Genomic DNA, 123,288 nt, shown 5'->3' on the forward strand with positions numbered 1-123,288 from the left:
GTAATAAGGCCAATTGACCTTATGGCCGTTGACCTTATGTCACCACACCATCACATTAATGCATTGTCATCGAGCCCTGATACGCGTGTAAAGTTTCAATCAAACTTATGGCCATTCAAAGTGGTAATAGGGCCAATTGACCTTATGGCCGTTGACCTTATGTCACCACACCATCACGTTAATGCATTGTCATCAAGCGTTGATACGTGTGCAAAGTTTCAATCAAACTTATGACCATTCAAAGTGGTACTAAGGCCAATTGACCTTATGGCCGTTGACCTTATGTCACCACACCATCACATTAATGCATTGTCATCGGTTGTTGTTGTTGTTGTTTTAGCAGTGCTTCGCTTCACCTAACAGCCGCGACCGATCACAAATTGTCATCAATATCTTCTAACGGGAGTCCAAGGAAACTTGCTGTTTCAACAGGGGTGGACCATAATGAAAGGTTGTTAGAGGCGTTGGTTCCACATTACAATTAAAGAGGTGGTTGGTGTCGTGTGGGGAGACATTGCAAGCGGGGCATACATTTTGTATGTCGGGGTTGATTCTGGATAGGTAAGAGTTTAACCTGTTACAGTATCCAGAACGAAGTTGAGCAAGAGTGACACGCGTTTTCCTGGGGAGTATGCGTTCCTCTTCCACAAGTTTTGGGTACTTTTCTTTGAGTACTGGATTCACCGGGCAATTTCTGACATCAAGGTCCGACGCCTGTTTGTGGAGTTCACCAAGGACCTGCTTGTGTTTCTTTGCTTCATACGGCTGGGTTCTCAGGTGCCGTATTTCCTCAAAATGCTTACGGAGGTGACTCCTTAAGCCCCTAGGCGGTGTTGGCTCTTCAATCAGATGTCTGTTTGGATGCCCAGGTTTCTGGGTATTCAACAGGAACTGTTTTGTTGTCAATTCAATTTAATAACCGCGAGCAACAAACAAACCTATCTTCCATTCTCTGGCCATTCGCGACAGCCGTTCTCCCTGTCAGCTATTATTTGACAGGTAGGTATGGCAATGGAGGAATAGAAACATTTTTCACTTGTATGAATTCACAATGAATAATACATGAAACGACTAATATATGCATATCAAAAAATTTGGCAGTTTCGAATCGAATTTTTGATAAAAAGTGCATTGATAGATTTTGAGATTTGATACCTTTGACCAATAGTAGTACGCAGTGTATTTTTAATGCCATTATTAAATCTTTGAAAGACCATTCAATACCACTTGAAAAAATTATTGGTTTCACTGCCGACAGTTCCTCGGTTATGATGGGAGCAAACAGCGGAGTGCAAGCAAGTTGTTCCAAATCTGCATGTTAATGGATGTGTTTGCCACATTTTAAATTTAGCTTCAATGGCCGCTTGTAATGTATTTCCCAACAAATTTGATAAATTTTTAAAAGACTTAAACTATCATTTTTGTAACAGCCCCCTTAGGAGGGCAGACTTTCAGAGTTTTCAAGAGCATTTCGGTACAGAAATGCATGTTATACTAAAGTACGCTCCCACAAGGTGGCTTTCTAGACAAGCAGTCATGGATAGAATTCTTGAGCAATGGTATGCCCTCACGTATTATTTTAATCTCTACATATTTGAAAATAAAAGCAGTAATCAAAATATTAATCATATATCTGAAAATTTTCAAAGTCCTATTTATAAAGTATATTTTACATTTCTTTCTTATATTTTAAATGAAATAAATAATGTGAATATAAAAATGCAGTCTGAAGATATTCGCATACATTTACTTATTGCCAAATTAAAAATTTTATAAACAAATTTTATTTAGACTCCAGTCCTATTTGGATGTTAAATATTGATTCAGACGAAAATCCCTTAACGCCAGATGAAGTTTACTGCGATGTTAATGTGGATATTATTCTATCAAACAACCTTTTCGAAAAAGATGACGTACACATATTTAAGAGCTGTGCTAAACGATTTTATATACAATTTTGTAGTACTTTATTAAAGAAAGTAAATTTGAATGATAGAACGTTGTTGTGGGCTGCAAAGCTTTCACCAGAAAATATTTTAAACGGTGAAACAAATAGTATTGTGCCTTTAGTTATGAACTTGTTTCCGAAGTCTGCATTTGATAAAATAGTGAAAATTAATTCTGAATTTAGAGCTTTAGCAGAGCATAAGAGCCTTAAAAATTGAAGAAGAACTGTTAATGTAGTGATTGTAACATGAGTTATTAGTATAGATTTAGGCGACAATTTGTCAACTTTTTTACCTGAATCTAAATCTTTTGTACCTAAAATGTTTTTATGAAATGTTTTTGCATTGAATACAGCTGTTATTTTTTTTTTAAATATTATTATTTTTTCCTTACTGGTACTCAATAAAGAAATGTTTTTATATATGTACATTAAGCTGGGTTGATTTATTAACGTATATCGCGCCATCGATTTTTCGATAGGTTTTGGGCTCAGGAAAAAAAGTTCCACTAAGCATACCCAAAAAAATAATTTTCGAGCCTGCAAAATTTGAGTTGTTTGACTTTTTTTCTTTGATTTTTAAGGTTTTTTTCATGACCTATTTAAAAAATTTTCATTTGATTTTAAAATTGTCATGTATACCCTGTCCGACTCATAATTGTCCGCTAAAAACTTTGGCGATAACAGTTTTTTGAAAAAAAAAATATTTTTTGGGTTTTGAGGAGTGTTTTGGTGAAAAAATTTATTTTTTGCCATTTTTTTAAGTGTTGCCGATGAAAACGAATTTGTCTCATAGTTCCTATCCCACTTAAAATTATGCGATAAAAACGTTGGCATTAACAGTTTTAAAAAAATTTATTTTTTCACCAAAACACTACTCAAAACCCAAAAAATATTTTTTTAGCGGACAATTTTGAGTCGGATAGGGTATATATGAAAACTTTAAAATCAAATGAAAATTTGTTAAGTAGGTCATGAAAAAAACCTTATAAATTAAAGGAAAAAAGGCAAAAAACTCAAATTTTGCAAGATCGAAAATTATTTTTTGGATATGCTTAGTGGAACTTTTTTTCCTGAACCCAAAACCTATCGAAAAATCGATGGCGCGATATGGGTTAATTTTCGTCCATGCAAATCAACCCAGCTTAATGTACATAATTGTACGCCTCAATCGATAAACTTCTTTTATTATTTTTACTGGAAAAGTATTTCTTCATAACTCATATTTCCCTGTTATACTGCATTTAATTTGTGTTAGAAAGTTTCCTGACTAAAAACGGTTTTTGGATAAAGAAGCAGAATATAGCTCTAGTTTGGTTCAAATTCGCATCCGAAGACTTTTGGTACATTTTTGGATGATTTGGTACATTTTTTTCCCCGTTTAGTACAAAATAAAAAAATCCATTTATCATCCCTGATTCAAACATGCCTTCATATTTACATATTTTACCAAAGCAATGAATATTCGTTCTTATTCAGGACATGTTGAATGGCATTTTGAGTTTGATTATAAATAGTATTACTAGCGAATAACGAGTGAGTATTTGCTACTTTTAACCAGTTTTTCGAAAATTATATGCCTCGTATGCAGCAACACTCCACCACGAAACGAATAGGTGGAAACACGATTATAGTAAAGGTTCACTGCTGCCTGAGAGGGTCTGTTTGTCTGTGTTTGTCCTAAAAAGAAATTAGAAAATTTATTGAGCACATAATAAGTTACTTGAAAATTAAGCAACAAAAAGTAATAAAAAAATCAACTTTGTTCATTTTAAAAAAGTTATATATTGAAAGTTAAGAAAACGCCAATTGGCCTGGAAAATCATACATACATGCATACATGCAAATGTATGTTTACATGTTGTGCAAAAATAGATGTGCTCACCATAAATCGGTTAATGGAAAAAATACATATAAATGTGCATAAGTAAAAAGTGCGTGTACGAGTTTGAAAAAGCATCTATTTAAATATAAAATATACTGAAATGTGTTAATTATTAAAAATTAAAATAAAAAAGAAAATGCTTACGCAAATGCAAAAAATTTATTAAATCAAAAATAATTCATAAAAAATGTAGTGATGAAATTTTTTTTTTCATTTTCATGGCGAAGTACGCCTGGTGCTTTGGCCATGGTTCGTGAATGAGCGAACGCAAGTACGACATAAACGACACACATACATAGTTGTACTCATATATATATACGTATATATGTATGAATATACATTAGACTGTGTCGATTTATTAACCGATATCGCGTCATCGATTTTTCGATAGGATTTGGGCTCAGGACAAAAAAGTTCCTCCATGCAGAAAAATAATTTTCGAGCCGGCGAAATTAAATTTTTTTGACTTTTTTCAACTTTGGTTTTTAAGGTTTTTTCATGACCTACTAAAAAAATTTCATATGTATACTCTGTCCGACCCAAAAATGTCCGCTAAAAACGTTGGCGATACCAGTTTTGTGAAAAAAAAATAAAATATGTATTAAAAAATATGAAAAAAACCTTAAAAATCAAAGCCGAAAAAAAGTAAAAAAAATGAAATTTCTCAGGCTCGAAAATTATTTTTTTCGGTATGCGTAGTGGAACTGTTTTTTCCTGAGCCCAAATCCAATCGAAAAATCGATATATTGCAATATATGTGTGTACACTCGGGTGTGCCAAAAAATTACGATATTTATTTTCGCTCTTATCTGAAAATATCACAGAACATGTCCAAACAAAAATTGTATCAGAGACGGAGCTTTTAATTTAAATTTTAAGTGGTCGTCCACCGAGCTTGAATTTATGCCAAATAATTTTTTTTGCTATGCAGCACTAAATTCCGAACAATTAAATTTATCGACACAGTTCTACATACAAGAGCGAAAATTAACAAAAATGGTTCTCTCTGAGCCTGTAACATTGTTGTTTATTATGATACTAAAAATTTGTATATGACTTTTGTGTCAGCATATAATGTCGGTTTGACCGCCAACGCGGCGAAGACGGATATGGTATTGTTTACTAAGACGTAAAAGAACCAAACTGCACCAGGCCTTATCAATCAGGGGTGACTCTGCAGTAGCAAGCGTGCACAAAATATCTAGGAATAATTCTAGACAGTAAGTTGTCGTGGAAGCTCAACATGAAGGAGAGTGTTAAGAAGGCCTCGACGGCTATTTATGCGTGTAAAAGAATACTGGTGTGTACGTGGGCTATATCGCCCTCTCTCTCTCTCATTGGGTATTCACAGCGATTGTAAAGCCTATTATACACTATGAAGCCTTTATTTCGTGGACAGCTGCACAAAACCGAACCTACTTCAAAAAATTGGAGGGGGTATGCAGGCTACCAATACATGGGATTAAGAAAGCTTTGAAAACAGCCCCAAGGCGGCACTGTATGCCATTCTGCACATTTCTGTTAGCAAAGAACAACTGCAACAAGGCTCAGTGCCTGGGGCAGCTTGCGGGCAGACCATATGACCATAGTAGTACAGCGTAATCAATTACAGGACGAACAGATTACTTGATTCCGTATCTGCGCTTCTAGGGGACTCTAAGAGTCAAAATAGAGGAGAATGATTGGCGCAAAGGTGCCCGAAGGGTGGACGAGCTAATACACGTGTACACCGATGGTGCTAAATTAATAGAAGGAGGGTGTACGGTATATGCGGTATATGGAAATAAACATATTCTACAAACTAACAGATCACCGTAGTGTTTTTCAGGCGGAAGTCGTAGAGTCGTAAGGCCATAGGAAATGCGGGTCGGAAAAGGAAATGAAATTTAGGCTGGATCCATTTTTTATTCAGAATTTAGTGGTGAATATGAACCATGTATGTTTTTCATCAAACAAAAAAAAAATTCTTCATATAAAGCCCCTAGTTTCCTTGTTATATAAATGGGTAAATTCAAGTTCCTTGGAGGACGTCTTAAAATTAAAATGAAGAGTTCCTCAGGCGACATTTTTGTTTGTATTCTGTGATATTTTCGAGTAAGAGCTAAAAAAATATCGTAATTTTTTGGCACATCCTAATGTTCACATACACCAACGTATTACAAAAATATATCCATACGAGGTGGAGAAAGGGCAGCGCGACACGTTAACGTACCGTAACAGCGTTTCTTTAAACCGTTATTAGACAACGTTCTCGTTTAGTATTTGTAGTAGCATACTTTTAGGCAATATAACGTGTTGTGTGTGTGGCAGAGTGTGAGTGCAATTGTAGAAGCGTACACGGCGACGAACAGGCGTGTTTGCATGCCGATGTGTGCATGCATTCACAAGCAGAAAAGTGTTAAGTGTAAAGTGTAGCACAGAACAAGAAGAAGAACATATTGAAGTGTAACTGCGGTGATATGGGTACGCTGCAGTTGGGGATATTATGGCAAGGAAATCAAGGCAAGAGTAGGGCGTCAGCACCGCTTGAGTTAAAGTAGTGCTAAAGCACAGAGTCACAAGAGCTCACACAAAAAGGAAATAAAGAAAGCCACTAAAACGTGATACAATTCATGTACAGGTGGAAGAGAAGGAAATATACATATGTGCATATGTATGCTCAGTACATATCCAATTACTTATATTAGGGTGATTCGAACAGTGTTATGTTTGTATTATTTTGTGACCTTAACACCAAATATATTTTTTAACTAGCTATTGCCCGCGATCGTATGCAGATGAACTACATACATACATATTTTCATTTTGGTTTTTGCAGAGAAAGTATAAAATAAGTAACCACTGACGTAAAACAGCTGGAAATGAGCTGTCTATAAATATTTATTTTTAAAAATTTAAACAAATTTATTTTCAATATGAACAATAATATTTGGCAATCTCCCCATATTACAAATTAAACTGTGGAACAGTTTGATGGTAATTGTATGGAAGTGGAATAATTGCAACTTTAGATGACATAACTTCATATACAATTGTGGATCCCAAACCGGTTTTGCATTCTTTGGTCAAAAAGTCATTATAAATTTGCAATATCCTTCCCAAGTTGATTTTAGCATAAGTGAAAGAGATCTAAAATATATTGTGTGCTGAAATTCGTTGCTATGGTTCATATAGTTAAACTTCACGAGGAATATTGGTGTGGCCCATTTTAGTTCGTTAGCTCTCTCGTTGAAGGGTCTTTTTGGTCCTTCCATTCAAAAGCTGAATATAATTTTTTTTTTTTTTACTTTTGTAAAGTTATCGCTTTCAAGAAATATGGCTTAACAGCATAATAGTCCTGGAATTCTTTGAAATCATGATCTGTGTGAGAAAAACTTAAATATGGACGTGCCGAACGACAACTAGCACTTTAAATTTTCACATAAGGGTAATTTCTCTCAAAATGTTAAGCATTGTAAACGTAGATAATATTCCACTTCTCTGCACCAAATATCCAATACTCAGAGACGGCACCACTTACACATGTAATATCCATTCGATAAGATCCTGCACTAAGTGCCAAATGCATTGTGGATAAGTACAAGTGTGTTGACTTCTTTCTGACAGGCACTCGCTTAATTTAGCATAACGGGAAAATCTGGGTTGCCATTGTTGTTTCGGTTGAAAACGGTCAATTAGGATTCTGTGCAGGTACCTAAAAGATTGAAACAAGGTTTATGTAGTCACAAAATTGTTGCTCCTGTTCCACAGCATTTTAGTTGTATATCATAATGAAAATTGTTCAGTTCAGAGTTATTGATTTTCATTAAAAATTTAATTTATTACATGAGGTTAAAAAAAAAAATAAATGTAAGGCGCGATAACCTCCGAAGAGATCTAAGGCCGAGCTTCTCTTCCAATTTGCGTCGTGCTCCTCTTTTGATTTTTCCCTACAAATTGGCCGGACGGGACCTACATGTTTTATGCCGACTCCGAACGGCATCTGCAAGGCAGATGAGTTTTCACTGAGAGCTTTTCATGGCAGAAATACAATCGGAGCGCTTGCCAGATACTGCCGAGGGGCGACCCCGCTTAGAAAAATTTTCTTCTAATTGAAAAATCTTATTTCTAAAATTTTGATGTTGCTTTGCCCGGGAGTTGAACCCAGGGCATACGGTGTGATAGGCGGAGCACGTTACCATCACACCACGGAGGCCATGAGGTTACTTCTCAAATTATTGTGAAAAACTTTTTAAACTCAACAACAAAGTATATCGGTAAAATAGTTTCTAGGAATTCTGAATTTATGTATCCAAGTTCATTATATTTCGATCTGGCGTTTTGGCAGGCCCATAATATAAAAATGAGACTAGTTGCCATTTTCTTCGCTTTGAAGCGATGAAATAATTGTAAATCCTACTTTGAGAATTTCTTAATTTTTTGAGCCCATTAACATTCAGCAAACTTTGCTTAGCAAGGTATAGGAGCTACCATAAATTTAACTCATCTGTCGGGCGAAGCATCGAAAGATTTACATAAACGCTTTAGTAGCGTGCCTACGCTTTAGCAACGCCATACGAAAAACAATGAAACGCCTTGCGTTATCTTTGCTTTGAAGCGACCAAAGCGTTTATATAATTTTGCACTTATAGCTTCAACACATAAGCAGTTTTTCATATAGATGAGTTTAACATAAGCTTATGCATTATGAGTAGTTTGCACGTATTTTTATGGAGAACGGTGGAATTAACGACACTGGCGCCATCTGATATTTAAAAGTAGCCATCTCCCAAATTTTGTTCCAAAAAAATCATAACAAGAAAAATTTAACATTTGCTTTTAGCTCGGCGGTCATCGTAATGACCTAATGAGTGTCAAATTTCTAAGAGGCACACGTGCATTTTAAACAAATTTTTTGAGCTCTTCTAGTCACAAAAATCTAACTTGAAATTTGTTTGATAACGTATAGAAGTATCTATTCACCAAATAAAAATTCTTCCTGAGAAGTCCGTTGTTTCATCAACAATTGAAAATTTGTTTACCGTAGGATCCAACACTTTTCATTTTAATACCTCGCCCAGCTTATCTCCTACACCGAAAGAAATGAAGTTTGTTGTTCTTAAATTAGCAGACATTCAGTAGAATTGATCGCATTCTGGTTAATTGTTTAGTTATTTCAACAGAAGAAAAACTGTTGGTCTCTAGTTAAAGCGAATTCAGTTCCAGCTGTTGTTATCCCAATAGCTGATTACCTCTTCTTGATTATTTTCCATACAACGCCTTGGTACAAAACGATGTCAGTTAATCGAAATCAATACAAATTTTCCTTTGACTAAACATTCCTCTGCACGGCGAATTGGGTTCGATTCGTTTTGCAACCACCTGCTATAGATTCGCCTTGGTCTCTAGTTTACAATGGAACGATTTTCCGCCATTCCTTGTCAAATTTACTTTGGAAACAAAGCGGTTTCGGCATTGCGCCATTATCAGTGTCGTTTTTCGTGCTGAATGTACATATTATTTTAACAGTTTTCATTGGTATTCTTAGGCTGACATTAATTATTGTTAGCTAACAGAGCCGTATGTGATGACAGCGTGCTACGCCTACCAGACCAAAAATCATAGGTTCAAGGCCTGAAAAAAATATCAATTATTAGAAAAGGATAATAAATTACTGTTTTTACTTTTTTTTTACAGAGTTGTAGCTTTTATTTGATTAACTTTTCTTTGTTAATTAAACTGTTGAAACACTTGATTCAGAATCAACTATTTGTGCGAGGTGCAAGAGCTACTTACGATGGATAAACATGTACAGAACCATCTGTTGAATTGTGGTAGAATTCTATTGAAGTGAAATGAAAATTACATGTGCAGTGTAGTGACAAAGAAAAAAGTACAAAAGTCGTGGCAGTAACAAAATTAAAAGGAAAAGAGACCAGCGGATCAAATGTGATTGGAAGGGACCATTTTTGGTTAAAATGGGCCAAAGTGGCAACCGTGAAACCAACATAACAGCACGTTCTTTGTACAAAGATTATCTCTGAGAGCACCCCTAGTGGAATTTTGCGACAAAAAATTTTCTAGAACATTTTAAAATTCCAATTACCTCTAAAATGCTTTTTTATGCAGAAACGGGTTAACATGTTCTACAAAATTATTCCTTTTAAAATTTTACTACACACAAAGAAAAGTTGGTGTCGAAACTGCACTCTTTGGTGTTGTTCTAAATAAAAATCAAAATAGTTTGAATTTCATTCCTAAGAAGTGCCGAAAACCCCTATTGTAAAAATAGAATTTAAAATATAATAATAAAACAAAGAATAGAATGAGACTTCGACCAGGATTTGAACCCAGGTTGTTCGATGTGAAAAGCGGATCACGTTATCACCACACCACAACGGGTTGCTGTTCACATCTGCCATTACTTAAAGGTCCAATTAATGGTGACTTATGACCATAAAACCATAACCAGATAAAAGAGCTGATCGAACCTACCTTATGGAAATCAATGTAATCGATTAATGGTGCCATACCATAACGGTAACGCCATAACCATATTATAGCCAACCAATTGGTTATTGGTTTCTCGCCATATCCATAACCTAAAAATATTTTAGCTGGTGAATTTAATAACTTTTTGTGGATTTTATTCATTGTTTTGGATACGTTATGAATAAGAGACCTTTTTCGTGGAATATGTTTGTATTTTTTTGCGTTTTCTTAATTTTTATGAAATTTTCACGATTTTTAGGTTAAGGCACCATTAATTGATCAAATTGGAGATGGTTATGGATATGGGTATGGTTACGACTACGGCGTTAGGGTTAAGAAAGTTTAATTGTCCCTTAATACAACGAGCAACAGCGGTGGCACCAAAATTAGTTTCCGAAAAGTATAATACTGTACAATTACACAAAAATGTTCACATTGCAATATTTTGGTGCTAAATTTCGACGCGTCATACGAATACTAGCGATTTCAATTTTTTTTTTTTTTTACAATGAATTCTTTTGTTAAAAAGTTTTAAAGTGCTAGTTTTCGTATGGCACGTCGATTTCAAAGTACAGTTCTGAAATTACTCCGAAAAGTGTTAACACTGTACTTCATTTCTTATGTGTATATACATATGTATTTAACTAAAGCAAAATATTAAAAAATCAAAATGATCAAAGCATATATATAATACAAACGAATATGATTTCGAAGTTTTTGTATATCTTTCATTCGCTCCCAAAATTGCTGATGCACAGTGTATGATTTTATACTCAATAAAATTGTTTGTGCCTGTTTTAAAATGAGTGAAGAAAATGTAAACTAGTAAAAAAATCTGGCACAAAAAGGTTTAGCGTGTAACAAAAACAACTAGAACAACAAATATATTTCAAACGTTTATAGTAAGTTGTAATTTTTTTTGAAAACCATTGTAATCGGTTTATAGCTAGAGTGAATAAAATTTTTTTATATGTGAATTTGATACTGCCTCGCCTCGCGCACTTACATATATGTATGTATATACATATGTTTATTAGACTGGGTCGATTTATTAACCGATATCGCGCCATCGATTTTTCGATAGGATTTGGGCTCAGGAAAAAAAGTTCCACTACGCATACCCAATAAAAAAAATTTTCGAGCCTGCGAAATTTCATTTTTTTGACTTTTTTTCGACTTTGATTTTTAAGGTTTTTTCATGACCTACTAAAAAAATTTTCATTTGATTGTAAAATTTTCATGTATACCCTGTCCGACCCAAAAATGTCCGCTAAAAACATTGTCGATAACAGTTTTTTGAAAAAAAAAAACGTCATCGCCAACGGTTTTAGCCGACGTTTTTGGGTCGGACAGGGTATACATATGAACATTTTTTAGTAGGTCATGAAAAAAAACGTTAAAAATCAAAGTCGAAAAAAGTCCAAAAAAATTAAATTTTGCACGCTCGAAAATTATTTTTTTGGTTATGGGTAGTGGAACTTTTTTTCTCCTGAGCCCAAATCCTATCGAAATATCGATGGCGTGATATCGGTTAACTTTCGTCCATACAAATCGACCCACCCTAATGTATATGTTTGTATCACATATATGCATAAATATAAAAAATAGGATACTGTATGGGAAAATAAACAAATAACTAATAAATAGCAGTTAAACAAAAATCAGTCAACCAAAGAGGCACGAGAATCATATTCACTTTTAAAATTTCTCGCCGCACAAACGTCGTACCAGTCGTGCTTCAAATATCGCGTTTCGAGATTCGTTCTGTTTGTCGTGTAATAAAAGCGCGTATGTACGAAAATAGTAGACAAGTATGTTGAAATATTTAAATGAAGTATGCCACAAAATGCAGGCAATCAATTCAACAAAACAACAGTCAATACGGCAGTCCTTTGACACAACGACCATCACCCACTCGTCGTCGTTTTCGTCCTCGTCCTTGTCATCATCGCTCACACCCATTTTCACACTGTCGGCGAATTCAGGCAAATTGTGATCAAAAAGGCCGCTGTTTGAGAAAATGAGGAAAAAGTAAGTATTGAAATTCATATTGTGCATTACAGAAAAAAATAAAATAAAATAACAACCAAAACAAATTATTGAATTCATGTCAAATTATATGCTTATACATGCATACATACATATGTTCACCTATAAACTATATTGACATACGAGTATTCACACAAATACAACATATATACATACTATACATATGCAATCCTAAGACAATGAGGAATCAATAAAAATAAATGTAAGGCGCGAAAATATCCGAAGAGATTTTAGGCCGACTTTTCTCTTCCAATTTGCGTCGTGCTCCTTTTAGTTTTTGCTACACATTGGCGGAACGGAACCTACTTGTTTAATGCCGACTTCGAACGGCATCTGCATGGCAGATGAGGTTCCACTGAAAAGCTTTTCATGGCAGAATCTGCATATAGTAATCTGTAAAACTTTTGACAGGTGCATTTGTTGTTGCATTGCGTATGGTATGCAATGAAAATTTGCTTTAGTTGAAATTTATTCAACTTGTCCCATCCGTCTCAAGCTAAAACGAGGTTCTAATTTTCTTTGATATTTGGCGGTGAAGTTATCCACTTACATAGGCGAGTGGTTTCGTTAAGCTGGAGACATTGGTGCTTTATCGGTAACCGTATCGGTAACCTTTTAACAGCTGATTCGACCAACCTTATGAGAATCAATGCAATCGATTATTGGTGCCGCTAAGGTCGTAACCGTATCGTAGCCAACCAATTGGGTTTTGGTTTACCGTCGTAACGATAAACAGCTGATTACGTTAGGGATACGACTACAGCGATACGACAAACGGCACCAATGACTCCAGCTTTAGTCACACCAACGCCAGTTTTTTTTAGAGGACGATGCCAATGCCAATTGATCGGCTAAAACGTGGGAGTTGGCCGAAGTCGATGCCTATGCAGATTAATCGGCACATAACCGGTTACAACAGAAAATTATAAAAAAGTTTCCAAAAAATTTTGTAGTGCGTGAATTTTTTATATCTATCCAGGAAAATTTTTCACATATTTGCTTTTTTGCTATTTCGTTTCAAAAGTTAAGAGATTTTAATTTTTTTGCAAGTTCTAGAAAAATATTGAAATTAAGACCGAAAAAATATTTCTTCCTTCGTTTGGCCATGTTACAGATTTGAAAGGGCTTAAGGTTCCATGTGAGCATGTGTAAGGGAAGTTATAAAAAAATTCAATACAGTTATTTTTTTGTTCAACTAACCAACGAAAAAGCATGAGTTTTGAAAAATCAGGGACGGAAAATAATATTTTTTTCAGAGTCAAAAAATTGTCCTAGGTGAAAATTTTTGAGTTCCCAGGTATCCCTATAGCAATATCATGTCGAATCATGCATCCTTTTTATTTTTCGAACTTTTTCCATAAAAGTCCACATATAAAAGTAAAATCTGTATTTTTTTTTTTTAGTCCGATAGAACTAGTTAAACTCGAACTTTTAATAATAAAAGTCGAGAAATAAAAATTAAATCCGGACTTTTATTTTTTAAGGCCAAAATAAAAGTCCCTTTTGATAACTAAGAAACGGCATGTTCGAATTAAAAAAAATTGTTTCTTTCGGATAAGCCGTTTCTTTGTTATCAAGCGGGACTTTTGTTTTGGCCTTAAAAAATAAAAGTCCGGATTTAACTTTTATTTTCGGACTTTTATTTTTAAGAGTCCGAGTTTAACTAGTTCTATCGGACTCAAAAAAAAAAAATCCGAAAATAATTTTCATCTTGATCCAAATATATTAAAAGTCGAAAATTAATAGTTTTGCAAAGGATTATATTATAAAAGGAATAACAGTTTCGGCCCCTGTGAAAAATACCACTTTTAGTTCAGTAAGCCTGCGGAATCTCTTTTACTCTTTGAGCAGATTTCTCACAAAAGGTAGAAAATTCCTCGATTTGGCATTAATGTATATACATACATTACATTTGTAAACTAAACAAGTCAGGAAGGCTAAGTTCGGGTGAAAGCTTTGGAGACAAAATAAGGAAAAATCACCATGTAGGAAAATGAACCTTTTTTTTTTTTTTTTTTTTTGCGGGGAGGCTGAAAAATGCCTAATGCACCATAATTGCTGCCATCGCAGCAACCGTGTGTCCGTAGACTAAAAAACAGCCCCGTTCTGGAACCGTCGCCCACCCCGGCACCACTTTCGCATTACTTCAGGGTGGCGTTCCATATTTCTCATTTTTTAAGAGCCTACTGTTGTCCCTGCGTCCAGGTTCCCGCTATTTGCTCTGAGTGTCCATTTAATCGCCACTGTTTCGCATGCGCAATTCTCTGCGCTCCCTCTCAGCATCCATCAGGCGTGTCATTACTATAAATGCCATTTTGCTCACTGCAGTCCAGCATTCTTTCCTGCTGCACATATGTGAAACTAAATTTCTCGTGGTAGGTTCCTCCCCAAAGACTCCATGCAAGGTGAGTCTTTCTTCGTGGAAACGGGGGCAGTAGAACATGACGTGTTCTGCGTTTTCTAAATCTGTGGTACACATTGGGCAATGAGGATCTTCCTCTATCCTACGCTTCCATAAATACTCTTTGAAACCGCCATGTCCACTCATTATCTGCGTGAGATGGTAGTTCAGTTCGCCGTGCTTCCGCTCATTCCATTGAGCTACGTTCCAAACTAGTGTGAAAGTCCAACGCCCTTTACTCGAGGCCTCCCACCGTTCTTGCCACTTACCTATTGTTTGTGTCCTTGCTCTTTTCTTGTCTTCTTCAGATGGTCGCTCGATATTAGTGTTATACAGATCGGCCATTTCGCTTGCCAGTAAGTCCACTGGGATTTTCCGGGTTAGAACTAGGATCGCGTCGTCGGACACCGTCCGATAAGCACTTGCTATTCTTAAAGAAGCAAGTCGGTACGCTGCTAATATATATTTTTGATGGGTCTGTTTAGATCCATACCACACTGGTGAAATGAGGAAAATGAACCTAGGGTAACCCTGGAATCTGTTTATATGACGTGGGTATCAAATGGAATGTATTAAAAAGTATTTTAAAAGGGAGTGGGCCATAGTTCTATAGGTGGACGCCATTTCGGGATATCGCAATAAAGGTGGACTCTAGAACAGCGACGGACAAAACGGCTCGTATGAGCCTACTAATGCTACTAATAAAATACTTTTTTAAATACTTTTATGTATAAATTGCAAAATGAATCGGCTTGCATATAATTAAATGTATGTGGAGACGAAATGAATGTCAATAATGCGCTGCTTAACATAAAGTCGACTTCAGTCTATGGATATTCCGTTTTTCGTATTTCTTGCCAAAAAATGTATGTTTTTGTTTTCGTATTATTGCAACACAGTTTGGGAATTGGTTTTCGAGGTTGAGAGAGAATATTTTCATTTCAGTTTTTTAGTGTTTCCGCAACCTTCTTGCCATAGATTAGCTTCTTGCGATGAATATCGTTTGAGGCGAAGCGTAGGATATTTCCAATATATTTTTTTACTCCCGTAATACCTCAAAACACATAAACGTCTCACCTAGCACTCGCTGGCACTTAAACTGATTTAGGAGCCTGAAATAGGCTCATACCTGCTCTAGAATGTGTTTGTGTGTTTGTACGATATGGGTATCAAATTAAAGGTATTCATGAGGGGTTTAAAAGGGAGTGGCTCTTAGTTATATATGTATGTGAAGGCGTTTTCGAGATATCGACCAAAATGTGGACCAGGGTGACCCCGAACAGCATCTGTCGGGTACCGCTAATTTGTTTATATATGTAATACCACAAACAGTATTCCTGCCATGATTCCAAGGGCTTTTGATTTCGCCCTGCTGAACTTTTTCATTTTCTCCTACTTAATATGGTTCCCATTTTACAAAGTTTTTTCTAAAGTTATATTTTGCGTAAAAAAACCAGTCCAATCGCATTGTTTCATTCCTTTTTGCGTTTTTGGTATAGAATTATGGCATTTTTTAAATTTTTTGAAATTTTCGATATCGAAAAAGTGGGCGTGGTCATAGTCGGATTTCGCCCATTTTTAATACCAAGATAAAGTGAGTTCAGATAAATACGTGAACTAAGTTTAGTAAAGATATATCGATTTTTGCTCAAGTTATTGTGTTAATGGCCGAGTGGAAGGATAGACCGTCGACTGTGTATAAAAATGGGCCTGGCTTCAACCGATTTCGCCCTTTTTCACAGAAAACAGTTATCGTCCTAGAATCTAAGCCTCTACCAAATTTCACAAGGATTGGTAAATTTTTGTTCGACTTATGGCATTAAAAGTATCCTAGACAAATTAAATGAAAAAGGGCGGAGCCATGCCCATTTTAAAATTTTCTTTTATTTTTTGTATTTTGTTGCACCATATCATTACTGGCGGTGAATGTTGACATAATTTACTTATATACTGTAAAGATATTAAATTTTTGTTAAAATTTGACTTAAAAAATTTTTTTTTTAAGTGGGCGTGTTCGTCATCCGATTTTGCTAATTCTTATTTAGAACACATAAAGTAATAGGAGTAACGTTCCTGCCAAATTTCATCATGATATCGTCAACGACTGCCAAATTACAGCTTGCAAAACTTTTAAATTACATTCTTCCACGCCCATTGTCCAAAATGTTGCTAATTTTCTATTCTGCGTCATAAGGTAAAATCACCTACCAAGTTTCATCGCTTTATCCGTCTTTGGTAATAAAGTGCGATAACTTTTTCGGTTTTTAGAAATTTTCGATATCGAAAAAGTGGGCGTGGTTATAGTCCGATTTCGTCCATTTTAATTAGCGATCTGAGATGAGTGCGCAGGAACTTACGTACCAAATTTCATCAAGATACTTCAAAATTTACTCAAGTTATCGTGTTTACGGACGGACGGACATAGCTAAATGAATTTCTTTTTTCGCCCAGATCATTTTGATATATAGAAGTCTATATCTATCTCGATTAGTTTATGCCGTTACAGGGTACCGTTATACGAACAAAGTTAATATACTCTGTGAGCTCTGCTCAGCTGATTATAAAAATAATGAATGGTTAAGTGAGCGAGCAAGTTTGGCGGCTAAGAAAAAAGATATAGATGTCCTAGCCTACATAATTCAGAATTATATCGCGAGAATATGCCCTCATGTAATTATATTGACTGTGTAACCAATGAAGAGGAAGTAACCAACTATCCAATTGATTTTTTCAACTGCTTGGATGTGCCTGGTTTACCATCGAACAATTCACAATTCACTTAAGGTCGGCGCATAGTAATCATGCTTCGATATATAAACCAACCAAATTTGTGCAACGGTACGCGTTTGGTGGTATGAAAATTGATGAACAATGTGATTTACTCGACAATACTTAAAGGATCCTGATGATCCCAATCGATATGCCGTTTGATTATAAAATACTTAAATTTCCGATACTCCTTGCATTCGCCATACCCATCAACAAATCACGAGGCATATCCTTTAAAGTTTGTGTCCTGAATCTGGAAAATCAATATACTTCTCATGGTCAATTATAAGTAGCCTTTTTTACCGGTCGTAAAACAATCTGCGTTGTTTCAGAAAAGAAAAGGATGCCCAAAAAAGGCTATCGTGAATATACTAGATTTGTTTACTTTTTATTTAAAATGATCCGCCTCTAAGGTTCGGTTTATCAGTGGTTGGTTAAGCTAAGCTTGAACTAAGCTTGCTTAAACTCTAGTCAAATTTAAACTCCAGTTAAACTACTGAGCAGTTTTTCAGTCACAGTTTAAGGCCGCCTTGTTTTGTGTTGCAACATTGTTTTTTTTATTATCTAGATAATTTGTAGATACAACAGCTGGATTTTGTTTACCCAACAAACATGGAAAAAAATTCTCCGGCGAAATATATATCTAGTTCCGGAAGTGATATCCGACATCCTTATTTAATTATTCTTAAACCAGATCGTTCTCGAGTTGATATCCAACTTCATTAATATTTTCCATTTATTAATCTAATTTCGAGAGATTTTGAGAAATGTACAGTTTTCAAATAAATATTCAACCCATTTTTCCAGTTGCTATCTTACATTATATATCGAGTTGAAGTGGAGTTGAAAAAAATCTCCAAGGAGGTACCACCAAAACCAACAGCGGTTTATTGTGAGAATTAAACACCTGGCTGATAGCAGTAATGAAGCGTAATTAATTAAGAATAAATTATATAGGCGACCGCCCTGGTGTGAGCAGTTTTTCAGTCACAGTTTGAGGCTGCCTTGTTTTGTGCGGCAACATTGGTTTTTTTATTATCTAGATAATTTGTAGATACGGCAACAGCTGGATTTTGTTTACCAAACAAACATGGAAAAAAATTCTCCGGCAAAATATATATCTAGTTCCGGAAGTGATATCCAACATCATTATTTAATTATTCTTAAACCAGATCGTTCTCGAGTTGATATCCAACTTCATTCTCCATTCACTATCCAACCTTTGAGAAATTCTGTAAAATTAAAAGTTTTCCAGTTGATCTACAACGTAATTAATATTTTCCATTCATTAATCTAATTTCGAGAGATTTTGAGAAATGTACAGTTTTCAAATAAATATTCAACCCATTTTTCCAGTTGCTATCTTACATTATATATCGAGTTGAGGTGGAGTTGAAAAAAATATCCAAGGAGGTACCACCAAAACCAACAGCGGTTTATTGTGAGAATTAAACACCTGGCTGATAGCAGTAATGAAGCGTAATTAATTAAGAATAAATTATATAGGCGGCCGCCGTGGTGTGAGCAATTTTTCAGTCACAGTTTAAGGCCGTCTTGTTTTGTGCGGCATCATTGGTTTTTTTATTATCTAGATAATTTGTAGATACGGCAACAGCTGGATTTTGTTTACCCAACAAACATGGAAAAAAATTCTCCGGCGAAATATATATCTAGTTCCGGAAGTGATATCCAACATCATTATTTAATTATTCTTAAACCAGATCGTTCTCGAGTTGATATCCAAATTCATTCACTATCCAACCTTTGAGAAATTCTGTAAAATTAAAAGTTTTCCAGTTGATCTACAACGTAATTAATATTTTCCATTTATTAATCTAATTTCGAGAGATTTTGAGAAATGTACAGTTTTCAAATAAATATTCAACCCATTTTTCCAGTTGCTATCTTACCTTATATATCGAGTAGAGGTGAAGTTGAAAAAAATCTCCAAAACCAACAGCGGTTTATTGTGAGTATTAAACACCTGGCTGATAGCAGTAATGAAGCGTAATTAATTAAGAATAAATTATATAGGCGGCCGCCGTTGTGTGACGGTAGCGTGATCCGCCTACTACACTGAAGATCCTACATCAACATCATTGAATCTTACATTTGAGTCCAGTTAGAGAACCACAAGTTGTTAATTACATTTTTTCAACTTAAGTAATAGCATGTCTTTCTTTATAAAACGTTCCCTCTTTTGCTGAGTACGCTATGATCCTCGAGTTGAGCCACTGTTTCGAAACAACTCCTGAGATTTTTGAAGTATGCCTAGTTATCAACATGAGCTCTAATGGTACTCAAGCCCAAATGTTTGTTGGGTATATTCGACGCCATTTCGTACGAACGCAAATAACTGATAGGTTAACTAGAGTTTAAACCTGGCAGATCGACCACTTAAGCTTAGCTTAAACTTCAGTTAATTTCAGTTAAAGTAGACTGAAAAACTGCAGAATAAGTTTAAGCGTAGTTTAACTGACAAACTGAGTTGAACTTGTACTGAAAAACCGGGCCTAAGGATAAAAAAATGGAATAAAACGAATGTCTTTTAATGCATGAAATGTGCTTCGGAAACCTCTAGAAATCCTATTTTATTAAGTACTTTCGATTTTTTTAAGATAAAATAAGAATTAACAGCAAAGCAGTCAGTTGAAATTTATTCAACTTGTCCAATCCGTCTCAAGCTAAATCGAGGTTCTAATTTTCTTTGATATTTGACAGTGAAGTTAACCAGTTTTGAAATTAAATAAAAAAGTAAAACTAAGACGGGATATACCTACAAAGAGAAGAGCTTCTCTTCCGATTTACGGCGTGCTACTTTTCAATTTTTCCTACAAATTGGCGCTACGAAATCTACATATTTCATTGATTGATTGAAATAACTTTTTTCTAAAGTTTTTGATGTTGCTTTTCTCGGGCCTCGAACCTAGGACCTTCGGTGTGGTAGGCGAAGGAAGCTACCACCACTCCACGGCGGCCGACTAGTACTTAACTTCAGTTATCTGGGTACTAGCATTTGCAACGAAAAAAATGTCAGCTTAGCAGTTAATCGGATAATCATTTTTAGCTAAAGTAACTCCTTGTGACAGACTAGGCTAATCAAAACTAAAGTCCTTTTTCGACGAATATCACGTTCTGTAAGTTCGTCGTCAAAACTGTCTTGTTGTATGTAACGGAATAATTGACGGTGTCGCGAGAAGGATGCATGGCCTTCGCAGTGTGTTAGAGCAACTTTCTACGGAAAAATTATGGTCCTTGATGCAAACGGCGACTATCGAAAAAGGCATACTGGTTAATTATTAGCCCAAAGGCGCGGAGATACCATGCATAGCGTAGATTGCATTTTGTCGTTTTACGCAAATTTTTTTTGAGCAAGAATACTATAGTAAGCCGAAGTAGGCTCGACACATAATTATTCCTTTCAGCGCTGCTGAAAGATTTTCATTCAAAAAAAATAATACTTCTATAATCCTACCCAGGCTAGGTACACTCACAAACATCAGATTGCCGATATATTGTTGTTTAAATTTTTTTGTTTTTGTATTCAATAATCGAAAGGATCTAAATTTAAATTATTTATTGCCAGACTTATGCTGCTTAAATCATAAAAACTTTGTAGGCTGATCTTGTTCTTATTTCGAATTTAAAACTCATTGCGACCATTTTCTATTATCAATGTAGGAGTATTACATATATGGCGGAAGTACTATCCGTCGCGTGGTCGGCAATAGATCGGTTAAGGGTTATTATTTTGAAAAGCGACCAGAGCGGCAATAATACGCATCGAGGGGGCGGTTGGGGATTTTTTAAACGCATCCGAAAGCGTTGAATCGTCTCAAAATAGTTTTTTTTTTTAAGTGCGGCCAAAGCCCGCTTTTGCAATATGGTGATTTGAGCGAAAATGCTTTTGAAGTGCGTCCGAAAGCTCAGAGACAGTTGCTCTCCGTGAAATTGCAAGGCAAGGCGTGGCCGGCGTTATTCTGCGCTGCGTTTCATAAATGAGTTCTGCGTAGAAATGCTTGGTAATAGTCTAGTTGAGGGGTCGACTGCTAATACGCTACGAAAAATATCGAGAAAGGTATCAAACGACGCGTCTTGACATCAGTATTAATAATCCGAGAGAATTTTAACTCGTCAAAAGATATTAACGAAAACCGGAAAAATGACCCACGGGTCCCTCCGTAACCGGGGTGGAATCCATAGAATTTTTGCGCAGAACACCTTTCTGCATTGGCGACCTTCGCCCGCGCTTATAAAAAATTACCCTGGGTGGGTCCAACACCGGTTTGGAGACCAAAACTATAGCCGCGCAAAACACTTATATTCATAATTTTTTTTTGTGTGTAACACAACATTACAACAACCACATGAAAATCGCCAACTTCAACTGAAAATATCTCCGGACAGAGACACAATTTTTTTTTTCGCCTTCGGATTATTGTTTTCGATTAAAACGCGTCTTTTGACACCTCTATCGATATTTTTTGATGCGTATTAGCAGTGTCATGCTGTCGTAAAGAATTACCGCAATAAGGTGCTTTGAGCGAAAATACTTTTGAAGCGCGTCCGAAAGCTCTCTACAGAGATATTTGCTCTCCGTGAAATTGCAAGGCAAAGCGTGGCCGGCTTTGTTCTGCGCTGCGTTTTATAAAGGAGTTCTGCGTAGAAATGCTTTATGGACCCATAGGATAGGATAGGTTAGGTGGTAGCTGCCCTGATAAGGATAGCTCACTTGGACAACACGAAGGTGCGTTGTGATACCACATACACCAAAAATAACGGTGACTTAGATATAGCTACTTAGAGAATCGTTGGGTAGCAACGATAAGGCTCCAAATGATACCGATCTCAACTTTGGATAAATCCTTGGGAGATCCAAGTGAGTCGCGAGCTAAGTACTTTCGCCTAGTTCTGGTAAAAGCTGGGCAATCAAGCATAAAGTGATTTGGTGATTCCACCTCATCATCCTCCATACAGCTACAGCAGGATGGAGTTTCCAGTATATTGAAAAGTACCGCATGGATACCCATGGGACAGGGCCCTGTCAAAACCCTAATGAACAGTGATAGGTGAGCCTTAGTGAACCCAATTATTTCAGCAGACCTCCTGCCTTCCACTTTCGGCCAGAAAGATCTTGCTACCCTGCAAGACGTGGTGTCCGCCCAACGTTTGCTGAGCTGATTCGAGGCCCAGCTATGGAGGAGTAATCCACAGGTGGCCAGCGGGATCCCGAAATCTCTACAGCCATCTTCATCCGGTTCAGTTGTGGGCTAAGAGATCCGCTTGACAGTTACCCGGGATATCACTATGGCCCGGGACCCAGATAATCTTAATTGTAAAATAATCCGATGCAATCGCAAGCGAGGTCAGACACTCCCAGACCACCCTCGATCGCACTGTAATAGCTTCGTTCAAATCTAATACTATTTTCACACAGACGGCTTATTAAATAATAAAGGCAATTTTCTACATTAACACGCTTATTGAGCTCAATCTTCCCTAGAAAATTCGAATTTATTATTATTTCATTGACTTATCTTGTTTGGTTGATTTTTTTTTATTTCATTAGTAGCTAATCGAATGCCTAATGAAGTCAAAAGCACAATGCAACTCTGTTGGCAGCGTTCCGCTTCCGTTTCCGCATCTTAGTTTTTGGTGTGTACAGTGCTTAAAAATGTCATTCAATGTCATCAAAGCAAATGTCATTGTCTGCATGGCGGAACGATACAAGGTGGCCGCATCGAACAGCTGATTATAACCTTTTTTACTACCGGCGCAGTACGATTTTGACATTGGTCCATCGAATTTACAAGTACATGGAATTTTTTTTGTTTGTAGGTATGTCACCATGCTCCCACCTTGTATCGTTCCGTCGAGCAGTTACTTCTGTGTGAAAGCAAAAAATTTACGATTTCATTAGCAGGTGAAATGAGATCATTAAGTTTCTGTGTGAAAACAGTATAACCCAAGTGTATACTCAGAAACAAATCCAATTTCAACAGTACGAAAGTATAATAGCCCACTGTTGCAGTAAAACAAACGAGTGCGAAAATCAACTCGTTAGTCGCCTGCACGTTGAAAAAGTTCGTTGAAAGCACTTCACCGAATAGTAGCAAAGAACAGCACAAAAAGAAAAATAAAAAACGGATTGCGAATTCTCAGAACTGTCAAATAGTGTGTCAGTTGGTCGTGAAGAAAATTTTTAATGTGCTAATTTTTTCCACTTGATTTATTACAAGCAATAAACAAATACGGTATTTTATACAAAAAAAAATTGTTAGCAAGTGAGTGTTGATTGCATTGCAAAGTGATTTTTATTGCACAAAATAAAATTTTCCATACTTTTCACGTGAGCGAAATGTGGGCTGATTGTCGATTATTTGTGCGATTGTGTGTGTGTGTATGGTATGTGGCGTGCGGTGACCTACGCGCACTGTTATGTCAATAATTAACAAAAAATTTTAGGATTAAAACTGCTTGTGGGAAAGGAATTCCTATTAGAATGTACTTAAAAGAATTGAATAATTTTGGTTGTGCACTTACAACGCCTCTTGCTGATGATATAGCGAACAAATTTGAATATCTTTGGATGTATATTGTGCAAGAGATGACATAGTTTTTTTATTGTCTCTGCTCGAGTATTTTTAAAGTTTTTTAACATTTAGGACTACAAGAACACAAAGTGCGCATTTCGAGAAATTGATTTTTTATATATTTTGGCTATTGTATTTTGTCCTGTCAGTGCAACCACTCTGAATAGACGACAGTAATGCGCCTGTGTATATTATTTTTTGTTGTCCATTCATATGTGCATATATATGTTCGTATGTAAAATATTTATGTACGTTTGTCGGAACTCCTTGAAGGAGCCAGTTCGTTGGTACTCGAGCTATTGATGCTATGCAACTTAAATAATGTACCATCAAATGGCAATTAGGGCGATAAGGCACGAATTTGCATTTGCGGCAAGTGCCTACAGCACCAAACTATGATATGGTTTGGCTGATGGCATCGTAACTATTTCCATGTGCTTTCTCTTATACACATATTTTTGTACTCATATAGGTATATACCTACACTGTTAGGTATTGTTTATAATTCTAGCTCTGGCAAGAAATTCATACAATAACGGACAACGACACATTTAAAATATAAAACAATGCGAAACAAGTGCAACATTTTTGTTTTCTGAACAATACACGTTCCCTGATTAGCCGTGTAAACAAACACTTCAGCACGGAGGTAACGAACTCAGAGATCATATGCGTCCTGTATGAGTATGTGCATCTCACAAATGCATGAGAAATCCCGTTCGAATTAAGGAAGAAAAATATTTTTTCTTTTTGTATGTGGTCATACCCCACTGTATGCACGCCATTAAAATTGATGGCAGAAGCTACAAGTGCCCGATAAAAAAAAAAACCGGATTATATCCGGCAAAGGTTTTACCAACACTTAACAAATCGGTCGGGGCTGTTGCAGCGGTTTATTTAACCTGTCAAAACTTGGCGTTGCCTCAGGTGTTCCGTATGTTGTGGAGTGAGGCAGGATAATTGGGCTTAATCGTTTAAACTGCTCACCTACGCGACGCGAATCCTGTTACAAATACAGTAGAATCGCGAAAAAGTTAACCAAAATGTCCCAAGGGTAGTTTGCTTTACCGAAATATTAACTTTTCCAAGCGGTTTTCAAATTTGAAAAATGCAGTAATAAATATAGTTTTTGGGATATAACATTGAATTTATTTAAATGACTTAGTGTTAATCATTACAGAGCATAAACTTAGATTTAATTTGTACTGCCTGATTTCAAGTTCACAGAACATACATAGTAATTTATTCATATTGTAAATATCGACGTGCCATATAAAAAGCAACACTTTAAAATTTTTTTCAAAGAAATCGTATGAAAAAAGTTTCTTAAGTGTTACTTTTCGTATGGCACGTCGATATGTACTTATTAATTTGAAAGAGCTGGTTTAAAGAATCAGTCGAGACTTGTTTGTTTTATTTTCTTTTATGTAATAGCTTTTGACAATTTTTGCCCGCATATTAATACGATCTGATATCTGATTTGTATCATTATTGTTCTCATACCACTTCATCAAGGTATTGATACATACAACTGCTTCCGAAAAACTCACTTTCTGTTGCACATCTTGCTCGATAGCTGATTCTTCGTTATCATTATCGGACACTTTGCAATCTTCGTCATCTTGGGTAATTTGACCGTCGTTCCAATTTTCAATGCCGTTAATGCTGACGTCAACACCACCCACATTTGACAATAACACAGAAATAGGGGAATACCCGCACTTGTTTTTATTACCAAACAAAGTTTTGAATTAAAAAAAGTGCAGAAAGTTGATAGTTAACTTTCTAGAGCGCTACGTGGACGCCCAAGCTCGGTTAACTTAGCCAAGCGTTTAACTTTCTCGAGAGTTAACTTTTTCGCGATTCTACTGTAATAATCTATGTGTCATACACGTTTTTAACGGACAATGTACTGGCGACCACAAGTTCCAAAAGAAATTGGGGCGTGGGGCGGGATGACTTTGCAGGCTCAATGTGGTCATATTAAATTTTTCCCAATATGGTCAGGCTAGTACCTTAATGATGCTTGGCATCGATAACTCTTCTAAAAACCCTCGAGACGAATATCTTTACAACAACATCAACAAAATAGGAAAGTGATTTTCCGGATTAGCACAGTATACAACATGACCCCACTACCGACTGTCCTACACCCCAAAATATTGGGTGTGACGTTTGATCAGGATCTACATTTTGGTGCGCACGCAACCGCAATGGTCCCAAGAATTCAGAGCCGTAATAAAATCCTCAAATCCCTTGCTGGCAGTACATGAGGAAAAGATAAAGAAACGCTCTTGACCACATACAAAGCAATTAGCCAGCCGATTACGTGCTACGCGTCACCCATATGGTCGCCAAGCCTAAAAACCACCCACTGGAAGAAACTACAGGCCTGCCAAAACACTGCTCTCAGAATCGCCACGGGCTGTCTTCTTATGTCCCCAGAACACCATCTGCATAATGAGGCGAGAATACTCCCCATCAGGGAGAGAAATGAGATGCTGACCAAACAGTTTCTGTTGAATACCCAGAAACCTGGGCATCCCAACAGACATCTGATTGACGAACCAGCACCGCCTAGGGGCCTAAGGAGTCATCTCCGTAAGCATTTTGAGGAAATACGGCACCTGAGAACCCAGCCGTATGAGGCGGAAAAACACAAGCAGGTCCTTGGTGAACTCCATAGACAGGCGTCGGACCTTTATGTCGGGAATTGCCCGGTGAATCCAGTACTTGAAGAAAAATATCCAGAACTCGCAGAAGAGGAACGCATACTCCCCAGGGAAACGCGTGTCACTCTTGCTCAACTTCGCTCTGGATACTGTAACAGGTTAAACTCTTACCTATCCAGAATCAACCCCGACATACAAAATGTATGCCCTGCTTGCAATGTGTCCCCACATGACACCAACCATCTCTTTAATTGTAATGTGGAACCAACGCCTCTAACACCCCTTTCCTTATGGTCCACCCCTGTTGAAACGGCAAGTTTCCTTGGACTCCCGTTAGAGGATATTGATGACAATTTGTGATCGGTCGCGGCTATTAGGTGGGGCGAGCATTGCTACAACAACAACAACAACCCCACTCTGTCCACTACTTTGGAACCATTGGTGTACAGGTTCATCGACTCGTCCGCCATTTGGGCACCCTTGCGCCAACCGTTCACCTCTATTGTGGCTCTAAGAGACCCTTAGAAGCGCAGGTACGTAATCAGGTAGCCTGTTAGCTCTGTAATTGATGACGCTATCAACGACGATAATGAGACTGATTTCAAAAACAACACCTTTTTGGTCATAGTTGATTATTGCAGGTATTACCGAACGGTTTGCTGTCATGAAAAATTTGAAGAACACCTTTTCTTTTTTGTGGCAATTTGAATACATGGATGGGGTTTCAATACGAGAAAATGCCATTCAATTCGTCAGCAAATACAATTCAGACGTTTCCGAGAGTTTAGGGGATGTAATGAGCCACTTGAAGCACATTTACTCAGAATACTTTAACCAAAATCCGTCCCCATTTGATTTGTTGAATTCTATCTGCGCTCTAAATCTAGGTACAATTTTTCCTAACATTCGTGCTGCTCTACGTATTTTTTGCATCATGCCTGTTACAGTAGCTAGTGCTGAACGTTCTTTCAGTGTTCTTGCAAGGATAAAGAACTTCCATCGGTCGTGTTCAACTCAAGAACGCCGTTTAGGACTTGGAATGCTCTGTATTGAAGAACCAACAGCGAGACAGTTGGAAATTTAAACTATTTTAATATACCAAATTAGTACCAAAAAATATTTGTATTGCAATTTAAAGAAATTTATTTAATACAATTAATGCAATTTTTAAATAAAACTATAAGTAATAAACTGTACTTATTATACTCAGTTGAGCAGAGCTCACAGAGTATATTAAGTTTGATTGGATAACGGTTGGTTGTACATATATAAAGGAATCGAGATAGATATAGACTTCCATATATCAAAATAATCAGGATCGAAAAAAAATTTGATTGAGCCATGTCCGTCCGTCCGTCCGTCCGTCCGTCCGTTAACACGATAACTTGAGTAAATTTTGAGGTATCTTGATGAAATTTGTTATGTAGGTTCCTGAGCACTCATCTCAGATCGCTATTTAAAATGAATGATATCGGACTATAACCACGCCCACTTTTTCGATATCGAAAATTTCGAAAAACCGAAAAAGTGCGATAATTCATTACAAAAGAGCGATAAAGCGACGAAACTTGGTAGATGAGTTGAACTTATGACGCAAAATAGAAAATTAGTAAAATTTTGGACAATGGGCGTGGCACCGCCCACTTTTAAAAGAAGGTAATTTAAAATTTTGCAAGCTGTAATTTGGCAGTCGTTGAAGATATTATGATGAAATTTGGCAGCAAAATTACTCCTATTACTATATGTATGCTTAATAAAAATTAGCAAAATCGGAGAACGACCACGCCCACTTAAAAAAAAATTGTTTTTTAAAGTCAAATTTTAACAAAAAATTTAATATCTTTATAGTATATAAGTAAATTATGTCAAGATTCAACTCCAGTAATTATATGGTGCAACAAAATACAAAAATAAAAGAAAATTTTAAAATGGGCGTGGCTCCGCCCTTTTTCATTTAATTTGTCTAGGATACTTTTAACGCCATAAGTCGAACAAAAATTAACCAATCCTTTTGAAATTTGGTAGGGGCATAGATTTTATGGCGCTAACTGTTTTCTGTGAAAATGGGCGAAATCGGTTGATGTCACGCCCAGTTTTTATACACAGTTGTCCGTCTGTCCTTCCGCATGGCCGTTAACACGATAACTTGAGCAAAAATCGATATATCTTTACTAAACTCAGTTCACGTACTTATCTGAACTCACTTTATCTTGGCATGAAAAATGAACGAAATCCGACTATGACCACGCCCACTTTTTCGATATCGAAAATTACGAAAAATGAAAAAAATGCCATAATTCTATACCAAATACGAAAAAAGGGATGAAATATGGTAAGGTAATTGGATTGCTTTATTGACGCGAAATATAACTTTAGAAAAAACTTTATAAAATGGTTGTGACACCTACCTATTAAGTAGAAGAAAATGAAAAAGTTCTGCAGGGCGAAATAAAAAACCCTTAAAATCTCGGCAGGTATTACATATATAAATAAATTAGCGGTATCCAACAGATGATGTTCTGGGTCACCCTGGTCCATATTTTGGTCGATATCTGGAAAACGCCTTCATATATACAGCTACCACCACTCCCTTTTAAAACTCTCATTAATACCTTTAATTTGATACCCATATCGTACAAACTCATTCTAGAGTCACCCCTGGTCCACCTTTATGGCGATATTTCGAAAAGGAGAACACCTATAGAACGAAGGCCCACTCTCTTTTAAAAATACTCATTAACACCTTTCATTTGATACCCATATCGTACAAACAAAGTCTAGAGTCACCCCTGGTCCAGAAAGGCCACTCCCTCTTAAAATACTCATTAACTCCTTTCGTTTGATACCCATATTGCACAAACGAATTCTAGAGTCACCTCTGGCCCACCTTTATGGCGATATCTCGAAACGGCGTCCACCTATGGAACTAAGGATTACTCCCTTTTAAAATACTCATTAACACCTTTCATTTGATACCCATATCGTACAAACGCATTCTAGAGTCACACCTGGTCCATCTTTTTGGCGATATCTCGAAAAGGCGTCCACCTATAGAACTAAGGCCCACTCCCTCTTAAAATACTCACTAACTCCTTTCGTTTGATACCCATATTGCACAAACGAATTCTAGAGTCACCCCTGGTCCACCTTTATGGCGATATCTCGAAAAGGGGTCCACCTATAGAACTAAGCCCCACGCCCTTTTAAAATAATCATTAACACCTTTCATTTGATACCCATATCATACAAACAAATTCTAAAGTCACCCCTGGTCCACCTTTATGGTGAAATCTCGAAAAGGCGAACACCTATAAAACGAAGGCCCACTCCCTTTTAAAAATACTCATTAACACCTTTCATTTGATACCCATATCGTACAAACAAAGTCTAGAGTCACCCCTGGTCCACCTTTATTGCGATACCTCGAAAATGCGTCCACCTATAGAATTAAGGCCCACTCCCTCTTAAAATATTCATTAACTCCTTTCGTTTGATACCCATATTGCACAAACGAATTCTAGAGTCACCCCTGGTCCACCTTTATGGCGATATCTCGAAAAGGGGTCCACCTATAGAACTAAGCCCCACGCCCTTTTAAAATAATCATTAACACCTTTCATTTGATACCCATATCATACAAACAAATTCTAAAGTCACCCCTGGTCCACCTTTATGGCGATATCTCGAAAAGGCGAACACCTATAAAACGAAGGCCCACTCCCTTTTAAAATGCTCATTAACACCTTTCATTTGATACCCATATCGTACAAACGCATTCTAGAGTCACCCCTGGTCCACCTTTATGGCGATATCTCGAAACGGCGTCCTCCTATGGAACTAAGGATTACTCCCTTTTAAAATACTCATTAACACCTTTCATTTGATACCCATATCGTACAAACGCATTCTAGAGTCAACCCTGATCCACCTTTATGGCTATATCCCTAAATGGCGTCCACCTATAGCACTATGGCCCACTTCCTCTTAAAATACTCTTTAATGCCTTTCATTTGATACGCATGTCATAGAAACACATTCCAGGGTTTCCCTCGGTTCATTTTTCTACATGGTTATTTTCCCTTATGTTGTCACCATAGCTCTCAACTGAGTATGTAATGTTCGGTTACACCCGAACTTAACCTTCCTTACTTGTTTTTTCATTAGTTTTCACACCTCTATTCACCGACTTTTAAAGTGTAATATTTCTCGAAATCAATATAATAATTTATTTGCTACAAATATATTAATAGTTTATGAAGAATATGTATATTTCTATGTAAACATATTCACTCATATGTTGATCTGTATGAATGTGTAGATAAATTAAAGTTCGTAACTATATATTCATTGAATATAATATACATGTATGCATGTATACGCTTAAATATACATGTATATACAAATGCATATAAACATGTAAAATATGGTAATTTTGATTTTGAGAATTTGTTCATTTTAGTATGGGGCCCGTATTTTTTTGCCCCCGGGCCCGGATTTTCTCTCGGCGGCCCTGGCGCCGATGCCCTGAACCTCGTTGCAGTTGTTGTTGTTGTTGTTGTAGCGATAAGGTTGCTCCCCGAATTCTTTGGGGAGTGTTATCGATGTGATGGTCCTTTGCCGGATACAGATCCGGTACGCTCCGGTAACACAGCATCATTAAAGTGCTAGCCCGACCATCTTGGGAACGATTTATGTGGCCACGTTAAACCTTCACCCCATCCCTCCCTCCCCACCCCATGTTCCTTGAGGAGCTTGGGGTCGCCAGAGCCTCGTCTGTTAGTGAAACAGGATTCGCCGCGGATAGGTGAGGTTGACAATTGGGTTTGGAGAAGCTATATATTGCGCTGGCAACCTGAAGGGTTGCGCTACACAGCTCCTTGAATCTGGCATTTTAGTCGCCTCTTACGACAGGCATACCTACCGCGGGTATATTCTGACCCCCTAACCCGCTGGGGGGCGTTGCAGTTGTTAACGCTAGGCTGTTTTCAGGGCTTTTTTTACGCTTCCCACGGCAGCCGGTTCTTCGTACCGGAGCGACTTGGGATATTTTTTTCCCGACCAAGGGCTGTCATTTTAGTGTAACCCCATTTAATTTGTTGCGTCTCACCGACAAATTGTCGTCCGCGGAGCAGCTCATTGCAGCTGGACTGCTCCATACCCTCTTGCTCCAGGAAGGTATTGAACCTAACCCCGGTCCCAGGCTGCAGTTCTGCTGCATATGTTGGATAAGGATTTATCTTAGACGGCCAGTGTGTCACGTGTAAATGGTCGATGCATCGTTCAGGCTGTTCTGGGTTAGAACCCAACGATCTGGACACAATGATAAAGTATCAATAGGCTTCGGTGACGAAACTTTATCTGATTCGAAGAAATGCGCGAGCGGCTTTTGCCGACAATTTATAATGCATTCTTCTGTAGACAAAGTCAGACGTCGTGCTAACATAAACTAAAAAAAACGTCTCACCCAACACCATCACCCCCACATAGGTTGAACCAGCCATCCGCAAGGACAAGCCCTCCAAGTCGAAAGGCCCCGACGGAATAGCAATGCTTAAAGACCTTGGCGATGAGGGAATAAAATACCTCACACATGTTTTCAACATGTCACTGGAATCCTTCTTTACTTCCGGAAAATGGGAAATGGCATGGATAATCCCTAGCTAAAACATTGAAAATCGTTCTGCTCCCTCATTTCACGGCAAATCCTCGCCTAGCCACGCACCAACATGGCTTCCGTAAAATGCACAGCACCACCACCGCGCTCAATGCCATTAACACTCAGGTTAATTACGATTTAAATCAGCAAAAACCCCTATCAGGACGGTGCTCGTGGCTTTTGGCCTGTCAAAAGCTTTTGACACAGTCAACCACGGCACTCTAGTCCAAGACATAGAAGGCTCACACCTTCCCGCTTGTCTAAAAAGATGGACCACTAATTATCTGAGTAGTCGGCAGGCGTCTGCTCAATTTAGGAACGAAATTTCTAAACCTAGAAAAATTAAACAGGCAGTTACACAGAGTGGTGTCTTATCCCTGCTTCTGTTTAATCATGATCTATGGCATTCCAACCTACAGGCGGATAGCAGGGGAGATGTTGGCAGACCAAATAGAGGAAACGACGTTCTGCACAATAAAAGGGGACGCCCCCACTCGTATGGCAGGAAGCTGCCACAGTTCGCCAGATCTATCCATCGTGAGCGCAAAGGTAGTAGACTGCGTCAACTGGCAGCCGATGGTAACATTGGCATCTGACCACCTGCCTATACCCCTTTGGCTCGAGCGATCCGCCGACTTCATGATTACTGAGAACAACACTTTCATCAGCGATGACTATAAATACTTCACAGACAATCGCTTGCTGCCCTCCCTATTCCGACTGATGCCCGCCGAGGAGAACATGCTTTCCGCAAGGTCATTGAATCCGCCTTGTTGTTGTTGTTGTTGTTGTTGTAGCAGTGCTTCGCCCCACATAATAGGTGCGACCGATCACAAATTGTCATCAATATCCTGTAACGGGAGTCCAAGGAAACTTGCAGTTTCAACAGGGGAGGACCATGAGAGGGGTGTTAGAGGCGTTGGTTCCACATTACAATTAAAGAGATGGTTGGCGTCATATGGGGACACATTGCAAGCGGGGCATACATTTTGTATGTCGGGGTTGATTCTGGATAGGTAAGAGTTTTACCTGTTACAGTATCCAGAATGAAGTTGAGCTAGAGTGACTCACGTTTCCCTGTGGAATATGCGTTCCTCTTCCGCAAGTTTTGCGTACTGTTCTTTGTGTACTGGATTCACCGGGCAATTCCTGGCATAAAGGTCCAACGCCTGTTTGTGGAGTTCACTGAGGACCTGCTTGTGTTTTTTGCTTCATACGGCTGAGTTCTCAGGTGCCGTATTTCCTCATAATGCTTACGGAGATGACTCCTTAAGCCCCTAGGCGGTGTTGGCTCATCAATCAGATGTCTGTTGGGATGCCCAGGTTTCTGGGTGTTCAACAGGAACTGTGGTTAGCATCTCATTTCTCTCCCTGATGGGGAGTATTCTCGCCTTTTATGTAGATGGTGTTCTGGGGACATAAGAAGACAGCCCGTGGCGGTTCTGAGAGCAGTATTTTGGCAGGCCTGTAGCTTCTTCCAGTGAGTAGTTTTTAGGCTTAGCGACCATATATAATGAGCGGTTCTTTGTCTTTTCCCCAAGTACTGCCGTCAAGGGATTTGAGGATTTTATTACGCCTCTGGATTTTCGGTACAATTGCGGCTGCATGCTCACCAAAATGTAGATCCTGATCAAACGTCACACCCAAGATTTTGGGGTGTAGGACAGTCGGTAGCGTAGTGCCATCGACGTGGATGTTCAAAATGGTCGACATTTGGGACGTCCATGTTGTAAATAAGGTCGCGGAGGATTTAGTCGGTGATAATGCCAGGTTTCGCGAGGCGAAAAAACTGGAGAGATCAGGAAGGTAGCCGTTTATTCTGTTCCAAGCCTCGTGGATCTGTGGGCTGGGCCTGTGGCCATTATTGTGCGGTCATCGGCGTAGAAAACGATAGTAACTCCTTCTAGTGGCGAAGGTAGCTTTGATATGTAGAAGTTAAACAAATGTGGGGAATGGACACCACCCTGTGGCACCCCTTGTTCAGTTCTTCTTGGTTTTGATGTTTCGTTTCTAAATTGCACCGATGCCTGCCGATCACCCAGATAATTTGCGGTCCATCTTTTAAGACATGGGGGAAGGGTATGGCCTTCCAGGTCTTGCAGTAACGTGCCATGGGTGACCGTATCAAAAGCTTTTGATAGGTATAGCGCAACGACTACTGTTCTATGGTGGGGGTTTTCATTTAAACCGTAATTTATCTGGGTGCAAATGGCATTTAGCGCGGTGGTGGTGCTATGGGGTTTTCTGAAGCCATGCTGATGGCGGGCTAGCTGCAAATTTGCTTTGAAGTAGTGGAGCAAAATGGCTTCAAGCGTCTTGGCTACTGGCGATAGGAGAGATATCGGGCGATATGACTCTCCTATGTTAGCTGGTTTCCCAGGCTTTAGTAGCGGGACAACGTTGGCCATTTTCCATTTTTCGGGAATGACAAAGGTGGAAAGAGACAGGTTGAATACATGTGCTAAATATTTGGGCCCACTGCTTTGGATGGTTTAGCATGACCGATGGCATCCTCAACCTTTTTGGCGGTGATGGTAATTGGTGACGCGCTGAATTTATGTTTATGTGCATGTATGTTGGCCCTCCGTCTATCTTTGTCGACCATAGAATGCATTATATATTTATATTGTCGGCAGAAAGCGCTCGCGCATTTTTTCGCATACGACAGCACTTTATCGCCAAAGGCGATTGAAACTTTTTCATTGTGCCTAGACGGATTCGATAGGGACTTTACGGTGGACCAAAGTTTACCTACACCGGCAGGGAGGTTACAACCGCTTAGGTGCTCCTCCCAGTTCGCCCGCTTGTGTTCATCCCTTATTTGGGGGTCGCCAAGATCGAGCTGTCTTATAAGATCAAGTTCTCTCGCCAAATTTTCGGCCTCCGCCGGAAAGTGGGGCTGAATTTCGGGAATTCTACCGGCGGGAATGAAGCGAGCCGAGGCGGATCCCATGACCTTTTGGAAAGCACGCTCCCCTTGGCTGGCATCAGTCGGGATAGGGAGGGCAGCAAAGTGGTTATCTGTAAAGGATTTGTATTCGTCCCACTTTCCTTTTTATACCTTAAAAATGAAATGGGATATTAATTTCTTCACGAAACCCAAAATTGTAAGTCCTTAAAGGAAAATAGATAGACCCACCATTAAGTGTACCGAAATAATCAGAATGAAGAGCTGAGTTGATTTAGCCATGCCCGTCTGTCTGTCTGTCCGTCTGTCCGTCTGTCTGTTTGTATGCAAACTAGTCCCTCAATTTTTTGAGATATCTTGATAAAATTTGGTGAGCAGGTGTATTTGGGTGTCCGATTAGACATTTGTCGGAACCGGCCGGATCGGACCACTATAGCATAAATCCTCCATACAACCGATTTTTCAGAAAAAGAGGATTTTTGTAATATCTTACTCAATTTAACAGATTGAAGCTTTAAACTTCACCATATACTTTCGTATATTGCACATATTGTTGCCTGAAAAAACTGATGAGATCCGTCGTATATATAGTATATATCCCCCACAACCGATTGTTCAGATAAGAAACTTTTCGTAATTACTACCCCATATTAAGAGCTAGAGGCTTCAAATTTCAACGAATGCTTACGTATATAGCATATATTGTTGTCTGAAATAATCATACAGATCGGTGGTATATATAGTATATATATGGTGGTATATATAGTATATATATATGGTATATATATATATTTTCGCAATTTTAGCCCCATTTTAACAGCTAGAAGCTTCAAATTTCACCAAATGCTTACGTGTATAGCATATATTGATGTCTGAAAAAATCATTGTGATCGGGTGTATACATAGTATATATCTCATACAACCGATTGTTCAGATAAGAAACTTTGCGCAATTTCTTCCCCATTTTAACAGCTAGAAGCTTCAAATTTCACCAAGTGCTTACGTGTATAGTATTGTAACGAATTTGCTGCAAATCCTCTTATTTGCAACCCTCTGCTAAGTTCGTATCGCTAAACTGTTGAATAAATAACTCCAATATGTAATAATACAAAATGGCCTTTATTCAAGTACTTCACAATAACACTTGTACTTTGCAACGAATAGCTTACTTAATAACCAAACTGATTGACAGCTCAAATGAAGCTCTACTATTCAAAATAATACTGCTATAGCTCGCTAGATAGCGCTTAATCCAAATCTCAAATCAAACTGAATTACTTCTTACTCGCTTGCCCCGCTTTTATAGTTTACGCTGCATACTTCTAGGCTCTTCGATTTCCAGAACTTACTAGTTGTTTCGGCTACAAAATCGCCAGCCACAACTACGTGCACAAATTATTGCTCTCTCTTGTGACAACTCAGATAAGATATATGCATGTGTTTGTGCATTGCCGCACCGCTGCTCGTATACGTACATATGTGTAGACGCAATTATTTATTCGTTTATGTAGATACATAAAGATTGAATTATTGATGTGAATGTTTGTAGTTTACAGTCTCTCGCGCGCACATAGGCATATAAGTAAATGCATCTGTGTGTGACATCTCTCTGGGCTGCCCTATATATGTGTATACTTGATTTAATTATTAACGTAAATACTGCTTGGCATGGCCTTAGCATCGCCTTAGTGATGGGATAATTTAGTGATGCTAATATCCGTGACAATGCCCTCCACCTAAGTCCGATCGTCCCGATCAGACAAATCTCTCGATCTAAACGTTGCTAGCCTTTCCAAATGGACCACCTTCATTTTGGTTCGTGGTTTACCGATGGTTTGTATGCGGTACACTACAGCGTTGATCCGTTTTACAACTTTGTATGGGCCTTCCCAATTACACTGCAATTTCGGGGACAAACCTTTTTTACGTTGTGGGTTGTATAACAGCACCAAATCTCCTTCCTGAAAACCTTCTGAATTAAATGCTTTATCATATCTGGCTTTCATCTTGTCACTCATAATCTTTGTTCGTTGCCTTTTCAGATCATGTATTTCTCTTGCTCTTCTTCCAAATCACTAGTGGATTTCCTGACATTTCTCTCCGCATTGGCATCTATCCCAAACTTCAAATCAGCTGACAGTCTAAGGTCATTGCCAAAAATTACTTTTGCAGGGGTTTGGCCCGTTGTCTCATGCACTGCTGATCGGTAAGCCATCAAGAATAATGGTATGCGGGTATCCCATTCTTTATGGTACTTGTCCACTACTTTCCTTAAGTGCTCCTCCAATGTTCTATTGAATCGTTCTACCATACCATCGGATTGAAGATGCAATGCAGTTGTCCGTGTTTTTCGAATGCCCAATGACTTACACATTTCCTGGAACACATTCGAAATTCCTGCCTTGGTCAGAATGTAACTCCATTGGTACACCATACCTTGCAACCCAATTGTTTATAAACACTTCTGCTACCGTTTCCTCTTCTTGATTTGGGATTGGGTATACCTCTGGCCATTTACTGAAATAATCCATAACTACCAGTACATATTTGTTTCCGCCGTTGCTAGTAGGAAATGGACCGGCGACATCCATAGCGATCCTTTCAAATGGCGCACCCGAGTTATATTGCTTCATCTGGCCATGACTTCGTGTTCTGGGCCCTTTCGCTCTGCTGCAAACCTCGCAGTTCGCAATCCACTCAGTGACCGACTGACGGCAACCAACCCAATAGAATCTCTGTTTAATCTTCTCGAGCGTCTTCGTGATTCCAAGATGACCTCCGCTTGGACCATTATGCAGCTCGCTGAGCACATCAGGAATCCTCTTTCTGGGAACAACTATCAGTTTATTCTTGTATCTACCATCCTCACTCTCCCATACTCGATGAAGGCAACGGGATATCAATTCTAAACTGTTCCACTGTGCCCAATATGACTGCTGACATCTTTTCTCTGTTTGTCTTTCATTTCGTTCGAGCCCTTGCATAACACGTGACAGATCTGCATCTTCTAGCTGGCACTTTCTTAGCTGTTCCTTGTCCCATTCATCTGTACATGTTATAGTCATTAGCCGGACATCTATAATGTCTTCTTTAGCCTCGGCTTTTGAACAGTGCTTGCATTCCAAACTACATGGTCTTCGTGACATTGCATCAGCATTTCCATAGGTACTACCTTTTCGATGCTCAATGGAAAAGTCGTAGCTTTGTAGTCGCTCGATCCACCGTGCCAATTGTCCTTCCGGATTACGGAACTGCTGAAGCCATTCCAACGCTGCATGATCTGTCCTGACACGGAATCGCTGGCCGTAGAGGTATTTGTGAAAATGTTTAATGCACTCTACCAATGCCAACAGCTCTCTCCGCGTAACACAGTAGTTCCTCTCTGGTTTTCCAATCGAACGGCTGTAATATGCAACTACTTTCTCCTGTCCATCGACCAGTTGTGATAAAACGCCTCCTATAGCATATCCACTCGCATCTGTATCTAGAATAAATGTTGCTCCTGGAATCGGATATGCTAACATTGGGGCAGTGCACAAACGCTCCTTCAATGTTTGGAAAGTCACTTCTTGCTCCTTCTTCCATTCAAAAGCTTTGTTTTTTCTTGTAAGCTCATGCAGGCTATGGGCTACGCTGGAAAAATTTTGTACAAATCGGCGGTAATATGTGCACAGCCCAAGAAAACTTCTCAATTCATGTAGGTTCTGTGGCCTTGGCCAATCCTTTACAGCCTCTATTTTTTCGTTCGCAGTGCAGATGCCCTCTGTCGTTACCTTGTGACCCAAATAATTGACTTCCTTTTTAAACAGCGCACACTTTTTGGGACTTAACTTCAGACCAGCGCCAGCTATTCTCTGGAAAACTTCCTCCAAGTTCTTAAGATGTTCATCAAAGTTCTTGCCCAATACGATGATGTCGTCCAGGTACACCAAGCATGTTTTCCAATGTAGTCCTTTCAGTACCTGGTCCATGAGTCTCTCAAAAGTAGCTGGTGCATTACAAAGTCCAAAAGGCATCACTGTAAATTGCCAAAGACCATCACCGACACTGAAGGCTGTTTTCTCTTTATCTTCCTCCTTCACCTCCACTTGCCAGTAGCCGCTTTTCAAGTCCAGCGTGGAAAACCATTTCGTACCAGATAGCGAGTCCAGAGTGTCGTCAATTCTTGGCAATGGGTAGCTATCCTTTTTCGTTACGTCATTCAACTTCCCGTAGTCCACGCAAAACCTCATTTTTCCATCCTTCTTTTTTACAAGTACTACCGGTGAGCTCCATGGACTAGCTGATGGTTCGATGACGCCGCTGTCGCTCATTTCTTGAATGATTTGACTCACAACTTCCTGCTTCGCCAGTGGAACACTACGTGGAGCTTGACGGATCGGCCTCGCATCTCCAGTGTCAATTTGGTGTTTCACAACGTTGGTGCGGCCTGGTTTAGAATTATCCTGGTCAAATATGTTCGCGTACTTTAGGAGCAGTTGTTTTGCCTTACTTTGATTGGCTTCCTCTAGCCCATGCGTCCATGCCGTGATATCATTTGAAAGATCAGTATTACTAGATGAAACGTATTCCAGGAGCTGTTCACAGTTAATAACTACTTCGGCCTCTTGGCATCTTCCCAAAATAGCTCCTTTGGTCAAATTGAATGGTGACTTGAACTCATTGAGTACTCTTACCGGAATACGTCCGTCTTGTTTTGTCATAGCCAGGGTTTTTCCTACAAGTATGTTCAGTGCTGATTTATTTGCTACTTCGACAACCCACAATTTGTTTGTCCCACAATCTCCATCTACCTTTGCCCAGATGACTGCTTCTGATTTTGGTGGTATTTGCTGACTCTCTTCCACCAGCACTCGTTTACTGCTGTAGCCTCTCTCGTAGCCGAAATTAAGTGGCACATCCATGTTCTTATATCGCATCGTCTTGCTTTGCATATCGATCTTGATGCCTTGGTTGATTAAGAAGTCCACTCCAATTATGATTTCATCAACAATACCTGCCACTATAAAATTGTGAAGTACCGTGACGTTCCCAATTGCTACTTCACATTCTACTTCTCCAATTACCTGGGTGTCCTCTCCCGTGGCTGTACGTAATCTTGCTCCAAGCAATGGTCTTATCTTCTTGTTGACTAAATCTGATCGAATAATGGAATGGGATGCACCCGTATCTACAGTTAGTAAACGTTCTTTTCCATCCACATGTCCTCTGACAGTAAGATTGCTTGACCTTCTTCCAATTTGCGAGATAGAGATTATGGGGCATTCAATTGAGGGAGCCAGCTGTCGCCCCTTGCGGCTGACTCGCTTTAGTTTAACGATTGAGTGGATTTGGAGATTTGATCGTCTCCTTCAGCTCTGCGTTTACGGCCACCCACATTGTTGGAACTATTGGAATTGCTACTGCAATGACGTGCAATGTGACCTGGGTTACCGCACTTGAAACATTTCATAACTCCGGCATTTTTCTGTTGTGATCCCTTCAGAGCTTCCAAAATTGTATCTACCCACTCCGGCCTTTCTACTTCCACACGATGAGCTTTGTATGCTGGTTTACTCAATAATGACGCCGTTTCCTGAGTCAATGCATGGGATACCGTTTCAGAAAATGTTTGCTTTGGGTTCGCGTATGTGGCTCGCTTCGTTTCGACGTCCCGTATGCCATTTATAAAGCTCTGAATCTTCACTCTTTCCGTGTATTCCACGGGTGCATCCGCATTTGCAAGATGAGACAATCTTTCAATGTCCGAAGCAAACTCCTGCAAAGTCTCGTAAGCTTTTTGGTAGCGGTTTTGCAATTCTATTTGAAATATCTGTTTCCTGTGTTCGCTTCCGTATCGCCGTTCTACAGCAGCCATCAATGCGTCATAACTGTTCCGTTTGTACTCTGGAATAGTCTGTAAGATTTCGGCAGCTGGTCCTTTCAATGCTACGAAGAGTGCGGCAACTGTATCTTCCACATTCCAGTTGTTCACTGCTGCGGTCTTCTCAAACTGTAGCTTAAAGACCTGGAAAGGAACAGAACCGTCAAAGGATGGTGTTTTTACCTTTGGATTACTCGCTGAAACTGCTGGACGATTTAATTGTAACTGCTGAATCCGATCTTTCAAAGCATCCATCTCAGCTTCCATTTTATCTTGTCGTTCACTAAAACCCTCCAACTGCGATGATATGCGATCCTCTTGCGCTTTCAACTGCTGAGCCAACTGAGATATCATATATGTCTTCTGTTCTTCCAGTTGCGATGCCATATATGTCTTCTGTTCTTCCAGTTGAGATGACATTTGCGACGACATTTCTGAGATACATGTCTCCTGTGATTCAATCTTCGCTGTTATACGTGTCTCTTGGGATTCCATCTGTGATGACATATACGTTTTCTGTTCTTCCAGTTGTGATGACATGTTGGTGGATATTTGTGATGACATTTCTGTTATACGTGCCTCTTGTGCTTCCAGTTGAGATGCCAGTTGCGACGACATTGATGCTACTGTCGATGTTTGTGCAGATATTGCAGCCAATATCATGTTCAAGTCTGTGCTGCTAACCGTCTGCGATGTTTCGTTTTTCTCTTCAATTTTCGTTGTCTCCTCGCCATCAAGATGAAAGACATACTCTTCCACATCAATTCCTTCTGCTTCCATTGCCTCTCGTAGCCGTGCCTGAAGTTCAAGTTTAACGCCGCTTGTATTCAATCCACGGCTCTCCAACTCCTTCTTCAACTGCTGGATCCTCAATTCACTGAACTTTGCCATGTCCTTGTTGTCCTCTAGAATTTATCCAACAATTCCTCTTCTGACACCAATTGTAACGAATTTGCTGCAAATCCTCTTATTTGCAACCTTCTGCTAAGTTCGTATCGCTAAACTGTTGAATAAATAACTCCAATATGTAATAATACAAAATGGCCTTTATTCAAGTACTTCACAATAACACTTGTACTTTGCAACGAATAGCTTACTTAATAACCAAACTGATTGACAGCTCAAATGAAGCTCTACTATTCAAAATAATACTGCTATAGCTCGCTAGATAGCGCTTAATCCAAATCTCAAATCAAACTGAATTACTTCTTACTCGCTTGCCCCGCTTTTATAGTTTACGCTGCATACTTCTAGGCTCTTCGATTTCCAGAACTTACTAGTTGTTTCGGCTACAAAATCGCCAGCCACAACTACGTGCACAAATTATTGCTCTCTCTTGTGACAACTCAGATAAGATATATGCATGTGTTTGTGCATTGCCGCTCCGCTGCTCGTATACGTACATATGTGTAGACGCAATTATTTATTCGTTTATGTAGATACATAAAGATTGAATTATTGATGTGAATGTTTGTAGTTTACAGTCTCTCGCGCGCACATAGGCATATAAGTAAATGCATCTGTGTGTGACATCTCTCTGGGCTGCCCTATATATGTGTATACTTGATTTAATTATTAACGTAAATACTGCTTGGCATGGCCTTAGCATCGCCTTAGTGATGGGATAATTTAGTGATGCTAATATCCGTGACAGTATAAATCATTGAGATCGGTGGTATATATAGTATATATCTCATACCACCGATTGTTCAGATAAGAAACTTTGCACAATTTCTGCCCCGTTTTAACAGCAAGAAGCTTCAAATTTCACCAAATGCTTACGTATATAGCATATATTGTTGTCTGAAAAAATCATAGAGATCGGTGGTACATATATTATATACCCCATATAAACTCTATTTTTTTGCCCCTTTTTTACGGCTAGAAGCCTCAAAATTCAAAACATTTCATCAAATAGTTACGTTTACGTCATATATTGTTGAAATACGTGATTCGTAGTCATAGTTTTTACACGCAGACCACAAAAAACCTGAAACTTTGCATCCTCACACAAAGTACCTACCTATTTTTTATTTTATATTTATCTTAAAAATCGTTTAGGTATGTAGATCTGTTCAGTAGATATTTCTTATCTTATACATCCGATTATTCGGAGATTACGAACGGGATAAGATTATTGTTCAGCCCCATTCATGAAAGGTATGAAGTCTTCGGCATAGCCGAAGATAGTCCCGTTCTTACTTGTTTAAGTTTATGAAAGTGCGTTTTTCTGTGACGATGAAGTCGGCGGTACGCTCGAGCGAAATAAGTATAGGCAGGTGGTCGGATGCCAATGTTACCATCGGCTGCCAGTTGACGCAGTTTACGAGTTCTGCGCTCACGATTGATATATCCGGCGAACTGTGACAGCTTCCTACCATACGTGTGGGGGCGTCTGTGCAGAACGTCGTTTCTTCTATTTGATCCGCCAACATCTCACCCCTACTGTCCGCCCGCAAGTTTGAATTCCATAGATAGTGATGGGCATTGAAATCCCCTCAGGTAATGCGATTGTTGCCAGTGAGTAAAGTGCTGATATTAGGGCGGTATCCACTGGGGCAACAGTTGGCAGGAGGGATGCAGATGTTGATGATTTTTAGGTTTACATTGCCTGACCGGACGGATAGGCCTTGGCGTTCTAAGACACTGGCCCTGCGGCCGATGTCGAGATCAAATATATGATTTTGCACAGAGTGGTGTATGATAAACGCGAGGCCGCCTCCACTTCCGCTTCCCCCTGTGGGTTAGGGGTTAGAATATGCCCACGGTAGGTATACCGGTCGTAAAAGGCGACCATAATACCATGGGTACCCAATCCATGAGTAAGGTGTTTTACTCGAAAGGTAGCAGGGTGGACGCGGTGTATCACCCTGTGGGACCCTAGGCAAGGTCTTTATAAAAACTGCTACCGCGGGAGCAGGAGTAGCCAGTGTGATCTGGTGCACTGCATCGAACGATGCTTTGTACTCAGGTCTCACCTCCTGTCCTGGGATGGCCCCCTTGTGGGAGCATCGCGGTGGCTGTGGTTTCAAATAGAGTTCACTTATGACACACGCTCTGAGTAGACTTGTTTTCCCTTGGGGACCCAAGACCCAGGGGAATTCGGTCTCATGCTTGCCACGGCAGTCCCAATTTCATTGAGAAACTGACCCTGAGGGGCAGATGATAGGTTGGTCACATCCCTTAATTTGTGACAAAATGCTGCAAATAAGTTGACGAAAGATGGTGAAGGAACGCATGTCTATCGTCAGCCGAAAACAATCGATAATTGTACGAGTGGGCCGGTGCTCATCTCGTCTCTTGAGATGTTTGAGGCTGCTTTAGACTGCGTAAGCGAATAGGAGGCGTTCGCTGTGTGGATGACCACATCCTATATGTGGTAGATTTGACGTTGTCAAATCACTGCAGTGTGGCGGACTGCAGTGCAAGGATATTGCTGGGCAGGTACTCGGTACTTACAGGTCTGTTGGCGGAAAAGGTTGGCCACATCCCTTAATTGTGGTAGGAGTGTATTTGGAGGCAAATCGGTGCATAATTGTTGCGTAATTGAGTGGAAATTGGAGCGAAATTAGTAGCAAAAATGGAAGCCAATAGTAGACAATATGGCACACAATGTTTGTCAACGTAGTGTGGCCTCAAGCGATGTCGAGGGGCATTGTTGAGGCGGGCACTCGGCACTCACAGGTCTGTGTGCGGAAAAGGTTGGTCACATCCCTTGATTTAAATTGTGATGGTGTTTTAAGACGGAGCATAATTGGATGCCAAGCTCACTTTGTTTGTCAATGTAGTGCGGCCCCTTAAGCAATATCTAAGCAAAACCAAGCTCCGTCGTTAACAATGTATTTATACATTGTTGTAACACTGCAGGACAGAAAAGGTTGGTCACATTCCTAAATTGCGACAAAAATACAATATCTCAATCTGGTTAACTTGTTAATCAGATATCGAGATATCTAAATCAATGAAAGAGGGACTCTGAGGCAAGCACGGAACTCGCGGTGGAGTTGCCGTGCAACCGGGTGCCATTACCCGAAAATGGAAGAGGAGGATGGATAGTCCTCCTCGGCCAAACCAAGGCTGGTTGACTTGAACACCCCGGAGGTAAGTCTTCACGACAGGGACTCCCGTAATACACGTTCTTTCCACTTCCGCTCTCGCGATCTTTTCTGTGGACACTATACCCAGAACAGGTCTGCAGAGCAGATCTTGCTGTGAGTGTAGTCTCTTGAATCGCAGCAATGCGGATGTTGTGCCGCTTCATGAAATCTCCTATCTCCGTGATCTTCCCAGTTAATCCTGTGATTCCAGTTGGGATGATATTTGCGACGACATTTCTGAAATACGCGTTTCTTGTGCTTCAATCTTCGATGTTATTTCTGACGACATTTCTGCAATATGTGTCTCCTGTGATTCCATATTGGATGTTATTTGCGACGAAATTTCTGAAATGCGTGCCTCCTGTGCTTCCATCTTGGATGTTAATGTCGATGTTTGTGCATATATTGCGGCCAATATCATGTTCAAGTCTGTGCTGGTAACTGTCTGCGATGTTTCGTTTTCCTCTTCAATTTTTGTTGTTGTCTCGTCGCCATCAAGCTGAAAGACATAGTCTTCCACGTTAATTCCTTCTGCTTCCATTGCCTATCGTAGTCGTGCCTGCAGTTCGAGTTTAATGCCGGTTGTATTCAATCCACGGCTCTCCAACTCCTTCTTCAGTTGCTGGATCTTCAATTCACTCCACTTTCCCATGTCCAAGTTGTATTCGAAGTCTTCCACGTTAATTCCTTCTGCTTCCATTGCCTATCCTAGTCGTGCCTGCAGTTCGAGTTTAATGCCGGTTGTATTCAATCCACGGCTCTCCAACTCCTTCTTCAGTTGCTGGATCTTCAATTCACTCCACTTTCCCATGTCCAAGTTGTATTCGAAGTCTTGGGAATTTATTCAACAATTCCTCTTCTGACACCAATTGTAACGAATTTACTGAAATTCCGCTTATTTGCAACCTTCTACTAACGTTCGCCTCGCTAAACTGTTGAATAAATAACTGCAATATTCAATAATGCAAAATGGTCTTTATTAGATTACTTTCACAATAACACTTCTACTTCTCAACAGATAGCGTGCTTAAACCAAACTGATTCTGATTACTCAGCTTTAAATCCTTTTATACTCTGTGATGTCTCGTTCGCATACTTCTAGGCGTTTCTATCTTCTAGAATCTACTATTTGTTTACCAGCTATAACTACAGATGCACAATTATAGCTTCTCGCATAGCCATATGCGCGTGTATATGTGAGTGATACTTCCACCGATGATTGCCTACTTTTGGGAATACCTATCTCAGATATATGCATGTGTTTGTGCGTTTCTCTCCGCTGCTTGTATGGACATATGAGTAGACATAATAATTAATTTGTTTACATACATACCAGTGTGGCAGCTTGCTTTATTGTTGTTGTGGCTTTATTTACTTAGTATGAGATTAGTGATGTGAGAATCACTTAGTGTCACTAATATTCGTCACAGTATTATACTAATATATGTATTTATTTTTGAAATATCATAAAGATTACTCAAATTAAAATAGTATTCAGTCACTATCGGAATAAAACAGGTAGGTTCCGTTCCGCCAATTTGTAGGAAAAATTGAAAATGAGCACGACGCAAAGTGGAGGAGAAGTTCGGCCTAAAATCTCTTCGGAGGTAATAGCGCCTTACATATATTTTTTTATTTTTTAACTGTTTGTTTTTTTCCTTCAACTATGAAGATACCCATGAGAGAAAGAAACAAAGGCGGGGAGCCCAATCATTTGAGTTTGAACAGAAGAAGTGAATGGAAAAATTATATCGAAAGCCTTACTAAAATCTGTTTAAATTACATCGATCTCGCTGTTAGCCTTTAATCCGTTGAGTAGATATGTTAACTCTAGCAAGTTAGTCGCGGTAGACTTACCCTGCGAGAGTTTAATGGTTGAAGATACCCTATGAGCTAGTCGCTTTGTCACGATCGATTCAAAGAGCTTGGGGAACAACACTGAGCTTTGTTATTACTCGATAATTTATAACACAGAATCTGTTCCCATTTTTGTAAAGTGGTATTATAAATGACTCTTTCCACTTCCTAGGAAATATTCCATGCTTTGGGTATGTGGTAAAAAGACATGTAAGGGGTTTACAAAGGAATTCAGCACACGTAATCAGCACCTATATCTGGAAATTCATAGAATAGGAATTTTTGAAGTTTTCCAGTTGCCTGCATTAAAAATATGAAATTTTGTAATAAAACTTATAAGCGATATGGGCCTGGAAACACGCTAAATTAATAAAAAAACTGGTCCTTTGGATTTTTGATCTATTTGCTCATACACATACATATATGTCTTTATACATATGTACAGGTATAATTACCATTACTTAACCAACACTTTTCTGTATTTCTTTCAATTTTCAGGTGCTCTCCCATTAGATTTGAGTGTGGTAATAAGAATGCAATAATTTCAAACGGAAACGTGTGTAGCGTAGTTTCTTTGGCGAATAAAAAACGAGAAAACACCAGAGATATCCACCACGTGAATACATTCACGAGAGTTGCATTTACTGTTTCTGCCTTAGATTTGGTCCAATAAAAAAATTAAATAGTAAAAGCACTAAATTGCAACGATTATTTGACTTGAATGCACAAATACTAGAGTTGTGAGCTGTCGAGAGCGAATTACACTGCACATTCATCCCTAAGTCGGGTCAATTGAGCGGCACCGTTAAGCAGACGTCAATAAACTACTTAATATATATACATCATATACTTACGTACATAAATGCCGAAATTCAAATGATATTTGAAAAAATTAAATTAAAATAAATGTGTGCAGTATATGTATGGATATTAATAATATACAAGATCATAGAGAACAATTAAGGAAAATTTGAAAGCGCCTTTACTGCCAAAACGTCGACAAAAAATCCAAACACACCAGCAACATCATCTGCTTTTGCAGGATCAGCAGCAGGTGGCCGTCGATCAAGTAAAGTAATAACAGTGGCAACGTCAGCGGCAGCATCAACTGCTGCTAAAACAACGGCAACAACGACAACAACGGCGGTCCCATCGTCATTTGGTGGTGGTGGTGGTGGTGCAGGCACTGGTGCTGGTGGTGGTGGTGGAGGCGGTGGCGGTGGCAGTAGCGGTGCAGGTGCACGTAATCGTAGTGGGCGACGAAGTCAAAGCAGCACTATTCCGCACCAACAGCAGCAACACACGACAACAATTACTAATACCAGAAGCGGTCATAATATTAAGGCAAGTGCGAGCCGTAATAGCAATATTCGCAGTTCTTCGTCCAATAGCACAATGGCATCGTCCAATCACCGTGGTGGCGGCGGAGGTGGTGGCGGTAGTTCGGGCCTACAAATTGGCTCGGCGTGGTTTCAACGCAAAATCAATTTACGACCGCAGCATCGAGGTGTTCATTTAGTAACAGAGGAGATACTCCGACAAATGCCCGAATTAGGGCAATTTTCAGTGGGATTATGTCATGTACAGAGTAAGTTTTGCAAAGTTATTTTGAATAATTAAGTGATTTTTTTTATTTATTACACTATCTATGTAACATTCGGTTGTTTAGAGAACCAAACAACTTTTTTTAAGGCATCAATGAGTAATTTCTCTGTTTTTCGAAGTTAGCGTCCAAAACGTAGATGCTTGATTATCCTACTAGAGTTGTGGCAATTACCCTACAAGAATACTGACTATCATATGATTGTCAGCAATGTCAACCTAACGATCAGCGCCTCATACAAACTGTCTATCACAAACTTAAGGGGACTTGCGCAAATGTGATGTAAACAACTGTGTACGTGTGAGTTTTTGTCTCCTTCTTATACACCAACATCGCCCACTGATTAAGTATATAGCCGTACTGCTCACTCTCATTCCATTTCCTGGATCAGTGCTGACACTCTAACTATCAAAAAGTTTCATAAATGATAGTTTACTGTAGATTTGTAGGTTTGACTGTAGGTTTGACTGTTATACTATCACAAATGACCATTGTTATATTCCGCCAAAAATGAAACAATGCTTTTTGCTTTTTATTTACTTTATTTCACTAGGTTTTTAATTTTGTATGTGATAAAGGCATAAGTGTTTCTTATTTGTTGAAAATAAATAGTTTTATAAACCTTATTTTTTTTTTGAACATATTTTTGTTGTGTTGTTCGGTGGTGGCTCTTCGTTAACGCTGCCCTGACGTCTTTTTCGAAATGCAAGGCACCTTTTTCGAAAACGCCTAGAAAGTAGACATAAATGTTTAAAAATTTGATGATTATTTATAGTAAACTCACCTCTTAACACTGGATCAACCAATGTTAGGTTACCCAGTGCCCTTTTGACCCCTCCCCTGCCATCCCAATTGAACTTGTCCAAAAGCGAGTCTGCGAAAATGTGTCTCAAAACACTGTCCACCTCTGTCGAGGCTCCTTTTATTCTGTGGATGTATGTAATCTGTAAAATAATAAAACACAAAATATATATAAAATTGATTTTTGAAATTTTTACTATCATTTAAGTTCAATTTGAAAATAGGAGTTCGACACCAAAATAATTCTTACCATGGATTGCACGAAATCGGTATTGCTCAATTTTTCCTCCACCTCTAAGAGCACTTCAAGGGATTGTAGAGGTAGGAGACTCGCAATCTCGTCCAACGCGCTATCTCGGATTTCTCCCGTCATGAGGCACACCGACCTCTCAATATGCTCTGCAACTACTTTGCACTCACGCAGCAGCGCATTTTGCGCCAACATTTCCGACTTATTCGCTGACTAATAAAAAAAAAAAATTAATGTCTGCATAATTGCATTACATCATTACTTACATTTTGATCGTGTGCCTCCAAATTTTGCACAATGACAATCTGATTTTTTGTGATGGCGCTTACGCCATTCATTACAGATGCAACTGTTTCCATAATACTTGTTTGCTTTAATGAAGAGATGTACATAAATTTATTAAAAAAATTAAAAAATATAAATACATGCATAAGTATGGAATTAAAAATAGTAATATAGAATTAATCATGATTCAAACACCCACAAGGTGTGGCAGATCCTACACGTTCAATAAATATCGCTATACTTGGATCGTGATAAATATTAACAATATTTATTGAAATGGTGGATCGAGTGTAGGTCCTAAACGAACTGATTGCTAAAAATTTGCACATTCACTCAAACATTACTGTACTCAACACTTCAAAAATCTTGAAGATAATTCAAGCTATATATTAAAAAGCCATAAACTTTACCAATTTTTGAATATATGGCATTTATTGTACCTCATTTATTAATATAAACCATAAAATTTAATTTATAATAAAGCTTTTAGTTATTTGTTAATTGCTTTTTAAATTAATATTGACCCTCTATCAACTCTGTTGTCCTATTTTCCTTCATTCCACCCCATTCGACTGTCTTCATCCACTGACTTCCACTCAATTCGCTACATACCCACAATTCAAGGCAAAAGTCTAGTTGAGGGTCGACTGCTAATATGCGTCAAAAAATATCGAGAGAGGTGTCAAAAGACGCATATTAATCTCGAGAACAATAATGCGAAGGCGGAAAAGAAAAATTGTATCTCTGTCCGGAGATATTTGCAGTTGAAGTTGGCGATTTTCATGTCACAAAAAAAATTGTGAACATAAGTGTTTTGTGCGGATATGGTTTTGGTCTCCAAACCAGTGTTGGACCCACCCAGGGTTATTTTTTATAAGCGCGGCCAAAGGCCGCCAACGCAGAAAGGTGTTCTGCCCAAAAGTACTATGGATTTCACTACCGGTTTCGGAGGGACTTTTTTCGGTTTTTCGTTAAAATCTTTTAAACGAGTTAAAATTTTTGCGTAAGGAAGGCTAATGATGAATTTTCATACGGTTATGTGCATGCGGAAGCTTTAGCACCGCTACGTTTATACCCTCGATTTACTTTTCATTCCGTTTTTATTTTATTCGAGGGCGTGGAACGATAAATGGAGCACCAACTTTTGTTTGTTGTATCTGTGCTTGGACTATTGGTAAATTTGGTTGGAATATATGCTTTTCAACATGGGCATGGTCATTCACATGGAGGGAGAGGGCATGTTCACTCTCACGATGGTGGTGACGCTCATGGACAGGTGTTTAAGCGTTGCAAGATCCACATTTCTGGACCTTCTGTTCAGACTTTATGTGCGCCATAAAATTGGAAGATTCGAAAAATGTTGATCCCAAATATGCATGCGCGCACGATATTTGCATCAGTTGGCGTTAAGCAAATCTATAAACAATTGGATTATGTGTGATAGTGGTGGGACACAATGACTACGGAGTCGGTCAAAAATTTAGAACAAGTTGTGCTTTCCTTTCATTATTTGGTAGCTGGATATTGATTAACAAAATAAAACAATTATACTACGGTAATAGTCTAGTTGATGGGTCGACTGCTAATACGCTACCAAAAATATCGAGAGAGGTGTCAAGACGCGTATTAATCTAGAGAACCATAATCCGATGGCGGAAAAGAAAAATTGTATCCATGTCCGGAGATATTTGCAGTTGAAGTTGGCGATTTGCATGTGGTTGTTGTTGTGTTCGTACCCACAAAAAAATTTGTGCATCACCGAGGCGGTAGCCACGGTTATACCACACACCCGGACTTGGCATGGCGTAGCCCAGGGTTATTTTTTATAAGCGCGGCCGAAGGCCGCCAACTCAGAAAGGTGTTCTGCGCAAAAATACTATGGATCCCACACCCGGTTTCGGAGGTACCCGTGGGTATTTTTCGGTTTTTCGTTAATATCTTTTGAACGAGTTAATATTTTTATTTTCCGCCTTCGGATTATTAATACTGATATCAAGACGCGTCCTTTGACACCTCTCTCGATATTTTTGGTAGCGTATTAGCAGTCGACCCCTCAACTAGACTATTACCTATACTACTAGTATCATTCCAATTAAGATTTTACTTAGTCAAATAACGATCAATCAATTTCTAAACACAAAAGAAATACAGTCATAAAACAATAAAAAACGATACATTAATTTACGAATTGAAAATACTTTAAATTTATAACATACTATTAAATTATAAATAATTTAAACTTACTGTGGTCTGTAACACCTGCATTTGGTTTTTTAGTTCAATTTGATTTCGAGCAATTTCCCTTAGTGTGCGTAAAAATTCTGAAATAAAAACAAGTATACGTAATTACAGGTTTTACTTGGCACTTAATAAGTTAATAAGGGTTTGCATTAAGGGTGGGACTATTCGAATAATAAGGAAAGGAATTCGAATAAACGAATAAAAAGTTCGAATAAATACTATTCGAATTATTTGAAACGAATAAATTTATTCGTTTATTTGAATAACGTTTATTAGAAAATAATCCCACCACTAGTTTGCATACATGCATAACATTTTTTTGAATCTTAAGTGCTGCCAGCAAGCAACTTGAAATTACCATCATTGAATTCTGGTGTTTGGTGTGTCGGAGTTGAATGCTGTGCCTGTGGTTGGGTACGGTTGCCCTCGGATAGCTGCGGTTGATAGCATGGTATAAATGGTTGATGTGTTTGTGGTTGAATTAATTGCTGTTGCTGTGGTTGATCAAATTGGATATGGTGAATGTATGAATTATGCATAACTTGTTGTGCTTGTTGTTGATCTGCCTGTGGTGATTTCTTTTCAAGAAATCTTCGTTTCTTAATGGTCGGTGGTGCTGAAAATAGGAAATGATCAGATAATCCTGCAATTATATTCAAACTACAGAAACTTATTTACATGATTTTACACTTACCATTTTCAGGTTGGCTGTCTTCCACAATCCAATCATCAAAATTAAAAGAATTTTCTGCATTCATGTAAAATAATATTTTAATTATTTTTAAAAATTTTTTTTGTATTTTTATTTATTATTATTGTTTATATTTGTTTTTATTTTTTTTTTTAATTTTTATTTTTTTTCTTTATTTTTTTCATATTTTTTTTTATTATCATTTTTATTTTTTATGCAGAATGTGTGGGTTTATGCGAAAAATCGTTGAATAGGTGATGCAAAAGTGGAATAAGGTGAAACTTCTGATCAAGGGGAATACAAAAGTATTTGTAATCAATATCCTCATAAGATAATTCGACCTTTTCTGTCATTAAATCTGTAGCAACTACTATTCCAAGATTATGAGAAGACTCAAGGGGCTCTTCAAAATAGTTTTCAGTCCTTTTAAATACGTTGCAAATAACTTTTTTCGAATTAGAAGATTCAATTATATTAAGAACTTTAATAGGGCCCACCTTTCCGCTAAAACAAAAGGAATCCTTTCTCTTCAGAGGGTTTACAACAAATGCTCCCATTTTCGAAGACTTTCCCGTAGTTACATTAAATCCTTGTCTTTCATCAAGTCTGAGGAATATCTGTTGTAGAATACAGTTAGGCTTGTTTACAAGTTGTTTTAAATACTGCATAAAGTTTTCGAACCTATATGCTGAGAATGAATCAAGAGGGCCAAACTGCTTGACGCAATCTGGCAAATGAAGAAGACCGTGGATGTTGAAGCAAACATACTCATCTCCGAATAAATCACCATAGTAACTAACAAAGTCATTTAAAAGGTTTTGGGCGACGTCATGGTTTGTTTTACACGTCCATTCACTCGATAAAAGCCTTATAGCACAATGCAATAATAGGAAATGGTAGTATAAGTGGCTTTCTACACAATCTTTTAGCAACAAAAATTGCCTAAACTCAGTGGATTTCCAATTTTTACGCTCGCTTAATTTTCTGGATATGCGTCCAAACTCAGAGGGAACAAACTGAGCGTCATAGTAAATTTTTTCATTCACAGTTTGCACATCTATATATTTTAAAACTTGTTTCAACCATCTATTAGTAACACCCAGATCAACCAGATGCATACAATCCAGAGGAAATTGAGAAACCATGCCAAATCCTGTTTCTTCCAAAATACTCTGCTTTTCTTTGAATTCGCCAACATGATGGGAGGATCACAACGCAAATCAAAAGTCAAATCCGATCTTGGAGGGCCAACTTCTTTTGAATAACACACCCTATCGATGTACGAGCCTCTTTGGCTACATTTGGGACAACCGCTTTTGCCACTGTGAGACAAAGTGCTCGTAACGAATGCCCTTGCAGGGGAGTCACAGCAAAATAATCGCACATTGAATTTTTTTAGGGTTTCAGTATGACCAACTTTAACTCCCGCTTCTCTTAACCACTGAACTTCCAAACAGAAATCTTCCATGAAATCATTAAGACTTTCGAGTTTTTTTAAACCAGGAAAGCACGCAATTAAAAAGGGATCAACATTGGGAAAATTAGAAAGTGCGCCAAGGATTGGCCATAAAACTCGGTCGGAACTTTAAAAAAGGCTTAAACCATCAATACCTACATCAACTAGGACTTTATCAACATCTTCAAGATTTGTAAAAGGGTAAAAATTAAAATAACTTTGAATACCGATGTATAGGTATTCACCATTAGGAATAGTTCGAATATTCACCGATTCCCTACTGGTTTTCATAAGGGTTTTAGCAGAAAATGGTAAACCTTTTACTTTCATTCTATTCAAAGTTTTAAGCAAATCATCAACAGAATTTTGGGACTCATTATTCCTAATGGCCCATGCCCTTATTTCTTTGGCATTGTTAACTTCACTTTCTAATGTAATTGCACCATAATTTAAAGTACTTGCAATAGTAACGCCTGCCTCAATCAAGAAGCTACTTTCTGTTGCAGTTGTATCACAAGCTAAAAACGGACTTTCGGATGCAATATGATCATAATTCAGAGACCTTGCACATGGAACGCTTAACTCTGATGAAAGCGCACTTGCAGATGGATTGCAAGAACTGGCTTTCCCGAATATGGAAGTACTTTCTGGTACAATTGCACCAATGGAGTTTGCGAGAAGAGCGCTTTCCTCATGCGGAAACACATTTAAAAACGAATCACCACTAACCACTATTATTTTTCCCGCATCAATTTTTTGGGTGCGCCCCATACATTCCGACAGCTTTTTGTATTTTTTAATTTTATTTTCGAATTTTTTTTTTTTCTTTTAGCATGGAGCTTTGAAATGCTCTCTTTTTCATTTTTTAAACTTATTTTTTATTTGGTATTCGTCGGTTGAAAATTGCGCAATTTAAAAAATAACAAAACAACCGTAATAATCATTTAATTGGCATATGACAGTCAGAAGTGACAACATGATAAAATCGGATAAACTGTTCTCGCAGACATAAAATTCCGTTGAGAATTATGTATCTGTCTCACATGCATAATGGTATCTGCTGTATGTTCTTTTGTTCTGTACCAGGTGTCCGAAGCTTTCCCAGTTTGAGTTATTTTTCATGATTATAGGCTGTCGTTGGGTACACGCGGATATGCGTGTGCGAACAAAGGAACATACACAAATTTGAGTATCAATGATTACGTCATCGCAGGATCAGCATTGTCATTTACAAGTGTGAGTGTATTAGTAAAACTATCAGCGTTTCTTGTAGGGTAGTTATAGCTTAGAAACTGGCAACACCTTTTAATTTGTTGTTGTTGTAGCGATAAGGTTACTCGCAGACTTTGGGGAGTGTTATCGATGTGATGGTCGTTTGCCGGATACAGATCCGGTAACACAGCACCATTAAGGTGCTAGCCCGACCATCTAGGGAATTATTTATATGGCCACATTAAACCTTCAGGCCATCCCTCCCTTCCCACCCCCAAGTTCCATGAGGAGCTTGGGGTCGCCAGAGCCTCGTCTCTTAGTGAAACAGGATTCGCCGCGGATATTGCGCTGGCAACATGAAAGGGTTGCGCTACACAGCCCCTTGAATCTGGTATTTTAGTCGCCTCTCACGACAGGCATACCTACCGCGGGTATATTCTGACCCCCTAACCCGCTGGGGTCCTTTTAATTTGTAATGTTGTTGTATTAAGGTTTTGGGGAGTGTTACCGATGTTGATCATCCTTTCCGATTAATTTGTCCAAAAGGAGGATCTTCGTTTTATTTAAGTTCAAAGTTGAAGTTGATAGCACGTTTTGTTTGTGTTTTATGCGTGCAAGTAACTCTTTGAGTGGTGAGTTAAAATGTGTGACGACATTAACATAACGGCAACGTGTTGTGATTCAATTCATAGCGACGGCAGAGACTAAATGAGTAAACAAAGTCAACAGTGAGTGGGAAAGGGTGGTGAGCGGCCAATAAATCGAAGATGTCACATCTGTAGGCAATGTTGACTGTTTTTTTTTCGATATCCACGGCATCAATTATCTCGAATACGTTTTCGCTGGCGAGATAGTTACCGGAAAATTCTACGTTGGCGTTTTGGAAAGGATGTGGGCACGTGTTTTTCGTGTCCGGCCCGAACTTGCCAAGGATGGCTCGATCTGGCATCACAACAGTGCAGCGGCCCAGCCTCAATATTGCTCACTAAAACTTTTTTTCTCACTAAGGAAGACCACCAAGGGTGCTTCGAATAATGGGACATATCCTGGAATCGTTGTGAAATAAAATTTTGTGTAAAATGTAACCACATGAGCAGATAAGCTAGTTTTTATACTAAGCTGAGCAGAGCTTACAGACTATATTAATTTTGTTCGCATAACGGTAATCCGTAACGGCATAAACTTATCGAGATTCTATATATCAAAATGATCTGGGCGAAAAAGAAATTCATTTAGCCATGTCCGCCCGTCCGTCCGTAAACACGATAATTGAGTAAATTTTGAGGTATCTTAATGAAATTTGGTATGTAAGTTCCTCGGCACTCATCTCAGATCGCTATTTAAAATGAACGAAATCGGACGATAACCACGCCCACTTTTTGGATATCGAAAAACCGAAAAAGTGCGATAGTTCATTACCAAAGGCGGATAAAGCGATGAAACTTGGTAGATGGGTTGGCCTTATGACGCAGAATAAAAAATTGGTAAAATTTTGGACATTGGGCGTGACACCGCCCACTTTTAAAAGAACGTAATTTGAAAGTTTTGCAAGCTGTAATTTGGCAGTCGTTGAAGATATTGTGATGAAATTTGGCAGGAAAGTTACTCCTATTACTATATGTGCGCTAAATAAAAATTACGAAAATCGGGTGACGAACACGCCCACTTTTTAAAAAAAAAACTTTGTTTAAGTCAAATTTTAACAAAAAATTGAATATCTTTACAGTATATAAGTAAATTATGTCAACATTCAACTCCAGTAATGATATGGTGCAACAAAATATAAAAATAAAAGAAAATTTCAAAATGGGCGTGGCACCGACCTTTTTCATTTAATTCGTCTAGAATACTTTTAATGCTATAAGTCGAACAAAAATGTATCAATCCTTGTGGAATTTGGTAGGGGCATAGATTCTATGACGATAACTGTTTTCTGTGAAAATGGGCGAAATCGTCCTTCCGCTCGGCCGTTAACATGATAACTTGAGCAAAAATCGATATATCTTTACTAAACTCAGTTCACGTACTTATCTGAACTCACTTTGTATAAAAAATGGCCGAATTCCGACTGTGACCACGCCCACTTTTTCGATATTACGAAAAATTAAAAAAAAGCCATAATTCTATACCAAGTACGAAAAAAGGGATGAAACATGGTAATTGGATTGGCTTATTGACGTAAAATATAACTTTAGAAAAAACTTTGTAAAATGGGTGTGACACCTACCATATTAAGTAGAAGAAAATGAAAAAGTTCTGCAGGGCGAAATCGAAAGCCCTTGGAATCATGGCAGGAATACTGTTTGTGGTATTACATATCGTTAGCTTAATGTGAAAATGTGCTAACTCACTTTTTACGAATTTTACAGGAGAAGAAAAAAATGAATAATTTTTGAAATAACTTTTTTTTTCAAAACTGTGAATGGGGATACCTTAGTTGCAATACAATTTCCACACTCAAAACAAATTTTTTCTCCTGACAGCACTTTACTCAATATGTCTCCCCATCACTCCTCGCCTTTAATGATTGAAATATAACACTAAAACTATATATTTCACAAAAAATACTCTTTATTTGTCAAACTATTTCTAACGGTTCTGATCTGGACTCTTTTGCCGGATGGTGCGCAGACAATAACTTATTTTTAAATTGAAACAAATGCTGTGTTGTGTCTTATTCCATAAAGACAACTGCCACAAACTTTATCTACAAACTATATGCTAAACCTCTTAATCTTTGTCAAGAGAGTAAAGACTTGGTTGTAATTTTTGGCTCCAAACTCTCTTTTTCTAGTCACATTGACTTCATTGTTTCAAAATTTGTTGCAATGGTTGGGTTCAGTAGAAGTAACACCAGTGACTTTAAGGACCCTATGACGTTGAAGGCACTTTATATATCGTTGGTCAGAAGTGGTCTTGAATCTAACTCCTATAAAATTGATAAATTTCAAAGAATTTATACAAAAATTGCTTTACGTATGCTTCACTGGCCAGACGGCCTCCCATCATATACCAGCAGGTACAAATTGCTTGGCCTTTAGGCTTTGCATGACAGAAAAACTTTTATCTCACTCATCCTTGCCTATAATATAATAAACTTTAGCACGAATTGCTCTGATTTATCTAATTTGTTCATTCAATATATTCCACTGCGTGATCTTCGGCATAATAGTTTATTTATCTAAGTAACTCATAAAACGAATTATGCTATGAATGAACCTATAACTAGGACTATACATCTAGCAAATCGATTCAGAATTGTTTTTAATTTTAATAACAGCTTATATAAGTTTAAGCTTGAATCGTTTTCTATTTTTAACTAGTCTGTAAGAAAGCAAATAGTTATCGACATGTAAGAATTGAAGTAGATTATTGTTAGCTCAAACCATGTATTAATCACCAAAGGCATATCTCAATGGGGTGAATCCAATTTCAAGGCGTTGTGTTCGCAACCCTCTCAAGGGGTTGCCAGCGCAATATATAGCTTCTTCCCCCCAATTGTCAACCTCACCTAACCGTGGCGAATCCTGTTTCATTGACAGTCGAGGCTCTGGCGACCCCAAGTTCCTCATGGAACTAGGGGGTGGGGAGGGCGGGATAACCTAGAAGGTTTAATGTGGTCATATCAATCGTTCCCGAGATGGTCGGGCTAGTACCTTAAGCCTAGACGGTCATCCTTCGTCAATACGACTACGCACGATCTTATTTTCACTGTAAATATGTTTTTATTGTCCGTGTTGATCTCCGTAAATAGATTTTTTTTTCGGTTTTGTTTTACGGCGTAGTCAAATTGACGAGGGATGACGTTTATGTAACTTTCAGGTTCTGGTGGTATATTTTTCATGATCGACTAGTGATTTATTTCGTTTGCCACGACTACTAAGCAACTGTTAAATGATGAGGAAATAGAGAAGTTTCTCTCGATCGATGACGATGAGTTGGAAAACGAAACTAGTGAATTAAGTCACAAAAATTAAGACACAGAAATAGATCAAGACGAATGCACCTAAAATAGAAACTCGTCAGGTGGAGAAACTAGTGTGGATCTATGCGATTATGCTCATAATTCAAGCTCTTCAGATGAAGAAACTGAGGTGGATGAAGACGAAGTTCCCCTTAATATTTTAAAATCAAATTCTAATATTATATCATGCTCTAAAGTAATAGGAACAGGTGGCCATTATGCCAATTTTTCGTTATGTTGAATATTTGTTTTATAAATTTTGTTTTTTGTTTGTTATTTACACACACAATATGTTTAAAGTCGGACAAAAGCCTTTAAAACGTGTAGATTTTATAAAAACCCTTTTTACTCGCCTTATAAATAGTCATTTAGATGACAGACTTAATATGCCAACTATTACCACTACGATAAGAAATGACATACTAAATTTACGTCCTCATCCTGCACAAATCGATCTAAAAATATGATACCGGTAACAGAAACTAAAAAACGGAAGATTTGTGCCATGCGTCCTTCTTCCAAACGAAGAATAACGAAGGTGGTATAAGCAAAGTGCCATAGTGGAGAATATAAAGTTGATGTTTGTGCCTCCTGTCTTATCTGAGGTTAGAACTTTAAATGTTGCTTTTCCTATTTAAGTTTAATTATTTAGTTTTAAGAAACTTAAAGACTTGTATGAGAATTCCTGCCCCAAATTGTGATTTTTTATTTTTTAAAAGTCAATCCCTTAAAGTTTAAGCCAATTGATAGACGACTGTGAATTATTAAATTTAGTTAAAAGAATATAAGTTTTTCTTTTTATTTTTGACTTGTATTTACCAATAATGAAATAGATTAAAAAAATAAAATAAAACGCGTTCATTATTTCTACTCTCACCCTTCTGAAAATGGATTTAAAATAGGTCGTCGTCATAATGACGAAGGATGACGTTAATGTACAAAAAATAAGGATGACCGTCCAGGGTTAATAGTGCGTTGTTAGCGGAACGTCCGGATCTATATCCGGCAGAGGACCATCAACATCGGCAACACTCCCCAAAGCCTTCGACAAGTGTCTTTATCGTTAATACAACAACAACAAAGCATGTAATTTTAGAATGAATTAAATAAATAAATAAAATGCGCGCACAAAGAAATTACTAGTAATTCAGATTGATATTATTGACAGGTTGACTTAGCTCATTTTTTTTAACAGCTGACGACTTAGCACATTTACGTAAAAATGAAAAATTAAAATATTTTTTTGTTGTGCTCGATGTATTTTGAATTCAGTTTTAAAACTGCATTAAAATAAAGTTTTTCAAAAAAGTGACTTAGCACATTTTCACATTAAGCTAACGATATATAAATAAATAAATAAAGTACCTGAAAGATGATGTTCTGGGTCACCCTGGTCCACATTTTCGTCGATATCTCGAAAACGCCTTCACATATACAACTAAGGTTCACTCCCTTTTAAAACCCTCATTAATACCTTTAATTTGATACCCATATCGTACAAACACATTATAGAGTCACCCCTGGTCCACCTTTATGGCGATATCTCGAAAAGGTGTCCACCAGTAGAACTAAGGCCCACCCCCTTTTAAAATACTCATTAACGCCTTTCATTTGTTACCCATATCGTACAAACACATTCTATGGTCACCCCTGATTCACCTTTATAACGATTTCTCGAAAAGGTGTCCACCTATAGAACTATGGCCCACTCCCTTTTAAAATACTCTTTATTACCTTCCATTTGATACCAATGTCATACAAACACATTCCAGAGTTACCCTAGGTTCATTTTCCTACATGATGATTTTAACTTATTTTGTCTCCAAAGCTCTAGGCTGAGTATGTAATATTCGGTTACACCTGAACTTAGCCTTCCTTACTTGTATTTATTACCTTTTTGCTTACTCACAACCCTCACCGCCTCCAAACGGCATCATCCGACCTGATTCGGTCACGATACGACGTTGAAAGGCATATTGAATGAATTTCAGGTTTCCATAAGTTGTCTTTCTCCTTATGTCCTCCGTATTGTTTCGTTATTACTTTTAGCTCTTCATTTTCATCTCCCCGCTATGGTTGTCCTAATGTTGTGTCCATGAATCCGTTGTTATTGTTGCTTCCGCTTATTTCTTTTTAATTTGCTCTTTAATTTTGCCGACTAAAGAAAAAATTGAGGTCAAGCTTATTTAGAGGATATGTTGTGCCATTGTGAGGAGCAGGTCGATGATTTACTTGTTATGAAAAACGTGCAATAGTACATATGCAAACCTTTTTTTTCGTGGCATAAGTACATTTTTATGTATTTACACATTAAAGGGTTTGCATTGAGTTTTATTCGAATTTGTTTGAGAACGGTTAAAGTTGCAGGTTAATTTCTTGACAAAATTTTTGAGTGAATTAAATTTTTCATTTTTGTACACTTTGACATTTAATGGCGATACAGATACTTCCCTAAGGTATTGACGAGATTTATTGATATTTATCACCCTTTTGCTCTTTATTGATCCCGTATGTTGCGGAAGCTACTGCCATTGCCCGTCCATCTCATTAACGATTTTCTATAATTACGTTGAACCTTCTAGGCCAGGCAAACCCCTCCTTCTAAGAGCAGATTGGCGTCGCCGGACCATCGCTTGCTAAATCAACAGAATTTACCACGGATAGATGAGGTTAACAAGTGGGTTGGAGAAGCTTGAATCTCTAGGGCTCGATCCCAACTCTTACGTTCTCGTGCGTGCTCTCTGGGCAAAGTGACAGCGCAAAACAGGCCAAACTGTTTATACTTCCGGCAACGAAAGTATCAGCCAAACTCATTAATCTAAGTAGGGATGACCTACGAACTTTCACTGGGTACTATACGATATCACTTACGTAAGTTAAATCTATCCGATACTCAAATTTGTCGTTTCTGTTAGCTGGAGGATGAAACACCGGTTAAAATTCTCTGCGAATGCTTCGCTCTGGCATGGCAGAGACTCCCTCCTAGGTGGTGTAACTGTTAATCCCTATGTGATATGGAGTAAAAAGCCTGAAGAGGTACTTAGATATTGTAACGAATTTAGGGAAATCCTGGTTATTTACGCACTTCTGCAAACGTTCGAATCGCTAAATTGTCGAATAAATAAATCCAATATTCAGTAATGCAAAATGGTCTTTATTAGACTACTTTGAGGGTACTTCACAATAACACTTATACTTCACAACTAATTGCGTGTTTAAACCAAACTGATTAGTCATTCCTGAGCTTGCGCTGCTTTTATACTCTCTGTTGCCTCGTCAGCATATTTCTCCAATGGTCTAGACGTTTCACCTTCTATAACTGCTGTAACTCCTGATTGGTAATTGAGCTACATATATGCGTGTGTATGTGTGAGTAACAACTTCGGCTGATTAATACATCTGTGTGTGTGAGGTATCTCCTCGTTGCCTTGTACCTACATTTTTATGATCAAAGAATAGGAAACCATACCTTGTTGCAGCCTTGATATCCTTATGTCCTTGTGTAGCGCAGAAAGCCCACAGTTATGAGAGTAACGTTTATGATTACTCCACACCCGCTTACCGAGAGGAATCTTCGGCGGATGACGAAATTCTTGAGGACCGAGGCAGATTCCTGTAGGAATGATAATTGCGATAAGGCAACAAACGTACGTAGCGTGCTAAATAGGTAAAAGGACATGACTTACCCGATACCCAAGTCCCCGTCGACTCGTCGACTGCGTTCCGCGACTCGACTATGGCAAGGCTAGGTTAGGTTAGACAGGCCGATTCGTAAGGATCTCACATAGACTGAATGAGACCATAGTGTTAAAGACCAAACTTAAAACCCCTATCAACCCCCCCCCCCCCCCCCTAGCTGCTTCTAGATCTGATAGATGGAGTCTTAGCCTGACGAGCACATTACGTGCTCAATCTTTTCCTCCTCCAACCCGCACTTCCTACAACTGTTATCACTTATTTTGTTAGTCTTAGTTTGTAAGATCTGCACATGATCTTCGAGAGTGCGTTCCAACAAATAGCTCTTTGAACAACTACCCGCCGAACTTATCAAATATAGGAGTAAAAAGTTGGTTTAGACAATGCATCAGCTCCTATGTATAGAACCGTTGGCCGAGCGCACACCTCCAGATTGGAATTTTTCGATACTGGAGACAATGCCAATTACCACCAAAAAAATAAGTGGTAGGAGCGACAACCTCCGAAAAAATTTTTAGTTTTTCCAAGACATCGGCGGGACGGGACCTACTTGTTTTTATGCCGACTCCGAACGGCATCTGCAAGGTAGATGAGTTTTCACTGAAGCTTTTCATGGCAGAAATAATTACACTCGGAGTGCTTGCCAAACACTGCCAAGGGGCAACCGCTTAGAAAAATTGCTCGTATAATTGAAACAACTTGTTTCTAAAATTTTGATGTTGCTTTGCCAGGGATCTTCGGTGTGGTAAGCGGCCTCCTGCTAATGTCGTATTTATTTAAGTATCTAGTATATTGTGGGAGCGACTGTCGGCCACCGTCGACAAATTGCTTGATCCTTATCGTGCGTCTTCAAACGAGGTAGGTCTACTATAGACTTGGTTTTCGCCAGATCCTGGAGAGGACCTACAAAAAGAGAGGGGACAAGAAATTCATTCGGAAGGTTCTTGAGGAGCTTTGCAGGTTGAAAGTCCTTGGTCAGATATAAATTCAAAAGTTCAAGTTTTTAAGAGCCAACTTTATTTTGACTGCATGCGAACCCGACAATTCTCAGACATGTGCATTCAACTCTTTGGATTATTTCATAGTAAGCCTTTAAAGAAATATTCAATTAATTTGTATATTCACACGTTCAAAAGTGGTTTGCCCTATCAGCCCATCAGCAGTTAATATTGAACAAAAAGGTGCCAATAAGAGGATTGTTCAAATCTGAAATTGTTGCATCCGGTAAACGAGGAAATAAAAACTAAACGGCGGAAGGGAGTGGAAATCAATATTCATATGTCTTGGCCTCAATTGAGTGTGGTTGCAACTTGCAAAGCGCGGCAAGTAATAAAAATTCATTTACACAGACGAACATTAACATGTGTATATAAATATTATGGTGTTAGCATCGTAAAAATCCTAAATTCTTACTATTTGCTGTAGTACATAGCAACATAATTTGGAGTCGCTAGTTAAATGAGTGAGCCGACTGTCTCTTTCATAAAAGCCACTGTAATGCACTGCATGAGATGATGGATATGGTTAAGTCATCTCTGATTAAAGCCGCATCCACTAAGTTAAAACTTTTAAATGATTGGTAAAGATAAAGTTCAATATATGACCTCCAACCATACTTAGTCGATAGCTGCATGGACATCCAGATAATGTTCCTGTTGAGTCTATCGGGAACTAAACCAGAGGCCTTACAGAATATAAAGTCCCGTGCCTGGGCTTCGAAAAAGTTCTTGGTGCCACAACTGCGCCGGAGGGTTGGTGCCAGGGTGCAGAAATGGTAGAAAATACGTACTATATGCATACATGTATACGGATGGTTCCAAAAAATTGACGGGATCGGGTCCCAATCTGTTTGGGAGAAATGAAAAGGAGACATGAGTTGCATATGATCCATCAAGCAGGAAAGGCATTGACAAAAGCGTATTTGCCAAGAGGACGGAGTTTTTCCGTGGACACATTCAGTCTATGGGAGGTCTTTATTGACCGGCCAGTTTAACCTAACCTAGACCATAGACCGATCAATTCTAAAAAATTTTATTTAGGAGGCGACTGCATTCATGCTTCTTGCCTAGATTATGAGGTACAGTTGCGGTCAAAGTCTTACTAGTGCTTATGGCTCATTTCATTTAAGTGGCCAAGTTTTTATTATCACAACAACTTTTGGGTAATTTTGATAACAATTTTCAAGGAACGGTGAGGCTAGTGTATTTAATTGATATATTCTATAGCTAATGGCCACATTTTTATTAGATGCTCCTTTTTCAGTAATGTAGAGGCAGAATAATTGCACACCTAAGCAACGCGCCCTCATAAAAAAACTGATTTCTGATAGAAAACTTATATGGAAGTTCAAAATATCATTGGTTGCTCACCACCAATGATACGTAATGCCATCAAGTACCAATCAAGTGGCAAAATGCGTTGAAGAAAGCCAGCAACGTCGGTAAGATAGGTTAAGTCCGTCGTCAGATACTCAAAGCTGTCTTCATTTGCGGCTGCTACTGAGATCAAATATGCCTTTAAAGCAGACGTCGGCAAAATGAAAATGCAGATGTGTTAGTGAGAGCACGGTGAACGCCCACATCATTTGATGCATCGGTTTCCGTTGTTCATTCGCTTCTTAGCAAGCAACAAGACAAAATCGTTTATTATTATTATAATTTTTTTTTTTTCAATTTTGCCAAATCTATTAAGTAAAATAATGGTTTATCCTAAGATACATTTTTGTTTACAAAATATTGTGGCGAATGTTGACATCACTAGGCTGTTAGTAAATAATTACGCAACAACAAAAACATTAAAGCAAGCCACACTGGTGTAAATGAACACATAAATCATCATTTATACACAACATAACAGGCGACGAAGAGATATCTCACACACACACATGCAGTCATCAGCTGAAGTAGTTACTCACACATACACACGCATATGACTATGAGAAACGCATAAACTCCAAATATACATGTATATCGTTGGTAACCAAACAGGAGATTCTAGAAGGTGAAACGTCTAGACCTTTGGAGGAATATGCTGACGAGGCAACAGAGAGTATAAAAGCAGCGCAAGTTGTGGAATAACTAATCAGTTTGATTTAAACACGCTATTAGTTGTGAAGTGCAGTATAATTGTACAATTCGTTTTAGAGGTATGGTTCCTTCGGCAAAGTTTCTTATTTTGATCCCTAGAATATGATTTTCACAGAGCAATGGGCGTTTTTGTTGCCTCCCCACAAATCGACCCGCCCTAATACATATGTACCAAAAATCGAATTATATTTTTTTTTAATGTATGAGCTCTGAGCGTGCTTTGCACACAGAGTATATTAACTTTGGTAACATAACGGTTGATAGTAACGGCATAAACGAATCGAGATAAATATAGACTTCCATATATCAAAATGCTCATGATGAAAAAACGAATTGATTTAGCCATGTCCGTCTGTCCGTCCATCTCTCTGTGGTCACGATAACTTTAGTAAATATTGAGATATCTTATTGAAATCTGGTACATGGGTTCCTTGCCATCTCGCATCGCTATTTAAAATGAGCGAAATCGGATGATAACCACGCCCACTTTTTATATATATAACATTTTGGAAAACATAAAAAACCTGATTGTTTAGTAAATAATACAACTAGAACGTTGAAATTTGATGCGTGGACTGATATTGAGACTTGACAAAAATTTTAAAAAATTTTTGAAAATGAGCGTGATAAAATCGATTTCCCAAATATTATTAATCATAAATCAAAAACCGTTAAGCCTACCATAACAAAATTTGACACAGAGGTTGCCTTTACTATAAGGAATGCTTCGAAGAAAAATTAACGAAATCGGTTAAGGACCACGCCACTTTTATATAAAAGACTTTTAAAAGCGTCGTGGGCGAATAAAATAAGCTATATCTTTGCAAAAAGAGCTTTATATCAATGGTATTTCTTTTCCCAAGTAGAATTATAACGAGACATAGGAATAAATGCAATTTTTTGAAAATGGGCTCCTTTTATGACTAAGCAATTTTCTAAGTTTCGGTAGCCAATTTAATATTATAATTCAATTTAGAAAGTAAAATTCTATTGACACAAAGCTCTTTTTCGCTAAGATATAGCTTATTAATTTCGTCTCCGACCCTTTTAAAAATCTTTTATATAAAAGTGGGCGTGGTCCTTAATCGATTCCGTTAATTTTTCTTCAAAGCATTCTTTTTAGTAAGGGCAACCTCTCTGCCGAATTTTGTTACGATATGTTTAACGATTTTTGATTTATGATTAATAATATTTGTAAAATTGATGTTATTACAAGTGGGCGGTGCCACGCCCATTTAAAAAACTTTTTCCAAATTTTTATCAAGAGGCAATATCAGTCCACGTGTCGAATTTCAACATTCTAGGTGTATTATTTCAAAATTATTAGGTTTTTGTGTTTTACAAAATGTTATATATATAAAAAGTGGGCGTGGTTATCATCCGATTTCGCTCATTTTCAATACAAATCTATTCTGAGTCCAGATAAGCTCGTGTACCAAATTTGGTGAAGATAACTCAATATTTACTCAAGTTATAGTGCTAACGGACGGACGGACATGGCTCAATCAACTTTTTTTCGATACTGATGATTTTGATATATGGAAGTCTATATCTATCTCGATCCCTTTATACCTGTACAACCAACCGTTATCCACTCAAAGTTAATATACTCTGTGTGCAAAGCACGCTGAGTATAATTAACGTAATAACCAGGGTTAGGATTTTAAGGCATTTGCCTATTTTGTCCTATCTGTAAATGAAATCAAGAATTACGCGTTTGACATCTTTTTTATTAAAAATATAAATTTTTATTTTGCCTTTTTTGTGCCTTTTTTATTTCATCGCCTTTTTCCGCCTTTTCTAGGTGCTTTGCCTTTTTATATTTACCATGCATTGTCTTACGGACTATTTATATAAAATCGTTTTAATTTCAATATTTTCAAGTGCAGAACACACTTTTTATTTCAGAACGATTTTAAATTACTTAAAAGTTGGATTTTAGAACGTACATAGATTTATACCGATTTTCTCCTTTAAATTATAAATGCCTTTTTTTGCCTTTTATTCCACACCTGCCACATTTCAATTATCAATGACTATTTTTCAGACTTATGTATGCACATTAAGGTGGTCCTTATAAATCAATTTCCTTATATTTACAGACCCAGCCCTCACACTGTAATCGATTAATACTATAGGTTTTTGGTATTTTGAAACAAAAAAATGTATTTTAATTTTTGGGTCCCCGTAGATAAATCTTTACTTCGATTCTGTGACACCTCTTAACCGTCTTCAATCGGTACAAAAATTTGTTCGTGATATTTTTGGCCTTGGTATTAATGTTTGAAGAACTGAGAATGGAAATTATCGTATAATTGATTAATAAGGACTACCCTAATGTACATATAATCACACTGTAACAAATTTTAGGGAAATTCTGCTTATTTGCAACCTTCTGCTAACGTTCGAATCGCTCAACTGTTGAATAAATCACTCCAATATTCTGTATTGCAAAATGGTCTTTATTAAACTACTTTGAGAGTACTTCACAATAACTCTTACTTCATAACTAATTTCGTGTTTAAATCAAACTGCTGACTACTCAGCTTCCGCTGCTTTTATACTCTCGGTTTCCTCGTTCACCCATTTCTCCTAAGGTCTAGTAATTTCGTAAACTTCATGCTTGTTTACCAGCTATATACATGTATATTTGTAGTTTGTATCCATATGCGTGTGTATATGTGAGTACTACTTCGGCTGATGAAGACATGTGTTTGTGAGTATGTCTCTGCTGCCTTGTATGTATGTGTGTACATGATGATTGATTTTTTACGTACATACTGTATCGGCTTAGTTATGGTAGTAACACTTAGTGATCATAATATTCGTCACAATACTATACGTCGAATAAACCATTGGCAAACCACGAACCAAAATGAAAGTGGTTCATTTGGAGAGGCTAGCAGCGTTTAGATCGAGGGATTTGTCTGATCGGGACGATCAGACTGAGGTGGAGGGCAGTGTGACGAATATTGGCAACACTAGGGGGTGCTATCATCTCTAAGCCGATGCTAAGCAGTGACTTGTATTCACATCAATAGATCAATCATTATGTCTACACATATGTGCGTGCACGCAGCGGAGAAGAGGCGCGCAGACACATGCAAATATATTATCTGAGATGATCCCAAGGATGTGCAATTATAATTGTGGAGGTGTCGCTCACAAATGCACGCGCATATGAGAGGCTGTACACGTGCATCTTTAGATATAATTATATAGCACTAACTGGTAAGTTCTGGAAATGGAAGCGCCTAGAAATATGTGAACGAGGAAACCTCACAGTATAAAAGCGGCAACAGTAGAGGCGCGACAATCAGTTTTGATTTAAGACGCATCTGGCGAGCAATAGTAGTATTATTGTGAAGAACTTTAATAAAGGCCTTTTGCATTATCGAATAGTGGTGTTATTTATTCAACAGTTTAGTGATTTGAACGTTAGTAGAAAATTTGGAAGAAGCGGAATTTCAGTAAATTCGTTACAATATATATATAAAGATGGAGATTCGGGCTATTAGCGAGCTTTGGGCAATTTTGGTCGTAGTGCTTTTGTTTAGCTATATTTTATTAAAATAATTTGTTAAAAGTAAACTATTGTGAGCAAACAAAGAAATCTGTGTACTATGGCACTATTGTGAATAGTTGCACTACATTGCCGGCAGGAGCTACCATACGCCAGATGGCAGCGCAAGCTGTAAGTTTTAATTGATTGACAGAACAGCTGATTTCTGTTGATATTAATAAAATACTTTTATATTGGTAGCGCAAGATGCGCACGGGTCCGGCTCGTATACTTTTTAATTTAAAATCGAATTTCATTCAGCGATTGCTTGCACTTTCCGTGCTGTTACTCAGAAATGCTTGAAAAATAATACAGGGTGGACATTTGGAGAATTTCATGGTGTCAACTTCGTACGGAACAAGCTTCAGGAATTGGGGTGTTTGCGAAGAACAAATTTCCACTTTTGACCTCGAATATCTCAAGAGGAGCATATGCGATTTATTGTGACTTTTAGTGCCATTAATGTAATGTCAAAATAAAGGCGTATGCAAGTTTCCAGCTTCTTATCTCCATTTCCGATATTTGCCCTTTTTTACCTAAACTGACGGACTACACCATTACCGGTTGTAAATAAGAAATCATCAGATCTAAATGCGTCACTTCGATATGGGAATAGTCACTTCAATAGTCAATTGTATTTTCCATTTCACTGTTTCATATAACTTGAATTTTCTGGTTTTCCGGCTGCTAGTGCGTCTGTTGTAAATTTATTTGAAAGGCCATTGCTCACCACTCAGCCTCTTTAAACTAGATAAAAATACTTCACTCATGTCAGTAATCCTGGGAACGACATACGCCAAACAAATTTTGCTGGTATTAAAATATCAAAGTTTTTGTTCATATTCTTATGCTTTCATATTGTAACGAATTTAGTGAAATTCCACTTATTTGAAACCTGCTAACGTTCGTATCGCTAAGCTGTTGAATAAAACACTCCAATATTCTGTATTACAAAATGGTCTTTATTAGACTACTTTGAGAATACTGCACAATTAAACTTCACTTCGCAAGTAATAGCGTGCTTAAATCTGATTCTAACTGCTGAGCTTGCGCTGCTTTTATACTCTCCGTTGCTTCATTCGCATATTTCTGCTAAGGTCTAGTAATTTCTCGAACTTTGTGCTTGGTTACCAGCCATATACAGGTTTACTTGCAGTTTGCAACCATATGCGTGTGTATATGTGAGTACTATTTCGGCTGATGATTACATGTGTTTGTGCGTATCTCTCCGTTGCCTTGTATGTATGTGAGTAAATGATGATTGATTTGTTTACGTACACAGGAGTGGCAGTTTGCTTTATTGTTGTTGTGCCTTTATTTAATAACCTTAGGGATGTGAGTATCACTTAGTAATGCTAATATGCGTCACAATATACTTACTACATACGTATATATGTATCTATGAACTTAACGATTATGTAATTGGACATGTCATACATGTACAACTACTGACATTAAACGCATTATAAATTGACATAGAATACCCAAATGAAATTACTAATATTTTAAAGTTTGCAAATTGATTTGGTTGCATATAAACAATGCATGCTATTTCACCCAATAAGCACTAGGAAAAAATTCCTGAAGTTTTGAAAATATTTTATTTTTTAATTTCATTTTCACAGTAGGATCAGGTGATCACTGGGTATATGACAGACTATATAAGATTTTGAGAAAGTGGGCGGTGTCATGCCATCAGGCAAAGTAAGTGTAACTAGTGTTATTTGGGTATATGTATCCTAGGTAGATTTTATTTTAAAGAATTCTAGAAAAGTGGGAAATAGTACTCGCTCTTTTAGGAAAGAATAAATTCAGCGGTCCGTCTGTCGGTAAATCGGTCTGTGTATAATTCCTGGTACACTACTTGTTGATGTACTGTGTGAAGTTATTGCATATATGTAATACTCCTATATTGCTAATAGAAAATGCTCGCAATCAGTTTTGTGATTGTAGCAGCACATGATGTAATAATGAAGGTGATGGCAACAACATAACCTCACTTTTTCGGTAGCTCTATTTTCCAGTATCATACATATTATTTCTAATTGCTGTTTTTACGTACGGGTCCCTTTTTCGCTCTTATTTGGAATCCAAATCTATAAATAAAGTTTTGGCTGTAAGGATTGAGATTCGGGCTATTAGCGAGCTTTGGGCAATTTTGGTCGTAGTGCTTTTGTTTAGCTATATTTTATTAAAATAATTTGTTAAAAATAAACGATTGTGAGCAAACAAAGAAATCTATTTGTACTATGACACTATTGTGAATATTTGCACTGCATTACCGGCAGTTGCAACCATACGCCAGATGGCAGCGTAAGCTGTAAGTTTTAATTGATTGATAGAACAGCTGATTTCTGTTGATATTTGATAAGAGACTTTATATTGGTGTGCAAGATGCGTACGGGTCTGGCTCGTTTACTTGTATTACAAAAGTATTAAATTTTGATTGCTTAATTTTTCGTACAAAATTCCTCAAAAAATTAGTTTTCTGCAAAATTTTTATACTCAGTTGAGCAGAGCTCACAGAGTATATTAAGTTTGATTGGATAACGGTTGGTTGTACATATATAAAGGAATCGAGATAGATATAGACTTCCATATATCAAAATAATCAGGATCGAAAAAAAATTTTATTGAGCCATGTCCGTCCGTCCGTCCGTTAACACGATAACTTGAGTAAATTTTGAGGTATCTTGATGAAATTTGGTATGTAGGTTCCTGAGCACTCATCTCAGATCGCTATTTAAAATGAACGTTATCGGACTATAACCACGCCCACTTTTTCGATATCGAAAATTTCGAAAAACCGAAAAAGTGCGATAATTCATTACAAAGGACAGATAAAGCGACGAAACTTGGTAGATGAGTTGAACTTATGACGCAGAATAGAAAATTAGTAAAATTTTGAACAATGGGCGTGGCACCGCCCACTTTTAAAAGAAGGTAATTTAAAACGTTTGCAAGCTGTAATTTGGCAGTCGTTGAAGATATCATGATGAAATTTGGCAGGAACGTTACTGCTATTACTATATCTACGCTTAATAAAAATTAGCAAAATCGCCCACTTTTTAAAAAAAATTTTTTTAAAGTAAAATTTTAACAAAAAATTTAATATCTTTACAGTATATAAGTAAATTATGTCAACATTCAACTCCAGTAATGATGTGGTGCAACAAAATACAAAAATAAAAGAAAATTTCAAAATGGGCGTGGCTCCACCCTTTTCATTTAATTTGTCTAGGATACTTTTAACGCCATAAGTCGAACAAAAATTAACCAATCCTTTTGAAATTTGGTAGGGGCATAGATTTTATGACGTTAACTGTTTTCTGTGAAAATGGGCGGAATCTGTTAATGCCACGCCCAGTTTTTATACACAGTCGTCCGTCTGTCCTTCCGCATGGCCGTTGACATGATAACTTGAGCAAAAATCGACATATCTTTAATGAACTTAGTTCACGTGCTTACTTGAACTCACTTTATCTTGGTATGAAAAATGAACGAAATCCGACTATGACCACGCCCACTTTTTCGATATCGAAAATTACGAAAAATGAAAAAAATGCCATAATTCTATACCAAATACGAAAAAAGGGATGAAACATGGTAAGGTAATTGGATTGTTTTATTGACGCGAAATATAACTTTAGAAAAAACTTTATAAAATGGTTGTGACACCTACCATATTATGTAGAAGAAAATGAAAAAGTTCTGCAGGGCGAAATAAAAAACCATTAAAATCTTGGCAGGTATTACATATATAAATAAATTAGCGGTATCCAACAGATAATGTTCTGGGTCACCCTGGTCCACATTTTGGTCGATATCTGGAAAACGCCTTCACATATACAACTACCACCACTCCCTTTTAAAACTCTCATTCTTGCCTTTAATTTGATACCCATATCGTACAAACACATTCTAAAGTCACCCCTGGTCCACCTTTATGGCGATATCTCGAAAAGGCGAACACCTATAGAACGAAGGCCCACTCCCTTTTAAAAATACTCATTAACACCTTTCATTTTATACCCATATCGCACAAACAAAGTCTAGAGTCACCCCTGGTCCACCTTTATTGCGATACCTCGAAAAGGCGTCCACCTATAGAACTAAGACCCACTCCCTTTTAAAATACTCATTAACTCCTTTCGTTTGATACTGCACAAACGAATTCTAGAGTCTCCCCTGGCCCACCTTTATGGCGATATCTCGAAACGGCGTCCACCTATGGAACTAAGGATTACTCCCTTTTAAAAAACTCATTAACACCTTTCTTTTGATACCCATATTGTACAAACAAATTCTAGGGTCACCCCTGCTCCACCTTTATGGCGATATCTCGAAACGGCGTCCACCTATGGAACTAAGGATTACTCCCCTTTAAAATACTCATTAACACCTTTCTTTTGATACCCATATTGTACAAACAAATTCTAGGGTCACCCCTGGTCCACCTTTATGGCGATATCTCGAAAATGCGACCACCTATACAACAACCACCACTCCCTTTTAAAACCCTCATTAATACCTTTAATTTGATACCCATATCGTACAAACACATTCTAGAGTCACCCCTGGTCCACCTTTGTGGTGATATTTCGAAACGGCGTCCACCTATAGAACTAAGGCCCGCTCCCTTTTAAAATACTCATTAACACCTTTCGTTTGATGCCCATATTGTACAAACAAATTCTAGGGTCAGCCCTGGTCCACCTTTATGGCGATATCTCGAAACGGCGTCCACCTATGGAACTAAGGATTACTTACTCCCTTTTAAAATACTCATTAACACCTTTCTTTTGATACCCATATTGTACAAACAAATTCTAGGGTCACCCCTGGTCCACCTTTATGGCGATATCTCGAAACGGCGTCCACCTATGGAACTAAGGATTACTCCCTTTTAAAATACTCATTAACACCTTTCATTTGATACCCATATCGTATAAACGCATTCTAGAGTCACCCCTGGTCCACCTTTATGGCGATATCTGGAAAAGGCGACCACCTATACAACAACCACCACTCCCTTTTAAAACCCTCATTAATACCTTTAATTTGATACCCATATCGTACAAACACATTCTAGAGTCACCCCTGGTCCACTTTTATGGCGATATTTCGAAACGGCATCCACCTATAGAACTAAGGCCCACTCCCTTTTAAAATACTCATTACCACCATTCGTTTGATACCCATATTGTACAAACAAATTCTAGGGTCACCCCTGGTCCACCTTTATGGCGATATCTCGAAACGGCGTCCACCTATGGAACTAAGGATTACTCCCTTTTAAAATACTCATTAACACCTTTCATTTGATACCCATATCGTACAAACGCATTCTAGAGTCAACCCTGATCCACCTTTATGGCTATATCCCTAAATGGCGTCCACCTATAGAACTATGGCCCACTCCCTCATAAAATACTCTTTAATGCCTTTCATTTGATACGCATGTCATACAAACACATTCCAGGGTTTCCCTCGGTTCATTTTCCTACATGGTTATTTTCCCTTATGTTGTCACCATAGCTCTCAACTGAGTATGTAATGTTCGGTTACACCCGAACTTAACCTTCCTTACTTGTTTCTATGTTCTTTTGGGAAACACACGTTACGTTAATCTTTTTGGCTAAACAATTCTAGTAGCAGCTTATATAGTTATTATATTTCTAAATATAGGTATGTATAGTAAAATCTACTCCGATCGGAGTTCTGTGTGAGAGACAACCCTCTAAAATATGCATGCCCAAGGGAGTTCTGTATGATAGACAACCCTCTAAAATATGCATGCCGAACTTGTCAGAATAAGAGAAACCGTCAACAGGATGAGAACACCTGAATATTCATTTCATCGTAGATGTATGTATATGTAGCTCGCGCCCCGTATAATAATTGGTGCTATACTGCCTTCTCTTAAAACGCCCGAGACTTCAAACCTTGCTGCAGTTGCTAGCGCTATATTTCTGGCCATTACGGGTTGTTGTTGTTTTTGTAGCGATAAAGATACTCCACGAAGGTTTGGGGAGCGTTATCGATGTTGATGGTCCTTTGTCGTATGCAGATCCGGTACGTTTCGGTAACAAGCACCATTAAGGTAGCTACTGGCCCGACCATCTCGGGAACGAGTATGACCACATGAAGCCTTATAGGTCATCCCGCCCTCCCACTCCCTAGATCCATATATGAGGCTACACAACCCCTTGAATCAATTTGGTTTTTAGTCGCCTCTTACGACAGGCATACCTGCCGCGGGCATATTCTAAGCCCCTAACCTGTTAGGGGGTGTTAGGTCTGCAGATGCGATGTGTAGAATTACATGCAATGTTGCTGTCGAGGTACGAATTTTTGACCTACGGAAATTCTTTTTCGGTAACTTCCCGTTGAGCTAGACACTTGATACTTAGAACATAGTTCAGATCTGGGGGACATTACAATGCAAGTGAAAAAAAATCCGCTAGGTTGCGCTCGGATCGAGATATACAGAAAATTAATTTTAAAATGGAAATTTTGCGATAGACTTTTAAATAACTTCGCGGTGATCCAGAGACTTGAAACTTAGCACATAGTTTGCGAGTCGATGGCACTACAATTCGTGGAAAACAAAATGCCGCCAGGTGGCAGACGAATCGAGATAAACGAAAATCCCTGAAAAACGCAGGGAATCTTGCGAGCGATTTTTGAGTAACTTGCCGGTGAGCTAGCGACTTGAAACTTGAGTCGTAAGTCAGAACCCGGTGACAATTCAATATTTTATCAAAAAAATTCCGCTAGGTGGCGCATGGATGGAGATATTAGGAAAATTTATTTTAATTTGGGAATCTTTCAATCCATTTTTAACTAACTTCCCGGTGACCTTGAGACTTGTAACTTAGCACATAATTCGAGACCCGGTGACAATACAATTTATAGAAAACGAGGTTCCGCTAGGTGGCGTGCTAATTGAGATAACTACAAATCCCTGAAAAACGAGGGGAATCTTGCGATCGATTTTTGAGTAACATGCCGGTGAGATAGAGACTTGAAACTTGGGCCGTGGGTCAGAACCCGGTGACAATGCAACATTTGATCAAAAAAAATTCGCTAGGTGGCACGCGGATCGAGATAGTAAGAAAACAAATTTTAATTTAGGAATCTTTCAATCCATTTTCCCGGTTACTTAGAGACTTGAAACTTGGCACTTAGTTAGAGGCCTGGTGCCAATACAACTTATAGAAAACAAAGTTCCGAAAGGTGGCGCGCTAGTCAAGATAACTGCAAATCGTTTAAAAACGGGGGGAATCTTGCGATCGATTTTCGAGTAAATCCCGATGAGCTAGAGACATGAAACTTGGGCCGTAAGTCAGAACCCGGTGACAATGCAATATTTTATCAAAAAAATCCGCTAGGTGGCGCATGGATCGAGATATTGAGAAAACTAGTTTTAAATTGGGAATCTTGCAATAGATTTTTAACTAACTTCCTGGATATATAGAGACTTGAAACCTGAAATATAGTTTAAAACTCGGTGACAGTGTAATGTTTGATCAAAAAATTTGAGCTACCTAACGCCCAAGTCGAACTATTTAGAAGATTAGGCCATACCTTCATGGCTAGCCTCCTGAGTGTTGCAGGCGTTGTAGAATTCCACCTCGTTGAAGGCCCAACTCAATGCCCGTCCTTGCATACTTTTAGGTGTACGCGACTTTCACCACGATTCTTTTAGACTTTCAAGCGTATGCGAGTTTCACCACGATTTTCAGCTGTGCAAATTAAGTAGCTGACAAATGAGGTGAAATTCTCTTGTTATGATGCGAGGTGGAATTCTGTTGTTTTCGCCAGTGTTGTCAGCGAAAATTCCACTAATTCTCATAAATCTTGCTATTTGGAACAAATAAATAAAGATGAGAATTTTCACTTAGGAATTACTTAAATTACTCATCAAAGTTGCAATTGCCTTTTTGTAGGTAGTACTAAAAAATTGAAAATAAAAAGATGATAAAAAAATTTTAAGGACTACCTGTATATAAATGGACCAATAAATAGAAGGCAATTTTTCCTTTAATACAGACATAGTCTTGTTGAATTTTGACTAAAAAACTTTAACAATAGCTCTTGTAAAAGAATTTTGGGATTTAAAATTATAAAGTTAGAGCGCGTGTTTAAATTTCAAATAATCAATTAGTTAATCCCAAGTACATGGTTTGCCTTAAATTGAAAGATTGCGCTCCACCTTTATAGTTTTAAATCCCAAAATTCCTTTACTAGAGCTGTTGTTAAAGTTTTTTAGTTAAAATTCAACAAGACTATGTCTGTATTAAAGGAAAAATTGCCTTCTATTTTTTGGTACATTTATATAAGGGTAGTCCTTAAAATTTTTTGTCGTCTTTTTATTTGCGTGGTAAAATACTTAGCGTGAGAATTGCCTTAAACACCCAATCAGAGTGTTTGAGCGATAGCCACCACGTGCATAAAATCTTCCAAGCTTCCTCTTGCATGCATACAGTGCTACGTAGGCTTCCTTCGCTCTATCTCGCATCTGGAGTTTCCACGACGTCTTAACTATATAGTATTAATCCATAAATCCTAGATATTTTCTGCTGTACTTCTCTTTTAGCATTACCCCTCCAAGCTTAGGCTTTACCCAACTAGGGACCTTATATTTCCTCGTCAATAATATTAGATTGGTATTTTCCTCTTATTGGCGGTTATTTGTTGCAAATTATTTAACATAATTATTTGTCTAGAAATTCCGATAGAATAGCCACTTCCAATCCTTTTCTTTTCATTTCATTCCTTTCTTTTCCCTTCCTTTCCTTTCCTGTCCCTTCATTCCCTTTCCTCCCTTTCCTTTCCTGTCCTTTTCATTCCCTCTCCGCCCCTATAAATATTATTCCTTATTTAAAAAACAAGCGTTATTTGTGTTAGCGCCACTGTACTTTTGTAGTAGTTTCCCCTTCCAAGTTTTATATTCTCATGGGTACATCACTTACAGTTCATGCCGTAATTATTCATTGCACTTTACCAACATTTACATAGCCCTGTTCGGCTATTTAAAGATACCATGCATTACTGCAGTTTGCTCCTTATTGTGGCTTACCGCATAGCAACCTGACTCGTGCCTTTTCAACAATAAATTGTGTAAATTTAAAGAAAAAACATAAGTATATGTATTAGGGTGTATGGACGAAAGTTAACCGATATCGCGCCATCGATTTTTCGATAGGATTTGGGCTCAGGAAAAAAATTTCCACTACGCATACCCAAACAAATAATTTTCAAGGCTGGAAATTTCATTTTTTTAACTTTTTTTCGACTTTGATTTTTAAGGTTTTTTTCCATGACCCGCTAAAAAAATTTTCATATGTATACTATGTATACCCTGTCCGACCCAAAAATGTCCGCTAAAAACGTGTGTTGTAAATGTCTTTAACGGACATTTTTGGTTCGGACAGGGTATACATGAAAATTTCACAATCAAATGAAAATTTTTTTAGTAGGTCATGAAAAAAACCTTAAAAATCAAAGTCGAAAAGAATTAAAAAAAAAATGAAATTTCGCAGGCTCGAAAATTATTTTTTTGGGTATTCGTAGTGGAACTTTTTTCCAGAGCCCAAATCCTATCGAAAAATCGATGGCGTGATATCGGTTAATAAATCGACCCAGTCTAATATGTATCATTTTACATTGGCTAAACGGCTAAAATCATTTAATTTTTATTTGGAGTTCTGTGAATTATTTTGGGTATGCAGTCTTGTAGCCCAATCATTTTTAGTCTAACTAAGTACAAGTTTAAGGTTCCTCAAAAATTTGATTTATATTTGACAGAGTATTTTTCGGAGGTGGGTTTCAGAATTTCTTCCATATTAAAAAATGTTCACATGTACTGAGGAAAATCTAAAACACCCTTCGGAAAAAAATGCCAAAAATCAATGCGTATTTTGGGAGACATATAACTTGCACTTTGTTAGACTAAAAATGATTGAGCTATAAAACTGCACACTCAAAAAAATTCGGAGAACTCCAAATAAAAAGCACGAAATTTCCCCGAACGTTCGAATTTTTTTCGAAATCTTTTTTGAGATTTTTAGGCCCCCTTGCAGCACGGTAAGCTATCCTTTTAGCTCCGAGGTAATTTACAAATTTGTCAAAATTGTATGGGTTTAGCCCCACATTTCAATCTAGTTCTGAGTTAAAAATATAACTTGCAGTTCTGCAAGTGGGCTTTAGTTTCAGTAACAAAATTCAAAGCCTTTTCATAAAAAAGCGGAAATAAATAATTGCATTTTTTATGTTCGCTGCTGTATGTATATATTCATAATGATTTATGTTAATACTTTTAACTATTATTTTACATATACATTAGGGTAGGTCGATTTGTATGGACGAAAGTTAAAAGATATCGCGACATCAATTTTTCGATAGGATTTGGGCTCAGAAAAAAAGGTTCCACTACGCATACCCAAAAAAAAACTTTTTTCCGACTTTGATTTTTAAGGTTTTTTTCATGACCTACTAAAAAAAATTACATATGTATTGAAAAAAAAAAACTGTTGTCGCCAACGTTTTTAGCGGACATTTTTGGGTCGGTCAGGGTATAAATGAAAATTTTACAATCAAATGAAATTTTTTTTAGTAAGTCATGAAAAAAACCTTAAGAATCAAAGTCGCAAAAAAGAATTTCGCAGCATTGCGAATTCATACAAGTGAAAAATCTTTCATTCTTCCATTGCCATACCAACCTGTCAAATAATAGCTGACAGGGAGAATGGCTGTCGCGAATGGCCAGAGAATGGAAGATAGGTTTGTTTTTTACTCGCGGTTATTAAATTGAACTGCCATGAATTGCCCCGTTTGTGTCTCAAATCAGCTTTTCTTTTAAATGTGTATACTGAGAATCAGACTACATATTTCTATTAATTTCTAAAATCTAGTTAACAGATAAAATCTGAGCAACCAGTTAAGCGAAAATTTTAAAATATGTAAATAATGCAATAAACCAGTCGCCTGCACTATTGAGTAAATAATTTAAGTAATCGAACAGCGATTCAACAGGTGATCGAGGCTGTTTACTATTGTGAACGTTTTTGTCAAACAGTTGCCATCTGTATGAATTCAAAATGTTTCGCAGGCTCGAAAATTATATTTTTGGGTATGGTAGTGGAACTTTTTTTCCTGAGCCCAAATCCTATCGAAAAATCGACTGCGCGATATCGGTTAATAAATCGACCCAGTCTAATATACATACTTAAATTTTATTTAAATAATGCACATGTTTTTACATAAATATTTCTTTTATTTGTTACAGTTCTACACACATCAGCGAGTTTGGCATTGAATGAGAGTTGGGATCCAGATGTCAGGTAATATAAATTTCTCCCTTCTTTAATTTCTTGTTTAGTAAATATATAATTTTATGGCAATTCATTCACTTATAATATACTATATATATATAGAGATGACATGGAAATGATGTTGAATAAAATAGTTCCCGAAGGTCTACCGTACAGGCACTCGTGCGAAGGACCCGATGATATGGTGAGTAGATGGCATCTCGCAACGTTATATACCCATTGTAGTGTATTTGAGAAAGAAGATTTAAACTTTAACATGTTACTTTGCACATGTTTTTAAAGATTTGATTACTATTATATTAATTTTTATTTCAGCCGGCACACGTGAAAGCCTGCTTCCTCGGCAGTTCATTGACAATCCCTATAACTGATGGTAAATTATCGCTTGGTACATGGCAAGGCGTTTGGTTATGCGAGCATCGCGATCAAGCGGGTTCACGTAAATTGGTTATAACACTATCCGGATGTCCGCGTGAAACGGCGCGTAGTCCGCTCTCACCCGTATCGCCAATCGCTTCAACATCCAGTTAGGGAAGGCCTCGCTCCACTCGCGATAGTCGGTAATCGCGGGGGAGCGACAATAATGACATCATTTCGTCGAGGAAATTAATTTTTAATAGAAATTTAGCTAATACCAAGATCAATGCAACAACAACAACAATGGCCGCACTAAAACGTATACCAAACGCAGCAGCAGCAGAAGCAGCAGCGGCAATAGCAGCCAATAATACAACTACTATTTATGCGAAAAGAAATACGACTAATCTAATAAATAATATAAATACGACGACGATGACGAAGACGACAAACACGACGTTATTAAGTAATAATAGTAGTAGTAGAAAATTGTTAATGAAAAACCAATTACATTTAAATCTAAATGTAATCGAACCATTGAATGTTGATAATGATGATAATGAATTAAATTCGACGATGGAAGCGTTAGGGGAAGCGGAAGGATCATTTGGAATAGAACAACCACCACTAAAAAAATTGGAACGGGATGGTGTCAATGTAGAAACCGTCACAACAGTGCCTCAACAACAACAACCACATGGACAAAAACAACAATATAGCAATTTCGAAGAAATTTCAGTGGGACAGTCGTCTACAGTAGCTTCAGCAGCAACCGTGAGACGTATGGCTGCGGCAACATCGTTATCATCATCGCCGTCAGCATTATTAAATTCATCATTAACGGCATTAGCTAAATTTAATCGAATCATAGATAGTACAATGCCGGAAACCAATTACTATCTGCACGAACAAACGCAGCAGCAGCAGCAGCAGCGGGGGCAATTTCAGTGCGGTATTAAAAAAACAATGCACGCCGACGATGCTACACTGCCGACAGCAGTATTGAGTGAAGCATTACAACAGCGCTTAGCTCTCGTATATCCCGACATTGTATCAGCTGATTCGCAATCGAAAAAAATTAATTTCACAACAACAAAAACAGTAGCAGCAGCAACAGTAGTGGCAGGAGTAGCAAAAGCAAACTATGCAGCAAAATCGAAAGCAAAAGTGAAAGGAAAATCTGTTGCGTCGCATGAACGTTTACGCTCGAAACAAACGGAAACGACAGATACAGCGGCGCAAGACGAAGCATCTACTGCTGCAGCAACAGCGGCACCATCAAACGACGATAATCAAATGAAACGAAATGATGTGCATTATTTGTTGAAACAATTAAATAGTTTTAGTGATATAGAAGAAATAGAAATTGTTGATATGGAGCAAAGGCAGCGACAACTCGATGAACAGCAACAGCGTTTGTCAACGCTGCAACAACAGCAGCTAGCGCAACAATTGGCACAAGAACAACAGCAACAACAGCATATTGGGGGTCATGGGGGTGGTGGTGGGGGTATGGACAATAAATCACAATCTCCGACAGCGCAATCGCTTGTAATAATATCACCATCGTCGCTATCGCACAAAGGCATACGACGTTACGCCTCATTGCATCAACAAGAATATAGTACGCATCATTACTATACACTTGATAGTGACGAGGCGCTCGATAATTTCGAACAGCAACAACAATACTTATTGCAACAATTCGACGATTATCTTTTTCAGTCCTGCCATTATTTGGAGACAAATTCATTTGCTGCAAACTATCGCACTGCCATGGTCGAAAGTAGCTCACATGAATTTCGGCCATCAATGACGACGCCCTCAACAACGGCGACGACAACACGTACGGGCACATCTGGTGCAGCGTCAGTCTCATCAGAGCAATCACTTGAGCTGCACGAGATCGAACCACCAAGCGTGATATGCAAGGCAACGCCACCATTACCACCAGAGCCAGAGCATCCTGCAACGGTTACAACGCCACCACAACAACCAACAGTTGGCATAAGTTTGGCGCCAACGTCTGTAACGCTGCCGCCTACGCCACCCAAACGTTTTGGCATGCAAGCACGTTTAACCATCAGTGGGATACAAACTGAACTTACCGCTACCACTGCCCTAAATATGGAGCCATCGCTATCGAAGAGCACAAGCAGTTCGGCTAGCTCTTCCGAAGACCAACGTCGTCGAGCACCATTTTTCAAGTGCTGCTACACACCTATCGATCGTTGGCGTGAGAAGCGTAGTGCCGCGCATACGGCTGCAGCAACACAAAAACATAGCGATCGACACAGCGCTGCAAAGCAGTCCGAAAGCGAAGTTGGCCTTGCGGCGTCGTCTGTAAGTGGTAGAGAGCGGCGAGGTAGTAGCGTCGCTGGTGGTGTACCTCAGCAACTTACACGAAAAAATGGTCATGCTGTTTGACAAATTGCATGCACAACAAAGTGTGAAGGCGTTACCATAACCCGATGTTGATGAAGAAGAAGCATTTACTTAAATGTGGCAGTGATCAATTATGTCACTGTCTACTTGCGATATCAACAATTTTATTCTATTTCTATAATTGCAACTTGGGATACTAATTTAAGATACATACGTACATTCCATATATATGCAGTGTATAGAGAAAGTATGTCTGGAAATGTCTCAAGCTAATAATTTCTTTGAAATTAAAACTTTTGAATATAAATTTCGTTAACGTACAAGAGATTTCCGAAATCAATTGGCGTACATGTACTACATAGAAAAAATATAGTATAGAGAAATTTTAAAATAAAAGTGTTCTAAATGTTACAGCTTTTTTAAAACTAAACGACATAGACATGAAACCTAAAAGCAAAGCTTCTAAACACTGTGCAACAATAATTATCAGGTCCGCGAAAGCCTCTTCTTTCAACTAACTGTTTTTAAAAGTTGATAACTATTTTTTTTGCCAGTTCAAAAACACCATATCTCAAAATATTGTTTAAAATGTCATGAGCATAGGACGTTTAGAATTTGGAAAGTTCTAGCTCAGAACTTGTTTAAAAAGTGCACTTTTTCATCTTAGTTTTTTTTTTTTCAAAAAAAGCATTTTGCGGAGATAGCGTGTTTTTGAGATTTAGGATCTTCAGCCGATTTTCGTGATTAAACGCTCTATCTCAATGAAATTTTGAAAAACTCTACTTAACCTTCGAGGAGCGCTATTAACCGCTAAAAAAGCGCAAATTTTCTTTTGATCTGGCAGTCTATAGTACGGCGAATTTGATTTGAAATCGGTTGTTATCATCATATACAGATTCATCTTGATATTATCTTATAGGAGGCAAGTAAATATATTTATAGCTTCTACCGCGTTCGAGTTGAGATATTTTCTACCCAAGAAGTGATTGAAGATATGATTGTTGCGCTGTGTATAAGCAGAATAAATAATTTCTTAAACTAAGTATGTAGCTAAGAAGCAAACCTCAAAAATATAATATGTAGTATGAACAGCCTCTGCATTGCGCCTAGCTGATAATACGAAGGTTAATTATTATTTAAAAACTATTTGGTTTTTGCATATTTTTGTTTTATGAATTTTTAATGTATGGGGAAGGATAAAGCATTATAAAATAGTGCTAAGTTATTTTACTCAAATACTTTTCTTATTACATACTTTAATAGTACGTTTTGAAAACTTTAAATTGTGAACTAACACTCTTTTGAATGCTTTTTAATGCCTATTTTAATTTATATATAAATTGAATTAAATTTTTGTAATAATATTAAACGTTTTTTACTAAAATAAAATACCTTGTTAAAACATTATTTTAATTTTTAGCATTATTTCCAACATTGTTTTGAATGCTGTCTTTGAAATTATATATATTATGTAAAAAAATTATTATTTTTTTTATTTTTGTTAGTTTTTTTTTTTTGTTTTTATTTATTTATGTTTTTTTTTTGTTTTATTATCAAAATTCTTTAATTATTACCTTTTTCATATTTATTGATTGCTTTTTTCTGTACCGCTTTATATGTAATGTACATGTAGCTACATTTTTTAAAACTTTTTATTTTAGCATTAATATTAAATATTTTGCAATTCTTTTTCATTTTTCGATAAGTTTGTACAATATTTTCGATAGCTCTTTTATTTTAGTATTTTTACTACTTTTCCAAGGAGTTTGTCACTTATAACTTTTCTCAAAAACCTTCCAATCCTAGTTAAAGTTTTTGTAAAAATTATTTTTCAGCTTGAAGTAATATTTTAATTTTAATACTTTTAATTGAGTTTAAACTTTAACTTCAGTACCATTCTTTAAGTACTTTTTTATAGCATATACTTTCAATACTTATTCATAATTTTTCAAGTTATTTGTTTCTTTGAGTTTTTATACTTTGCTGAAAAAATGTTTTGTTATCTATATATATTTTTAGTAGCTTTTTGGTACCATTTTAATATTTAAAAAATATTTTTCATCATATTTCAATGTTTGTAATGGGTACTTTTTTCACTTTAATTTTAATATTTTGGAGTTTTTCCTATCATTTAAGTAGTAGTTTATAATTTTTTTTACATTTTTTACTCGTATTTACTATATTTCAAGTAATTTCTCTCTTTGAGTTTTTAATCTTTTTTAATACCTTTGGAAATATATGACATGGGTATTCATTTTTTTACTACTCTTTTTCGCTACTATTTTAATACCTCTAAAAATTTTTTTTTTTAATTTTCTTAGCACGACCTTAATTATTTATATATATTTTATTATAATTTATTTGTTTACTACAATTTTGAAATTTTAATATTAGTAATACTTTATTCATTATTTTTATCAAGTTTTTACTTTATTTTCAATACTTTTTGTGGTGCTTTTTTTTGAAATTTTTTAGTACTATTTTATTTTTTTATACCTTTTCTTTCTTATTTATTATTATTAAAGTAATTTGTCTCGTAAACTTTTATGCTTTTCTCAAAATTGCTTTAATACATATATATATTTCAAAATGTATGCCATAGATATTTTTTTAACAATTTTTTTTCTACTATTTTAAAACCGCTAAAAACCAATTTTTTAACTTTTCTTAGTGCTATCTTAATTTAATTAAGTTTTATATATAATTTACTACTTATATTAATATCTTTTTATTGGGTTTTAGGTATTTTTTTTATCTCTTTCTAAGTGGATTTTATACTTTTTTCAAAACATTTTTAAAACTTAAGCTACTTTTTTAAATTTAATTTGATGCTTAATTTTAATTATTACATTACAATAACATATGCTGTGCTAACTTTAATATTTTTTGTAAATGACCTATCTCAAATTTCACAACCATAAATATACACAAGTATGTACATGGCTTATGACCTTAGCAGTTCCATTGTTTTTCCAAAGGTTTTCAGTGAATTCGAGCCAAAACACGCAAACAAATCAATATGAGCAAAACAAAATTTAGTAGCTTTCTAAAAAAATTTTTACATCGCTTTATTTTATTTTTGTAATTAGCATGTACTACCAAGAGCCGTTCAGTGAGTTCCAAATTTTTTGTTTGCTTTCATATTGATTGGAAGCATTTCTTATAAATAAATAAAAATAATCCCCTATTGTAAGAACACCGAATATCAACTCACAATGCCTACACACACACACACATTCACATTGCGATTTACGTGAAAGCTACTAAAAATACAGACGTAACGAAAGACCGCACACAAACCAAGAAAAAAAACATTTGCATACATATAAACATTCATATATATAACACATTTAGTTTGCGAGCCTCACAAAGTTGCAAAAAAAAAACAATAAAAATTATATAAAAATCGAAATGAAAGTGTGAATGCATAAGAGTAAATAATAGCTTATAAAGTTTAATATTAAATTAACAAAAAAAAAAAAAAAACATGCCGTCGGTAGGTAAAAAAAATGCAAAAAAAAAAAAGAAGAAATTTCAGCAGCAGCACATAGCATACTACACGAATGTTTATGAAAAAAGCAAAACCAATAAAAAAGTACTTTACAAAATTAAAACTATAATTGTAATAATAATAACGCGAGCGTTTAGTCTTAATTTATATAAATATAAAAAGAAAATGCAAATACTAATTATAAGAAACTTTTTCTAAAACACAAATAAAATTACATACATGCATAAATAAAAATATTAGTAGAAAAAAAGCAAATAAGTAAAAGAAAACCGATGCATAAAAAATATAACAAGAAAAAATCACGTTGTTAAAGCATTACAAAAAACCAAAACGCTAAGTATATGCAAATATTACAAATGCATAACAAAAACTGAATGTAGGAAAAAATTAAAAAACAAAAATAAATAAATAAATACATGAAACGCAAATTAATGTAAGCTATGACCTAAATGAAAGCGCATCAAATACCAGTTAATAAATATGTAATTAATTTAGAGAGCTTGTATAGTAAATTATATGTATACTTAGATACATATATATATAAAAGAAAAAAAAATATTTGCAAATTTCATTACAAACAAAACAAAAAATAAAAATACACTACTAAAAAAATTTACAAAAAAAAGCCTAAACAAGTAATATCCATAAATCAATTTGAAGCTCTAATTTATAATTTTTAACGCATTCTAGCAATAACTTCTTAGGTAAATTTCATTATAAATACATATACATAAATACATACATAGATAACATACCTACACAAAGCAAGCGAAAAAGTAAATGTAATGAAAGCAAAGCAAAGCAAAATACCACATCATACATAATCGAAGCGTTAAGCTACTCTGTTATATTTTTGATATAAATTCATAAGTGTAATTGCAATAATAATAGGCCATGCAAATAACAACAAAAAAAATATTTTGGGAAAAAAGTATATAATTTTGCGTTGTAATAATAATTTGCAATAATTAAAAACAAAAATAGAATTTATTTTTCAAATGTTTATAGCTGTTCTTTTTATTTTATTCTCTCTTCCTCTCCCTTGTTTGCAGTTTTCACTTAGTTTTGCTTAAGAAATATAATTTTTTTATAAAAATATGTACAAATATGTAATAAAATCAACCAAAACTTATGTTCAAGATCCAAGTCAAAATTCGTGAAAATTCTAATTCGAAACACGAAATGAAATAAAAATTTTAAAATACTCATTAAGTATTTTTAGAATTTTTCTGAGTATACCGCTTAAGCTACCACATTTTAGTACAACAAAATGTTAATCTTAATACCCTAAAAAGAGATCGTGATTTTTGGCAATCTTTTTTGTCAGTGAATTTCTTCCTTATAAAAAAAAAAAAATTATGTACAAAAGTTTGTTTGGAAGATAATGCTCTACTCAGCTGAAAATTGCCAAAAATCACGAAAGTTTTTTAGGGGATTAAGATTAACATTTTATTAAACTAAAATTCAATGAGCCAAAAACCTGCAAACACAGAAAATTTAAAAACAAAAATCTGAAGATTTTAAAATTTGACTGAAAATTCGTGTTTCGAATTTTGCGTAGGATCATGAAATTTAGTTAGTTGCTTAAACTAAAGTAAAACCAGGAGAAAACTGCAAACGCTCTTGTGCCAATATTTTATTCCGTGAGTGTAGAAGTGATGCGGACGCATTTTAAAGGGGAAAGTAGAGAGAACTTTTTACCAATTGCGGAACAAGGGTGGTTTAAAATACAATTGCTTTTTGTTTATAACAGAATATTCTGTCATAAATATATCTTATTTCGCAATCAATTTGTTGTTGATTTTGAAATAAAATTTTCGCATGCAACTGAAATTGATTGCAAATAAAAAAAAAAAAATATTTTACTGCGCGTGTAATTCTAGTTTCCGATTCTCATGCAACTGAAATTGAGTGCAAAATTGATCAATATTTTCGCAGCACTCATAATTGTAACGTATGGGTAAATCAACTGTGTGAAATAAGATTGTCGCATGCAATTAAAATTGATCTTAGAAGTTATCAACATGATGTGCGTCTTGAGGTTCTGATAATGTAATGCGTTGGTTAAATAATTTTTTTTTTTGATATTCAAATTTTCGCGTGCAATCGAAACTGATTGCAATATTGCTCATCTTTCTTGCGTCTCCTTTCTCATTTACGGCTAAATCAACTTTTTGAAATTAAATTGTCGCAAGCAATTGAAATTGATTGTAAACTTGATGGAATTGTTTGCATCATTGATGTTATGCTAATGTAATGCTTTTTTGGCTCGTTTTTTTTTTGTTATTCAAATTTTCGCATGCAGTTGAAATCGATTGCAAAATTGCTCAACATTCTTTCGTCGTCTTTCTCATTGGGGTTCTGCAATGTAGTGCCTAGTTGGTTCGGTTTTTTGTTGTCATTCAAATGAATATTGGCAAAGGAGGGTGCAGATATCAAAAGGACACTGGCGTTGCATCTTTTCTTTCAAGCAAGAAAGACGTGGACACAAGCGCGGGGATGCAACATTGCTAGGATCAATTCCAATAACCCGAGAATAAACTTAAACATAAACTGGGATGAAAGTGATAGTTGGAGTGGGTAGGAGATAAATGAAATAAGGGATAGACAAGCACGAGAAGAAAATTGAATTGATTAAAGTAGACAAGAATGGTAGATAGCAGTGGTGCACACGACAGCTTCGTAGAGCTTCGGAAAACTTTTCGACGTTCACATATGTAAATGTCGTGTGAGCGCAGCGACAGAGAATTAATCAAGCAAGCATTAAATCAGTTTCACTTTTGCTTATAGCAGTAAACATCTCACGCGTGAATTCTATGCTCAAACATTCTCCATGTAAACACATACTATTACAAAAAAGTTGCGTTTGTATTCGAAGGTCTGCGAGAAGAGGGGAAGCGAGGCTCACTTTTTGAATACAAGCAAGCCAATTATCGCGCAGGTCAAAGTCTGCCGGAGACACTAGTTTTTTTTTTAATAAAAGTGGAATTTTTTTTTTATTTTTAAATGCGAAATTTTGTAAATTGTAAATGATACTTTTTTCTTCTACGATTAAATGTAAAAAAAAAAAATTTTGCAATGTAAAACCATGAAATTATTTGTTTAAAAATTCATCGTACCTATAGCAAGCAAACACACATGCATACATACATACATATATGTTAATTGATCCAAAATACCAGTTGTTAAGTTTGAATTTTTGATTATTCGAAATGTTACGTACGAAGCTGTTAATTTTGTTCGTTGATTTTTATATAATAATATGTAAAATATATGCATAAATAAATACCTGAAATATATACATATACATACATACTTTCTAACAGACACATTGGCAAAAAAATAAATAAATATCAATGTAATGTAAGAACGAAATTTGCAAATTTAAAAGGAATTGTTAAAACCTATTTTCCTTAAATTAATACAAACAAATAATTAATTGAATTTATTTATTCATAAATTCTGTATCATAAAAAATAACTGTATCACATGCATATAAGCAAAAATACCAAAAAAAAATTATATTTCAAAGTTTGACACGTTGTTAAGAGTATATTGAATTTTTTTTCTTTGATATTGCTTTTGATTTTTTTTATTTTTTTGGTTGCGTTAAGCCAAGCCGAGTTTGTTCCACTGTAAACAACGATGCAAACGTTAAAATTGTCGACGTATGCATATAATAAATAAATTTAATACACTAAACAATTAACATTCATACATGAATACATACATACATATATCAAAAGTAAACTTGTCAATTTTGTTATGCATATTTTTATTACTAAATTTACAAGCATATATGGCGAAGGGAAGTCGTAAAAGAAGTGAATGTTTACAACGGTTTTTCTTATTATTATTATTATCTATTATTATTATTATCATTATTATTATTATTATTACCAAGCATTCTCTTATATCAAATCAATAATTCTTATATATTATCACTAGTACCACAATAAAACACACATACACACCACATACTTAATTATACTATATACTCACGAAACGGGCAAAATGAAAATGCGAAGAAATTATACACAATAAAACAGAAAAAAATATATATAACAAAAATATCTTAACAAACAACAACGACTTTTTCTAATATCTTTGAGCGGTTTTAAAATCATGGATTAGCATTTCATTATCATACTGGAGCTCGGTTTTTCAGTGGTTGTTTGAGCCAGGCTTAAATTGAGATTGTTTAAACTCTAGTCAAATTTAAACTCCTGTTAAACTACTTAGCAGTTTTTCAGTCACAGTTTAGGGCCGCCTTGGGGGTAAGCTTTTTTGTACGGCAACATTGGTTTTTTAGTATCTAGATAATTTTTAGATATGGCAACAGCTGGATTTTGTTTACCCAACAAGCATGGAAAAAATATTTATCCAGCGAAATATATAAATAGTTCCGGAGGTGATATCCAACATCATTATTTAATTATTCTTAAACCAGATAGATCTCGAGTTGATATCCAACATCATTCTCCAATCACTATCCAACCTTTGAGAGATTTTGGGAAATATGCTGTACTCAAATGCAGGGACGGAAACTTATTCCTTTTATAATATAATTCCTTGCAAAACTGTTAATTTGGGACTTTTAATATATTTGGATCAACATAAAAATTATTTTCCGATTTTTATTACCTGAGTCCGATAGAACTAGCTAAGCTCGGACTTTTAAAAATAAAAGTCCGGAAATAAAAGTTAAATACGGACTTTTCTTTTTTAAGGCCAAAATAAAAGTGCGGATACATAACAAAGAAACGGCTTATCCGAATTAAACAAATTTTTTCTTTCTGATAAACCGTTTCTTTGTTATCAAGCCGGACTTTTATTTTGGCCTTAAAAAATAAAATTCCGGATTTAACTTTTATTTTAAGTCCGAGTTTAAATAGTTCTATCGGACTCAAAAAATAAAAATACAGATTTTACTTTATATGTGGACTTTTATGGAAAAAGTTCGAAAAAAAAATGATGCATGATTCGACATGATATTTCTATAGGGATACCTGAGAACTCAAACATTTTTACCTAGGACAGTTTTTTGACCCGGACTTTTTCGACTCCGAAAAAAAATAATAATTATTTTCCGTCCCTGCTCAAATGAATATCCAAAACATTTCTCCAGTTGATATTGGATATCGCGTTGAGGTGGAGTTGAAAAAAATTTCCAAGGTGGTACCACCAAACCAGCAGCTATTTATTGTGAGAAATAAACACCTGGGGCCCTATTCAGTAACTGTGAGTTTTAAAATGTACACTTTTTCTTCTTAGAATTTGTATGAAAGAAAAATGTACATTTCAAAACTCATAGTTACTGAATAGGGCCCCTGGTTGATAGCAGTAATGAAGTGTAACTAATCAAAAATAAATTAAGCATACATATTTTATTTTATTTTCGTGAAAATATGTAGAGTATGGAATCTTACATTTGAGTCCAGTTAGAGAACCAAAAGTTGAGAATTAAATTTTTGCAGCTTAAGTAATAGAAGTTTTTGCTTTATAAAAAAATCCCTCTTTTCTGAGTACGTTATAATTCTCGAGTTGAGCCAATGTTTGGAAGCAACTCTTGAGCTTTTAGAAGTATTCCTAGTTATCAACATGAGCTCTAATGGTACTCAAGCCCAAATGCTTGTTGGGTATGTATATTCGACACCATTTCGAACGAACGCAAATAACTGATAGATTAACTAGATTTTAACCTTGCCAGATCGGCCGCTTAAGCTCAGCTTAAGCTTCAGTTAAATTATACTGAAAAACTGCAGAATAAGTTTAAGTGTAGTTTAACTGACAAACTGATTTGAAATTGTCCTGAAAAACTGGGCCGTTGTTCAGTGGTTGTTTAAGCTAAGCTTAAACTGAGTGGCGCATAATCATAGTCAAAATAAAATGGGTTTTAAATTTAGTTTCAGCTTTTTTGACAGATAGCTCATATAAAATTAGGTCAAAAAGCTGCAACAGTTTGTTTAAACTCTAGGCAAATTTAAGCGCCATTTAAAGCCCCGTCACAAGCAGGTGTTCATATAGATGCGTTTAACACAATCGTATGCATTACGAGTAGATTGCCATGTATTTTTATGGAGAAGGGCAAATCCAGCGACATTAGCGCCATCTGACATGAAAAAGGAGCCATCTTCCAACTTTTGTGGCAAGCAAAGCATAAGAAGAATTTGACATTTGATTTGGCTAATGGTGCTTTCACACTTTGCAAGTGAAATTACTTTTCCCACTCGTTGGTAACTTTTCTAACATTTTTCGCAATTAAAAACTGCAATATACACCCCTATCATGCATTTCGACTTGGATTGAAATTTTCTCCGTTTGGCAACTTTGGTATCATGCGTTCCGTTTCCGTTCAGTTCAACTTCGAAATTTACAATTCTGTCTATCATGCACTTCGATCGTAGCTCCGTTTTTCTAAGTTGCAATTTTGTTGGCGGAGAACTTTTTGTTTTTTTATTTAGCTGTACAAATTTTATTAATTTGCGTGATTTTTTTTTTAATTTTCTTAAAATGTAAGTAAAACTTTTATTTAAGAGTTGTAAAACTGACGATATTTCCAGTTTTTGCGCTCGAATGATGTTTTTTGATATGCTTTCAGATCAAAAACAACAACACCAGAGCAATATGGAAAATTGGCAGATATGATGGAGAGTAAGCCAGATATAGCCAACGGTTTCCACCAGCGTCCGAAGGAAGATGTGCAGGCTCCAAATTGTAAGAAAATTGTCTATTTTTACGTGCAATTACTTACAGCCCATCGATCATCTGGAAGGGATCGCACATATCTCGCAATCTTCTCCTTTCAATTCTCACCACAGCATTCTGAGATGCGCTGCTCTCCTCCTCAACCAGTAATATCGCCGCGGATAAGGATTCCATACTTACGTTTAATAAAAATAATAACAATATAAAAATTTTACTTTTATTTATTTTCTTTGAACAGCACTAATTTGTGTATTTTTGCTTTGTTATGTTCCAGTTTCACATATTTCAAGGCAAACAGCTGATTTCGAAAGAGTTATAGCTCTTCCTCTTCTTCTTTCAATCCAATTGCAACGCATGATACCTACTTTCGACACCGGCGGAGCGTAGAGCGGGAACGTAATCGAAATGCATGATAGGGGTGATAATAAATGAATACGACACAAAATATGTTAGCAAGTATTTTTGTTGTATAGGGTAACTGTTTATACCAGTGCTTCGTGTGTATGTGAACGGGCAAGGCGAAATAAACTTCAATTGCCAAGTCTGAAGTTCCTACAAACGCAACATCTTGCGTGATTGTGGTGATGTTACTGGCATGCATAAGATTGCGTTGAACGCATCTATGTATATGAAAAACTTTTATTGTGTCTCGGCCATTATACTACAGAGCAGTTTTTCAGTCACAGTTTGAGGCAGCCTTGGTTTGGGCTTTTTTGAACGGAAACATTGGTTTCTCATTAGGGGGACTCATGTAACCGTATAAATGCCTTATAAAGTGTGTACACGTATAAATTTATCTAGTGCGTAAACGAGCTGTCAAATTTTGTATGAAAAATCATTTACACAATTTGTATAAATTTATGCGCATATTTCATTGTGTAAACGCGGTAAACTCAAAGGAATGCAACCTTGCAGACATTACAGCAGGCATTTTCATCAGAAATTTCCAACATCAGCAAGTAAAGGCGTTTTAGTTTTGATTTTTCACTTAATCTTGGCATTTTTTAATTTGTATAACAATCAAAAAAATTTTGTTTGGCAATAATACAGCTGATAAACAATCAAGTTTATCAAGAGTATTACTAGGTGCGTTCATATAACCGCGTGTGTAAATTGATATAATTTTACACCTTATAAGTTTATATGCTTTCATGAGTACCCTATTATCTAGATATTTTGTAGGTATGGCAACAGCTGGACTTCGTTTACCCAACAAACATGGAAAAAGTATTTCTCCAGCCTTCCAGAAATATATAGTATCTAGTTTTCAAGTTGGTATCCAATATCATTCTCGAGTCACTATCCAACCTTTGAAAACCTTTTTAAAATTTATAGTTCTTCGATTTTTATTGCGGGCTACCTAAAACAACTTTTCCTCAGATAACTTAAATAGTTTCCTTGTTTGAGAGAGGGTCAAGGAATTTAAAGTGGAATTCACATTTCTTGTATTGGTCATAACTTCTGAAGGACAGGGTTGTATTTTGCTAGTGTTAGGCCCGGGTTTTCATTGCGAGTTTAAACTCGCCTAAAATTTGACTGGAGTTTAACCTTGCCACTTTTTCGATAACATAAAATCTTGCTGCTCATCTCAGCTTAAGCGGTCGAAGAGGCAAGTTAAAACTCTAGTCAACTTTAACTGGAGCTTGAACTCGCGCTTACAACCGGGACTTTTATAATAATAGTTGGGTACAAAAACTGGAACAAGAAACGTGATCGACCCTTGACTCCTTTTTGCACGTAACGCTTCAATTGTGAGAAGAATGTTGGAAATTGAACCTATTTTGCAGGGGTAAGGTGATTTTCAACCCAGCCGTAATATTAGCCGTGTTTTTTTTTTACACGCGTATACGTTTCGTTTGCGCGTGAAAAAAAAAACGCCTATCCTCCCTTAGATAATGCTTAGGAGACCCATCTAGCGGAAATTTCAGAGGTGTATTTAAAGTTTGTCGCTTAGCAGTCCATATAAAGTTTAAGCGTAAACGTATATAGACGTAAAAAAAAAACACAGCTATTATCAGTTGCGTAGGTAATTAACGATTTTTTTTCGACCACAAAAGAAAAAGAAGTGGAATAGAGTAAAGAATCAGATAAATATACCTAATTGCCTATCTATGTACACATGGTTATACAGCATGACGTTTTTAAGACATAAACACCAACAGGAGTTAAGTGCTAAACCATCGATGATCATATCCGAAGGACCTTTCTTGAAAACTCCAGTACTTTAGAAACGTTTTTTCTTAACCGGGTCACCCTTTCGTGTGTACTTCTATCATGGAAAGCTTCTCAGTGAATGTTCATCTACCTTGCAGATGCCGTTCGGAGTCGACATAATCCTCGATGGTAAGTAAATCTGATTAAAGAGTTAAAATGTTTGTAACACAAAAAAGCTATGCTCGTAAAATAATTTGCTTCACTAATTTCGTGGTTTTATTGCAAAACCGAAGTAACGGTTATTTAGTGAGAGAAAAAAAGTGCACTTGCAGCCGACGTAACCTCAAAAAAAAAAAAGTTTTCATATATCATTGGATAATTAATTATTTGTATTTCTATAAATAGAACAAAACGAACCAGACTCCATGTTCCAGTATTCGTTAACGCTAAAATTCCATCGCCAAAAATAACTAAAAACGGTATCAAGCTCGCAGAAAGGTATGCAACATTTAGTAACATATCTCATAACCGCCTAAAGCTGCCATTACACATACTTAGCATAGACTGGACTTGCTTAGTCTCCCTTGGTTGTATGATTTCTTCTTCTGCAAGAGTAGGATATTGTATATTGATAACAGGGTTCACCGCGCGCCCTGCCAAGACGTTTACCGATTCTGTGTGGATTTTGCTTAGGGCCTCCTTATGCTTGTCTGGATTAAACAGCTGTGTTGGCAAGTGCTAGATCTCGTCATAGTGCTTATGAAGATGTTCTCTTAACTCCTATGGGTGTGAGGCTACATCAAGCAGTTGTTTGCTAGGGTGCCCTATTTTGTGACAATTTAGCAAGAACTGCCTGTTCAGCATTTCGTTGTGCTCTTTAATGTTGAGTTCTTTGGCCTCACTGTGTTGGTGGTGTTCGGGAGTCATAAGGAGACATCCCGTGGCAGTTCTGATTGTTCCGACGCTACTTAGAACATACTTAGAAAATCAAAAATCAACAGACTTCCAAGTCATGTGAAGTATTTGGGGGTTGGGTTATCCATAAAATGCAGAGCTCATCAAACAGAACCGTAAATGACAGGTCTCAAGTTAAGTGAAGTCTATGCTAAGTATGAGTAACGGGCGCTTAAGTCCTACGTTAAGGTATAAAAATAAGTCCCATTTTACACCATACAATACTTGAATTTAAGACTGCCCTGATATTGGTAAAGGGGGTGAGAAAGGAGGGGACAGCATCCGTACCGTCAACTTATATCTTTAAAATATGTTTCCATTCCATTTTTTAATGCTTCCAATTGGCCCCAACAAAAAAAACGGTATCGAAGGGAAAGATTTATACAGGAAATCTAGTTATTTAACTACCAATTAGGTCTTAAGTACGCAAATGGAGATAATCGTGTTATATGTAGTAGAGCTTACGATTTCTTTTCGAACACAAGCGAGATTTCCGAGACCCAAAAAATCGAGAACTCGACTTCTCGCGAGATTCTCGTGTCTCGAAGTACTCGTAAATCTCGCGAGCTTCTCGACATTCTTACTTAGTCGCCGTATGGACAGTATTTATACACTTCTACACAAATCGCAAATAAATAAAGCCATTGAATATTAAACAGTTTTTGTTTCCTTATAAATGAAATCAATTATTTTTTACAGTTTCGCTCCTTCAAACGGCAGTATAAAGGTCAAAAATACCACATATAAATTTTTTTTTTTCTAGATTGGCGATGCACTATGGCACCTCTGGCGAAAAAGCCTGGCAAAATTTAAAAACTTCATGAAAGCGTTCGATTAACCTAGTGCATACATTTAATAGCAAAATTATCGGGGATCACTTTTTTTATTAAATATAAAATTATAATTTAGGACGTAGAGCCACCAATGTTGACCAATTTTCAACACTGTAAAAAATGTGTAGTTCTTGTTCTTTTTCATCTATGTAAAATGGTATTGTCTGTAAGTAAAGGGACCGTTTTATGCTTTCTTGTATTGCTCGAAAATATAATCCGTTTATATGAAAAAGTTGACCGATCTACCTCTTTTACAATAATCCTATTTTTAGGCCGTTTTCAAACTCCTATGGAAAATAAAAAAGTCTAACAAGCACCTTCGTGAAATTTACAGTGGTTATTTGCTAAACATCCAGTTATCTGAATTCAATTTCCGTCCAGCTGCGCTTTCACTTTTAACATCGAATAGAATGAAGCAATTTTGGATGTAAATGCGCGCTTGAACATTGGTAGGTAGAAGGAGACGAATTTTTTACGGTCATAAGGTCGCTATTTGTTGCTGTTGTTGTTGTTGTAGCGATAAGGTTGCTCCCCGAAGGCTTTGGGGAGTGTTATCGATGTGATGGTCCTTTGCCGGATACAGATCCGGTACGCTCCGGTACCACAGCACCATTAAGGAGCTAGCCCGACCATCTCGGGAACGATTTATGTGGCCACATTAAACCTTCAGGCCATCCCCTCCCTCCCCACCCCCAAGTTCCATGAGGAGCTTGGGGTCGCCAGAGCCTCGTCTGTTAGTGAAACAGGATTCACCGCGGATAGGTGAGGTTGACAATTGGGTTTGGAGAAGCTATATATTGCGCTGGCAACCTGAAGGGTTGCGCTACACACCCCTTGAATCTGGTATTTTAGTCGCCTCTTACGACAGGCATACCTACCGCGGGTATATTCTGACCCCCTTACCCGCTGGGGGCGCTTCTAATGAAAATTGCTGTTTGTTGCTCGAATTTATTAATAAGCCCAATTTTTTGGTTAAGAGCTGAAATAAAAAATGGCTTACATTACAATACAAAGAAATTGCCTAGCCTAATCGTAACATCAGTGATGGTATAACTCGTCATGTAAAAACAAGAATTCCGGATTATGACATACATACGTGAACGTACTACTTCGATCTTAATTTTGGATCGCAACATACGTGACGAGTGACTGAACGCACACGTTGCGTTCCACTTTCATTCGAACACAAACTGGCGATCGTATACACACAAATTTCATTGAAAATGTAAGAAATTTGTTAAAATAGATGAATAAATAAAATATAATAACATACTTCAAACTCTTATTATTAACAAAGGTCGAATTCAAACAAGCTTAATCCAAGCCAAAAGGAAATATTGGCGGAATTCATGGCGACACACCCGCTTTGGTATCGGCTTGCTTCAAATGTAATTTCTCCAGAAAGTAACTAAAAGCTTCTTAAGCTAAACGAAATCTCTTCAAGAAACTTCAATAATTTTTTGTTACAAAAAAGTAATACATAAATGATACGCTTACGCTTTGTTCGATAAGTCCAAATAGTTACTGCACTCTCTTAACCGCCTTCGGACTATCTTTTCATCGCCTTTCATCAGTTAAAAAGTATCCCATGATATTATTTAAATATGAAAAGGAATATTCGGAACTCGTTAAAGATAACTGCAAAGCTACTGCCCCAAAAGTATCCTGAAAAAAAACTTACGCTAACGGTACATAACATGTTACCACATAGAAAATATTGAATTAAATACCTCATGTTTAAAAATTTTGGTTTAAATCTTAAACTTTTTGGTCTACATATATGACTCAACTTTTTTTGGTTTTAAATGCAGGCCTTGCAAAGTTTAAAACTGAGCGAGCTCATAAGACTTTGGTTTGAATTGAAACATTTTGTTTTAAATGTTAGTTAAGAAAATTTCAACTTTTCAAACTTCTGGACTAAAATTTAGACCCAAATATAACAAACATTGGGTTTACACTCTCATAGCTTATAATAAAGACCAAAAAAGTTTAAAAAGGCGGTACGCGTAAAACTTTTTCGCTTTAAGGCTTTTCATCGAAAATTATATTTTTCAAGTGTCCGGACTTTAAAACTATTTAGTGGTTTTAAAAGTAGTATATAAAAACTTAAAATCAGCAAGAAGCTTTGCTAGGTTTAAAAAATTAACCAAAATTTTTGACCGTGCAGTGCTTACCATTAGGGGAATCGTCTGAAGAGGTTCAAGAATCTAAAAACAAGCACTACCAAACATTTAGATATATGAACACTTGTAAAATATGGCGAGTTAGACAAAATAAATACTTTTTCAGCATGTTAACAATATTAACCAGAAAAACAGAAATGGTTTCGTTGTTAGATACATATATTTTCAAGTGACGATGACTATGCTTAAATTTTTCACTTTTTTTATCACAATCGTAAATTTTGGTACATCTTTATTGAAAAATTAACTGAAATATTTATTTTTTTATTCAAAATAACATGGTCAGTTTATTTAGTAAATTATAATTCGTTTTTGCATTCTTCCAAGCTCTTCTTTAAAGCTCCCCGTCTGCATATTGATTTTAGAGCTTAATAATTGAATATACACAAAAATCAATACGACTGCAGATCTTCGTAAAAACTTCCAGTGTTTGCTAAGAAAAAACTTTTTATAAATTCATTGGTTGTTTTATCTTTAGCTCAAATATATGTAACTATGTTGAACTTAAAATAATTTTTCTCCAGTATTAATAAAGTACTTGGTTTTTGAATTTTTACAATGAGTTTTCCTGAAGAACTCTGTTATTGTGGCACCCTGTGTTTTCAACTGATAAAATTTAAATAATTAGCTTATAGGTGCAGTTAGATTATCAAAATATTCATTCAGAAGTTATAATTTGTGCAAAGAAAAAACTCAAAAGGTCTAATAGTGCGACGGTTCAGGAGTGTCGCACAAGTTTCGAAGTTAAAATTCCTCTATAAAGATGCAAAAAATTGAAATTATGTTGTTTGTTCTCTAATACTCGAAATTGAAAAACTATAGTTGGCGAAAGAAGAAAGTTTTTATAAGCGGGGTCACCCCTCGGCAGTGATTTCGTAAGCACTACAAGTGTATTTCTGCCATGAAAAACTTCTCAGTGAAACCTTATCTGCCTTGCTGATGCCGTTCGTAGTCGGCATAAAACATGCAGTTCCCGTCCCGCCAATTCGTAGGAAAATGAAAAGGAGTACGACGCAAATCGGAAGAGAAGCTATCGCATCTTAATTTATTTTCAGATTACGCTATGAAGACTTAATATATGTATGTATAAAATTCTGAGCTTTATTCACTGTGTGTCAACCCTCAACGGTTTCAAATTGGGACCAAAATTTGTATATGATATCGTTTACTATAATATTCTCGATTTTGGGTATTAGAAAACAAAAAAAAAATGTTTTTTTGGCTTTCCATAGAGAAATCTTAACTTTAACCTCTTTATTGTGACTTTGGTATTTCTGTTTGGAGGGATGGAGTGGAACAATGTAGTTTATTTCCGCCTTCTCGCGAGATTCTCGAATCTCGAATGACTCGTAAGGCTCGCGAGCTTCTCGACATTCAATTTAATCGATTCATCGGCTGTTTTATATAGAGCTTATGATTTCTTCTGGAGAAAAGCGAAAATTTTCACAAAACCACAACTAAAAACACCGAAATATATAGAATGCCAATGCAGCGACTGAATTGAAAGTCGAGAGGCTCGCGAGTATTACGAGTATGTCGAGATTCGAGAATCTGGCGAGAATTGAAAGTCGAGAAGCTCGCGAGTATTACGAGTAATTCGAGAATCTCGCGAGAATCGTTGGTGACATACCTACAAACATAAACAAAAATTCCATGTACTTTGTTTTTGTAAATTCGATGGACAAATGTAAAACTCGTACTGTGCCGGAAGTTGATGTATCAAATCAAATAAAACAAAGTTTATAATCAGCTGTCCCATGCTGCCACCTTGTATCGTTCCGCCATGGTTCTCGGTGTCTCGTTAAAAAAATAAAATATTGTGAACAAAATTATACGTATAATAAATATGTTTTGAGTTAAATGTCATTGGAAAGCAATATAATCAACAAAAAATTCACAAGTAAAAAAGACCAAGTGTATAAATACTGTGCGAGATTTACGAGTACTTCGAGACACGAGAATCTCGCGAGAAGTCGAGTTCACGATTTCTCGGGTCTCGAAAATCTCGCTTGTGTTCGAAAAGAAATCGTAAGCTCTAATTGATAAGCAACACGCTAAGCTACACATATACATACATACATAAATTTTGAACTAGCAGGGACCCAATAATTTTTTTTGACAAAAATAATTCGGGGATCTTTCAATTAACGCTCAGCTTAAACTAAGATGGCAACGGCCCTTAATAATTATGATTTAATAACAGGAAAATTCCTTTGTTCTGAGGCCCGAACTTGGAAAATCTGTAGTTAATTTGGCCGTCGTTGTTTTTAGCATCGCAATTAGAGGTTGCGATTTCTTCTTGAACACAAGCGAGACTTTCAAGGCTTGAAAAAATCGAGGACTCGGCTTGCGAGATTCTCGAATACCGAAACTATCGTAGGTTTCTCGGCACCAATGTAGTCGCAGTTATGGCAGTATTATATGCACTTTGTTGTTTTGTACTTGTGGTCTAACTTATGTTTAGAAGTATTTCGAGATGCGAGAATATCGTGAAAATCCAATACTGGCGAGAAATTTCTTCTCGAACAAAATAGAGAAAACGTAACACGTCAGATAACTGTTTATTTTTGTTTTACTAATTTTCTTAGTTTATAAAACGTTGGTGTTATGAATTGACTAGCGGCTGCGGTGATATTGCTGTAGCGTGCTCGCCTACTGCACTAAAGATTCGGGGTTCAATGCAAGGAAAAGCAACAACAAAGTCTTTAGAAGAAAGTTTTTCAATTAGAAATACATTTTACTCATCGGCAAATTAAAAAGTAATACGAAACAAATCGGCAGAGAAGCTCGACTTTACATCCTCGAGCGTATATCGCGCTGTGTATTTTTTATGCCTTGAAGTTTTTATATTTTTAGTCCAGAACGATGATAACAAAAAAATCTAGGTTTTCTCCCGGCTGAATTATTCAATTAAATAAATTCTTCCACCATAGAAATATTCGGCGCATGAACACCTCATGACCTGTATTTTTCACAATCACGCTACAGCATATTCAACATGAATAGTAAACTAACAAGTAAGGAAGGTTAAGTTCGGGTGTAACCGAACATTACATACTCAGTTGAGAGCTATGGTGACAACATAAGGAAAAATAACCATGTAGGAAAATGAACCGAGGGAAACCCTGGAATGTGTTTATATGACATGTGTATCAAATGAAAGGCACTAATGAGTATTTTATGAGGGAGTGGGCCATAGTTCTATAGGTGGACGCCATTTAGGGATATAGCCATAAAGGTGGATCAGGGTTGACTCTAGAATGCGTTTGTACGATATGGATATGAAATGAAAGGTGTTAATGAGTATTTTAAAAGGGAGTAATCCTTAGTTCTATAGGTGGATGCCGTTTCGAAATATAGCCATAAAGGTGAACCAGGGGTGACTCTAGAATGTGTTTGTATGATATGGGTATCAAATTAAAGGTATTAATGAGGGTTTTAAAAGGGAGTGGTGGTTGTTGTATAGGTGGTCGCCTTTTCGAGATATCGCCATAAAGGTGGACCAGGGGTGACTCTAGAATGCGTTTGTACGATATGGGTATCAAATGAAATGTGTTAATGAGTATTCTAAAAGGGAGTAATCATTAGTTCCATAGGTGGACGCCGTTTCGGATATCGCCATAAAGGTGGACCAGGGGTGACCCTAGAATTTGTTTGTACAATATGGGTATCAAAAGAAAGGTGTTAATGAGTATTTGAAAAGGGAGTAATCCTTAGTTCCGTAGGTGGACGCCGTTTCGAGATATCGCCATAAAGGTGGGCTAGGGGTGAATGTAGAAGTCGTTTGTGCAATATGGGTATCAAACGAAAGGAGTTAATGAGTATTTTAAAAGGGAGTGGGCCTTAGTTCTATAGGTAGACGCCTTTTCGAGGTATCGCAATAAAGGTGGACCAGGGGTGACTCTAGACTTTGTTTGTACGATATGGGTATCAAATGAAAGGTGCTAATGAGTATTTTTAAAAGGGAGTGGGCCTTCGTTCTATAGGTGTTCGCCTTTTCGAGATATCGCCATAAAGGTGAACCAGGGGTGACTTTAGAATATGTTTGTACGATATGGGTATCAAATGAAAGGGTTTAATGAGTATTTTAAAAGGGCGTAGGGCTTAGTTCTATAAAAAGTGAGTTCCTCTTGGTATACTTCTTACATCATATTTTTTATACTCAGTTGAGCAGAGCTCACAGAGTATATTAAGTTTGATTGGATAACGGTTGGTTGTACATATATAAAGGAATCGAGATAGATATAGACTTCCATATATCAAAATAATCAGGATCGAAAAAAAATTTGATTGCGCCATGTCCGTCCGTCCGTCCGTCCGTTAACACGATAACTTGAGTAAATTTTGAGGTATCTTGATGAAATTTGGTATGTAGGTTCCTGAGCACTCATCTCAGATCGCTATTTAAAATGAACGATATCGGACTATAACCACGCCCACTTTTTCGATATCGAAAATTTCGAAAAACCGAAAAAGTGCGATAATTCATTACAAAAGACAGATAAAGCGACGAAACTTGGTAAATGAGTTGAACTTATGACGCAGAATAGAAAATTAGTAAAATTTTGGACAATGAGCGTGGCACCGCCTACTTTTAAAAGAAGGTAATTTAAAACTTTTGCAAGCTGTAATTTGGCAGTCGTTGAAGATATCATGATGAAATTTGGCAGGAACGTTATTCCTATTACTATATGTACGCTTAATAAAAATTAGCAAAATCGGAGAAGGACCACGCCCACTTTTAAAAAAAATTTTTTTTTAAGTAAAATTTTAACAAAAAATTTAATATCTTTACAGTATATAAGTAAATTATGTCAACATTCAACTCCAGTAATGATACGGTGCAACAAAAGGGCTCCGCCCTTTTTCATTTAATTTGTCTAGGATACTTTTAACGCCATAAGTCGAACAAAAATTAACCAATCCTTTTGAAATTTGGTACGGGCATAGATTTTATGACGTTAACTGCTTTCTGTGAAAATGGGCGAAATCGGTTGATGCCACGCCCAGTTTTTATACACAGTCGTCCGTCTGTCCATCCGCATGGCCGTTAACGCGATAACTTGAGCAAAAATCGACATATCTTTAATGAACTTAGTTCACGTGCTTACTTGAACTCACTTTATCTTAGTATGAAAAACGAACGAATTCCGACTATGACCACGCCCACTTTTTCGATATCGAAAATTACGAAAAATGAAAAAAATGCCATAATTCTATACCAAATACGAAAAAAGGGATGAAACATGGTGAGGTATCCAAAATCCAATTGGATTGTTTTATTGACGCGAAATATAACTTTAGAAAAAACTTTATAAAATGGTTGTGACACTTACCATATTATGTAGAAGAAAATGAAAAAGTTCTGCAGGGCGAAATAAAAAACCCTTAAAATCTTGGCAGGTATTACATATATAAATAAATTAGCGGTATCCAACAGATAACGTTCTGGGTCACCCTGGTCCACATTTTGGTCGATATCTGGAAAACGCCTTCACATATGCAACTACCACCACTCCCTTTTAAAACTCTCATTAATGCCTTTAATTTGATACCCATATCGTACAAGCTCATTCTAGAGTCACCCCTGGTCCACCTTTATGGCGATATCTCGAAAAGGCGTCCACCTATAGAACTAAGCCCCACGCCCTTTTAAAATACTCATTAACACCTTTCATTTGATACCCATATCGTACAAACATATTCTAAAGTCACCCCTGGTCCACCTTTATGGCGATATCTCGAAAAGGCGAACACCTATAGAACGAAGGCCCACTCCCTTTTAAAAATACTCATTAACACCTTTCATTTGATACACATATCGCACAAACAAAGTCTAGAGTCACCCCTGGTCCACCTTTATTGCGATACCTCGAAAAGGCGTCCACCTATAGAACTAAGGCCCACTCCCTTTTAATATACTCATTAACACCTTTCTTTTGATACCCATATTGTACAAACAAATTCTAGGGTCACCCCTGGTCCACCTTTATGGCGATATCTCGAAACAGCGTCCACCTAAGGAACTAAGGATTACTCCCTGTTAAAATACTCATTAACACCTTTCTTTTGATACCCATATTGCACAAACGAATTCTAGAGTCACCCCTGGCCCACCTTTATGGCGATATCTCGAAACGGCGTCCACCTATGGAACTAAGGATTACTCCCTTTTAAAATACTCATTAACACCTTTCTTTTGATACCCATATTGTACAAACAAATTCTAGGGTCACCCCTGGTCCACCTTTATGGCGATATCTCGAAACGGCGTCCACCTATGGAACTAAGGATTACTCCCTTTTAAAATACTCATTAACACCTTTCATTTGATAACCATATCATACAAACGCATTCTAGAGTCACCCCTGGTCCACCTTTATGGCGATATCTCGAAAAGGCGACCACCTGTACAACAACCACCACTCGCTTTTAAAACCCTTATTAATACCTTCAATTTGATACCCATATCGTACAAACACATTCTAGAGTCACCCCTGGTCCACTTTTATGGCGATATTTCGAAACGGCATCCACCTATAGAACTAAGGCCCACTCCCTTTTAAAATACTCATTAACACCATTCGTTTGATGCCCATATTGTACAAACAAATTCTAGGGTCACCCCTGGTCCACCTTTATGGCGATATCTCGAAACGGCGTCCACCTATGGAACTAAGGATTACTCCCTTTTAAAATACTCATTAACACCTTTCATTTGATACCCATATCGTACAAACGCATTCTAGAGTCAACCCTGATCCACCTTTATGGCTATATCCCTAAATGGCGTCCACCTATAGAACTATGGCCCACTCCCTCATAAAATACTCTTTAATGCCTTTCATTTGATACGCATGTCATACAAACACATTCCAGGGTTTCCCTCGGTTCATTTTCCTACATGGTTATTTTCCCTTATGTTGTCACCATAGCTCTTAACTGAGTATGTAATGTTCGGTTACACCCGAACTTAACCTTCCTTACTTGTTTTTTTTAACGAAGCCACTCTTGTTAGTGAGGAGTCACACATAACACTCGTCAGACTCAAATCAGTGAGCCCAACGTTGGACGATTTTTTTCGCATGTAAATATTTAATTGTATTTATTATAATTTTTGTTTAAATATGTATAATTATATATTACTGTCCCTGCTACAAATTTATATATACAAGGCCTTAACACAAGTACACTAAAATATTCATACTCATGAAACCTACATAAATTCGTAGCACAAACAGTCTACGAACTCGCACAGCTCATTTGCTTATGCAATTATCTATCTACCAAGCCCAACGCAAAACAAAAACACTTATACCTACGCACAGGGAGCGTGAAAAACACTAACAAAAATAAAACCACATTTCCTTAAAAAATTTTGTTTGCATTTTAAATCTTTTTTTAATGTGTACACTAAGTTTTCAAATATAATAGTTTATAAACAAAAATACTGAATTACATAGATCACTTATAAAACTCTTCTAGTACAATAAACAATATTTTTGATTAAGTAAATTAAAAAATAAATAAAAAATTAAATATATTAATCCTGCCAAGAAGCAATTTACCTGCTTAAAGAAAACGCAACCCGCTTTTTGCTAATAAAACTAAAATAAGAGTGACAAATAAAAACAATGTTTTGGAAAAACTTAATCAAAGATCACATACACATGGACATACAAACATTTAAACAAAAATAAAGCGTTTTTAAAACTTTAATAAACAGATATCTAATAATTGAATCGCATCATCCATCAATAGCTTACGACCAGAAAGGAGAAGACTTTTTTGCATATGTTTATGATATAAATATTTTTAATTAATAACTATTAAAACATATTCTGTATTGTATGCCCAAACTTACACACACACATGCGCATCTCCAAACGAGGACACATTAAAGAAAATACATACACCTGCGGGTAAAAACAATAGCAAATATTTTAAGTAAATTTGTTATTTTGACATCTGGTTTTATTTTCATTAAATTAAAAAGGAGGATATGATTTAAAGAATGAGTTAAAGAAATCTATCTACTATATATTTGTGAAAGTATGTCTGTATGTATGTTTGAACTTGCAGCCTAATCCGCAGAATGGAATCGAACGAAATTTTGCCATGACATATCCTGAGTGCGTCAATCTATGCTAGGCTATATAAAAAAAGTTTTCGACAAGGGGGCGTGACACCTCCCATACAACTGGAATTTTGCGTAGTCAATATATCTGAAAGTATTAAGGCTAGACGACTGAAATTAGGTGAGTGGTTATATGAGACCAATCCCTACCCCCTCCAGAAAAACTGGGTATAACGAAAAAGGGGGCGTTGCTCCTCCCATAAAACTGGAATTTTTCGTTGTCAATATATCTGAATGTATTAAAGCTAGACGACTGAAATTAGGTGAGGAGGTATATAAGACTAATCCCTACCCCCTCGAAAGAAAAATTGGGGATAGCGAAAAAGGGGCGTGGCATCTCCCATACAAATGGGGGTTGAGATTAGGCTAATATATTAGTCTACTAGCCTTTACCCGCGGCCCCGTCCGCAAGGAGAAAATAAAATATATGTGCTATTCACGTTAGCCTGCTTATCAAGTTATCTGTTTAATAATTATTTTTGTCTAATGTATTTTATTTGGGTAATTTAGTAAAAAAAAGAACTAAATGAGAAGATAAGCTGAAAGGCACGCTTTCATGAATAGTACAATACAGTTTTTTCGAATTAAAAAAAAAAAATAGAAAGATTTACTACTCATAGAACAAAGGATTGAAACTGCAATTAGCTAAAACGAAAGAGAATTTTTTAGATGAAAATAGTGTTGCTTTTTCGGGTAATTAGTTGGTTAAAATATTACAAAAAGTGTAATTATAGTTATAACAGTTCCTTACACGAATATAGAATGAAAAAGCTGTGTTAGATTGAAGATAAAACATACCGAATTTTAATTACGAATAATTAGCAGCAAATCCACGGCCATAAAAGCTCATAATTTAAAAAGGCATGTGTGCTGAACTACTGGTTGCTAAGAAACCTAAAATGATCCCGGAAGGGTCCCAAGATGATACTAAAGTTCAGGACAGATCCCAAAAATCATCCAGAAATTAACCAGGAGGGGTCCCACAATTATTCAGAAATAGTCCCGAAAAAGTCCCGAAATTACCCTTATGGGTTCCCGTACAGATCCCGAAAACCATCCAGAAATTATACCGAAAGGCTCCCCAAATCATCCCGTATTAGTCCCGAAAAAGTACAGGAATGGCCCCGACGGGATTCCTGACGGATCCCGAAAACCATCCGGAAATTATGCAGGAAGGGACACCAAATGATCCCGAAAAAGTCACGAAATGGCCCCGACGGGATCCCGGATGGATCCCGAAAACCATATTGAAATGATGTCGGAAAATAGCCCCGAAAACTATCCAGAAATGATGCCGGAAAGGTCCTCAAATGATCCCCTAATAGTCCCGAAATGACCCTGACGGGATCCCGGACGGATCCCGCAGACTATCCAGAAATGATGCCGAAAGGGTTCCCATTTGAGCCCGTATCAGTCGAGAAAAAGTCCCGAAGTGACCCCGACGGGATCCCGAAAACTATCTAGAGATAATGCCGGAAGGTCCCCAAATCATCCCCTAATAGTCCCGAAATTACACTGCTGGGATCCCGAACGGATCCCGAAAACCATCCAGAAATGATGCCGAAAGGGTCTCCAAATGATCCCGAATTAGTCGAGAATCCATAAATGACCCCGACGGGATCCCGGACGGATCCCGAAAACCATCCAGAAATGATGCCGGTAGGTACGCCAAATGATCCCGAAAAAGTCCCAAAATTACCCGGACGAATCTGGAAAACCATCCAGAAATGATGCCGGAAGGGAACCCAAATGGTCCCGGAAAAGTCCCAAAATAACACCGACGGGATCCCGGACGGATCCCGAAAGCCATCCAGAAATGATGCCGGAAGGGACCCCAAATGATCCCGAAAAAGTCCCGTAATGATCGCGACGGAATCCCGGACGGATACCAAAAACCATCCAGATGTGATCCCGGTAGGTACCCCAAATGATCCGGAAATAGTCCCGAAATTACCCCGTCGAGAGCCGCGACGGATCCAGGAAACCATGCAGAAATGATGCCGGAGAGGTCCTCAAATGATCCCCTAAGAGTCCCGAAATGATCCCGCGCAGATCCCGGACGGATCCCGAAAACCATCCAGTAACGATGCCGAAGGGGTCCCCAAATAATCCCTATTAGTAGAGAAAAAGTCCCGAAATGACCAAGACGGGATCCCCGACGGATACCGAAATCCATCCAGAAATGATGCTGGAAGGGACCCCAAATGATCCCGTATTAGTAGAGAAAAAGTCCCGAAATAACCCCGACGGTATCTCGGACGAACCCCGGAAACCATGCAGAAATGATCCTGAAATAGTCCCGAAATGACCCCGTCGAGATCCCCGATGGATCAAGGAAACTATGCAGAAATGATGCCGGAAAGGTCTTCAAATGATCCCCTAATTGTCCCGAAATTACCCTGACGGGATCCCGGACGGATACCCAAATCCATCCAGAAATGATGCCGGAAGGGTCCCCAAATTATCCCGTATTAGTCGAGAAAAAGTCCCGAAATGACCCCGACGGTATCTCGGACGAACCCCGGAAACTATGCAGAATTGATCCCGAAATAGTCCCGAAATGACCCCGTCGAGATCCCCAACGGATCCCGGAAACTATGCAGAAATGATGCCGGAAAGGTCTTCAAATGATCTCCTAATAGTCCCGAAATGATCCCCGACGAATCCCGGAAGCTATGCAGAAATGATGCTGGAAAGGTCTTCAAATGATCCCCTAATAGTCCCGAAATGATCCCGAACGGATCCCGAAAACCATCGAGAAATGATGCCGGAAGGGACCCCAAATGATCCCGAAAAAGTGGCGAAATGACCCCGACGGGATCCCAAAAACCATTCAGAAATGATGGCGGAAGGGACCCAAAATGACCCCGAAAAAGTCCCGTAATGATCCCGGAAACCATCAAGAATTTATCTCTCAAAGGTATGCAAATGATCCCGAAAATACCCCGACTGGATGCCGAACGGATCCCGAAACCCATCCAGAAATGTTGCCGGAAAGGTGCCTAAATGTTCGCGAAAAAGTCCTGAAATGATCCCGGAATAGTCCTGAAAATATCCCAAAATAACCCCGACGGGATCCCGGACGGATCCCGAAAACTATACAGAAATGATCCCGGAAGGATCCCACAATTATCCGGAAATAGTACCGAAAAAGTCCCGAAATGACCACGGGCGGATCCCGAAAACCATCCAAAAATGATCGATATGACCCCAACGGGATTACAAATAAGACGAAGCTAATTGTAGAACCATTTTAATTTACTAAAAACTATTGATTTAGGAGAAAATTTATATTGAGTTATAACTATTTATAGATTTTACACCAGAGGGATAGAAAGGGGGGGGGGGGGGAGCGGAGGGTGTCACAGCTCACTTTGTAAGCCCTCGACTTATTTGACCCATTGAGTCTGTGATATTAGTGAAAGCCAATAATGTGTAAAAGTTATGTGTTAAAAATTATTAAAAAGTAATTGCTCGAAGGGGTCGTGGGACTCCCACCCCTCTTTCCATGTTCGAAAAAAATTTCGCTAGTAGACTACTGTCTGTGTCCCAAATTTCATCAAAATCCGTGTAGCCGTTCTGGCGTGATTCAATCGCAAAAACTAAAAAATATAATAATTAAATTATAACTGTTCGTAGGGGGCGGGGACCGCCCCCCCCCTTTTTAAAATATATAGCTAGTAGATCCTTCTAGACTATTGGCTATATGTGTTGCAAATTTCATCCAAATCCGTCCAGCCGTTCTTGCGTGATTGAGTCACAAAGACAAACGTCTGGACAAACATCCAAACATCCAAACATCCAAACATCTAAACATCCAAACATCCAAACATCTTCACATCCAAACTTTCCCATTTATAATATATATTAGATTAGATTAGATATAGTACTGCTTTTATTTATACCCGCACGATGTCGGGTACCCTGCTAGTATAATATAATTTCGATAATGTTTTCGAAATATTTTTACAAGTTTTAAAAAAATCTTAACGAAATGTATAATGCAATTCTCAACTAATTGTATATGAGGTGACAAAGTTAGGCATTTGCATGCAAATGCACCAGATCGTGAGCGACCTTAGCAAATCACCATAGCAAATACCGTAGCAACAGATACAAACAGCCCAATTCTAAACGAAAATTCCGTGCGAGTTTTTTCCCTTCTCCCATTCCTCATATTCTAAATAAAAATTCCTTGTGAGTTTTTTCACTTCTCCCTTTCCTCCTATTCTGAACAATGTTCGAAAAAGCGGAAATCGGTTATGGGAGAAAAGTAGGTATTATGAATGTGAGGGAGAGGGAGATTTCTCTGCCATTTCATAGTTTTTTCACTATTTAAATTAAAGGGAATGCATCAAAATAGTGAAAGGAAATTGGTTATTTTAAGAAAGAACCCTTATTTGTACAAATTTGTGCTAAAATATGTATTAACATTCTACCACAATATTCTCACTGTTAATACAACAACAACAACAACCACAATATTCTTTATTTTAAGTCGAAAAATATATCATAAGCAACGAAAGAAGTCTTCGCATATTTGATGCAGCCATCCAGAAATTGCGCAAGGATTTTTTAAGAAGGCTTAAATAGATTTTGGCTTATGAAAGGCGTACTCAACTCGACTTGGCCGCCAGAAAATTGCTTTGCAGAATGAATGCAGGCAACTCCGGCGGATTTGTGTTATCTCACCGGTCTTCTTCTTATGCTCCTCTGTTGATGTTGCTGTGGCACCGATTCATTACTCATTTCAGTGAATACCACATGAAATGCAATAATGTGCATTGTTTATACCTTATTTCTTAATTTCAAACAAATTGGCAACAATAATTAAACTTTATAATTTTTCAAACAAAATAAGAACTGCGCAACGAAATTTCAATTGACAAAACAGCTGACTTCGAAAATTCCCCAATTATTCTTCTCCCTAGGAGAAAAGAATTGGAGGAATTTTCCCGCGGGAATAAAAAAATCCGCGAGAACAAAATTCCGCGAGAATATTTAGAATTGGTCTGAAAAACAACCCTACAAAACAAGACTTAAATGAAGACCACTGTGGTAAAATGTTTTTATAATATAATAACTAGTCGAGCGCGAACTAACTGGAACAAATTTCGGTAGAATGTTAGAAAATGGAAGAAGATCTTACGCATATACGCACACACGGATATATTTATAAACTCGTTAAAACTTTAATTGAGATCATTGGTAATCTAGCCGAAAGTGTTCTTGCAGGGAATATCAACTGTTCTAAATGGTTCTTTAGGGATTACATACCAAAATCAATGGATATTTGGTATTGCATTCTGAAAAATTTGGGACAGGTGCATTTGCATGTATTTTGTTGTTGCGTTGCGTTTGGCATGCAATGAAAAGTTGCTATGCAACGATATAAGACCATTTGCACACCTGATCGTGAATTGCCTTTAGTAAAGCAGTTTTGTAACGTTTAAAAAAAATTCACGAGTTCTATAATTTTAAGATCTCAACAAAAAGTAAATTAACTAATTTCGAAAACACTTTCGAAATAATTCAAAAATTAAGGTTTTGCGGGGTCGCCCCCCTTGGCATGATGGTGGGGCATTACGCATGTAAACATTATTTTAAAGGCAATTTTTACTACGCATATTGTCACTTGCGAAGCGAATGAAAATTTTGTCGAATTTCGCGGTCTCGAATTGCGAGATGCGAATCGCTAGCGAATTCGCAAAAAAAAGTCGAATGAGTGACGAAGATGAATTTTTCGAATTGCCACAAGCGACAAAATCATATTCGCTTCGCCAAATCTGTCAAAATTTGTCGAATGCTTATTTTGTTCGCGCTTGAAAATAGAAAAGGACGCATTGGCATTTATTTGAATGTTTTCAATTGAAAAAAGTAAATAAATTGAATAAATAAATAAAAGTGAGTAATTCATTAAATTAAATTGAGTTATTTATTGGTTTGAATAAATGAAGTTTTCAGAATGAGAAGAACAACGCCGCAGCAATTCCAAAAGCTGGTCGAGCTGATGGAAAATAATCCAGACGTCGCCAGAGGCATGGGGAATTTTGGAGAGACCAGGAGGAGCATGGCAGAATTGTGGGACCATTTCGCCACGGATCTTAACTCCATAGGTCCTCCAATACGTAACGGGCGCGAGTGGAACAAGGTAAGAAGAATATACCTGCACGAATAATACAAAAGTATACATCGCAGAATCGTGGCATCGTAGCATCGTACGGTTACTGACTGGAGTTACTTTTGATACTTAACGCTGTTTTACACGAGTCGAATTAGTGATGGTTTTTTTGACTCCCAACTCAATTCAAACATCATATACAAGTAGGCACTTTGTTTGAGAAAATTTACCAGGAAATCGACTCGAGTAAAGCAGCTTTACCTGCTAATGTATCTACTCGGGTATGTTACTGGCATTGTGAAGGGTGCAGAGATGGGTCCTAGGTTTGGTTAGATCCTAGCTCCGAGCCACCGCCTACTATTTTTCTGATAATACCCGATAAGATACTTGACCAGTTAGTTTCAAAAGTAACCGTACGATATCACGATGCAAGTTTCCAAAGTAACCGACAACGTGATAATTGTCAGAAGCTTTTCTTAGTTATATACCCGAACCATCGTATCCGTGCAGGCCTCTAGTAGTAACTGAATTGTATTCTGCGTGTCAGTTCATACTTACCAATATATTTGTCCTAGGTTTGGTTAGATTATAAGTTGAAGCTTAAAAAAAAAGGTTTCTACAAACCGCAGCGAGACCGTAGCCACTGGAGGAGGACCGTACGCCCAGCGAAGTTTATCTGCGCTAGAGAGATCCGTGGATGAGCTACTGAACCTCCAAGAAGCCGCCAACCCGACAGGACAGTCTTTTGGAACCAATCATCCGGGTGATAACGGGCGTGGAAGCAATATTCCGGGTAATAACGGGAAAAAGATCAACGTTATAAAACATTTTTAACTTTATTTATTACTATTTAATAAACTTGTTTTTTACATTTCTGTTTGTGCACAAATAAATAATAAAAACAGATGACAGAAACGTCAAATTCGGATGAACTAATTAAATTTGTTTGAATGGCAATGACACATTGCAGTCGAATAAGTTCATTCGCCACTCACAATGCAAATTTGTACGCATATTGTCACTTGCGAAGCGAATATATTTGGCGAGTCGAACAGATTGGCGAATTCACATCAAATTTGCATTGGGAGTGGCGAATGAACTTATTCGACTGCCATGTGTCATTGCCATTCAAACAAATTTAATTAGTTCATCCGAATTTGACGTTTCTGCACAAACAGAAATGTAAAAACAAGTTTATTAAATAGTAATAAATAAAGTTAAAAATGTTTTATAACGTTGATCTTTTTTTCGAATACAATTACAATGTTGAGCCGCGAGTTTATCTTCTTCGTCAGCGGCGTTTTATAAGAGATTACTCCAATCCCATGGAGCTTCCGTCCACAGTGTAAGTGCAGTGCATATTGGTTATTCAAAATATGTAAAGTTTTTGTGTGTTTTTAGATTCATAGCAAATTGCCGGCTAAGCAAAGATGCATTTATGTATGTGCTGGACAAAATCAAGGATAGTTTTCACTGCCGCTTGTCATCATCTGTAACGCCAATGCTAAAATTGTGTTGCGCACTCCGTTTTTTTGCCCATGGCAGTTATCAGCAAGCTGTAGGGAATGATTTTCATTTGGGACTTGCGCAACCTACAGTTTCCCTCATTTTAAAGGAGATACTGCCAATTTTGCAGAGAGAAATTTGCAGGGCGGCGATAAAAACCGAAATGACAGAAGAGGAAAAGCAACAAGCAAAGAGCAAATTTTTCATCAGGTCAGGAATACCCAACGTGATTGGCTGTGTTGATGGTACGCATATTGCGATTTATGCTCCCAGCGCAAATAGACACCTCTATCTGAATAGAAAACGGGTGTTTTAGCATAAATGCGATGATTGTAAGTTGTCAAGACATGGATACATAAAATATTGTTGTTAGTAAATTGTATATTTCAGGCTTGCGATCATGACATGAATATCCGGTTTGTGGATGCTAGATATGCTGGTTCAACACATGATTCGTTTGTGTGGAATAATAGTTCCTTAAAAAGTCATTTGGAAAATATGCATCTTAGCGGCGATAACTCTATTTATTTAGGTAATTTTGCTAGTTACATCAACACAAATATATAAGGGGTATTAAGACTTAGCTCGTTACTCAAAACTATCGACTAACGGAGTAACGAATCAAGTCCAAATACCCTTACTTTTTATGACGCAATGTTAAAAAAAATATACTTATTTGTAGGTGATTCCGGGTACCCGCTGAGTGCCTACTTACTAACACCCTTCCGTCTTGCAGAGTCCGGAACTAGGGAATCAATTTTTAATAAGAAGCACGCAAAAGGTAGAAACGTCATAGAACGTACCATCGGAGTTCTGAAATGCCGTTTCAGATGCCTCCTCGGAAAAATGCGCTATAATCCTGACAAAGTTAAATCCATTATAAACATATGTTGCGCTTTGCACAATATTTGTAAGATGTTTCGAATCAGTGACCCAGACGAAGCAGAAATTTTTACTGACGCCATTGTATCGTCGGAGCCAAGTAATGAAGATGGCAACGGTACACCAGGAGAGCGTCGCAGAAGACAAATAGCTGATGCTTTACTGTAAAACGAGTAGGGCCGTTTTAATGGACAACAGTATTAATTTCTACCTATATTTTGTATTTGAATACAGTGATGCTAGTGAGCTACGGAATGTACCGAAATTATTTTTATTCTCCGTAATGAACTTGAAGTTTTATTAGCTGTATTTTATTCCCAAGCTAAAAGCAAAAAAATACAAATTTTAAAATATGAAGATTTTATTGAAATTCCTATGAATTAAATAGAAATAAGATTAAATTGAAATCATAAAATGGACATTTGCTTAATTTTTATTTCTTTATTTAATAAAAATCAACAATTCAATTCAGACTTATAAAATGGTGAAGGTACATATATATTATTACTACAAGTAAATAAATAAAAATCAAATATTTATTTCAGACTTTTTAGTTGACGATATGCGTATTAGGTTATTGCTGCTTATTTCATAAGTATAAGGCCACTCATATTAACATGTTCTATTTTTTTGTATTATTTCGTTTAGTTAATTTTTTTTTGCTAATAGAATACCAAAATAGGAGTCGTGCACAAATATACGATCTAAACTTTGTGGATATTTTTAAAGGTTAAAAGACGTTTTTAGAAATGTTGAAATTTCTTTTTAATAATTCAAACCTCAGAACTGAAAATATCTTTTTGTAGCCCATTAAACTTTCCTTCATATGAAAGTATATGATGTCTCCAGTAATTAATTTTAAAAACTAACATAGATCTGAGCCGTTCGGCGAGTCGGCCTTAAGAGTTATAATTTAATGGGATACAGAAATATAACTTCGGTTCAGATGTTTGAAATATTTGAAAAATTTTTCAAGATATTTCAAAACCTTTTTTAACTTTTACAAAATGTTCACAAAGTTTGGAGTGTCGATTTAAAGGGTCTTAATTTGGAATCCCATTAGCAAAAAATAAAAACTAATACGAAATGTTAAAAAAAATTAGAACATGTCAATATGGGTGATCTTATAATTATGAACTGGGGTATATTACACTTAAAAAGTAGTTTAAAATAAATCACATATTAATTCAGTACTTCATTAGAAAATAAGATAAATAAAAATAAACACAAATTCAGTCACGTAAAGAAAAAATAGAAATGAAACTGAAAGTAGTTGGACGATTTTATTATTTCCTTAGATTATATTTCAAGGTTTTCAGTTCCAACTCCTTCATTTTCATCTCCATTTTTTCTTTCTGTTGTCTTTTTCTTTCAACACTTTCTTCCTTTTTTCTCTCTTCTTTCTTTTTCAATAGTTTTATTTGGTCTTTTTTGAGTTCGTACGTTTTTCTAGCATATCTTGCCATTTCGTCTAATTTTTCCGTCATTTTTGTAATTTCCTCGCAAAGGGTTTTTTGCATTTCTCCCTGCTTTTCAAGTGCCTTCAAGCGCATATTTTCGCGATCCTCCAGTGTCATCCTCGGACGGGGAGTCGATGAACTTTGAGTGATATTTAAGTTTCGAGGATCTTCTTCACCCTCGGTTACGCTCTCACTCGTGTTGTCACTCTCACCCCCGTTATCACCCAGATTATTGGTTCCAAAGGACTGTCCTGTCGGGTTGGGGGCTTCTTGGAGGTTCAGTAGCTCATCCACGGATCTCTCTAGCGCAGATAAACTTCGCTGGGCGTACGGTCCTCCTCCAGTGGCTACGGTCTCGCTGCGGTTTGTAGAAACCTTTTTTTTAAGCTTCAACTTATAATCTAACCAAACCTAGGACAAATATATTGGTAAGTATGAACTGACACGCAGAATACAATTCAGTTACTACTAGAGGCCTGCACGGATACGATGGTTCGGGTATATAACTAAGTAACGCTTCTGACGATTATCACGTTGTCAGTTACTTTGGAAACTTGCATCGTGATATCGTACGGTTACTTTTGAAACTAACTGGTTAAGTATCTTATCGGGTATTATCAGAAAAATAGTAGGCTGTGGCTCGGAGCTAGGATCTAACCAAACCTAGAGCCCATCTCAGCACCCTTCACAATGCCAGTAACATACCCGAGTAGATACGTTAGCAGGTAAAGCTGCTTTACTCGAGTCGATTTCCTGGTAAATTTTCTCAAACAAAGTGCCTACTTGTATATGATGGTTGAATTGAGTTGGGAGTCAAAAAAACCATCAGTAATTCGACTCGTGTAAAACAGCCTTAAGTATCAAAAGTAACTCCAGTCAGTAACCGTACGATGCTACGATACCACGATTCTGCGATGTATACTTTTGTATTATTCGTGCAAGTCTATTCTTCTACCTTGTTCCACTCGCGCCCGTTACGGATTGGAGGACCTATGGAGTTAAGATCCGTGGTGAAATGGTCCCACAATTCTGCCCTGCTCCTCCTGGTCTCTCCAAAATTCCCCATGCCTCTGGCGACGTCTGGATTATTTTCCATCAGCTCGACCAGCTTTTGGAATTGCTGCGGCGTTTTTCTTCTCATTCTGAAAACTTCATTTATTCAAACCAATAACTCAATTTAATTAAATGAATTACTCACTTTTAACTATTTATTCAATTTATTTACTTTTTTCAATTGAAAACATTCAAATAAATGCCAATACGTCCTTTTCTATTTTCAAGCGCGAACAAAATAAGCATTCGACAAATTTTGACAGATTTGGCGAAGCGAATATGATTTTTTCGCTTGTGGCAATTCGACAAATTCATCTTCGTCACTCGTTCGACTTTTTTTTGGCGAATTCGCTAACGATTCGCATCTCGCAATTCGAGACCGCGAAATTCGACAAAATTTTCATTCGCTTCGCAAGTGACAATATGCGTATTGATGTGAATTCGCCAATCTGTTCGACTCGCCAAATATATTCGCTTCGCAAGTGACAATATGCGTATACGTCATTTTCCTTTAGCTCTTGTTTTTTCTCTTTCTTTCATTCGCTGAAGAAGTCAAGTGCGACGTAGATGCGCAGAACGAAGCAATTTTGAACTCGTGAATACACAATCTTATGTGTGTGAATTTTGGTAACTTGGCAAGCACTCCGAGTGTATTTCCGCCATGGAAAGCTTCTCAGTGAAAACTCATTTGCCTTGCAGATGCCGTTCGGATTCGGCGTAAAACATGTAGCATCCGTCCCGCCTCTCTAAAATCTCTTCGGTATGGCGGAACCGTGCAAGGTGGCAACACGGAGACATACCTATAAACATAAACAAAAGTTCCATCTACTTTGCTACAGAATCGTACTGCGCCGGAAGTTGTAGTGTTAAATCTTATTAAAAAAGTACCAATTAGCTGATTTCCGGCAGTCACGTTGCTGGTTCCGCCATTATATTGCCTTTGGAATAACATTTCACTCAAAACATATTTACATACATATATAGCTTTGTTCAAAATATTCTAGTTTTTCATCGAGAAATCGAGTATTCGGCTTCTCGTGAGATTCTCAAATCTCCAAATACTGGAAAGTCCCGCGAGCTTATCGACATTCAATTTAGTCGAGAAGCTCGCGAACTCTGCGAGTATTTCGAGACACGAAAATCTCGCGAGGTAGTAGTCTAGAACATGGGTCGACTTCTAACACGCTTCCAATGTCAGGACATGTGTCAAATGACGCGTCTTGACATCAAGATACAAATTTTAACTTGTTCAAAAGATATTAACGAAAAACAGAGAAATTGCTCGGGGTCCCTCCGAAACCGGGGGTGGGGTCCATAGTATATTTGCGCAGAAAACCTTCCTGCATTTGGCGGCATTCGGCCGCGCTTATAAAAAATTCATCATAGTTGCCAACTTCGACTCCGGACTTTCTCCGGACAGAGATAAAATTTATTATTGTTGTCAAAGTCAATACGCGTCTTTGACACCCCTCCCGATATTTTTGGATGCGTATTAGAAGTTGACCCCTGTTCTAGACTTTTACCTTTAGCCAAAAATCGAAACTCGAGAGAAATTTTTACTCCAAAAAATAGAGAATTTTTAGGTTCTAGTTTTAAGAACCTTAGCGAAAACTATTATAAACCAGGTTTGAAAATTACTATTGTTATTAGGCCTCGATGCATTGCGATCTTAATTTTTACAAAAAGGTTATCGAAAATAAAGATGTTGCAGGCGCAAACTTCGGTGGAAAGCAGCGGAGCGTAACAAAATTCTAGTAGGCCACTTTCACCACACCAAAAACTTTAACACAATTTTTAACATAATTTAAGCACAGAAATACACTGATTGGAGTTTTAGAGAGTAAAAGTTAAAATTCTGAACACATTACCTGAATAAAATGAGTACAAAAATTTTATTAAATAACAAATACAGGCAGTGGTAGTTAACAAATTCTGCTGTGGTAAGTGGTGAATGTGACCTACTAGAAGTTTTGTGAAGCTTGCTTCACACGATTTTTCGTCCCTGCAACATCTTCATTTTCGATAATCTTTGATTTTTAGCCACGCCGGTAGCGCCGCAGAGAGCCGAGCCGGGCCCCCCTAAAAAGTAAACTCAATCCAGTAAAAAAATAACATAACATACATACATTTTTCAATTCACATTTTCAGTTTTTTTTCTGGAGTACTTACATAAATGAAATGTTAGATTTCATTGTTTGATTGCTTACATTAACTTTTTCTAAATATGTACATTTTAAGAGCTTGAATCAGCCATGGAAAATCTTCCGTGCTTTTTGATCTGCGTATATGGAAATTACCGATTCAAAACTAATACTGCGAGCAAGGCTGGACTCCAACGCCAATGTTCCAAGGCTTGTCAACCGATTTTGGCTCATAGTAGAACGTAAAAAATTTTTCACGCGAGACAATGGACTAAAAGAACGCTCCCCTTCAGCCACACTGGTTGGAAGTGTGCAAAATATTCTTAACGCAGATGTTACGAAATAATACTTCCATCTTCAAGTCATGAAATTTGTTCAGAAGTTGAAACGGTGGCAGCGAATCACATCCCAAATTTGCTAAGTGGATGGCTTTGAGATGAATGATTTCATCTATCAGATCCGTAGAAATATCGATGCCATAAATCGTGCAGAATGCCGCTGCCTTTTCTCTGAGCTCTTTTTCCGTCAGATCCTGATACTTCCACAAAAAACTAAATTTAATCGCAATGTCATTTACGGCTTCGAAACGCCTTGTAATGTTACCAATCAAGCAGTCCAAAAAAACTTGCTGTTTGAATTGAGTTTCGGAATCACACTCAGGTGATTCGCCAGATAATTCATAGAACTGGCGCTTTCTTATCTTCCTTCTTTTCTCTGCGAAGGTATTCACAACTCCTATACTCCCCGCCAGAACTTTACATTCTTGAAGTATGATCGCCCATTGATCCCTGAACTTCTTCAACTCATCAATGACTTATGCAAGCTTATCCACGGCATACTCATATGTTTGCACAAATATGCGCTTAGCAAAACAAGTCAAGTGTACTAATTTTTTCAAACTAACGCTCTAGTTTATTATCAGCCTGTATTTACAGATGTCGCTGGCTTTTACAAAAATGAAAAAGCAATACGACCAAACCGATAGGGGTAAAGTTATAGTCGAAATAAAATGTGATTTTAAGTTAGTTGAAGCATTTTTGACAGATAGCGCTTATAAAATTGTGTCAAAAACGTGTATATAGTAATAAGAGTAACGTTCCTGCCAAATTTCATCATGATATCTTAAACAACTGCCAAATTACAGCTTGCAAAACTTTTAAATTACCTTCTTTTAAAAGTGGGCGGTGCCACGCCCATTGTCCAAAATTTTACTAATTTTCTATTCTGCGTCATAAGGTCAACCTATCTACCAAGTATCATCGCTTTATCCGTCTTGGGTAATGAATTATCGCACTTTCTCGGTTTTTCGAAATTTTCGATATCGAAAAAGTGGGCGTGGTAAACGTCCGATTGCGTTCATTTTAAATGGCGACCTGAGATGAGTGCTCAGGAACTTACATACCAAATTTCATTAAAATACCTCAAAATTTACTCAAGTTATCGTGTTTACGGACGGACGGACAGACGGACGGACATGGCTAAATGAATTTCTTTTTTCGCCCAGATCATTTTGATATATAGAAGTCTATATCTATCTCGATTAATTTATGC

The 123,288-nt window shown here is 37.2% G+C and overlaps 3 protein-coding genes, 1 long non-coding RNA gene and 1 pseudogene across 4 annotated transcripts; 4 read left to right on the plus strand and 1 right to left on the minus strand.

Moving 5' to 3' along the window:
• The first annotated feature begins 23,667 nt into the window (after positions 1 to 23,667).
• On the plus strand, positions 23,668 to 81,901 carry LOC137240597 (UPF0047 protein YjbQ). The gene is made up of 5 exons (XM_067767083.1): positions 23,668 to 23,804; positions 47,665 to 48,754; positions 81,307 to 81,361; positions 81,455 to 81,536; positions 81,668 to 81,901. The coding sequence occupies exons 2-5, from the start codon at positions 48,562 to 48,564 to the stop codon at positions 81,881 to 81,883; spliced, it is 546 nt and encodes a 181-aa protein (XP_067623184.1). The 5' UTR covers positions 23,668 to 23,804; positions 47,665 to 48,561; the 3' UTR covers positions 81,884 to 81,901.
• On the minus strand, positions 49,311 to 53,274 carry LOC137240106 (uncharacterized). Its single transcript, XM_067766036.1, has 6 exons — positions 52,705 to 53,274; positions 52,350 to 52,426; positions 50,087 to 50,191; positions 49,821 to 50,033; positions 49,554 to 49,713; positions 49,311 to 49,498 (listed from the first exon to the last, which is right to left on the minus strand). The coding sequence occupies exons 1-6, from the start codon at positions 52,883 to 52,885 to the stop codon at positions 49,311 to 49,313; spliced, it is 924 nt and encodes a 307-aa protein (XP_067622137.1). The 5' UTR covers positions 52,886 to 53,274.
• Positions 81,902 to 82,010: 109 nt separating the features above from the next.
• On the plus strand, positions 82,011 to 91,694 carry LOC137240596 (ras-interacting protein RIP3-like). The gene has a single exon (XM_067767082.1). The coding sequence runs from the start codon at positions 82,013 to 82,015 to the stop codon at positions 84,134 to 84,136; it is 2,124 nt and encodes a 707-aa protein (XP_067623183.1). The 5' UTR covers positions 82,011 to 82,012; the 3' UTR covers positions 84,137 to 91,694.
• A 22,376-nt stretch (positions 91,695 to 114,070) lies between these two features.
• Positions 114,071 to 115,601, plus strand: LOC137242603 (uncharacterized). Its single transcript, XR_010950303.1, has 3 exons — positions 114,071 to 114,478; positions 114,532 to 114,725; positions 115,271 to 115,601. It is a non-coding gene; the product is annotated as an uncharacterized lncRNA (long non-coding RNA).
• A 99-nt stretch (positions 115,602 to 115,700) lies between these two features.
• On the plus strand, positions 115,701 to 118,415 carry LOC137242604 (putative nuclease HARBI1; annotated as a pseudogene).
• Positions 118,416 to 123,288: the final 4,873 nt, after the last annotated feature.

This window comes from Eurosta solidaginis, chromosome 2 (assembly GCF_040869045.1).
Source record: "Eurosta solidaginis isolate ZX-2024a chromosome 2, ASM4086904v1, whole genome shotgun sequence".
NCBI lineage: Eukaryota > Metazoa > Arthropoda > Insecta > Diptera > Tephritidae > Eurosta > Eurosta solidaginis.

Coding starts and splice junctions, on each gene's coding strand:
- LOC137240597 (XM_067767083.1), top strand. CDS start 48,562: ATGGCATCGTCCAATCACCGTGGTGGCGGCGGAGGTGGTGGCGGTAGT. Junction 48,755..81,306: donor GGGATTATGTCATGTACAGA/GTAAGTTTTGCA, acceptor TATTTGTTACAG/TTCTACACACATCAGCGAGT. Junction 81,362..81,454: donor AGTTGGGATCCAGATGTCAG/GTAATATAAATT, acceptor ATATATATATAG/AGATGACATGGAAATGATGT.
- LOC137240106 (XM_067766036.1), bottom strand. CDS start 52,885: ATGCATAATTCATACATTCACCATATCCAATTTGATCAACCACAGCAA. Junction 52,427..52,704: donor AACACCAGAATTCAATGATG/GTAATTTCAAGT, acceptor TTTTTATTTCAG/AATTTTTACGCACACTAAGG. Junction 50,034..50,086: donor TGGAGGCACACGATCAAAAT/GTAAGTAATGAT, acceptor TTTTTTTATTAG/TCAGCGAATAAGTCGGAAAT.
- LOC137240596 (XM_067767082.1), top strand. CDS start 82,013: ATGGCCGCACTAAAACGTATACCAAACGCAGCAGCAGCAGAAGCAGCA.